Source organism: Kogia breviceps, chromosome 3 (genome assembly GCF_026419965.1).
Source record: "Kogia breviceps isolate mKogBre1 chromosome 3, mKogBre1 haplotype 1, whole genome shotgun sequence".
Classification (NCBI taxonomy): domain Eukaryota; kingdom Metazoa; phylum Chordata; class Mammalia; order Artiodactyla; family Physeteridae; genus Kogia; species Kogia breviceps.
In genome coordinates, this window is record NC_081312.1 from 127,516,020 (window position 1) to 127,660,198 (window position 144,179).

Consider the following 144,179-nt stretch of genomic DNA (forward strand, 5'->3'; position numbering starts at 1 on the left):
TGTGTCAGGGCAAACCCCCAAGAGCTTATATCTCCTTACTTCTTGTGTGTTTTTTAAAATTTAATTGTTATCCAGTATCACAGCCAATTGGATAAAAATGTGGTGTGTGTTCTAGGTGTACTGCATCTGGTTCATCATATGTATGTATCAATCTATTCATCTTTGGATCCTTTCCCGTGTAGGTTATTACAGAGTGTTGAGTCGACCTCTCTTGGTATTCCTTAGGTATTTTGTGATTATATATTTCATATGTATCAGTACATGTCTGTAAACCCCCATATCCAAATTCATACATTCCTTACACCTTTCCACTTGGTTAAGCATAGTTGGTTTTCTGCATCTATGCACGGCCTTCTCTTGGAAATGACTTCATGGGTATCAATGTTGAAGTAACAGCTATAAGTGATGTCATAGGATATTTCTATTTCGGTTTCTTTCGTACTTCCTTCTGGGTGGGTATCTCTAGATCCTTCTACGGTGGTGCCAGCGGCACTGTTGCATGCTCTTCCGTGGCTCATGTTCCATTGTGCACATGGGCCCCCTTCTTCTTGGTGCATTGTTCTGTTGATGGACATTTGGGTTTCTTCCAAGTCTTGGCGATGGTACATGTTGCTGCAGTGCAGGATGGCCAGCCTGTGTCTTTTTGATTTTGGTCTACTCGGGAGATAGGCCCATCAGTGGGCCTACCCGATTACAGGTTAGCTCAATTTTTACCTTTCAATGCACCTCCACGGTGTTCTCACTACTAGCTGTTACCAGGTAACGTCCCAGCGGCCGCTAGAGGGCACAGAGTTCTCTAAAACACCTTGAGCATTTATTCTTTGTAGACTCTGTGGCTGATGATCATTCTGACGACGGTGGGTGAACGTTTCTGTCGACTGGATTTGCATGGCTTTATTAATTCCTGATGTTGAGCATTTTTCCATGCCCTTTTATTTATCACAAGAGAAAGAAAGAGAAGACAAAATGTGCACAAAATATGCCTCTTGAAATTGTCGTTTTCAAGTGTGCACATCTTTTGAGTTTTTTTCCTCGATTGACGACCCAAGAATCGTTTTTGAGGGCAGGTGTCATTTATAGGCCTGCAATGATTTTGAATATCAAGTGACCATTAGCACTGGGTTTAAAGCTGCTGTTTTGAGAAACGGCCACAAGGCGGCAGCAGGTCTCCTTTACCAAACCTGGTTACTCGGGTAACAGAGCCTCCGTGGAAGTCGTATTCTCGGTTGTCAATTAGAATGGACTGTGCCAGGAAAAAGCCCCTTATGTTTGTGCCTCACGACTGACTTGTTCGTTTTTTAATTCAATGTTTATTGTTTCTCACAGCAAGTTTGATTACAATGTTTTGCTTGTTGTAGGTGTGAAAGATGTGGCTCTTTTACACATAAACATGTATCTAGTCTTCTTTGGATCCTTTTCCCATGTAGCTTATGACACAATGTTGAGTACTCTTCTCTTGGTATTCCGTAGGCCTTTGGTGATTTTGTATTTCACCTGTGTTTGTATCTCTCTCTTAAACCCAATTTCCTAATGTACACAATTCTCACACCTGTCCATGGGTGAACCATAAATCTGTTTATTGCATCTGTGATTGCCTTTCTCTGTGGAAATATCTTCAGTGATATCAATTTTCAGGGAACACCTATAAGTGATATCGTAGGCTATGTATCTTTCGCTCTGTGACTTACTGCAAGGTGCGTGATGAACTCTAGCCTCACCGATGGTGCTGTTGATGGCATTGTTTCCTTTTGTTCCTTGGCTAATATTCCATCTGTTCAGGTCCCTGTTCTTCTTTGTCCACTCATCTGTTGATGGACTTTCTGGTTGCTTCCATGTCCTGGCTATTGTAATACTCCTGCAATGCAGATTTGCCTGCCTGTGTCTTTCCACTTCTGTCTTCTTTCTTAGGTTATGGGCCCACGAGTGTGCCTGCTGGATCATATCGTAACTCAGTGTTTACCTTGTAAAGGCACCTCCATTCTGTTCCCATTAGTGTCTCTTACCAGGTGAAGTCCTGTGGCGAGCAATGCCCTCTGAGGAAGGCGCCACTAAGACCCTCCTAAGCCTCAGGGCCCGACTGTACTCTCCTTGGTATGCATCCTGGACTTTATGGTATGAACATACAAAAGGAGATGGCCTTTGGCCAAATCGCTCCAGGGACCTGCTCAGTTACTGGGAGTCCCTGGTTGTTCCCTAAAGCTAGGAAAAGCAACCCTGGAGGGGAAATTGGTGCCTTTGAGGGAGAAGCCGAGCAGCCAACCAAACAGCTGATGCTGATAAGGTGTCACTAAGCCGAGAAGCCAACCAACCAGCTGATGCCGATAAGGCGTGACGAAGCAAATTCCCTGCTTTAGGGGTATATATACGGCTAGGCTTTGTTATTAAACTTGCCTTGCAAGCGTCAGTTGCTTGTGCCCTTCTGATCCCATACCTTGGTGCGTTCAGTTCCCTACCCCCTCTCGTCGGTTGTTGCTACACTTTGAGGACCCGCCGCGGCTGGCGGCAAAGTCCCACTTAACCTAGAGGGTATGCACTTCTCCACAACCCCTTCAGCATGAATTGTTGGTAGTCTTGTTGCTGATGGTTCTTCTGACTGGTGTGAGCCCATACCTCTGTGGTTGGATTTGCATGCGTCTCATAAAGCCTTGAAATTGAGCTTTCAGGGATGTCCTTTTTTCCTTCAAACTGTGTGTGTAGCTTACCTCATCCCATTCTTTTCTTGAACTATGTGCCGCCTTTTGAAATATTTTGGCCACTACCTCCCTCAAGACATTTTGAGGGCAGGTTTCATTGACAGCCCTCCAGAACTTGTGCACACGAAGTGACCATTAGCACGGGTTTTCAAGCTGCCGTTGCACGTAACGGCCAGAGGGCTGCAGCATTTCTGCGTTTCCCACTCTGGTAACTAGTGAAGCAGACCTTCCTGCCAGTGGTGTTCCTCGGTTATCAATGACGGTGGGATGTGTCTGGAGAAACCCCCCAAAGCTGATGTCTCCTTACTTATATCTGTTTTTAAAATGGAATTTCTACTTTTCACTGGAGTACTCTTCCATTGTGTCCATGGACCACTGCTCCTTTCTGCATTCCTCTGTGGCTGGGCATTTTCATTGCTTCCAAGTGTTGGCTATGGTAAACATTGCTGGATTGCAGGATTGCCAGCCCGTGTCTTTTTGATTCTCATCCTCTCAGGTGATAGACCCAGCAGTGGCTATGCTTGATTGAACGGTCGCTCAATGTTGACCCTTTCCAGGCAACTCCACTGTGTTTTCCTTAGGGGCTCTTACCACGTCCCACTTAGAACCGAGGGTACGCATTTCTTCACCACCCCGTCAGCATTTCTTGTTTGCAGAAGTTTTGCTGCTGGCCATGCTGAGTCGTGTGACATGATAGGTTATTGTAACGTGTATTTTCGTGTCTAATAATTCCTAAGGTTCAGCATTTTTCCACGCCTTTTTTTATTCTGTTAAACAAAAACAGAAAAAAAAAACCGTGAGTACAATAAACCTCTCGAAATTGTCTTCTTGGAAGGTTGCCCTCTTTCGACTTTTTTGGTCGATTTTCGACCCCAGGATTTTGTTTTGGAGGGCAGGTGTCATTTACAAGCCTGCAATGGGTGTGAATATTGAGTGACCATTAGCACTGACTTTAAAGCTGCTGCTGTGGGAAACGGCCACAAGGCGTCAGCATTGCTACATTCCCACATCTGGTTACTAGGGCAGCAGAGCCTTCTGGAAGTCCTGTTCCCAGGTTGTCAATTAGAATGGAATGTGCCAGGAAAAAACCCCAGAAGTGTATGTCACATTACTTCTTGTTCGCTCTTTTAATTTGTTTAAATCGGGGTAATGATTAGAATACTGTTGGTCCTATATGTACAGAATCTGGTTCATTTGTACGTTTTATATATATATATATATCTATATATAGATATAGATATAGATATAGATATAGATATAGATATATATTCTTGTACAGATCCTCTTCCCATGTAAATTATTGCAGACTGTTCTGGTGACCTCCCTTGCTATATGGTCGGTCTGTTTGATATATATATTTAATACGTATTTGTACACATATGGTGACACTAATCTTAATTTATCCATTCCCCCCACCTTTCATTTTACTTAAGCTTAGTTTGTTTTCTAAGTGTGTGAGTGTCTTTCTTTGTGGAAATATGTTCATTTGTGTCAGCTGTTAGATAACGCCTATAGGTGATGTCATACGGTATGCCTTTTGCTTTCCGACTTAACTCATGTTCTGTGATGATCTCTAGGCTCATCTCGGGTGCCTCAAAGAGCAGTGTTTCCTTGTTTTCCATGGCTAATAGTCCACTGTGTCCACGGACCAGCTCTTCTTATCCATTCATCTGTTGATGGACATTTGGGTTGCTTCGGTGTCTTGGCTACTGTGAAAACTCGTGGAGTGCAGCTCTTGCAGCCTGTCTTCTCAGGTGAGAGGCTCGGCTGTGGGTGTTCTGGATGGAAGGGTGGCTCAATTTTTAATTGAAAACGCAGCTCCTTTCTGTTCTCATTATTGGCTGTTACAACTACACATGTCCTCCACAGACAGAGGGAACAGAGTTCTCTAAAACCCCTTCAGCATTTATTGTTTGTAGTCTTTTGGCTGACGGTAGTTAACTTGGGTGAGCTGAAAGCTTTTTGTAGCTTAGAGGAGTCTGATCATTCCTGAGGTTGAGCTTTTCTCCATTTTCCTTTTTTTGATAAAGAGTGAGTAAAACTTACCTCTATCATACTATCTCTTTGACACATTTGCCTGCTTTGAATTTTTTTCGCCACGGCCGAGCTCAGGACATTTTTTTTTTTGAGGGCAGGTGTCTTTTAGAGGCCTGAGTCCTTATGAATGTTAAGTGACCCATAGCTATGCGTTTGAAGCCGCTCTTGCGGGAAACGGCCACAAGGCGGCAGCATTTCTCCATTTCCAACTCTGGGTTTTCCTGCAACAGAGGCTTCCTGGAAATTGTGTTAGTAGGCTGCAAATGAGAGTGCAGTGTGTCAGGGCAAACCCCCAAGAGCTTATATCTCCTTACTTCTTGTGTGTTTTTTAAAATTTAATTGTTATCTAGTATCACAGCCAATTGAGTAAAAATGTGGTGTGTGTTCTAGGTGTACTGCATCTGGTTCATCATATGTATGTATCAATCTATTCATCTTTGGATCCTTTTCCGTGTAGGTTATTACAGAGTGTTGAGTCGACCTCTCTTGGTATTCCTTAGGTATTTTGTGATTATATATGTCATGTGTATCAGTACATGTCTGTAAACCCCCATATCCAAATTCATACATTCCTTACACCTTTCCACTTGGTTAAGCATAGTTGGTTTTCTGCATCTATGCACGGCCTTCTCTTGGAAATGACTTCATGGGTATCAATGTTGAAGTAACAGCTATAAGTGATGTCATAGGATATTTCTATTTCGGTTTCTTTCGTACTTCCTTCTGGGTGGGTATCTCTAGATCCTTCTACGGTGGTGCCAGCGGCACTGTTGCATGCTCTTCCGTGGCTCATGTTCCATTGTGCACATGGGCCCCCTTCTTCTTGGTGCATTGTTCTGTTGATGGACATTTGGGTTTCTTCCAAGTCTTGGCGATGGTACATGTTGCTGCAGCGCAGGATGGCCAGCCTGTGTCTTTTTGATTTTGGTCTACTCGGGAGATAGGCCCATCAGTGGGCCTACCCGATTACAGGTTAGCTCAATTTTTACCTTTCAATGCACCTCCACGGTGTCCTCACTACTAGCTGTTACCAGGTAACGTCCCAGCGGCCGCTAGAGGGCACAGAGTTCTCTAAAACACCTTGAGCATTTATTCTTTGTAGACTCTGTGGCTGATGATCATTCTGACGACGGTGGGTGAACGTTTCTGTCGACTGGATTTGCATGGCTTTATTAATTCCTGATGTTGAGCATTTTTCCATGCCCTTTTATTTATCACAAGAGAAAGAAAGAGAAGACAAAATGTGCACAAAATATGCCTCTTGAAATTGTCGTTTTCAAGTGTGCACATCTTTTGAGTTTTTTTCCTCGATTGACGACCCAAGAATCGTTTTTGAGGGCAGGTGTCATTTATAGGCCTGCAATGATTTTGAATATCAAGTGACCATTAGCACTGGGTTTAAAGCTGCTGTTTTGAGAAACGGCCACAAGGCGGCAGCAGGTCTCCTTTACCAAACCTGGTTACTCGGGTAACAGAGCCTCCGTGGAAGTCGTATTCTCGGTTGTCAATTAGAATGGACTGTGCCAGGAAAAAGCCCCTTATGTTTGTGCCTCACGACTGACTTGTTCGTTTTTTAATTCAATGTTTATTGTTTCTCACAGCAAGTTTGATTACAATGTTTTGCTTGTTGTAGGTGTGAAAGATGTGGCTCTTTTACACATAAACATGTATCTAGTCTTCTTTGGATCCTTTTCCCATGTAGCTTATGACACAATGTTGAGTACTCTTCTCTTGGTATTCCGTAGGCCTTTGGTGATTTTGTATTTCACCTGTGTTTGTATCTCTCTCTTAAACCCAATTTCCTAATGTACACAATTCTCACACCTGTCCATGGGTGAACCATAAATCTGTTTATTGCATCTGTGATTGCCTTTCTCTGTGGAAATATCTTCAGTGATATCAATTTTCAGGGAACACCTATAAGTGATATCGTAGGCTATGTATCTTTCGCTCTGTGACTTACTGCAAGGTGCGTGATGAACTCTAGCCTCACCGATGGTGCTGTTGATGGCATTGTTTCCTTTTGTTCCTTGGCTAATATTCCATCTGTTCAGGTCCCTGTTCTTCTTTGTCCACTCATCTGTTGATGGACTTTCTGGTTGCTTCCATGTCCTGGCTATTGTAATACTCCTGCAATGCAGATTTGCCTGCCTGTGTCTTTCCACTTCTGTCTTCTTTCTTAGGTTATGGGCCCACGAGTGTGCCTGCTGGATCATATCGTAACTCAGTGTTTACCTTGTAAAGGCACCTCCATTCTGTTCCCATTAGTGTCTCTTACCAGGTGAAGTCCTGTGGCGAGCATTGCCCTCTGAGGAAGGCGCCACTAAGACCCTCCTAAGCCTCAGGGCCCGACTGTACTCTCCTTGGTATGCATCCTGGACTTTATGGTATGAACATACAAAAGGAGATGGCCTTTGGCCAAATCGCTCCAGGGACCTGCTCAGTTACTGGGAGTCCCTGGTTGTTCCCTAAAGCTAGGAAAAGCAACCCTGGAGGGGAAATTGGTGCCTTTGAGGGAGAAGCCGAGCAGCCAACCAAACAGCTGATGCTGATAAGGTGTGACTAAGCCGAGAAGCCAACCAACCAGCTGATGCCGATAAGGCGTGACGAGGCAAATTCCCTGCTTTAGGGGTATATATACGGCTAGGCTTTGTTATTAAACTTGCCTTGCAAGCGTCAGTTGCTTGTGCCCTTCTGATCCCATACCTTGGTGCGTTCAGTTCCCTACCCCCTCTCGTCGGTTGTTGCTACACTTTGAGGACCCGCCGCGGCTGGCGGCAAAGTCCCACTTAACCTAGAGGGTATGCACTTCTCCACAACCCCTTCAGCATGAATTGTTGGTAGTCTTGTTGCTGATGGTTCTTCTGACTGGTGTGAGCCCATACCTCTGTGGTTGGATTTGCATGCGTCTCATAAAGCCTTGAAATTGAGCTTTCAGGGATGTCCTTTTTTCCTTCAAACTGTGTGTGTAGCTTACCTCATCCCATTCTTTTCTTGAACTATGTGCCGCCTTTTGAAATATTTTGGCCACTACCTCCCTCAAGACATTTTGAGGGCAGGTTTCATTGACAGCCCTCCAGAACTTGTGCACACGAAGTGACCATTAGCACGGGTTTTCAAGCTGCCGTTGCACGTAACGGCCAGAGGGCTGCAGCATTTCTGCGTTTCCCACTCTGGTAACTAGTGAAGCAGACCTTCCTGCCAGTGGTGTTCCTCGGTTATCAATGACGGTGGGATGTGTCTGGAGAAACCCCCCAAAGCTGATGTCTCCTTACTTATATCTGTTTTTAAAATGGAATTTCTACTTTTCACTGGAGTACTCTTCCATTGTGTCCATGGACCACTGCTCCTTTCTGCATTCCTCTGTGGCTGGGCATTTTCATTGCTTCCAAGTGTTGGCTATGGTAAACATTGCTGGATTGCAGGATTGCCAGCCCGTGTCTTTTTGATTCTCATCCTCTCAGGTGATAGACCCAGCAGTGGCTATGCTTGATTGAACGGTCGCTCAATGTTGACCCTTTCCAGGCAACTCCACTGTGTTTTCCTTAGGGGCTCTTACCACGTCCCACTTAGAACCGAGGGTACGCATTTCTTCACCACCCCGTCAGCATTTCTTGTTTGCAGAAGTTTTGCTGCTGGCCATGCTGAGTCGTGTGACATGATAGGTTATTGTAACGTGTATTTTCGTGTCTAATAATTCCTAAGGTTCAGCATTTTTCCACGCCTTTTTTTATTCTGTTAAACAAAAACAGAAAAAAAAAAAACCGTGAGTACAATAAACCTCTCGAAATTGTCTTCTTGGAAGGTTGCCCTCTTTCGACTTTTTTGGTCGATTTTCGACCCCAGGATTTTGTTTTGGAGGGCAGGTGTCGTTTACAAGCCTGCAATGGGTGTGAATATTGAGTGACCATTAGCACTGACTTTAAAGCTGCTGCTGTGGGAAACGGCCACAAGGCGTCAGCATTGCTACATTCCCACATCTGGTTACTAGGGCAGCAGAGCCTTCTGGAAGTCCTGTTCCCAGGTTGTCAATTAGAATGGAATGTGCCAGGAAAAAACCCCAGAAGTGTATGTCACATTACTTCTTGTTCGCTCTTTTAATTTGTTTAAATCGGGGTAATGATTAGAATACTGTTGGTCCTATATGTACAGAATCTGGTTCATTTGTACGTTTTATATATATATATATATCTATATATAGATATAGATATAGATATAGATATAGATATTCTTGTACAGATCCTCTTCCCATGTAAATTATTGCAGACTGTTCTGGTGACCTCCCTTGCTATATGGTCGGTCTGTTTGATATATATATTTAATACGTATTTGTACACATATGGTGACACTAATCTTAATTTATCCATTCCCCCCACCTTTCATTTTACTTAAGCTTAGTTTGTTTTCTAAGTGTGTGAGTGTCTTTCTTTGTGGAAATATGTTCATTTGTGTCAGCTGTTAGATAACGCCTATAGGTGATGTCATACGGTATGCCTTTTGCTTTCCGACTTAACTCATGTTCTGTGATGATCTCTAGGCTCATCTCGGGTGCCTCAAAGAGCAGTGTTTCCTTGTTTTCCATGGCTAATAGTCCACTGTGTCCACGGACCAGCTCTTCTTATCCATTCATCTGTTGATGGACATTTGGGTTGCTTCGGTGTCTTTGGCTACTGTGAAAACTCGTGGAGTGCAGCTCTTGCAGCCTGTCTTCTCAGGTGAGAGGCTCGGCTGTGGGTGTTCTGGATGGAAGGGTGGCTCAATTTTTAATTGAAAACGCAGCTCCTTTCTGTTCTCATTATTGGCTGTTACAACTAGACATGTCCTCCGCAGACAGAGGGAACAGAGTTCTCTAAAACCCCTTCAGCATTTATTGTTTGTAGTCTTTTGGCTGACGGTAGTTAACTTGGGTGAGCTGAAAGCTTTTTGTAGCTTAGAGGAGTCTGATCATTCCTGAGGTTGAGCTTTTCTCCATTTTGCTTTTTTTTGATAAAGAGTGAGTAAAACTTACCTCTTCATACTATCTCTTTGACACATTTGCCTCCTTCGAATTTTTTTCACCACTGCCGAGCTCAGGACATTTTTTTTTTGAGGGCAGGTGTCTTTTAGAGGCCTGAGTCCTTGTGAATGTTAAGTGACCCATAGCTATGCGTTTAAAGCCGCTCTTGCGGGAAACGGCCACAAGGCGGCAGCATTTCTCCATTTCCAACTCTGGGTTTTCCTGCAACAGAGGCTTCCTGGAAATTGTGTTAGTAGGCTGCAAATGAGAGTGCAGTGTGTCAGGGCAAACCCCCAAGAGCTTATATCTCCTTACTTCTTGTGTGTTTTTTAAAATTTAATTGTTATCCAGTATCACAGCCAATTGGATAAAAATGTGGTGTGTGTTCTAGGTGTACTGCATCTGGTTCATCATATGTATGTATCAATCTATTCATCTTTGGATCCTTTCCCGTGTAGGTTATTACAGAGTGTTGAGTCGACCTCTCTTGGTATTCCTTAGGTATTTTGTGATTATATATTTCATATGTATCAGTACATGTCTGTAAACCCCCATATCCAAATTCATACATTCCTTACACCTTTCCACTTGGTTAAGCATAGTTGGTTTTCTGCATCTATGCACGGCCTTCTCTTGGAAATGACTTCATGGGTATCAATGTTGAAGTAACAGCTATAAGTGATGTCATAGGATATTTCTATTTCGGTTTCTTTCGTACTTCCTTTTGGGTGGGTATCTCTAGATCCTTCTACGGTGGTGCCAGCGGCACTGTTGCATGCTCTTCCGTGGCTCATGTTCCATTGTGCACATGGGCCCCCTTCTTCTTGGTGCATTGTTCTGTTGATGGACATTTGGGTTTCTTCCAAGTCTTGGCTATGGTACATGTTGCTGCAGCGCAGGATGGCCAGCCTGTGTCTTTTTGATTTTGGTCTACTCGGGAGATAGGCCCATCAGTGGGCCTACCCGATTACAGGTTAGCTCAATTTTTACCTTTCAATGCACCTCCACGGTGTTCTCACTACTAGCTGTTACCAGGTTACGTCCCAGCGGCCGCTAGAGGGCACAGAGTTCTCTAAAACACCTTGAGCATTTATTCTTTGTAGACTCTGTGGCTGATGATCATTCTGACGACGGTGGGTGAACGTTTCTGTCGACTGGATTTGCATGGCTTTATTAATTCCTGATGTTGAGCATTTTTCCATGCCCTTTTATTTATCACAAGAGAAAGAAAGAGAAGACAAAATGTGCACAAAATATGCCTCTTGAAATTGTCGTTTGGAAGTGTGCACGTCTTTTGAGTTTTTTTCCTCGATGGACGACCCAAGAATCGTTTTTGAGGGCAGGTGTCATTTATAGGCCTGCAATGATTTTGAATATCAAGTGACCATTAGCACTGGGTTTAAAGCTGCTGTTTTGAGAAACGGCCACAAGGCGGCAGCAGGTCTCCTTTACCAAACCTGGTTACTCGGGTAACAGAGCCTCCGTGGAAGTCGTATTCTCGGTTGTCAATTAGAATGGACTGTGCCAGGAAAAAGCCCCTTATGTTTGTGCCTCACGACTGACTTGTTCGTTTTTTAATTCAATGTTTATTGTTTCTCACAGCAAGTTTGATTACAATGTTTTGCTTGTTGTAGGTGTGAAAGATGTGGCTCTTTTACACATAAACATGTATCTAGTCGTCTTTGGATCCTTTTCCCATGTAGCTTATGACACAATGTTGAGTACTCTTCTCTTGGTATTCCGTAGGCCTTTGGTGATTTTGTATTTCACCTGTGTTTGTATCTCTCTCTTAAACCCAATTTCCTAATGTACACAATTCTCACACCTGTCCATGGGTGAACCATAAATCTGTTTATTGCATCTGTGATTGCCTTTCTCTGTGGAAATATCTTCAGTGATATCAATTTTCAGGGAACACCTATAAGTGATATCGTAGGCTATGTATCTTTCGCTCTGTGACTTACTGCAAGGTGCGTGATGAACTCTAGCCTCACCGATGGTGCTGTTGATGGCATTGTTTCCTTTTGTTCCTTGGCTAATATTCCATCTGTTCAGGTCCCTGTTCTTCTTTGTCCACTCATCTGTTGATGGACTTTCTGGTTGCTTCCATGTCCTGGCTATTGTAATACTCCTGCAATGCAGATTTGCCTGCCTGTGTCTTTCCACTTCTGTCTTCTTTCTTAGGTTATGGGCCCACGAGTGTGCCTGCTGGATCATATCGTAACTCAGTGTTTACCTTGTAAAGGCACCTCCATTCTGTTCCCATTAGTGTCTCTTACCAGGTGAAGTCCTGTGGCGAGCATTGCCCTCTGAGGAAGGCGCCACTAAGACCCTCCTAAGCCTCAGGGCCCGACTGTACTCTCCTTGGTATGCATCCTGGACTTTATGGTATGAACATACAAAAGGAGATGGCCTTTGGCCAAATCGCTCCAGGGACCTGCTCAGTTACTGGGAGTCCCTGGTTGTTCCCTAAAGCTAGGAAAAGCAACCCTGGAGGGGAAATTGGTGCCTTTGAGGGAGAAGCCGAGCAGCCAACCAAACAGCTGATGCTGATAAGGTGTCACTAAGCCGAGAAGCCAACCAACCAGCTGATGCCGATAAGGCGTGACGAAGCAAATTCCCTGCTTTAGGGGTATATATACGGCTAGGCTTTGTTATTAAACTTGCCTTGCAAGCGTCAGTTGCTTGTGCCCTTCTGATCCCATACCTTGGTGCGTTCAGTTCCCTACCCCCTCTCGTCGGTTGTTGCTACACTTTGAGGACCCGCCGCGGCTGGCGGCAAAGTCCCACTTAACCTAGAGGGTATGCACTTCTCCACAACCCCTTCAGCATGAATTGTTGGTAGTCTTGTTGCTGATGGTTCTTCTGACTGGTGTGAGCCCATACCTCTGTGGTTGGATTTGCATGCGTCTCATAAAGCCTTGAAATTGAGCTTTCAGGGATGTCCTTTTTTCCTTCAAACTGTGTGTGTAGCTTACCTCATCCCATTCTTTTCTTGAACTATGTGCCGCCTTTTGAAATATTTTGGCCACTACCTCCCTCAAGACATTTTGAGGGCAGGTTTCATTGACAGCCCTCCAGAACTTGTGCACACGAAGTGACCATTAGCACGGGTTTTCAAGCTGCCGTTGCACGTAACGGCCAGAGGGCTGCAGCATTTCTGCGTTTCCCACTCTGGTAACTAGTGAAGCAGACCTTCCTGCCAGTGGTGTTCCTCGGTTATCAATGACGGTGGGATGTGTCTGGAGAAACCCCCCAAAGCTGATGTCTCCTTACTTATATCTGTTTTTAAAATGGAATTTCTACTTTTCACTGGAGTACTCTTCCATTGTGTCCATGGACCACTGCTCCTTTCTGCATTCCTCTGTGGCTGGGCATTTTCATTGCTTCCAAGTGTTGGCTATGGTAAACATTGCTGGATTGCAGGATTGCCAGCCCGTGTCTTTTTGATTCTCATCCTCTCAGGTGATAGACCCAGCAGTGGCTATGCTTGATTGAACGGTCGCTCAATGTTGACCCTTTCCAGGCAACTCCACTGTGTTTTCCTTAGGGGCTCTTACCACGTCCCACTTAGAACCGAGGGTACGCATTTCTTCACCACCCCGTCAGCATTTCTTGTTTGCAGAAGTTTTGCTGCTGGCCATGCTGAGTCGTGTGACATGATAGGTTATTGTAACGTGTATTTTCGTGTCTAATAATTCCTAAGGTTCAGCATTTTTCCACGCCTTTTTTTATTCTGTTAAACAAAAACAGAAAAAAAAAACCGTGAGTACAATAAACCTCTCGAAATTGTCTTCTTGGAAGGTTGCCCTCTTTCGACTTTTTTGGTCGATTTTCGACCCCAGGATTTTGTTTTGGAGGGCAGGTGTCATTTACAAGCCTGCAATGGGTGTGAATATTGAGTGACCATTAGCACTGACTTTAAAGCTGCTGCTGTGGGAAACGGCCACAAGGCGTCAGCATTGCTACATTCCCACATCTGGTTACTAGGGCAGCAGAGCCTTCTGGAAGTCCTGTTCCCAGGTTGTCAATTAGAATGGAATGTGCCAGGAAAAAACCCCAGAAGTGTATGTCACATTACTTCTTGTTCGCTCTTTTAATTTGTTTAAATCGGGGTAATGATTAGAATACTGTTGGTCCTATATGTACAGAATCTGGTTCATTTGTACGTTTTATATATATATATATATATCTATATATAGATATAGATATAGATATAGATATAGATATAGATATAGATATATATTCTTGTACAGATCCTCTTCCCATGTAAATTATTGCAGACTGTTCTGGTGACCTCCCTTGCTATATGGTCGGTCTGTTTGATATATATATTTAATACGTATTTGTACACATATGGTGACACTAATCTTAATTTATCCATTCCCCCCACCTTTCATTTTACTTAAGCTTAGTTTGTTTTCTAAGTGTGTGAGTGTCTTTCTTTGTGGAAATATGTTCATTTGTGTCAGCTGTTAGATAACGCCTATAGGTGATGTCATACGGTATGCCTTTTGCTTTCCGACTTAACTCATGTTCTGTGATGATCTCTAGGCTCATCTCGGGTGCCTCAAAGAGCAGTGTTTCCTTGTTTTCCATGGCTAATAGTCCACTGTGTCCACGGACCAGCTCTTCTTATCCATTCATCTGTTGATGGACATTTGGGTTGCTTCGGTGTCTTGGCTACTGTGAAAACTCGTGGAGTGCAGCTCTTGCAGCCTGTCTTCTCAGGTGAGAGGCTCGGCTGTGGGTGTTCTGGATGGAAGGGTGGCTCAATTTTTAATTGAAAACGCAGCTCCTTTCTGTTCTCATTATTGGCTGTTACAACTACACATGTCCTCCACAGACAGAGGGAACAGAGTTCTCTAAAACCCCTTCAGCATTTATTGTTTGTAGTCTTTTGGCTGACGGTAGTTAACTTGGGTGAGCTGAAAGCTTTTTGTAGCTTAGAGGAGTCTGATAATTCCTGAGGTTGAGCTTTTCTCCATTTTCCTTTTTTTGATAAAGAGTGAGTAAAACTTACCTCTATCATACTATCTCTTTGACACATTTGCCTGCTTTGAATTTTTTTCGCCACGGCCGAGCTCAGGACATTTTTTTTTTTGAGGGCAGGTGTCTTTTAGAGGCCTGAGTCCTTATGAATGTTAAGTGACCCATAGCTATGCGTTTGAAGCCGCTCTTGCGGGAAACGGCCACAAGGCGGCAGCATTTCTCCATTTCCAACTCTGGGTTTTCCTGCAACAGAGGCTTCCTGGAAATTGTGTTAGTAGGCTGCAAATGAGAGTGCAGTGTGTCAGGGCAAACCCCCAAGAGCTTATATCTCCTTACTTCTTGTGTGTTTTTTAAAATTTAATTGTTATCTAGTATCACAGCCAATTGAGTAAAAATGTGGTGTGTGTTCTAGGTGTACTGCATCTGGTTCATCATATGTATGTATCAATCTATTCATCTTTGGATCCTTTTCCGTGTAGGTTATTACAGAGTGTTGAGTCGACCTCTCTTGGTATTCCTTAGGTATTTTGTGATTATATATGTCATGTGTATCAGTACATGTCTGTAAACCCCCATATCCAAATTCATACATTCCTTACACCTTTCCACTTGGTTAAGCATAGTTGGTTTTCTGCATCTATGCACGGCCTTCTCTTGGAAATGACTTCATGGGTATCAATGTTGAAGTAACAGCTATAAGTGATGTCATAGGATATTTCTATTTCGGTTTCTTTCGTACTTCCTTCTGGGTGGGTATCTCTAGATCCTTCTACGGTGGTGCCAGCGGCACTGTTGCATGCTCTTCCGTGGCTCATGTTCCATTGTGCACATGGGCCCCCTTCTTCTTGGTGCATTGTTCTGTTGATGGACATTTGGGTTTCTTCCAAGTCTTGGCGATGGTACATGTTGCTGCAGCGCAGGATGGCCAGCCTGTGTCTTTTTGATTTTGGTCTACTCGGGAGATAGGCCCATCAGTGGGCCTACCCGATTACAGGTTAGCTCAATTTTTACCTTTCAATGCACCTCCACGGTGTTCTCACTACTAGCTGTTACCAGGTAACGTCCCAGCGGCCGCTAGAGGGCACAGAGTTCTCTAAAACACCTTGAGCATTTATTCTTTGTAGACTCTGTGGCTGATGATCATTCTGACGACGGTGGGTGAACGTTTCTGTCGACTGGATTTGCATGGCTTTATTAATTCCTGATGTTGAGCATTTTTCCATGCCCTTTTATTTATCACAAGAGAAAGAAAGAGAAGACAAAATGTGCACAAAATATGCCTCTTGAAATTGTCGTTTTCAAGTGTGCACATCTTTTGAGTTTTTTTCCTCGATTGACGACCCAAGAATCGTTTTTGAGGGCAGGTGTCATTTATAGGCCTGCAATGATTTTGAATATCAAGTGACCATTAGCACTGGGTTTAAAGCTGCTGTTTTGAGAAACGGCCACAAGGCGGCAGCAGGTCTCCTTTACCAAACCTGGTTACTCGGGTAACAGAGCCTCCGTGGAAGTCGTATTCTCGGTTGTCAATTAGAATGGACTGTGCCAGGAAAAAGCCCCTTATGTTTGTGCCTCACGACTGACTTGTTCGTTTTTTAATTCAATGTTTATTGTTTCTCACAGCAAGTTTGATTACAATGTTTTGCTTGTTGTAGGTGTGAAAGATGTGGCTCTTTTACACATAAACATGTATCTAGTCTTCTTTGGATCCTTTTCCCATGTAGCTTATGACACAATGTTGAGTACTCTTCTCTTGGTATTCCGTAGGCCTTTGGTGATTTTGTATTTCACCTGTGTTTGTATCTCTCTCTTAAACCCAATTTCCTAATGTACACAATTCTCACACCTGTCCATGGGTGAACCATAAATCTGTTTATTGCATCTGTGATTGCCTTTCTCTGTGGAAATATCTTCAGTGATATCAATTTTCAGGGAACACCTATAAGTGATATCGTAGGCTATGTATCTTTCGCTCTGTGACTTACTGCAAGGTGCGTGATGAACTCTAGCCTCACCGATGGTGCTGTTGATGGCATTGTTTCCTTTTGTTCCTTGGCTAATATTCCATCTGTTCAGGTCCCTGTTCTTCTTTGTCCACTCATCTGTTGATGGACTTTCTGGTTGCTTCCATGTCCTGGCTATTGTAATACTCCTGCAATGCAGATTTGCCTGCCTGTGTCTTTCCACTTCTGTCTTCTTTCTTAGGTTATGGGCCCACGAGTGTGCCTGCTGGATCATATCGTAACTCAGTGTTTACCTTGTAAAGGCACCTCCATTCTGTTCCCATTAGTGTCTCTTACCAGGTGAAGTCCTGTGGCGAGCATTGCCCTCTGAGGAAGGCGCCACTAAGACCCTCCTAAGCCTCAGGGCCCGACTGTACTCTCCTTGGTATGCATCCTGGACTTTATGGTATGAACATACAAAAGGAGATGGCCTTTGGCCAAATCGCTCCAGGGACCTGCTCAGTTACTGGGAGTCCCTGGTTGTTCCCTAAAGCTAGGAAAAGCAACCCTGGAGGGGAAATTGGTGCCTTTGAGGGAGAAGCCGAGCAGCCAACCAAACAGCTGATGCTGATAAGGTGTGACTAAGCCGAGAAGCCAACCAACCAGCTGATGCCGATAAGGCGTGACGAAGCAAATTCCCTGCTTTAGGGGTATATATACGGCTAGGCTTTGTTATTAAACTTGCCTTGCAAGCGTCAGTTGCTTGTGCCCTTCTGATCCCATACCTTGGTGCGTTCAGTTCCCTACCCCCTCTCGTCGGTTGTTGCTACACTTTGAGGACCCGCCGCGGCTGGCGGCAAAGTCCCACTTAACCTAGAGGGTATGCACTTCTCCACAACCCCTTCAGCATGAATTGTTGGTAGTCTTGTTGCTGATGGTTCTTCTGACTGGTGTGAGCCCATACCTCTGTGGTTGGATTTGCATGCGTCTCATAAAGCCTTGAAATTGAGCTTTCAGGGATGTCCTTTTTTCCTTCAAACTGTGTGTGTAGCTTACCTCATCCCATTCTTTTCTTGAACTATGTGCCGCCTTTTGAAATATTTTGGCCACTACCTCCCTCAAGACATTTTGAGGGCAGGTTTCATTGACAGCCCTCCAGAACTTGTGCACACGAAGTGACCATTAGCACGGGTTTTCAAGCTGCCGTTGCACGTAACGGCCAGAGGGCTGCAGCATTTCTGCGTTTCCCACTCTGGTAACTAGTGAAGCAGACCTTCCTGCCAGTGGTGTTCCTCGGTTATCAATGACGGTGGGATGTGTCTGGAGAAACCCCCCAAAGCTGATGTCTCCTTACTTATATCTGTTTTTAAAATGGAATTTCTACTTTTCACTGGAGTACTCTTCCATTGTGTCCATGGACCACTGCTCCTTTCTGCATTCCTCTGTGGCTGGGCATTTTCATTGCTTCCAAGTGTTGGCTATGGTAAACATTGCTGGATTGCAGGATTGCCAGCCCGTGTCTTTTTGATTCTCATCCTCTCAGGTGATAGACCCAGCAGTGGCTATGCTTGATTGAACGGTCGCTCAATGTTGACCCTTTCCAGGCAACTCCACTGTGTTTTCCTTAGGGGCTCTTACCACGTCCCACTTAGAACCGAGGGTACGCATTTCTTCACCACCCCGTCAGCATTTCTTGTTTGCAGAAGTTTTGCTGCTGGCCATGCTGAGTCGTGTGACATGATAGGTTATTGTAACGTGTATTTTCGTGTCTAATAATTCCTAAGGTTCAGCATTTTTCCACGCCTTTTTTTATTCTGTTAAACAAAAACAGAAAAAAAAAACCGTGAGTACAATAAACCTCTCGAAATTGTCTTCTTGGAAGGTTGCCCTCTTTCGACTTTTTTGGTCGATTTTCGACCCCAGGATTTTGTTTTGGAGGGCAGGTGTCATTTACAAGCCTGCAATGGGTGTGAATATTGAGTGACCATTAGCACTGACTTTAAAGCTGCTGCTGTGGGAAACGGCCACAAGGCGTCAGCATTGCTACATTCCCACATCTGGTTACTAGGGCAGCAGAGCCTTCTGGAAGTCCTGTTCCCAGGTTGTCAATTAGAATGGAATGTGCCAGGAAAAAACCCCAGAAGTGTATGTCACATTACTTCTTGTTCGCTCTTTTAATTTGTTTAAATCGGGGTAATGATTAGAATACTGTTGGTCCTATATGTACAGAATCTGGTTCATTTGTACGTTTTATATATATATATATATATCTATATATAGATATAGATATAGATATAGATATAGATATAGATATAGATATATATTCTTGTACAGATCCTCTTCCCATGTAAATTATTGCAGACTGTTCTGGTGACCTCCCTTGCTATATGGTCGGTCTGTTTGATATATATATTTAATACGTATTTGTACACATATGGTGACACTAATCTTAATTTATCCATTCCCCCCACCTTTCATTTTACTTAAGCTTAGTTTGTTTTCTAAGTGTGTGAGTGTCTTTCTTTGTGGAAATATGTTCATTTGTGTCAGCTGTTAGATAACGCCTATAGGTGATGTCATACGGTATGCCTTTTGCTTTCCGACTTAACTCATGTTCTGTGATGATCTCTAGGCTCATCTCGGGTGCCTCAAAGAGCAGTGTTTCCTTGTTTTCCATGGCTAATAGTCCACTGTGTCCACGGACCAGCTCTTCTTATCCATTCATCTGTTGATGGACATTTGGGTTGCTTCGGTGTCTTGGCTACTGTGAAAACTCGTGGAGTGCAGCTCTTGCAGCCTGTCTTCTCAGGTGAGAGGCTCGGCTGTGGGTGTTCTGGATGGAAGGGTGGCTCAATTTTTAATTGAAAACGCAGCTCCTTTCTGTTCTCATTATTGGCTGTTACAACTACACATGTCCTCCACAGACAGAGGGAACAGAGTTCTCTAAAACCCCTTCAGCATTTATTGTTTGTAGTCTTTTGGCTGACGGTAGTTAACTTGGGTGAGCTGAAAGCTTTTTGTAGCTTAGAGGAGTCTGATAATTCCTGAGGTTGAGCTTTTCTCCATTTTCCTTTTTTTGATAAAGAGTGAGTAAAACTTACCTCTATCATACTATCTCTTTGACACATTTGCCTGCTTTGAATTTTTTTCGCCACGGCCGAGCTCAGGACATTTTTTTTTTTGAGGGCAGGTGTCTTTTAGAGGCCTGAGTCCTTATGAATGTTAAGTGACCCATAGCTATGCGTTTGAAGCCGCTCTTGCGGGAAACGGCCACAAGGCGGCAGCATTTCTCCATTTCCAACTCTGGGTTTTCCTGCAACAGAGGCTTCCTGGAAATTGTGTTAGTAGGCTGCAAATGAGAGTGCAGTGTGTCAGGGCAAACCCCCAAGAGCTTATATCTCCTTACTTCTTGTGTGTTTTTTAAAATTTAATTGTTATCTAGTATCACAGCCAATTGAGTAAAAATGTGGTGTGTGTTCTAGGTGTACTGCATCTGGTTCATCATATGTATGTATCAATCTATTCATCTTTGGATCCTTTTCCGTGTAGGTTATTACAGAGTGTTGAGTCGACCTCTCTTGGTATTCCTTAGGTATTTTGTGATTATATATGTCATGTGTATCAGTACATGTCTGTAAACCCCCATATCCAAATTCATACATTCCTTACACCTTTCCACTTGGTTAAGCATAGTTGGTTTTCTGCATCTATGCACGGCCTTCTCTTGGAAATGACTTCATGGGTATCAATGTTGAAGTAACAGCTATAAGTGATGTCATAGGATATTTCTATTTCGGTTTCTTTCGTACTTCCTTCTGGGTGGGTATCTCTAGATCCTTCTACGGTGGTGCCAGCGGCACTGTTGCATGCTCTTCCGTGGCTCATGTTCCATTGTGCACATGGGCCCCCTTCTTCTTGGTGCATTGTTCTGTTGATGGACATTTGGGTTTCTTCCAAGTCTTGGCGATGGTACATGTTGCTGCAGCGCAGGATGGCCAGCCTGTGTCTTTTTGATTTTGGTCTACTCGGGAGATAGGCCCATCAGTGGGCCTACCCGATTACAGGTTAGCTCAATTTTTACCTTTCAATGCACCTCCACGGTGTTCTCACTACTAGCTGTTACCAGGTAACGTCCCAGCGGCCGCTAGAGGGCACAGAGTTCTCTAAAACACCTTGAGCATTTATTCTTTGTAGACTCTGTGGCTGATGATCATTCTGACGACGGTGGGTGAACGTTTCTGTCGACTGGATTTGCATGGCTTTATTAATTCCTGATGTTGAGCATTTTTCCATGCCCTTTTATTTATCACAAGAGAAAGAAAGAGAAGACAAAATGTGCACAAAATATGCCTCTTGAAATTGTCGTTTTCAAGTGTGCACATCTTTTGAGTTTTTTTCCTCGATTGACGACCCAAGAATCGTTTTTGAGGGCAGGTGTCATTTATAGGCCTGCAATGATTTTGAATATCAAGTGACCATTAGCACTGGGTTTAAAGCTGCTGTTTTGAGAAACGGCCACAAGGCGGCAGCAGGTCTCCTTTACCAAACCTGGTTACTCGGGTAACAGAGCCTCCGTGGAAGTCGTATTCTCGGTTGTCAATTAGAATGGACTGTGCCAGGAAAAAGCCCCTTATGTTTGTGCCTCACGACTGACTTGTTCGTTTTTTAATTCAATGTTTATTGTTTCTCACAGCAAGTTTGATTACAATGTTTTGCTTGTTGTAGGTGTGAAAGATGTGGCTCTTTTACACATAAACATGTATCTAGTCTTCTTTGGATCCTTTTCCCATGTAGCTTATGACACAATGTTGAGTACTCTTCTCTTGGTATTCCGTAGGCCTTTGGTGATTTTGTATTTCACCTGTGTTTGTATCTCTCTCTTAAACCCAATTTCCTAATGTACACAATTCTCACACCTGTCCATGGGTGAACCATAAATCTGTTTATTGCATCTGTGATTGCCTTTCTCTGTGGAAATATCTTCAGTGATATCAATTTTCAGGGAACACCTATAAGTGATATCGTAGGCTATGTATCTTTCGCTCTGTGACTTACTGCAAGGTGCGTGATGAACTCTAGCCTCACCGATGGTGCTGTTGATGGCATTGTTTCCTTTTGTTCCTTGGCTAATATTCCATCTGTTCAGGTCCCTGTTCTTCTTTGTCCACTCATCTGTTGATGGACTTTCTGGTTGCTTCCATGTCCTGGCTATTGTAATACTCCTGCAATGCAGATTTGCCTGCCTGTGTCTTTCCACTTCTGTCTTCTTTCTTAGGTTATGGGCCCACGAGTGTGCCTGCTGGATCATATCGTAACTCAGTGTTTACCTTGTAAAGGCACCTCCATTCTGTTCCCATTAGTGTCTCTTACCAGGTGAAGTCCTGTGGCGAGCATTGCCCTCTGAGGAAGGCGCCACTAAGACCCTCCTAAGCCTCAGGGCCCGACTGTACTCTCCTTGGTATGCATCCTGGACTTTATGGTATGAACATACAAAAGGAGATGGCCTTTGGCCAAATCGCTCCAGGGACCTGCTCAGTTACTGGGAGTCCCTGGTTGTTCCCTAAAGCTAGGAAAAGCAACCCTGGAGGGGAAATTGGTGCCTTTGAGGGAGAAGCCGAGCAGCCAACCAAACAGCTGATGCTGATAAGGTGTGACTAAGCCGAGAAGCCAACCAACCAGCTGATGCCGATAAGGCGTGACGAAGCAAATTCCCTGCTTTAGGGGTATATATACGGCTAGGCTTTGTTATTAAACTTGCCTTGCAAGCGTCAGTTGCTTGTGCCCTTCTGATCCCATACCTTGGTGCGTTCAGTTCCCTACCCCCTCTCGTCGGTTGTTGCTACACTTTGAGGACCCGCCGCGGCTGGCGGCAAAGTCCCACTTAACCTAGAGGGTATGCACTTCTCCACAACCCCTTCAGCATGAATTGTTGGTAGTCTTGTTGCTGATGGTTCTTCTGACTGGTGTGAGCCCATACCTCTGTGGTTGGATTTGCATGCGTCTCATAAAGCCTTGAAATTGAGCTTTCAGGGATGTCCTTTTTTCCTTCAAACTGTGTGTGTAGCTTACCTCATCCCATTCTTTTCTTGAACTATGTGCCGCCTTTTGAAATATTTTGGCCACTACCTCCCTCAAGACATTTTGAGGGCAGGTTTCATTGACAGCCCTCCAGAACTTGTGCACACGAAGTGACCATTAGCACGGGTTTTCAAGCTGCCGTTGCACGTAACGGCCAGAGGGCTGCAGCATTTCTGCGTTTCCCACTCTGGTAACTAGTGAAGCAGACCTTCCTGCCAGTGGTGTTCCTCGGTTATCAATGACGGTGGGATGTGTCTGGAGAAACCCCCCAAAGCTGATGTCTCCTTACTTATATCTGTTTTTAAAATGGAATTTCTACTTTTCACTGGAGTACTCTTCCATTGTGTCCATGGACCACTGCTCCTTTCTGCATTCCTCTGTGGCTGGGCATTTTCATTGCTTCCAAGTGTTGGCTATGGTAAACATTGCTGGATTGCAGGATTGCCAGCCCGTGTCTTTTTGATTCTCATCCTCTCAGGTGATAGACCCAGCAGTGGCTATGCTTGATTGAACGGTCGCTCAATGTTGACCCTTTCCAGGCAACTCCACTGTGTTTTCCTTAGGGGCTCTTACCACGTCCCACTTAGAACCGAGGGTACGCATTTCTTCACCACCCCGTCAGCATTTCTTGTTTGCAGAAGTTTTGCTGCTGGCCATGCTGAGTCGTGTGACATGATAGGTTATTGTAACGTGTATTTTCGTGTCTAATAATTCCTAAGGTTCAGCATTTTTCCACGCCTTTTTTTATTCTGTTAAACAAAAACAGAAAAAAAAAACCGTGAGTACAATAAACCTCTCGAAATTGTCTTCTTGGAAGGTTGCCCTCTTTCGACTTTTTTGGTCGATTTTCGACCCCAGGATTTTGTTTTGGAGGGCAGGTGTCATTTACAAGCCTGCAATGGGTGTGAATATTGAGTGACCATTAGCACTGACTTTAAAGCTGCTGCTGTGGGAAACGGCCACAAGGCGTCAGCATTGCTACATTCCCACATCTGGTTACTAGGGCAGCAGAGCCTTCTGGAAGTCCTGTTCCCAGGTTGTCAATTAGAATGGAATGTGCCAGGAAAAAACCCCAGAAGTGTATGTCACATTACTTCTTGTTCGCTCTTTTAATTTGTTTAAATCGGGGTAATGATTAGAATACTGTTGGTCCTATATGTACAGAATCTGGTTCATTTGTACGTTTTATATATATATATATATATCTATATATAGATATAGATATAGATATAGATATAGATATATATTCTTGTACAGATCCTCTTCCCATGTAAATTATTGCAGACTGTTCTGGTGACCTCCCTTGCTATATGGTCGGTCTGTTTGATATATATATTTAATACGTATTTGTACACATATGGTGACACTAATCTTAATTTATCCATTCCCCCCACCTTTCATTTTACTTAAGCTTAGTTTGTTTTCTAAGTGTGTGAGTGTCTTTCTTTGTGGAAATATGTTCATTTGTGTCAGCTGTTAGATAACGCCTATAGGTGATGTCATACGGTATGCCTTTTGCTTTCCGACTTAACTCATGTTCTGTGATGATCTCTAGGCTCATCTCGGGTGCCTCAAAGAGCAGTGTTTCCTTGTTTTCCATGGCTAATAGTCCACTGTGTCCACGGACCAGCTCTTCTTATCCATTCATCTGTTGATGGACATTTGGGTTGCTTCGGTGTCTTGGCTACTGTGAAAACTCGTGGAGTGCAGCTCTTGCAGCCTGTCTTCTCAGGTGAGAGGCTCGGCTGTGGGTGTTCTGGATGGAAGGGTGGCTCAATTTTTAATTGAAAACGCAGCTCCTTTCTGTTCTCATTATTGGCTGTTACAACTACACATGTCCTCCACAGACAGAGGGAACAGAGTTCTCTAAAACCCCTTCAGCATTTATTGTTTGTAGTCTTTTGGCTGACGGTAGTTAACTTGGGTGAGCTGAAAGCTTTTTGTAGCTTAGAGGAGTCTGATAATTCCTGAGGTTGAGCTTTTCTCCATTTTCCTTTTTTTGATAAAGAGTGAGTAAAACTTACCTCTATCATACTATCTCTTTGACACATTTGCCTGCTTTGAATTTTTTTCGCCACGGCCGAGCTCAGGACATTTTTTTTTTTGAGGGCAGGTGTCTTTTAGAGGCCTGAGTCCTTATGAATGTTAAGTGACCCATAGCTATGCGTTTGAAGCCGCTCTTGCGGGAAACGGCCACAAGGCGGCAGCATTTCTCCATTTCCAACTCTGGGTTTTCCTGCAACAGAGGCTTCCTGGAAATTGTGTTAGTAGGCTGCAAATGAGAGTGCAGTGTGTCAGGGCAAACCCCCAAGAGCTTATATCTCCTTACTTCTTGTGTGTTTTTTAAAATTTAATTGTTATCTAGTATCACAGCCAATTGAGTAAAAATGTGGTGTGTGTTCTAGGTGTACTGCATCTGGTTCATCATATGTATGTATCAATCTATTCATCTTTGGATCCTTTTCCGTGTAGGTTATTACAGAGTGTTGAGTCGACCTCTCTTGGTATTCCTTAGGTATTTTGTGATTATATATGTCATGTGTATCAGTACATGTCTGTAAACCCCCATATCCAAATTCATACATTCCTTACACCTTTCCACTTGGTTAAGCATAGTTGGTTTTCTGCATCTATGCACGGCCTTCTCTTGGAAATGACTTCATGGGTATCAATGTTGAAGTAACAGCTATAAGTGATGTCATAGGATATTTCTATTTCGGTTTCTTTCGTACTTCCTTCTGGGTGGGTATCTCTAGATCCTTCTACGGTGGTGCCAGCGGCACTGTTGCATGCTCTTCCGTGGCTCATGTTCCATTGTGCACATGGGCCCCCTTCTTCTTGGTGCATTGTTCTGTTGATGGACATTTGGGTTTCTTCCAAGTCTTGGCGATGGTACATGTTGCTGCAGCGCAGGATGGCCAGCCTGTGTCTTTTTGATTTTGGTCTACTCGGGAGATAGGCCCATCAGTGGGCCTACCCGATTACAGGTTAGCTCAATTTTTACCTTTCAATGCACCTCCACGGTGTTCTCACTACTAGCTGTTACCAGGTAACGTCCCAGCGGCCGCTAGAGGGCACAGAGTTCTCTAAAACACCTTGAGCATTTATTCTTTGTAGACTCTGTGGCTGATGATCATTCTGACGACGGTGGGTGAACGTTTCTGTCGACTGGATTTGCATGGCTTTATTAATTCCTGATGTTGAGCATTTTTCCATGCCCTTTTATTTATCACAAGAGAAAGAAAGAGAAGACAAAATGTGCACAAAATATGCCTCTTGAAATTGTCGTTTTCAAGTGTGCACATCTTTTGAGTTTTTTTCCTCGATTGACGACCCAAGAATCGTTTTTGAGGGCAGGTGTCATTTATAGGCCTGCAATGATTTTGAATATCAAGTGACCATTAGCACTGGGTTTAAAGCTGCTGTTTTGAGAAACGGCCACAAGGCGGCAGCAGGTCTCCTTTACCAAACCTGGTTACTCGGGTAACAGAGCCTCCGTGGAAGTCGTATTCTCGGTTGTCAATTAGAATGGACTGTGCCAGGAAAAAGCCCCTTATGTTTGTGCCTCACGACTGACTTGTTCGTTTTTTAATTCAATGTTTATTGTTTCTCACAGCAAGTTTGATTACAATGTTTTGCTTGTTGTAGGTGTGAAAGATGTGGCTCTTTTACACATAAACATGTATCTAGTCTTCTTTGGATCCTTTTCCCATGTAGCTTATGACACAATGTTGAGTACTCTTCTCTTGGTATTCCGTAGGCCTTTGGTGATTTTGTATTTCACCTGTGTTTGTATCTCTCTCTTAAACCCAATTTCCTAATGTACACAATTCTCACACCTGTCCATGGGTGAACCATAAATCTGTTTATTGCATCTGTGATTGCCTTTCTCTGTGGAAATATCTTCAGTGATATCAATTTTCAGGGAACACCTATAAGTGATATCGTAGGCTATGTATCTTTCGCTCTGTGACTTACTGCAAGGTGCGTGATGAACTCTAGCCTCACCGATGGTGCTGTTGATGGCATTGTTTCCTTTTGTTCCTTGGCTAATATTCCATCTGTTCAGGTCCCTGTTCTTCTTTGTCCACTCATCTGTTGATGGACTTTCTGGTTGCTTCCATGTCCTGGCTATTGTAATACTCCTGCAATGCAGATTTGCCTGCCTGTGTCTTTCCACTTCTGTCTTCTTTCTTAGGTTATGGGCCCACGAGTGTGCCTGCTGGATCATATCGTAACTCAGTGTTTACCTTGTAAAGGCACCTCCATTCTGTTCCCATTAGTGTCTCTTACCAGGTGAAGTCCTGTGGCGAGCATTGCCCTCTGAGGAAGGCGCCACTAAGACCCTCCTAAGCCTCAGGGCCCGACTGTACTCTCCTTGGTATGCATCCTGGACTTTATGGTATGAACATACAAAAGGAGATGGCCTTTGGCCAAATCGCTCCAGGGACCTGCTCAGTTACTGGGAGTCCCTGGTTGTTCCCTAAAGCTAGGAAAAGCAACCCTGGAGGGGAAATTGGTGCCTTTGAGGGAGAAGCCGAGCAGCCAACCAAACAGCTGATGCTGATAAGGTGTCACTAAGCCGAGAAGCCAACCAACCAGCTGATGCCGATAAGGCGTGACGAAGCAAATTCCCTGCTTTAGGGGTATATATACGGCTAGGCTTTGTTATTAAACTTGCCTTGCAAGCGTCAGTTGCTTGTGCCCTTCTGATCCCATACCTTGGTGCGTTCAGTTCCCTACCCCCTCTCGTCGGTTGTTGCTACACTTTGAGGACCCGCCGCGGCTGGCGGCAAAGTCCCACTTAACCTAGAGGGTATGCACTTCTCCACAACCCCTTCAGCATGAATTGTTGGTAGTCTTGTTGCTGATGGTTCTTCTGACTGGTGTGAGCCCATACCTCTGTGGTTGGATTTGCATGCGTCTCATAAAGCCTTGAAATTGAGCTTTCAGGGATGTCCTTTTTTCCTTCAAACTGTGTGTGTAGCTTACCTCATCCCATTCTTTTCTTGAACTATGTGCCGCCTTTTGAAATATTTTGGCCACTACCTCCCTCAAGACATTTTGAGGGCAGGTTTCATTGACAGCCCTCCAGAACTTGTGCACACGAAGTGACCATTAGCACGGGTTTTCAAGCTGCCGTTGCACGTAACGGCCAGAGGGCTGCAGCATTTCTGCGTTTCCCACTCTGGTAACTAGTGAAGCAGACCTTCCTGCCAGTGGTGTTCCTCGGTTATCAATGACGGTGGGATGTGTCTGGAGAAACCCCCCAAAGCTGATGTCTCCTTACTTATATCTGTTTTTAAAATGGAATTTCTACTTTTCACTGGAGTACTCTTCCATTGTGTCCATGGACCACTGCTCCTTTCTGCATTCCTCTGTGGCTGGGCATTTTCATTGCTTCCAAGTGTTGGCTATGGTAAACATTGCTGGATTGCAGGATTGCCAGCCCGTGTCTTTTTGATTCTCATCCTCTCAGGTGATAGACCCAGCAGTGGCTATGCTTGATTGAACGGTCGCTCAATGTTGACCCTTTCCAGGCAACTCCACTGTGTTTTCCTTAGGGGCTCTTACCACGTCCCACTTAGAACCGAGGGTACGCATTTCTTCACCACCCCGTCAGCATTTCTTGTTTGCAGAAGTTTTGCTGCTGGCCATGCTGAGTCGTGTGACATGATAGGTTATTGTAACGTGTATTTTCGTGTCTAATAATTCCTAAGGTTCAGCATTTTTCCACGCCTTTTTTTATTCTGTTAAACAAAAACAGAAAAAAAAAACCGTGAGTACAATAAACCTCTCGAAATTGTCTTCTTGGAAGGTTGCCCTCTTTCGACTTTTTTGGTCGATTTTCGACCCCAGGATTTTGTTTTGGAGGGCAGGTGTCATTTACAAGCCTGCAATGGGTGTGAATATTGAGTGACCATTAGCACTGACTTTAAAGCTGCTGCTGTGGGAAACGGCCACAAGGCGTCAGCATTGCTACATTCCCACATCTGGTTACTAGGGCAGCAGAGCCTTCTGGAAGTCCTGTTCCCAGGTTGTCAATTAGAATGGAATGTGCCAGGAAAAAACCCCAGAAGTGTATGTCACATTACTTCTTGTTCGCTCTTTTAATTTGTTTAAATCGGGGTAATGATTAGAATACTGTTGGTCCTATATGTACAGAATCTGGTTCATTTGTACGTTTTATATATATATATATATATCTATATATAGATATAGATATAGATATAGATATAGATATATATTCTTGTACAGATCCTCTTCCCATGTAAATTATTGCAGACTGTTCTGGTGACCTCCCTTGCTATATGGTCGGTCTGTTTGATATATATATTTAATACGTATTTGTACACATATGGTGACACTAATCTTAATTTATCCATTCCCCCCACCTTTCATTTTACTTAAGCTTAGTTTGTTTTCTAAGTGTGTGAGTGTCTTTCTTTGTGGAAATATGTTCATTTGTGTCAGCTGTTAGATAACGCCTATAGGTGATGTCATACGGTATGCCTTTTGCTTTCCGACTTAACTCATGTTCTGTGATGATCTCTAGGCTCATCTCGGGTGCCTCAAAGAGCAGTGTTTCCTTGTTTTCCATGGCTAATAGTCCACTGTGTCCACGGACCAGCTCTTCTTATCCATTCATCTGTTGATGGACATTTGGGTTGCTTCGGTGTCTTGGCTACTGTGAAAACTCGTGGAGTGCAGCTCTTGCAGCCTGTCTTCTCAGGTGAGAGGCTCGGCTGTGGGTGTTCTGGATGGAAGGGTGGCTCAATTTTTAATTGAAAACGCAGCTCCTTTCTGTTCTCATTATTGGCTGTTACAACTACACATGTCCTCCACAGACAGAGGGAACAGAGTTCTCTAAAACCCCTTCAGCATTTATTGTTTGTAGTCTTTTGGCTGACGGTAGTTAACTTGGGTGAGCTGAAAGCTTTTTGTAGCTTAGAGGAGTCTGATAATTCCTGAGGTTGAGCTTTTCTCCATTTTCCTTTTTTTGATAAAGAGTGAGTAAAACTTACCTCTATCATACTATCTCTTTGACACATTTGCCTGCTTTGAATTTTTTTCGCCACGGCCGAGCTCAGGACATTTTTTTTTTTGAGGGCAGGTGTCTTTTAGAGGCCTGAGTCCTTATGAATGTTAAGTGACCCATAGCTATGCGTTTGAAGCCGCTCTTGCGGGAAACGGCCACAAGGCGGCAGCATTTCTCCATTTCCAACTCTGGGTTTTCCTGCAACAGAGGCTTCCTGGAAATTGTGTTAGTAGGCTGCAAATGAGAGTGCAGTGTGTCAGGGCAAACCCCCAAGAGCTTATATCTCCTTACTTCTTGTGTGTTTTTTAAAATTTAATTGTTATCTAGTATCACAGCCAATTGAGTAAAAATGTGGTGTGTGTTCTAGGTGTACTGCATCTGGTTCATCATATGTATGTATCAATCTATTCATCTTTGGATCCTTTTCCGTGTAGGTTATTACAGAGTGTTGAGTCGACCTCTCTTGGTATTCCTTAGGTATTTTGTGATTATATATGTCATGTGTATCAGTACATGTCTGTAAACCCCCATATCCAAATTCATACATTCCTTACACCTTTCCACTTGGTTAAGCATAGTTGGTTTTCTGCATCTATGCACGGCCTTCTCTTGGAAATGACTTCATGGGTATCAATGTTGAAGTAACAGCTATAAGTGATGTCATAGGATATTTCTATTTCGGTTTCTTTCGTACTTCCTTCTGGGTGGGTATCTCTAGATCCTTCTACGGTGGTGCCAGCGGCACTGTTGCATGCTCTTCCGTGGCTCATGTTCCATTGTGCACATGGGCCCCCTTCTTCTTGGTGCATTGTTCTGTTGATGGACATTTGGGTTTCTTCCAAGTCTTGGCGATGGTACATGTTGCTGCAGCGCAGGATGGCCAGCCTGTGTCTTTTTGATTTTGGTCTACTCGGGAGATAGGCCCATCAGTGGGCCTACCCGATTACAGGTTAGCTCAATTTTTACCTTTCAATGCACCTCCACGGTGTTCTCACTACTAGCTGTTACCAGGTAACGTCCCAGCGGCCGCTAGAGGGCACAGAGTTCTCTAAAACACCTTGAGCATTTATTCTTTGTAGACTCTGTGGCTGATGATCATTCTGACGACGGTGGGTGAACGTTTCTGTCGACTGGATTTGCATGGCTTTATTAATTCCTGATGTTGAGCATTTTTCCATGCCCTTTTATTTATCACAAGAGAAAGAAAGAGAAGACAAAATGTGCACAAAATATGCCTCTTGAAATTGTCGTTTTCAAGTGTGCACATCTTTTGAGTTTTTTTCCTCGATTGACGACCCAAGAATCGTTTTTGAGGGCAGGTGTCATTTATAGGCCTGCAATGATTTTGAATATCAAGTGACCATTAGCACTGGGTTTAAAGCTGCTGTTTTGAGAAACGGCCACAAGGCGGCAGCAGGTCTCCTTTACCAAACCTGGTTACTCGGGTAACAGAGCCTCCGTGGAAGTCGTATTCTCGGTTGTCAATTAGAATGGACTGTGCCAGGAAAAAGCCCCTTATGTTTGTGCCTCACGACTGACTTGTTCGTTTTTTAATTCAATGTTTATTGTTTCTCACAGCAAGTTTGATTACAATGTTTTGCTTGTTGTAGGTGTGAAAGATGTGGCTCTTTTACACATAAACATGTATCTAGTCTTCTTTGGATCCTTTTCCCATGTAGCTTATGACACAATGTTGAGTACTCTTCTCTTGGTATTCCGTAGGCCTTTGGTGATTTTGTATTTCACCTGTGTTTGTATCTCTCTCTTAAACCCAATTTCCTAATGTACACAATTCTCACACCTGTCCATGGGTGAACCATAAATCTGTTTATTGCATCTGTGATTGCCTTTCTCTGTGGAAATATCTTCAGTGATATCAATTTTCAGGGAACACCTATAAGTGATATCGTAGGCTATGTATCTTTCGCTCTGTGACTTACTGCAAGGTGCGTGATGAACTCTAGCCTCACCGATGGTGCTGTTGATGGCATTGTTTCCTTTTGTTCCTTGGCTAATATTCCATCTGTTCAGGTCCCTGTTCTTCTTTGTCCACTCATCTGTTGATGGACTTTCTGGTTGCTTCCATGTCCTGGCTATTGTAATACTCCTGCAATGCAGATTTGCCTGCCTGTGTCTTTCCACTTCTGTCTTCTTTCTTAGGTTATGGGCCCACGAGTGTGCCTGCTGGATCATATCGTAACTCAGTGTTTACCTTGTAAAGGCACCTCCATTCTGTTCCCATTAGTGTCTCTTACCAGGTGAAGTCCTGTGGCGAGCATTGCCCTCTGAGGAAGGCGCCACTAAGACCCTCCTAAGCCTCAGGGCCCGACTGTACTCTCCTTGGTATGCATCCTGGACTTTATGGTATGAACATACAAAAGGAGATGGCCTTTGGCCAAATCGCTCCAGGGACCTGCTCAGTTACTGGGAGTCCCTGGTTGTTCCCTAAAGCTAGGAAAAGCAACCCTGGAGGGGAAATTGGTGCCTTTGAGGGAGAAGCCGAGCAGCCAACCAAACAGCTGATGCTGATAAGGTGTGACTAAGCCGAGAAGCCAACCAACCAGCTGATGCCGATAAGGCGTGACGAAGCAAATTCCCTGCTTTAGGGGTATATATACGGCTAGGCTTTGTTATTAAACTTGCCTTGCAAGCGTCAGTTGCTTGTGCCCTTCTGATCCCATACCTTGGTGCGTTCAGTTCCCTACCCCCTCTCGTCGGTTGTTGCTACACTTTGAGGACCCGCCGCGGCTGGCGGCAAAGTCCCACTTAACCTAGAGGGTATGCACTTCTCCACAACCCCTTCAGCATGAATTGTTGGTAGTCTTGTTGCTGATGGTTCTTCTGACTGGTGTGAGCCCATACCTCTGTGGTTGGATTTGCATGCGTCTCATAAAGCCTTGAAATTGAGCTTTCAGGGATGTCCTTTTTTCCTTCAAACTGTGTGTGTAGCTTACCTCATCCCATTCTTTTCTTGAACTATGTGCCGCCTTTTGAAATATTTTGGCCACTACCTCCCTCAAGACATTTTGAGGGCAGGTTTCATTGACAGCCCTCCAGAACTTGTGCACACGAAGTGACCATTAGCACGGGTTTTCAAGCTGCCGTTGCACGTAACGGCCAGAGGGCTGCAGCATTTCTGCGTTTCCCACTCTGGTAACTAGTGAAGCAGACCTTCCTGCCAGTGGTGTTCCTCGGTTATCAATGACGGTGGGATGTGTCTGGAGAAACCCCCCAAAGCTGATGTCTCCTTACTTATATCTGTTTTTAAAATGGAATTTCTACTTTTCACTGGAGTACTCTTCCATTGTGTCCATGGACCACTGCTCCTTTCTGCATTCCTCTGTGGCTGGGCATTTTCATTGCTTCCAAGTGTTGGCTATGGTAAACATTGCTGGATTGCAGGATTGCCAGCCCGTGTCTTTTTGATTCTCATCCTCTCAGGTGATAGACCCAGCAGTGGCTATGCTTGATTGAACGGTCGCTCAATGTTGACCCTTTCCAGGCAACTCCACTGTGTTTTCCTTAGGGGCTCTTACCACGTCCCACTTAGAACCGAGGGTACGCATTTCTTCACCACCCCGTCAGCATTTCTTGTTTGCAGAAGTTTTGCTGCTGGCCATGCTGAGTCGTGTGACATGATAGGTTATTGTAACGTGTATTTTCGTGTCTAATAATTCCTAAGGTTCAGCATTTTTCCACGCCTTTTTTTATTCTGTTAAACAAAAACAGAAAAAAAAAACCGTGAGTACAATAAACCTCTCGAAATTGTCTTCTTGGAAGGTTGCCCTCTTTCGACTTTTTTGGTCGATTTTCGACCCCAGGATTTTGTTTTGGAGGGCAGGTGTCATTTACAAGCCTGCAATGGGTGTGAATATTGAGTGACCATTAGCACTGACTTTAAAGCTGCTGCTGTGGGAAACGGCCACAAGGCGTCAGCATTGCTACATTCCCACATCTGGTTACTAGGGCAGCAGAGCCTTCTGGAAGTCCTGTTCCCAGGTTGTCAATTAGAATGGAATGTGCCAGGAAAAAACCCCAGAAGTGTATGTCACATTACTTCTTGTTCGCTCTTTTAATTTGTTTAAATCAGGGTAATGATTAGAATACTGTTGGTCCTATATGTACAGAATCTGGTTCATTTGTACGTTTTATATATATATATATATATATATATATAGATATAGATATAGATATAGATATATATTCTTGTACAGATCCTCTTCCCATGTAAATTATTGCAGACTGTTCTGGTGACCTCCCTTGCTATATGGTCGGTCTGTTTGATATATATATTTAATACGTATTTGTACACATATGGTGACACTAATCTTAATTTATCCATTCCCCCCACCTTTCATTTTACTTAAGCTTAGTTTGTTTTCTAAGTGTGTGAGTGTCTTTCTTTGTGGAAATATGTTCATTTGTGTCAGCTGTTAGATAACGCCTATAGGTGATGTCATACGGTATGCCTTTTGCTTTCCGACTTAACTCATGTTCTGTGATGATCTCTAGGCTCATCTCGGGTGCCTCAAAGAGCAGTGTTTCCTTGTTTTCCATGGCTAATAGTCCACTGTGTCCACGGACCAGCTCTTCTTATCCATTCATCTGTTGATGGACATTTGGGTTGCTTCGGTGTCTTGGCTACTGTGAAAACTCGTGGAGTGCAGCTCTTGCAGCCTGTCTTCTCAGGTGAGAGGCTCGGCTGTGGGTGTTCTGGATGGAAGGGTGGCTCAATTTTTAATTGAAAACGCAGCTCCTTTCTGTTCTCATTATTGGCTGTTACAACTACACATGTCCTCCACAGACAGAGGGAACAGAGTTCTCTAAAACCCCTTCAGCATTTATTGTTTGTAGTCTTTTGGCTGACGGTAGTTAACTTGGGTGAGCTGAAAGCTTTTTGTAGCTTAGAGGAGTCTGATAATTCCTGAGGTTGAGCTTTTCTCCATTTTCCTTTTTTTGATAAAGAGTGAGTAAAACTTACCTCTATCATACTATCTCTTTGACACATTTGCCTGCTTTGAATTTTTTTCGCCACGGCCGAGCTCAGGACATTTTTTTTTTTGAGGGCAGGTGTCTTTTAGAGGCCTGAGTCCTTATGAATGTTAAGTGACCCATAGCTATGCGTTTGAAGCCGCTCTTGCGGGAAACGGCCACAAGGCGGCAGCATTTCTCCATTTCCAACTCTGGGTTTTCCTGCAACAGAGGCTTCCTGGAAATTGTGTTAGTAGGCTGCAAATGAGAGTGCAGTGTGTCAGGGCAAACCCCCAAGAGCTTATATCTCCTTACTTCTTGTGTGTTTTTTAAAATTTAATTGTTATCTAGTATCACAGCCAATTGAGTAAAAATGTGGTGTGTGTTCTAGGTGTACTGCATCTGGTTCATCATATGTATGTATCAATCTATTCATCTTTGGATCCTTTTCCGTGTAGGTTATTACAGAGTGTTGAGTCGACCTCTCTTGGTATTCCTTAGGTATTTTGTGATTATATATGTCATGTGTATCAGTACATGTCTGTAAACCCCCATATCCAAATTCATACATTCCTTACACCTTTCCACTTGGTTAAGCATAGTTGGTTTTCTGCATCTATGCACGGCCTTCTCTTGGAAATGACTTCATGGGTATCAATGTTGAAGTAACAGCTATAAGTGATGTCATAGGATATTTCTATTTCGGTTTCTTTCGTACTTCCTTCTGGGTGGGTATCTCTAGATCCTTCTACGGTGGTGCCAGCGGCACTGTTGCATGCTCTTCCGTGGCTCATGTTCCATTGTGCACATGGGCCCCCTTCTTCTTGGTGCATTGTTCTGTTGATGGACATTTGGGTTTCTTCCAAGTCTTGGCGATGGTACATGTTGCTGCAGCGCAGGATGGCCAGCCTGTGTCTTTTTGATTTTGGTCTACTCGGGAGATAGGCCCATCAGTGGGCCTACCCGATTACAGGTTAGCTCAATTTTTACCTTTCAATGCACCTCCACGGTGTTCTCACTACTAGCTGTTACCAGGTAACGTCCCAGCGGCCGCTAGAGGGCACAGAGTTCTCTAAAACACCTTGAGCATTTATTCTTTGTAGACTCTGTGGCTGATGATCATTCTGACGACGGTGGGTGAACGTTTCTGTCGACTGGATTTGCATGGCTTTATTAATTCCTGATGTTGAGCATTTTTCCATGCCCTTTTATTTATCACAAGAGAAAGAAAGATAAGACAAAATGTGCACAAAATATGCCTCTTGATATTGTCGTTTTGAAGTGTGCACATCTTTTGAGTTTTTTTCCTCGATTGACGACCCAAGAATCGTTTTTGAGGGCAGGTGTCATTTATAGGCCTGCAATGATTTTGAATATCAAGTGACCATTAGCACTGGGTTTAAAGCTGCTGTTTTGAGAAACGGCCACAAGGCGGCAGCAGGTCTCCTTTACCAAACCTGGTTACTCGGGTAACAGAGCCTCCGTGGAAGTCGTATTCTCGGTTGTCAATTAGAATGGACTGTGCCAGGAAAAAGCCCCTTATGTTTGTGCCTCACGACTGACTTGTTCGTTTTTTAATTCAATGTTTATTGTTTCTCACAGCAAGTTTGATTACAATGTTTTGCTTGTTGTAGGTGTGAAAGATGTGGCTCTTTTACACATAAACATGTATCTAGTCTTCTTTGGATCCTTTTCCCATGTAGCTTATGACACAATGTTGAGTACTCTTCTCTTGGTATTCCGTAGGCCTTTGGTGATTTTGTATTTCACCTGTGTTTGTATCTCTCTCTTAAACCCAATTTCCTAATGTACACAATTCTCACACCTGTCCATGGGTGAACCATAAATCTGTTTATTGCATCTGTGATTGCCTTTCTCTGTGGAAATATCTTCAGTGATATCAATTTTCAGGGAACACCTATAAGTGATATCGTAGGCTATGTATCTTTCGCTCTGTGACTTACTGCAAGGTGCGTGATGAACTCTAGCCTCACCGATGGTGCTGTTGATGGCATTGTTTCCTTTTGTTCCTTGGCTAATATTCCATCTGTTCAGGTCCCTGTTCTTCTTTGTCCACTCATCTGTTGATGGACTTTCTGGTTGCTTCCATGTCCTGGCTATTGTAATACTCCTGCAATGCAGATTTGCCTGCCTGTGTCTTTCCACTTCTGTCTTCTTTCTTAGGTTATGGGCCCACGAGTGTGCCTGCTGGATCATATCGTAACTCAGTGTTTACCTTGTAAAGGCACCTCCATTCTGTTCCCATTAGTGTCTCTTACCAGGTGAAGTCCTGTGGCGAGCATTGCCCTCTGAGGAAGGCGCCACTAAGACCCTCCTAAGCCTCAGGGCCCGACTGTACTCTCCTTGGTATGCATCCTGGACTTTATGGTATGAACATACAAAAGGAGATGGCCTTTGGCCAAATCGCTCCAGGGACCTGCTCAGTTACTGGGAGTCCCTGGTTGTTCCCTAAAGCTAGGAAAAGCAACCCTGGAGGGGAAATTGGTGCCTTTGAGGGAGAAGCCGAGCAGCCAACCAAACAGCTGATGCTGATAAGGTGTGACTAAGCCGAGAAGCCAACCAACCAGCTGATGCCGATAAGGCGTGACGAAGCAAATTCCCTGCTTTAGGGGTATATATACGGCTAGGCTTTGTTATTAAACTTGCCTTGCAAGCGTCAGTTGCTTGTGCCCTTCTGATCCCATACCTTGGTGCGTTCAGTTCCCTACCCCCTCTCGTCGGTTGTTGCTACACTTTGAGGACCCGCCGCGGCTGGCGGCAAAGTCCCACTTAACCTAGAGGGTATGCACTTCTCCACAACCCCTTCAGCATGAATTGTTGGTAGTCTTGTTGCTGATGGTTCTTCTGACTGGTGTGAGCCGATACCTGTGTGGTTGGATTTGCATGCGTCTCATAAAGCCTTGAAATTGAGCTTTCAGGGATGTCCTTTTTTCCTTCAAACTGTGTGTGTAGCTTACCTCATCCCATTCTTTTCTTGAACTATGTGCCGCCTTTTGAAATATTTTGGCCACTACCTCCCTCAAGACATTTTGAGGGCAGGTTTCATTGACAGCCCTCCAGAACTTGTGCACACGAAGTGACCATTAGCACGGGTTTTCAAGCTGCCGTTGCACGTAACGGCCAGAGGGCTGCAGCATTTCTGCGTTTCCCACTCTGGTAACTAGTGAAGCAGACCTTCCTGCCAGTGGTGTTCCTCGGTTATCAATGACGGTGGGATGTGTCTGGAGAAACCCCCCAAAGCTGATGTCTCCTTACTTATATCTGTTTTTAAAATGGAATTTCTACTTTTCACTGGAGTACTCTTCCATTGTGTCCATGGACCACTGCTCCTTTCTGCATTCCTCTGTGGCTGGGCATTTTCATTGCTTCCAAGTGTTGGCTATGGTAAACATTGCTGGATTGCAGGATTGCCAGCCCGTGTCTTTTTGATTCTCATCCTCTCAGGTGATAGACCCAGCAGTGGCTATGCTTGATTGAACGGTCGCTCAATGTTGACCCTTTCCAGGCAACTCCACTGTGTTTTCCTTAGGGGCTCTTACCACGTCCCACTTAGAACCGAGGGTACGCATTTCTTCACCACCCCGTCAGCATTTCTTGTTTGCAGAAGTTTTGCTGCTGGCCATGCTGAGTCGTGTGACATGATAGGTTATTGTAACGTGTATTTTCGTGTCTAATAATTCCTAAGGTTCAGCATTTTTCCACGCCTTTTTTTATTCTGTTAAACAAAAACAGAAAAAAAAAAAACCGTGAGTACAATAAACCTCTCGAAATTGTCTTCTTGGAAGGTTGCCCTCTTTCGACTTTTTTGGTCGATTTTCGACCCCAGGATTTTGTTTTGGAGGGCAGGTGTCATTTACAAGCCTGCAATGGGTGTGAATATTGAGTGACCATTAGCACTGACTTTAAAGCTGCTGCTGTGGGAAACGGCCACAAGGCGTCAGCATTGCTACATTCCCACATCTGGTTACTAGGGCAGCAGAGCCTTCTGGAAGTCCTGTTCCCAGGTTGTCAATTAGAATGGAATGTGCCAGGAAAAAACCCCAGAAGTGTATGTCACATTACTTCTTGTTCGCTCTTTTAATTTGTTTAAATCGGGGTAATGATTAGAATACTGTTGGTCCTATATGTACAGAATCTGGTTCATTTGTACGTTTTATATATATATATATATATCTATATATAGATATAGATATAGATATAGATATTCTTGTACAGATCCTCTTCCCATGTAAATTATTGCAGACTGTTCTGGTGACCTCCCTTGCTATATGGTCGGTCTGTTTGATATATATATTTAATACGTATTTGTACACATATGGTGACACTAATCTTAATTTATCCATTCCCCCCACCTTTCATTTTACTTAAGCTTAGTTTGTTTTCTAAGTGTGTGAGTGTCTTTCTTTGTGGAAATATGTTCATTTGTGTCAGCTGTTAGATAACGCCTATAGGTGATGTCATACGGTATGCCTTTTGCTTTCCGACTTAACTCATGTTCTGTGATGATCTCTAGGCTCATCTCGGGTGCCTCAAAGAGCAGTGTTTCCTTGTTTTCCATGGCTAATAGTCCACTGTGTCCACGGACCAGCTCTTCTTATCCATTCATCTGTTGATGGACATTTGGGTTGCTTCGGTGTCTTTGGCTACTGTGAAAACTCGTGGAGTGCAGCTCTTGCAGCCTGTCTTCTCAGGTGAGAGGCTCGGCTGTGGGTGTTCTGGATGGAAGGGTGGCTCAATTTTTAATTGAAAACGCAGCTCCTTTCTGTTCTCATTATTGGCTGTTACAACTAGACATGTCCTCCGCAGACAGAGGGAACAGAGTTCTCTAAAACCCCTTCAGCATTTATTGTTTGTAGTCTTTTGGCTGACGGTAGTTAACTTGGGTGAGCTGAAAGCTTTTTGTAGCTTAGAGGAGTCTGATCATTCCTGAGGTTGAGCTTTTCTCCATTTTGCTTTTTTTTGATAAAGAGTGAGTAAAACTTACCTCTTCATACTATCTCTTTGACACATTTGCCTCCTTCGAATTTTTTTCACCACTGCCGAGCTCAGGACATTTTTTTTTTGAGGGCAGGTGTCTTTTAGAGGCCTGAGTCCTTGTGAATGTTAAGTGACCCATAGCTATGCGTTTAAAGCCGCTCTTGCGGGAAACGGCCACAAGGCGGCAGCATTTCTCCATTTCCAACTCTGGGTTTTCCTGCAACAGAGGCTTCCTGGAAATTGTGTTAGTAGGCTGCAAATGAGAGTGCAGTGTGTCAGGGCAAACCCCCAAGAGCTTATATCTCCTTACTTCTTGTGTGTTTTTTAAAATTTAATTGTTATCCAGTATCACAGCCAATTGGATAAAAATGTGGTGTGTGTTCTAGGTGTACTGCATCTGGTTCATCATATGTATGTATCAATCTATTCATCTTTGGATCCTTTCCCGTGTAGGTTATTACAGAGTGTTGAGTCGACCTCTCTTGGTATTCCTTAGGTATTTTGTGATTATATATGTCATGTGTATCAGTACATGTCTGTAAACCCCCATATCCAAATTCATACATTCCTTACACCTTTCCACTTGGTTAAGCATAGTTGGTTTTCTGCATCTATGCACGGCCTTCTCTTGGAAATGACTTCATGGGTATCAATGTTGAAGTAACAGCTATAAGTGATGTCATAGGATATTTCTATTTCGGTTTCTTTCGTACTTCCTTTTGGGTGGGTATCTCTAGATCCTTCTACGGTGGTGCCAGCGGCACTGTTGCATGCTCTTCCGTGGCTCATGTTCCATTGTGCACATGGGCCCCCTTCTTCTTGGTGCATTGTTCTGTTGATGGACATTTGGGTTTCTTCCAAGTCTTGGCGATGGTACATGTTGCTGCAGCGCAGGATGGCCAGCCTGTGTCTTTTTGATTTTGGTCTACTCGGGAGATAGGCCCATCAGTGGGCCTACCCGATTACAGGTTAGCTCAATTTTTACCTTTCAATGCACCTCCACGGTGTTCTCACTACTAGCTGTTACCAGGTTACGTCCCAGCGGCCGCTAGAGGGCACAGAGTTCTCTAAAACACCTTGAGCATTTATTCTTTGTAGACTCTGTGGCTGATGATCATTCTGACGACGGTGGGTGAACGTTTCTGTCGACTGGATTTGCATGGCTTTATTAATTCCTGATGTTGAGCATTTTTCCATGCCCTTTTATTTATCACAAGAGAAAGAAAGAGAAGACAAAATGTGCACAAAATATGCCTCTTGAAATTGTCGTTTTGAAGTGTGCACGTCTTTTGAGTTTTTTTCCTCGATGGACGACCCAAGAATCGTTTTTGAGGGCAGGTGTCATTTATAGGCCTGCAATGATTTTGAATATCAAGTGACCATTAGCACTGGGTTTAAAGCTGCTGTTTTGAGAAACGGCCACAAGGCGGCAGCAGGTCTCCTTTACCAAACCTGGTTACTCGGGCAACAGAGCCTCCGTGGAAGTCGTATTCTCGGTTGTCAATTAGAATGGACTGTGCCAGGAAAAAGCCCCTTATGTTTGTGCCTCACGACTGACTTGTTCGTTTTTTAATTCAATGTTTATTGTTTCTCACAGCAAGTTTGATTACAATGTTTTGCTTGTTGTAGGTGTGAAAGATGTGGCTCTTTTATACATAAACACGTATCTAGTCGTCTTTGGATCCTTTTCCCATGTAGCTTATGACACAATGTTGAGTACTCTTCTCTTGGTATTCCATAGGCCTTTGGTGATTTTGTATTTCACCTGTGTTTGTATCTCTCTCTTAAACACAATTTCCTAATGTACACAATTCTCACACCTGTCCATGGGTGAACCATAAATCTCTTTATTGCATCTGTGATTGCCTTTCTCTGTGGAAATATCTTCAGTGATATCAATTTTTAGGAAACACCTATAACTGATATCGTAGGCTATGTATCTTTCGCTCTGTGACTTACTGCAAGGTGCGTGATGAACTCTAGCCTCACCGATGGTGCTGTTGATGGCATTGTTTCCTTTGGTTCCTTGGCTAATATTCCATCTGTACAGGTCCCTGTTCTTCTTTGTCCACTCATCTGTTGATGGACTTTCTGGTTGCTTCCATGTCCTGGCTATTGTAATACTCCTGCAATGCAGATTTGCCTGCCTGTGTCTTTCCACTTCTGTCTTCTTTCTTAGGTTATAGGCCCAGGAGTGTGCCTGCTGGATCATATCGTAACTCAGTGTTTACCTTGTAAAGGCACCTCCATTCTGTTCCCATTAGTGCCTCTTACCAGGTGAAGTCCTGTGGCGAGCATTGCCCTCTGAGGAAGGCGCCACTAAGACCCTCCTAAGCCTCAGGGCCCGACTGTACTCTCCTTGGTATGCATCCTGGACTTTATGGTATGAACATACAAAAGGAGATGGCCTTTGGCCAAATCGCTCCAGGGACCTGCTCAGTTACTGGGAGTCCCTGGTTGTTCCCTAAAGCTAGGAAAAGCAACCCTGGAGGGGAAATTGGTGCCTTTGAGGGAGAAGCCGAGCAGCCAACCAAACAGCTGATGCTGATAAGGTGTCACTAAGCCGAGAAGCCAACCAACCAGCTGATGCCGATAAGGCGTGACGAGGCAAATTCCCTGCTTTAGGGGTATATATACGGCTAGGCTTTGTTATTAAACTTGCCTTGCAAGCGTCAGTTGCTTGTGCCCTTCTGATCCCATACCTTAGTGCGTTCAGTTCCCTACCCCCTCTCGTCGGTTGTTGCTACACTTTGAGGACCCGCCGCGGCTGGCGGCAAAGTCCCACTTAACCTAGAGGGTATGCACTTCTCCACAACCCCTTCAGCATGAATTGTTGGTAGTTTTGTTGCTGATGGTTCTTCTGACGGGTGTGAGCCGATACCTGTGTGGTTGGATTTGCATGCGTCTCATAAAGCCTTGAAATTGAGCTTTCAGGGATGTCCTTTTTTCCTTCAAACTGTGTGTGTAGCTTACCTCATCCCATTCTTTTCTTGAACTATGTGCCGCCTTTTGAAATATTTTGGCCACTACCTCCCTCAAGACATTTTGAGGGCAGGTTTCATTGACAGCCCTCCAGGACTTGTGCACACGAAGTGACCATTAGCACGGGTTTTCAAGCTGCCGTTGCACGTAACGGCCAGAGGGCTGCAGCATTTCTGCGTTTCCCACTCTGGTAACTAGTGAAACAGACCTTCCTGCCAGTGTTGTTCCTCGGTTATCAATGACGGTGGGATGTGTCTGGAGAAACCCCCCAAAGCTGATGTCTCCTTACTTATATCTGTTTTTAAAATGGAATTTCTACTTTTCACTGGAGTACTCTTCCATTGTGTCCATGGACCACTTCTCCTTTCTGCATTCCTCTGTGGCTGGGCATTTTCATTGCTTCCAAGTGTTGGCTACGGTAAACATTGCTGGATTGCAGGATTGCCAGCCCGTGTCTTTTTTGATTCTCATCCTCTCAGGTGATAGACCCAGCAGTGGGTATGCTTGATTGAACGGTCGCTCAATGTTGACCCTTTCCAGGCAACTCCACTGTGTTTTCCTTAGGGGCTCTTACCACGACCCACTTAGAACCGAGGGTACGCATTTCTTCACCAACCCGTCAGCATTTCTTGTTTGCAGAAGTTTCGCTGATGGCCATGCTGAGTGGTGTGACATGATAGGTTTTTGTAACGTGTATTTTCGTGTCTAATAATTCCTAAGGTTCAGCATTTTTCCACGCCTTTTTTTATTCTGTTAAACAAAAACAGAAAACAAAAAACCGTGAGTACAATAAACCTCTCGAAATTGTCTTCTTGGAAGGTTGCCCTCTTTCGACTTTTTTGGTCGATTTTCGACCCCAGGATTTTGTTTTGGAGGGCAGGTGTCATTTACAAGCCTGCAATGGGTGTGAATATTGAGTGACCATTAGCACTGACTTTAAAGCTGCTGCTGTGGGAAACGGCCACAAGGCGTCAGCATTGCTACATTCCCACATCTGGTTACTAGGGCAGCAGAGCCTTCTGGAAGTCCTGTTCCCAGGTTGTCAATTAGAATGGAATGTGCCAGGAAAAAACCCCAGAAGTGTATGTCACATTACTTCTTGTTCGCTCTTTTAATTTGTTTAAATCGGGGTAATGATTAGAATACTGTTGGTCCTATATGTACAGAATCTGGTTCATTTGTACGTTTTATATATATATATATATATCTATATATAGATATAGATATAGATATAGATATAGATTCTTGTACAGATCCTCTTCCCATGTAAATTATTGCAGAGTGTTCTGGTGACCTCCCTTGCTATATGGTCGGTCTGTTTGATATATATATTTAATACGTATTTGTACACATATGGTGACACTAATCTTAATTTATCCATTCCCCCCACCTTTCATTTTACTTAAGCTTAGTTTGTTTTCTAAGTGTGTGAGTGTCTTTCTTTGTGGAAATATGTTCATTTGTGTCAGCTGTTAGATAACGCCTATAGGTGATGTCATACGGTATGCCTTTTGCTTTCCGACTTAACTCATGTTCTGTGATGATCTCTAGGCTCATCTCGGGTGCCTCAAAGAGCAGTGTTTCCTTGTTTTCCATGGCTAATAGTCCACTGTGTCCACGGACCAGCTCTTCTTATCCATTCATCTGTTGATGGACATTTGGGTTGCTTCGGTGTCTTTGGCTACTGTGAAAACTCGTGGAGTGCAGCTCTTGCAGCCTGTCTTCTCAGGTGAGAGGCTCGGCTGTGGGTGTTCTGGATGGAAGGGTGGCTCAATTTTTAATTGAAAACGCAGCTCCTTTCTGTTCTCATTATTGGCTGTTACAACTAGACATGTCCTCCGCAGACAGAGGGAACAGAGTTCTCTAAAACCCCTTCAGCATTTATTGTTTGTAGTCTTTTGGCTGACGGTAGTTAACTTGGGTGAGCTGAAAGCTTTTTGTAGCTTAGAGGAGTCTGATCATTCCTGAGGTTGAGCTTTTCTCCATTTTGCTTTTTTTGATAAAGAGTGAGTAAAACTTACCTCTTCATACTATCTCTTTGACACATTTGCCTCCTTCGAATTTTTTTCACCACTGCCGAGCTCAGGACATTTTTTTTTTGAGGGCAGGTGTCTTTTAGAGGCCTGAGTCCTTGTGAATGTTAAGTGACCCATAGCTATGCGTTTAAAGCCGCTCTTGCGGGAAACGGCCACAAGGCGGCAGCATTTCTCCATTTCCAACTCTGGGTTTTCCTGCAACAGAGGCTTCCTGGAAATTGTGTTAGTAGGCTGCAAATGAGAGTGCAGTGTGTCAGGGCAAACCCCCAAGAGCTTATATCTCCTTACTTCTTGTGTGTTTTTTAAAATTTAATTGTTATCTAGTATCACAGCCAATTGAGTAAAAATGTGGTGTGTGTTCTAGGTGTACTGCATCTGGTTCATCATATGTATGTATCAATCTATTCATCTTTGGATCCTTTTCCGTGTAGGTTATTACAGAGTGTTGAGTCGACCTCTCTTGGTATTCCTTAGGTATTTTGTGATTATATATGTCATGTGTATCAGTACATGTCTGTAAACCCCCATATCCAAATTCATACATTCCTTACACCTTTCCACTTGGTTAAGCATAGTTGGTTTTCTGCATCTATGCACGGCCTTCTCTTGGAAATGACTTCATGGGTATCAATGTTGAAGTAACAGCTATAAGTGATGTCATAGGATATTTCTATTTCGGTTTCTTTCGTACTTCCTTCTGGGTGGGTATCTCTAGATCCTTCTACGGTGGTGCCAGCGGCACTGTTGCATGCTCTTCCGTGGCTCATGTTCCATTGTGCACATGGGCCCCCTTCTTCTTGGTGCATTGTTCTGTTGATGGACATTTGGGTTTCTTCCAAGTCTTGGCGATGGTACATGTTGCTGCAGCGCAGGATGGCCAGCCTGTGTCTTTTTGATTTTGGTCTACTCGGGAGATAGGCCCATCAGTGGGCCTACCCGATTACAGGTTAGCTCAATTTTTACCTTTCAATGCACCTCCACGGTGTTCTCACTACTAGCTGTTACCAGGTAACGTCCCAGCGGCCGCTAGAGGGCACAGAGTTCTCTAAAACACCTTGAGCATTTATTCTTTGTAGACTCTGTGGCTGATGATCATTCTGACGACGGTGGGTGAACGTTTCTGTCGACTGGATTTGCATGGCTTTATTAATTCCTGATGTTGAGCATTTTTCCATGCCCTTTTATTTATCACAAGAGAAAGAAAGAGAAGACAAAATGTGCACAAAATATGCCTCTTGATATTGTCGTTTTGAAGTGTGCACATCTTTTGAGTTTTTTTCCTCGATTGACGACCCAAGAATCGTTTTTGAGGGCAGGTGTCATTTATAGGCCTGCAATGATTTTGAATATCAAGTGACCATTAGCACTGGGTTTAAAGCTGCTGTTTTGAGAAACGGCCACAAGGCGGCAGCAGGTCTCCTTTACCAAACCTGGTTACTCGGGTAACAGAGCCTCCGTGGAAGTCGTATTCTCGGTTGTCAATTAGAATGGACTGTGCCAGGAAAAAGCCCCTTAAGTTTGTGCCTCACGACTGACTTGTTCGTTTTTTAATTCAATGTTTATTGTTTCTCACAGCAAGTTTGATTACAATGTTTTGCTTGTTGTAGGTGTGAAAGATGTGGCTCTTTTACACATAAACATGTATCTAGTCTTCTTTGGATCCTTTTCCCATGTAGCTTATGACACAATGTTGAGTACTCTTCTCTTGGTATTCCGTAGGCCTTTGGTGATTTTGTATTTCACCTGTGTTTGTATCTCTCTCTTAAACCCAATTTCCTAATGTACACAATTCTCACACCTGTCCATGGGTGAACCATAAATCTGTTTATTGCATCTGTGATTGCCTTTCTCTGTGGAAATATCTTCAGTGATATCAATTTTCAGGGAACACCTATAAGTGATATCGTAGGCTATGTATCTTTCGCTCTGTGACTTACTGCAAGGTGCGTGATGAACTCTAGCCTCACCGATGGTGCTGTTGATGGCATTGTTTCCTTTTGTTCCTTGGCTAATATTCCATCTGTTCAGGTCCCTGTTCTTCTTTGTCCACTCATCTGTTGATGGACTTTCTGGTTGCTTCCATGTCCTGGCTATTGTAATACTCCTGCAATGCAGATTTGCCTGCCTGTGTCTTTCCACTTCTGTCTTCTTTCTTAGGTTATGGGCCCACGAGTGTGCCTGCTGGATCATATCGTAACTCAGTGTTTACCTTGTAAAGGCACCTCCATTCTGTTCCCATTAGTGTCTCTTACCAGGTGAAGTCCTGTGGCGAGCATTGCCCTCTGAGGAAGGCGCCACTAAGACCCTCCTAAGCCTCAGGGCCCGACTGTACTCTCCTTGGTATGCATCCTGGACTTTATGGTATGAACATACAAAAGGAGATGGCCTTTGGCCAAATCGCTCCAGGGACCTGCTCAGTTACTGGGAGTCCCTGGTTGTTCCCTAAAGCTAGGAAAAGCAACCCTGGAGGGGAAATTGGTGCCTTTGAGGGAGAAGCCGAGCAGCCAACCAAACAGCTGATGCTGATAAGGTGTCACTAAGCCGAGAAGCCAACCAACCAGCTGATGCCGATAAGGCGTGACGAAGCAAATTCCCTGCTTTAGGGGTATATATACGGCTAGGCTTTGTTATTAAACTTGCCTTGCAAGCGTCAGTTGCTTGTGCCCTTCTGATCCCATACCTTGGTGCGTTCAGTTCCCTACCCCCTCTCGTCGGTTGTTGCTACACTTTGAGGACCCGCCGCGGCTGGCGGCAAAGTCCCACTTAACCTAGAGGGTATGCACTTCTCCACAACCCCTTCAGCATGAATTGTTGGTAGTCTTGTTGCTGATGGTTCTTCTGACTGGTGTGAGCCCATACCTCTGTGGTTGGATTTGCATGCGTCTCATAAAGCCTTGAAATTGAGCTTTCAGGGATGTCCTTTTTTCCTTCAAACTGTGTGTGTAGCTTACCTCATCCCATTCTTTTCTTGAACTATGTGCCGCCTTTTGAAATATTTTGGCCACTACCTCCCTCAAGACATTTTGAGGGCAGGTTTCATTGACAGCCCTCCAGAACTTGTGCACACGAAGTGACCATTAGCACGGGTTTTCAAGCTGCCGTTGCACGTAACGGCCAGAGGGCTGCAGCATTTCTGCGTTTCCCACTCTGGTAACTAGTGAAGCAGACCTTCCTGCCAGTGGTGTTCCTCGGTTATCAATGACGGTGGGATGTGTCTGGAGAAACCCCCCAAAGCTGATGTCTCCTTACTTATATCTGTTTTTAAAATGGAATTTCTACTTTTCACTGGAGTACTCTTCCATTGTGTCCATGGACCACTGCTCCTTTCTGCATTCCTCTGTGGCTGGGCATTTTCATTGCTTCCAAGTGTTGGCTATGGTAAACATTGCTGGATTGCAGGATTGCCAGCCCGTGTCTTTTTGATTCTCATCCTCTCAGGTGATAGACCCAGCAGTGGCTATGCTTGATTGAACGGTCGCTCAATGTTGACCCTTTCCAGGCAACTCCACTGTGTTTTCCTTAGGGGCTCTTACCACGTCCCACTTAGAACCGAGGGTACGCATTTCTTCACCACCCCGTCAGCATTTCTTGTTTGCAGAAGTTTTGCTGCTGGCCATGCTGAGTGGTGTGACATGATAGGTTTTTGTAACGTGTATTTTCGTGTCTAATAATTCCTAAGGTTCAGCATTTTTCCACGCCTTTTTTTATTCTGTTAAACAAAAACAGAAAAAAAAAACCGTGAGTACAATAAACCTCTCGAAATTGTCTTCTTGGAAGGTTGCCCTCTTTCGACTTTTTTGGTCGATTTTCGACCCCAGGATTTTGTTTTGGAGGGCAGGTGTCATTTACAAGCCTGCAATGGGTGTGAATATTGAGTGACCATTAGCACTGACTTTAAAGCTGCTGCTGTGGGAAACGGCCACAAGGCGTCAGCATTGCTACATTCCCACATCTGGTTACTAGGGCAGCAGAGCCTTCTGGAAGTCCTGTTCCCAGGTTGTCAATTAGAATGGAATGTGCCAGGAAAAAACCCCAGAAGTGTATGTCACATTACTTCTTGTTCGCTCTTTTAATTTGTTTAAATCGGGGTAATGATTAGAATACTGTTGGTCCTATATGTACAGAATCTGGTTCATTTGTACGTTTTATATATATATATATATATATATATATATATAGATATAGATATAGATATAGATATAGATATAGATTCTTGTACAGATCCTCTTCCCATGTAAATTATTGCAGAGTGTTCTGGTGACCTCCCTTGCTATATGGTCGGTCTGTTTGATATATATATTTAATACGTATTTGTACACATATGGTGACACTAATCTTAATTTATCCATTCCCCCCACCTTTCATTTTACTTAAGCTTAGTTTGTTTTCTAAGTGTGTGAGTGTCTTTCTTTGTGGAAATATGTTCATTTGTGTCAGCTGTTAGATAACGCCTATAGGTGATGTCATACAGTATGCCTTTTGCTTTCCGACTTAACTCATGTTCTGTGATGATCTCTAGGCTCATCTCGGGTGCCTCAAAGAGCAGTGTTTCCTTGTTTTCCATGGCTAATAGTCCACTGTGTCCACGGACCAGCTCTTCTTATCCATTCATCTGTTGATGGACATTTGGGTTGCTTCGGTGTCTTGGCTACTGTGAAAACTCGTGGAGTGCAGCTCTTGCAGCCTGTCTTCTCAGGTGAGAGGCTCGGCTGTGGGTGTTCTGGATGGAAGGGTGGCTCAATTTTTAATTGAAAACGCAGCTCCTTTCTGTTCTCATTATTGGCTGTTACAACTACACATGTCCTCCGCAGACAGAGGGAACAGAGTTCTCTAAAACCCCTTCAGCATTTATTGTTTGTAGTCTTTTGGCTGACGGTAGTTAACTTGGGTGAGCTGAAAGCTTTTTGTAGCTTAGAGGAGTCTGATCATTCCTGAGGTTGAGCTTTTCTCCATTTTGCTTTTTTTGATAAAGAGTGAGTAAAACTTACCTCTTCATACTATCTCTTTGACACATTTGCCTGCTTTGAATTTTTTTCACCACTGCCGAGCTCAGGACATTTTTTTTTTTTTGAGGGCAGGTGTCTTTTAGAGGCCTGAGTCCTTGTGAATGTTAAGTGACCCATAGCTATGCGTTTGAAGCCGCTCTTGCGGGAAACGGCCACAAGGCGGCAGCATTTCTCCATTTCCAACTCTGGGTTTTCCTGCAACAGAGGCTTCCTGGAAATTGTGTTAGTAGGCTGCAAATGAGAGTGCAGTGTGTCAGGGCAAACCCCCAAGAGCTTATATCTCCTTACTTCTTGTGTGTTTTTTAAAATTTAATTGTTATCTAGTATCACAGCCAATTGGAGAAAAATGTGGTGTGTGCTCTAGGTGTACTGCATCTGGTTCATCATATGTATGTATCAATCTATTCATCTTTGGATCCTTTCCCGTGTAGGTTATTACAGAGTGTTGAGTAGACCTCTCTCTGTATTCCTTAGGTGTTTTTTTATTATGTCTTTCATATGTATCAGTACTTATCTGTTAACCCCCATATCCTAATTCATGCATTCCTTACAGACGAAATGAGAATTCTCCACATTATACTAGTCATTTCAGAGAGTGGGAAAGGATGGCAAGTGGTAAAATATTATCTTTTCCCTTAATCTTTTTAAATTTCCCTTGTTACAACATAGGATTATTATCCCTGAATCATAATTCTGTCAGTACACCAGTATAGAGATTATTTCTTAATAGTTAGGTGAGAACCATTTCCTTCTGTTTTTGAGAAAAATTCTGTTACCTCCTTTCAGTAATGGCACTCTTCCCCAAATCAACGGTTTAACAAGGGAGATGGAAGCAGAATAATCATGCAAATACAAAACAATACAACAGCAAGAGAAAATGTCTAACTTCCAATAAGAGCTCAATTTAGAAGAGGGTTTATATCTTCAGAACAAAAGCATGCCTCCTTGACTTGCTAACCAGTCAAAATGTGTGTATTCTACAGAAAATCTGTGATGTTATTCCCATAAAACTACCCTTTACTGCTTCTGCCTCCAATAGATTTCCTAAGCACTAGTGTTTTAATGTACAGGTTACAAACAAAATCCTAATGAGATTTGGTTACAAACAAAATCCTAATGAGATTTATTTATAATGTGTGTGTTATTTGTCTTATCCTAGCGTCTATATTCTTCTCCATTCCTGGAGTCGAAATAATATTACTTTACCTGCTAAGTGATATCGGGAGAGTGGGAGAGGTTTCATAAATACCCCAACCCTAAAGCATACCCTAAACCTAACCCATACACTAACTCTAACCTGTACGCTAATCCTAACTCGTACACTAACACGTATCCATACCCCAATCTTTACCCTAATCCTAACCTGTGCCCTAACCCTAACCCTAACTGACCCTTTCCCTAAGTAAGCCCTGACACTGTCCCGAAGTGAGGCCCTGAGGTTGTCCCTAACTCACATCCTCATGCTAGGCCTAACCCTGGCCTTGTCATTGTCCCTAACAAAGGCCCTGACCCTAGTCTTAGCCTAGGCCTTGATATTTGGTCTATCTCAGGTTCTGATGCTGTCCCTAACTAAGGCCCTAAAGCTGTCCCTAACATCAGCCTTGCTGCCGCCAATAACTAACGTGCTGACACTATCCTGAGCTAATATCTTGATCCATCTCTTACCATGGTCCTGACACTGTCCTTACTAAAGTCCTGATGCCATCCCAAAGTGTGCATCCCCTTAGGAATTCAGCAGAATAAGCCTGAAACCTGGTCTGGAACTGGCACTTCAGAGAGATTTCGTAGCAAGTTGTCTAATTCTACCTAAGTAGGTTTTAACTTCTGATGTAGTATTGACATATCCATAACAGGAGCTACTGAACACTACACATATGTCTCATCTTTCTAATAGTATCTGATCTAAAGTCACTGTTTGAAATTTAATAGTTAAGATAGGAGTCCTTGAAAACGTACGGTTGCAGCTACCAGCAGACATTGTTTTCAGAATGGCTAGTGGCATCCTGAGTCTGATGTAGCTCAGAAATTCAATTTCAACAATACAGTTATGCGGGGACTTACCTGGTGGCTCAATGGTTAAGACTTCGCCTTCTAACACAGAGGGTGCCGGTTTGAGCCCTGGGCAGGGAGCTAAGATCTCACATGCCTCGTGGCCTAAAAACCAAAACATGAAACAGAAACAATATTGTAACAAATTCAATAGACTTAAAAAATGGTCCACATCCAAAAAAAACTTAAAAAGAAAACAGAAAAAGAATTCAGGAATGCATCTAAATCACTTAGGCTTATCTTGGATGTCTGAACCATAGTTACTACTCCTTTTTGACTGTAAAATGCATTCCCTTCCTCAATTCCAAAGCAGATGTACAATTCGTATCTAAAAGGCCACAAAACAGGCCACTCTGGTCAGTATAATTTAAGTTAAACCATGTAGAAGCCAGAGAGATTTCCTCACACCTCAATACGTGAAGTTTTTTTCCTTTTGATTCCAAGTCTTTCAATAGAAAGCACTGATGATCAAAATGTCAATCCCTCAGTGCCAGAATGATTCAGCTGTTTGGCCCTGGTGTACATCATGTCCCTCAGTGCTAGGCCTCCTTGTTATTTGCCTAGTTAATCCACTTTGGGGGAATACTGATCAGGTATCGTGAACATGCTCAGAGGTATGTTAATGACAAAACGCTTTCTATAGGCCATACATTTTATTATTCATACCCAATTGTCACACAAGCATTGTACATGTGCTTTTAGCAGTAGACCTAAAGCAAACAGTGATACATCATGAGTCATTACATTCTGATAACTTCACTATGTAATTTTCCTTTCCTCTTAAACATCGGGGCAAAATGAAGCCAACACAGTAACTTTCATAAATACACACTTCAATACAGAGGTGTCATTTATCCAATTGCTCCAAGTCCTAAGTAGCTTGAGGGGAAGGACTTCCAATTTTACCAGGACATACTAGATTTTTAGGAATTCCAGGTAATTTAATATACTAATCAAACATTTCTCTCTGAGATAGCTCAAGGGCCTTCTAAAGCATCCCAAAGTTAGCTGGAGATCAAAAGAACGGTTAGAATTGGCCAAAAAACACTTATTCACTGAACCAAAGTAAAGAGATTTCAAACAAAAATACAGATCACAGACACAGGCAAAGGAACTCACCAGCTGTTCACAATCAAAAGCAGCATTCTAAGAAAACTTTAGAGGGAGAAACAAAATGCAGGCTTGCCCTAACCCACTTCCAACAAAATCCATCTTAGAATATCGTGGTCAGGCACAACTCTTCCCTCCATGTTCCCTTTTCACAAATGTTCACCACCTTCTGTATCCATCTTATGTTGTCCCTTATTTTTTTCTGCATTCAGACACAACGAGCTCTAGTACAAAGTGGCTTTCTTTTCTCTTTGTACCATCAGCCTGTTACCTAGCCGCTCACCTTCTTTATTACGTAGTTTCATAAATGCTTGAACGTATGGAATTTCTTTTGTCTTTCTCCTCCTGTGACAAAATAACTCTAGCTGAAGGATAGTATAGTCATTTAGGCTATCATTCAAAGACCACCTTTCCTCATTTTTCAAGAATGTATCCATACATTGGCCAGACAAAATTACAATAGAATTTCATTATTTTCTTACTCTTAGGTTTACAACTATAGGTTGACCAGTCTGCCAGGATTTTGCCCATTGGCTCTCAGATGGAACTGAAGAAGAAGCACTTCTTACGTTTGAACCATGGAACACTCACACCACGGACTAAGAACACAACAAAATCCTAAACACCAATGGAAGCCTCACACCAAAGGAACCAGAAACCAAAGAGAAACCAACAACCAAACAGCACAAGACTCAAATCAGCTTCCAAGTCTCAACTTAGCCTGTGACCTCTGTCCAAGTGGTTCAGCTTCCAAATGAGATTTCCTGGAATGAAAAGTCACCCAAATGGGAACCAAGGTTCCCCCAAATGTACAGGGCTAAAAGGACCTCAGACTGCTTGCCAGGGGAGTTACCACACACTGGCTGAGGTGCTGCAACATCCCAAATGCTATTTTTCTGGTTCCCCAAAATAATCCCTTGGAGTAGGACATTCAGGGCAGTCCAGGCAGGAGGAACAGAGGAACGTCCTCAAGGCAAAGACGGCCTCGGCAGCTGCTAGGGTGGTTCCTCTTCCACCATCTACTCCTGCCCTAGAGTTCTAACTGCTGGGATGACTGGGGCTTGGCCTTTCCAGGCAAGGGTCCCAGGTGGTTTGGCCTCTAAAGGAATTCTCCAACCTTACACTCTCTCGAAAGAGACTAGTGTGGAGAAAATCTCAGTGTCCGATCAAGTCAGGGGACCCACAGGGGGATCCCCAAGTCAGCCCCACATTGGGTACTAAATTTGATGTCGAAAACTCAACCTCTGTGCACCAGTGCCAAATCAAATCTCAGAGAGAGAGGTTTGCAGGAAGTAGAGAAGAATAGCTTTACTCCTTTGGCAGCCAAAGGGGGACACAGAAAACTCCGACCCTCAAAAACCGTGTGTCCCAATGCAGGAGGATCTGGTGAGGAGTTTTACAGCAATGGTTTAAGGAGACAGGTGTCCTAAGGATTACTGTGTGTACAGGGCCTTAACTAAATATAACCTGACCTCAGATGGTCTCTTGAGGACCTTCTCTGGAATGAAGACTAAAATCTTCTATTTTGTGGGGGGGTTTAGGTTGCTAAAGAGCCCAAAGATGCTCTTAACTGTATCCCTTGAGGCAAAACCAGAATCTTGGCCCAAGGCTGCACTGTTCATTCTATTCTGTTCTTCTTTGGTCTGTGCAGTCCCTCCTTTCCATGATTAGCAACTGTTCGAATCAGCCCTTTAGAACTCAGGGAAGGTCTTGGAGTCTCTAGCATAACTAAGGCCCTGAAATTCTCCCTAACTCAGTCCCTGACGCTGTCTCTAACTAAGGCCCAGATGCCAACAATATCTAAAGTCCTGACATTATCCTGAGCTAATATCCTGACCCAGGTCTTACCAAGCTCCTGAAACTGACCCAAAGTAAGCCTTGATGTTGTCCATAAATGGGGGCATGAGGCTATCCCTAATAGAATCCCTGATAATGTCTTCAAAGATCCTCACATTGATCCCACAGAGGCCCTTATGCTGATCCTAAGACATGTACTGACAGTGGCACTAACTCAGGCCTTAAAGACAGGCCTCACTTAGGCCCTTTAGCTGTACTTTAGATAGGCTCTGACGCTATCTGTATACAAAACGCTGGAAGACGTCCGGATTTAGGGCCCTGTCACTGGGCCTAACTAAGGTCCTGATGCTCTCAATAATTTTCTGGCACTATGCCTGGAACGGACCTAACTCTGTCCCAAGCTAATGTCCTGCATCTTTTCCTAACTGAAACCCTAATACACTCCATGACAAAGGCACAGACTAATCCTAACTAAGGCCTTAACACTATATCTCACTACGGCCCAGAATCTGTCCCGAATGGTCCCTGCTGCAAACAATAACTAAAATGCGGACACTGTCCTGAGAAAATTTCCTGACACATTTCTATGCACCATCCTGACTGTCCCAAAAAAAGCCCTGTCGGTATCCTTAAGTGAAGACCTGAGGCTGTGCCTAACTCAGGCCCTGAAGCTTTCCTTAACCGAGGCCTTGATTCTGTGACTCACTCAAGCCCTGCTCATGTCTTTCACTATAACCTTTCGCTGACCCAACCAAGGCCCTGATGCTGCTCCTAAGTCATGCCCTGACAGTGTCTGCAGCTAGGGGGCTGACGCTAGGCCTCACTCAGGCCTTGACGTTCTACATAAGTCAGGTCTGAATCTGTCCCTACCCAAAACACTGACCCAGATCCTAAATTGGGCCTTGATTCTCTAAGTAATTAAGGTCTTGACACCAAATCTAGGTCATTAACTGACACTACCCCTAGACCTTAATCTAATCTTGACTTTAGCTAATGTCAAGTTTAGAAAAAGAGATTCTTTACGATGAAATTCTTTCATCATATGAATATTGGTTTCTTAAAACAATAATTTTTAAACTCTTGTTAACCTTAAACAAAGTGTACTCAACTGCTGTGGAATATTCCTTCATAGCAGCGTGCATGGTTCACTTTTACATTCTTGTGTGTTGGCCTTCAGGGTTCTTGCAGGAATGGCTCCTCTTATGCTAACTAAATCATCCCTGATGCTGAACATAAATAAGGCGCTGAAATTACTCCCGATTCTGTGAACCGCTCCCTAACTACGGCCTGGAGACTCGTGCTAACCCAGGCGCTGACACTGTCCCTAACCAAGACCCTGACATTACATGTAACTCGGACCCTGACACTACTCCTAGCTCACTCCCTGACACTATACCTAACAAAGGCCATAATGATATTCCTAACTCAGACCCTGACACTGACTCTAACTAAGGCCCTACTGCCGCCATTATCTAAAGTCCTGATACTATCCTGAGTTAATATCCTGACCCAGGTCTTACCAAGGTCCTGAAACTGACCCAAAGTAAGCCTTGATGCTGTCCGAAAATGAGGTCCTGAGGCTCTCCCTAACAGAGGCCCTGATAATGTCTTTAATGAAGAACCTGACGCTGATCCCACAGAGGCCCTTCTGCTGCTCCTAAGACATGCCCTGACAGTGTCCCGAACTCAGGCCCTAAAGATAAGCCTCACTTAGGCCCTTTGGCTGTACCTTGCTTATGCTCTGACGCTGTCTGTATAGGAAGCCCTGGCAGTGGTCCTGATTTAGGCCCTCATGCTGGTCCTAAGTAAGGCCCTGAGGCTCTCAATAACGAAGGTCTTCACGCTTTTCCTGGGTCATTTCGTGACGCTATCCCTGGCCCGGAACCTGACTCTGTCCCAAGCTCATGTCCTGCATCTTATCCTAAATGAAACCCTAATAGTATCCCTAACTAAGCCCTGACTAATCCGAACAAAGGCCTTGACACTATCTCTCACTAAAGCCCGGAATCTGTCCCTAACATGGGACCTGTTGCAATCAATAACTAAAATCTGGAAACTGTCCTGAGGTAATTTCCTGACACATTTCTATGCACGATCCTGACACTGTCCCAAACCTGTCGGTGTAATTAAATGAAGACCTGACGCTGTGCCTAACTCAGGCCCTGAAGCTTTCCTTAAGTGAGGCCTTGATTCTGTGACTCACTCAAGGCCTGCTCATGTCTTTCACTATGACCTTTCGCTGACCCAACCAAGGTGTTTATGCTGCTCCTAAGTCATACCCTGACTGTGTCTGCAGCTAGGAGGCTGACGCTAGGCCTCACTCAGGCCTTGACGTTCTCCAAAAGTCAGGTCTGAATCTGTCCCTACCGAAAATCTTGACGCAGGTCCTAAATTTTAGGCCTTGATTCTCTAAGTAACTAAGGTCTTGACACCAAATCTAGGTCATTAACTGACACTACCCCTAGACCTTAATCTAATCTTGACTTTAGCTAATGTCAAGTTTAGGGAAAGAGATTCTTTACGATGAAATTCTTTCATCATATGAATATTGGTTTCTTAAAACAATAATTTTTAAACTCTTGTTAACCTTAAACAAAGTGTACTCAACTGCTGTGGAATATTCCTTCATAGCAGCGTGCATGGTTCACTTTTACATTCTTGTGTGTTGGCCTTCAGGGTTCTTGCAGGAATGGCTCCTCTTATGCTAACTAAATCATCCCTGATGCTGAACATAAATAAGGCGCTGAAATTACTCCCGATGCTGTGAACCGCTCCCTAACTACGGCCTGGAGACTCGTGCTAACCCAGGCGCTGACACTGTCCCTAACCAAGACCCTGACATTACACGTAACTCGTACCCTGACACTACTCCTAGCTCACTCCCTGACACTATACCTGACAAAGGCCATAATGATATTCCTAACTCAGACCCTGACACTGACTCTAACTAAGGCCCTACTGCCGCCAATATCTAAAGTCCTGATACTATCCTGAGTTAATATCCTGACCCAGGTCTTACCAAGGTCCTGAAACTGACCCAAAGTAAGCCTTGATGCTGTCCGAAAATGAGGTCCTGAGGCTCTCCCTAACAGAGGCCCTGATAATGTCTTTAATGAAGACCCTCAGGCTGATCCCACAGAGGCCCTTCTGCTGCTCCTAAGTCATGCCCTGACACTTTCCCTAACTCAGATCCTAAAGATAGGCCTCACTTAGGCACTTGGGCTGTACCTTACTTAGGCTCTGATGCTGTCCTTATATGAAGCCAGGGCAGTGGTCGTGATTTAGGGCCTGACTCTGGTCCTAAGTCAGGCCCCGATGCTCTCAATAACTAAGGTTTTAACGCTTTCTCTTGGTCGTTTCCTGACACTATCCCTGGCCCGGAACCTGACTCTGTCCCAAGCTCATGTCCTGCATCTTATCCTAAATGAAACCCTAACACTCTCCATAACTAGGGCCCTGAATAATCCTGCCTAAGGCCTTGACACGACTTCTCACTAAGGCCCGGAACCTGACATTGTCCCTAGAAAAGGCCCTGACTATACCTAACAAAGGCTATAATGCTAGTCCTAACTCAGGCCCTGACACTGTTTCTAACTAAAGCCCAGCTGCCGCCAATATCTAAAATCCTGATATTATCCTGAGTTAATATCCTGACCCAGGTCTTACCAAGGTCCTGAAACTGACTAAAACTAAGCCTTGATGCTGTCCATAAATGAGGCCCCGAGGCTCTCCCTAACAGAGACCCTGATAATGTCTTTAATGAAGAACCTGACACTGATCCCACAGAGGCCCTTCTGCTACTCCTAAGTCATGCCCTGACAGTGTCCCGAACTCAGGCCCTAAAGATAAGCCTCACTTAGGCCCTTTGGCTGTACCTTCCTTATGCTCTGACGCTGTCTGTATAGGAAGCCCTGGCAGTGGTCCTGATTTAGGCCCTGACGCTGGTCCTAAGTAAGGCCCTGATGCTCTCAATAACGAAGGTCTTCACGCATTTCCTGGGTCATTTCGCGACGCTATCCCTGGCCCGGAACCTGACTCTGTCCCAAGCTCATGTCCTGCATCTTATCCTAAATGAAACCCTAATAGTATCCCTAACTAAGCCCTGATTAAACCTAACAAGGGCCTTCACACTATCTCTCACCAACACCCAGAATATATCCCTAATGGTCCCTGCTGCAATCAATAACTAAAATCCGGACACTGTCCTGAGCTATTACCCTGACTCCTTTCTATCCACTGTCCTGATACTTTCCAAAAATAAGCCTGTTGCCGTCCTTAAGTGAAGACCTGAGGCTGTGCCTAACTCAGGCCCTGAAACTTTCCCTAACTGAGGCCTTGATTCTGTGACTAACACAGGCCCTGCTCATTTCTTTCACTATGACCCGAATGCTGACCCAACAAAGGCCCTGATGCTATTCCTACGTCATGCCCTGTGACTCCAGCTAGTGGGCTGACACTAGGCCGCACTCAGGCCTAGATGTTCTCCCTAAGTCAGGCTCTGACGCTGTCCCTACCCGAAACCCTGACACAGGTCCTAAATTAGGCCCTGATTCTCTAAGTAACTAAGGTCTTGACACCAACCCAGGTCATTGGCTGACACTATCCCTGGCTCGGATCGTGACTCTGTCCCAAGCTAATGTCCTGCATCTTATCCTAATTGAAACCCTAATACTCTCCCTAACTAAGGCGCTCACTGATCCTAACTAAGACTTTCACCCTATCTCTCAATAAGGCCCAGAATCTGTCCCTAACATGGGACCTTCTGCAGTCAATAATGAAAATCCGGACACTATCCTGAGCTAATATCCTGACACATTTCTATCCACCCACCAGACACAGTCCCAAAGAAAGGCCTGTCGCTGTCCTTAACTGAAGACGAGAGGCTGTGCCTAACTCAGGACCTCAAGATTTCCCTAACTGAGGCCTCGATTCTCTGACTCACTCAGGCCCTGCTCATGTCTTTCACTATGACCCGAATGCTGACTCCACAAACGCCCTGAATGCGGCTCTTAAGTCATGCCCTGACAGTGTCTGCATCTAGGGGCCTCACTCAGGCCCTCACCTTCTCCCTATATCAGGCTCTGACGCTGTCCCTACCCGAAGCCCTGGCACAGGTCTTAAATTAGGCCCTGATTCTCTAAGTACCTAAGGGCTTGATTCCAAACCTAGGTCATTACCTGACACTAGCCCTAGACCTGAATGTAACCTTGTCCGTTGCTAATGTCAAATTTATCTAAAGAGATTCTTTAGGATGAAATTCTTTCATCTTCTGAATAGAGTTTTCTGAAAAAAATAATGTTTAAACTCTTACCGACCTTAAACAAAATGTACTCAACTTCTGCGGAATATTCCTTTATACCAGCGTGTATGGTTTCCTTCTGCATCTGCGTGTGTTGGCTTAAAGGGTGCTTGTAGGAATGCCTACTGTTATGCTAACTAAATCCCTGATGCTGTCCCTAAATAACGTCCTGAAATTAGTCTCAAGGCTGTGAACCTGTCCCAAACTGAGGCCTGGAGGCTCATCCTAGCTCAGGCCCTGACACTGTCCCTAGCAAAGGCCCTCACACAACTCCTAGCTCAGTCCCTGACACTATACCTAACAAAGGCCATAATGCTAGTCCTAACTCAGGTCCTGACACTGTTTCTAACTAAAGCCCAGCTGCCGCCAATATCTAAAATCCTGATACTATCCTGAGTTAATATCCTGACCCAGGTCTTACAAAGGTCCTGAAACTGACTAAAACTAAGCCTTGATGCTGTCCATAAATAAGGCCCTGAGGCTCTCCCAAACAGAGGCCCTGATAATGTCTTTAATGAAAAACCTGACGCTGATCCCAAAGAGGCCCTTCTGCTGCTCCTAAGTCATGCCCTGACAGTGTCCCGAACTCAGGCCCTAAAGATAAGCCTCACTTAGGCCCTTTGGCTGTACCTTCCTTATGCTCTGACGCTGTCTGTATAGGAAGCCCTGGCAGTGGTTCTGATTTAGGCCCTCACGCTGGTCCAAAGTAAGGCCCTGAGGCTCGCAATAACGACGGTCTTCACGCTTTTCCTGGGTCATTTCGTGACGTTATCCCTGGCCCGGAACCTGACTCTGTCCCAAGCTAATGTCCTGCATCTTATCCTAAATGAAACCCTAATAGTATGCCTAACTAAGCCCTGACCAATCCGAACAAAGGCCTTGACACTATCTCTCACTAAAGCCCGGAATCTGTCCCTAACATGGGACCTGTTGCAATCAATAACTAAAATCCGGACACTGTCCTGAGATACTTTCCTGACACATTTCTATGCACGATCCTGACACTGTCCCAAACCGGTCGGTGTCTTTAAGTGAAGACCAGACACTGTGCCTAACTCAGGCCCTGAAGCTTTCCCTAACGGAGGCCTTGATTCTGTGACTCACTCAAGGCCTGCTCATGTCTTTCACTATGACCTTTCGCTGACCCAACCAAGGTGTTTATGCTGCTCCTAAGTCATGCCCTGACTGTGTCTACAGCTACGGGGATGACGCTAGGCCTCACTCAGGCCCTGACGTTCTCCATAAGTCAGGTCTGACGCTGTCCCTACCGAAAATCTTGACGCAGGTCCTAAATTTTAGGCCTTGATTCTCTAAGTAACTAAGGTCTTGACACTAAAACTAGGTCATTAACTGACACTACCCCTAGACCTTAATCTAATCTTGACTTTAGCTAATGTCAAGTTTAGGGAAAGAGATTCTTTACGATGAAATTCTTTCATCATATGAATATTGGTTTCTTAAAACAATAATTTTTAAACTCTTGTTAACCTTAAACAAAGTGTACTCAACTGCTGTGGAATATTCCTTCATAGCAGCGTGCACGGTTCACTTTTACATTCTTGTGTGTTGGCCTTCAAGGTTCTTGCAGGAATGGCTCCTCTTATGCTAACTAAATCATCCCTGATGCTGAACATAAATAAGGTGCTGAAATTACTCCCGATGCTCTGAACCTGTCCCTAACTACGGCCTGGAGACTCGTGCTAAACCAGGCCCTGACACTGTCCCAAACCAAGACCCTGACATTACACGTAACTCGGACCCTGACACTACTCCTAGCTCAGTCCCTGACACTATTACCTAACAAAGCCCATAATGATATTCCTAACTCAGACCCTGACACTGACTCTAACTAAGGCCCTGCTGCCGCCAATATCTAAAGTCTTGATGCTATCCTGAGTTAATATCCTGACCCAGGTCTTACCAAGGTCCTGAAACTGACCCAAAGTAAGCCTTGATGCTGTCTGAAAATGAGGCCCTGAGGCTCTCCCTAACAGAGGCCCTGATAATGTCTTTAGTGAAGACCCTCACGCTGATCCCACAGAGGCCCTTCTGCTGCTCCTAAGTCATGCCCTGACAGTGTCCCGAACTCAGGCCCTAAAGATAAGCCTCACTTAGGCCCTTTGGCTGTACCTTCCTTATGCTCTGACGCTGTCTGTATAGGAAGCCCTGGCAGTGGTTCTGATTTAGGCCCTCACGCTGGTCCTAAGTAAGGCCCTGAGGCTCTCAATAACGAAGGTCTTCACGCTTTTCCTGGGTCATTTCGTGACGCTATCCCTGGCCTGGAACCTGACTCTGTCCCAAGCTCATGTCCTGCATCTTATCCTAAATGAAACCCTAATACTCTCCCTAACTAAGCCCTGACGAAACCTAACAAAGGCCTTCACACTATCTCTCACGAGCGCCCGGAATCTGTCCCTAATGGTCCCTGCTGCAATTAATAACTAAAAAAAGGACACTGTCCAGAGCTAATATCCTGACACATTTCTAGCCACTGTCCTGATACTTTCCAAAAGAAAGCCTGTTGCCGTCCTTAAGTGAAGACCTGAGGCTGTGCCTAACTCAGGCCCTGAAGCTTTCCCTAACTGAGGCCTTGATTCTGTGACTAACACAGGCCCTGTTCATGTCTTTCACTATGACCTGCATGCTGACCCCACAAAGGCCCTGATGCTGTTCCTACGTCATGCCCTGACTGTGTCTCCAGCAGGTGGGCTGGCACTAGGCCTCACTCAGGCCTAGATGTTCTCCCTAAATCAGGCTCTGACGATGTCCCTACCCGAAGCCCTGACACAGGTCCTAAATTAGGCCCTGATTCTCTAAATAACTAAGGTCTTGACACCAACCCAGGTCATTTTCTGACACTATCCCTGGCTCGGATCATGACTCTGTCCCAAGGTAATGTCCTGCATCTTATCCTAATTGAAACCCTAATACTCTCCCTAACTAAGGCCTGGACTAATCCTAATTAAGGCATTGACCCTATCTCTCACTAAGGCCCAGAATCTATCCCTAACATGGGCCCTGCTGCAATCAATAATGAAAATCCGGACACTATCCTGAGCTAATATGCTGACACTTTTCTATCCACGGACCTGACACTGTCCCAAAGAAAGGCCTGTCGCTGTCCTTAAATGAAGACCTGAGGCTGTGCCTAACTCAGGCCCTGAAGCTTTCCCTAACGGAGGCCTCGATTCTCTGACGCACTCAGGCCCTGCTCATGTCCTTAACTATGACCCGAATGCTGACCCAACAAAGGCCCGGATGCTGCTTCGACGTCATGCCCTGACACTGTCTCCAGCTAGGGGCCTGAAGCTGGGCCTCACTCAGGCCCTGTTTCTTGCCCAATTCCGGCCCTGATGCTGGTCCTAAATAAGGCCCTCAGGTTCTCAGTAACTAAGGTCTTGACACTATCCCGAGGTCATTTGCTGACACAATCCCTAGACTTTACCCTAACCCTGTCCCTAGCTAATGTCCTGCCTCTTATGCTAACTGAAGCCCTTATGCTGTGCCCATGTCAGGACCTGAATTGAGTCCCCATGCCGTGACACTGTCCCTAACTAAGGCCTGGATGTTAGGCCTAAGTCAAGGCCTGACACTGTCCCTAACTAAGGCCCTGATGCCATCAATATCTAAAGTCCTCACACTATCCTCAGCTAATTTACTATCCCATCTCTTACTAAGGTCCTGAAAATATCGCTAAGTAAGCCGTGACGCTGTCCCTAACAGAAGGCCTGCTCATGTCTTTAACGAAGACCATAATGCTGATCCAACAACGGCACTGATGCTGCTCCTGTGTCACGCCCTGACAGTGTCCCCACCTACAGGAATGACGCTAGGTCTCACTCAGGCCCTGTCGCTCACCGCAAGCCAGTCCGGGATGCGATTTTTACATGAAGCCCTAACATTGCTTCTAAAGAAGGCCCTGATGCTCTCAGTAACTAAGGTCTTGACACTATCTCTCACTAAGGCCTGGAATCTGTCCCTAACATGGGTCCTGCTGCAATCAATAACTAAAATCCGGACACTATCCTGAGCTAATATGCTGACACATTTCTATCCAAGGTTCTGACACTGTCCCAAAGAGAGCCCTGTCGCTCTCCTTAACTGAAGACGTGAGGCTGTGCCTAACTCAGGCCCTGAAGCTTTCCTTAACCCAGGCCTTGATTCTGTGACTCACTCAAGCCCTGCTCATGTCTTTCACTATGACCCGAATGCTGACTCCACAAACGCCCTGATGCTGCTCCTAAGTCATGCCCTGACAGTGTCTGCATCTAGGGGCCTGATGCTAGGCCTCACTCAGGCCCTCACTTTCTCCCTATACCAGGCTCTGACACTGTCCCTACCCGAAGCCCTGGCACAGATCCTAAATTAGGCCCTGATTCTATAAGTAACTAAGGGCTTGATTCCAAACCTAGGTCATTACCTGACACTAGCCCTAGACCTGAACGTAAACTTCTCTTTTGCTAATGTTAAATTTAGCTAAAGAGATTCTTTAGGATGAAATTCTTTCATCTTCTGAATAGAGTTTTCTGAAAAAAATAATGTTTAAACTCTTACTGAACTTAAACAAAATGTACTCAACTTCTGTGGAATATTCCTTTATACCAGCCTGCCTGGTTTACTTCTGCATTTGCCTGTGTTGGCTTTCAGGGTGCTTGTAGGAATACCTCCTCTTATGCTAACGAACTAACTCTTATTATGCTAAATCCCTGATGTTTTCCCTAATTAAATTCAGGAAACTCCTCCCAAGGCTGTGAACCCCTCCCAAACTGAGGCCTGGAGGCTCATCCTAGCTCAGGCCCTGACATAACTCCTAGCTCAGTCCCTGACACTATACCTAACAAAGGCTATAATGCTAGTCCTAACTCAGGCCCTGACACTGTTTCTAACTACAGCCCAGCTGCCGCCAATATCTAAAATCCTGATACTATCCTGAGTTAATATCCTGACCCAGGTCTTACCAAGGTCCTGAAACTGACCCAAAGTAAGCCTTGATGCTGTCCATAAATGAGGCCCTGAGGCTCTCCCTAACAGAGGCCCTGATAATGTCTTTAATGAAGAACCTGACGCTGATCCCACAGAGGCCCTTCTGCTGCTCCTAAGTCATGCCCTGACAGTGTCCCGAACTCAGGCCCTAAAGATAAGCCTCACTTAGGCCCTTTGGCTGTACCTTCCTTATGCTCTGACGCTGTCTGTATAGGAAGCCCTGGCAGTGGTTCTGATTTAGGCCCTCACGCTGGTCCTAAGTAAGGCCCTGAGGCTCGCAATAACGAAGGTCTTCACGCTTTTCCTGGGTCATTTCGTGACGCTATCCCTGGCCCGGAACCTGACTCTGTCCCAAGCTCATGTCCTGCATCTTATCCTAAATGAAACCCTAATAGTATCCCTAACTAAGCCCTGACCAATCCGAACAAAGGCCTTGACACTATCTCTCACTAAAGCCCGGAATCTGTCCCTAACATGGGACCTGTTGCAATCAATAACTAAAATCCGGACACTGTCCTGAGATACTTTCCTGACACATTTCTATGCACGATCCTGACACTGTCCCAAACCGGTCGGTGTCTTTAAGTGAAGACCTGATACTGTGCCTAACTCAGGCCCTGAAGCTTTCCCTAAGTGAGGCCTTGATTCTGTGACTCACTAAAGGCCTGCTCATGTCTTTCACTATGACCTTTCGCTGACCCAACCAAGGTGTTTATGCTGCTCCTAAGTGGTACCCTGACTGTGTCTGCAGCTAGGGGGCTGACGCTAGGCCTCACTCAGGCCTTGACGTTCTCCATAAGTCAGGTCTGAATCTGTCCCTACCGAAAATCTTGACGCAGGTCCTAAATTTTAGGCCTTGATTCTCTAAGTAACTAAGGTCTTGACACCAAATCTAGGTCATTAACTGACACTACCCCTAGACCTTAATCTAATCTTGACTTTAGCTAATGTCAAGTTTAGGGAAAGAGATTCTTAACGATGAAATTCTTTCATCATATGAATATTGGTTTCTTAAAACAATAATTTTTAAACTCTTGTTAACCTTAAACAAACTGTACTCAACTGCTGTGGAATATTCCTTCATAGCAGCGTGCATGGTTCACTTTTACATTCTTGTGTGTTGGCCTTCAGGGTTCTTGCAGGAATGGCTCCTCTTATGCTAACTAAATCATCCCTGATGCTGAACATAAATAAGGCGCTGAAATTACTCCCGATGCTGTGAACCGCTCCCTAACTACGGCCTGGAGACTCGTGCTAACCCAGGCGCTGACACTGTCCCTAACCAAGACCCTGACATTACATGTAACTCGGACCCTGTCACTACTCCTAGCTCACTCCCTGATAGTATACCTAACAAAGGCCATAATGATATTCCTAACTCAGACCCTGACACTGACTCTAACTAAGGCCCTACTGCCGCCAATATCTAAAGTCCTGATACTATCCTGAGTTAATATCCTGACCCAGGTCTTACCAAGGTCCTGAAACTGACCCAAAGTAAGCCTTGATGCTGTCCGAAAATGAGGTCCTGAGGCTCTCCCTAACAGAGGCCCTGATAATGTCTTTAATGAAGACCCTCAGGCTGATCCCACAGAGGCCCTTCTGCTGCTCCTAAGTCATGCCCTGACACTTTCCCTAACTCAGATCCTAAAGATAGGCCTCACTTAGGCACTTGGGCTGTACCTTACTTAGGCTCTGATGCTGTCCTTATATGAAGCCAGGGCAGTGGTCGTGATTTAGGGCCTGACTCTGGTCCTAAGTCAGGCCCCGATGCTCTCAATAACTAAGGTTTTAACGCTTTCTCTTGGTCGTTTCCTGACACTATCCCTGGCCCGGAACCTGACTCTGTCCCAAGCTCATGTCCTGCATCTTATCCTAAATGAAACCCTAACACTCTCCGTAACTAGGGCCCTGAATAATCCTTCCTAAGGCCTTGACACGACTTCTCACTAAGGCCCGGAACCTGACATTGTCCCTAGAAAAGGCCCTGACTATACCTAACAAAGGCTATAATGCTAGTCCTAACTCAGGCCCTGACACTGTTTCTAACTAAAGCCCAGCTGCCGCCAATATCTAAAATCCTGATATTATCCTGAGTTAATATCCTGACCCAGGTCTTACCAAGGTCCTGAAACTGACCCAAAGTAAGCCTTGATGCTGTCTGAAAATGAGGCCCTGAGGCTCTCCCTAACAGAGGCCCTGATAATGTCTTTAGTGAAGACCCTCACGCTGATCCCACAGAGGCCCTTCTGCTGCTCCTAAGTCATGCCCTGACAGTGTCCCGAACTCAGGCCCTAAAGATAAGCCTCACTTAGGCCCTTTGGCTGTACCTTCCTTATGCTCTGACGCTGTCTGTATAGGAAGCCCTGGCAGTGGTCCTGATTTAGACCCTCACGCTGGTCCTAAGTAAGGCCCTGAGGCTCTCAATAACGAAGGTCTTCACGCTTTTCCTGGGTCATTTCGTGACGCTATCCCTGGCCTGGAACCTGACTCTGTCCCAAGCTCATGTCCTGCATCTTATCCTAAATGAAACCCTAATAGTATCCCTAACTAAGCCCTGACTAATCCGAACAAAGGCCTTGACACTATCTCTCACTAAAGCCCGGAATCTGTCCCTAACATGGGACCTGTTGCAATCAATAACTAAAATCCGGACACTGTCCTGAGCTAATATCCTGACTCATTTCTATCCACTGTTCTGATACTTTCCAAAAGAAAGCCTGTTGCCGTCCTTAAGTGAAGACCTGAGGCTGTTCCTAACTCAGGCCCTGAAGCTTTCCCTGACTGAGGCCTTGATTCTGTGACTAACACAGGCCCTGTTCATGTCTTTCACTATGACCTGCATGCTGACCCCACAAAGGCCCTGATGCTGTTCCTACGTCATGCCCTGACTGTGTCTCCAGCAGGTGGGCTGGCACTAGGCCTCACTCAGGCCTAGACGTTCTCCCTAAGTCAGGCTCTGACGCTGTCCCTACCCGAAGCCCTGACACAGGTCCTAAATTAGGCCCTGATTCTCTAAATAACTAAGGTCTTGACACCAACCCAGGTCATTTTCTGACACTATCCCTGGCTCGGATCATGAGTCTGTCTCAAGCTCATGTCCTGCATCTTATCCTAAATGAAACCCTAATAGTATCCCTAACTAAGCCCTGACTAATCCGAACAAAGGCCTTGACACTATCTCTCACTAAAGCCCGGAATCTGTCCCTAACATGGCACCTGTTGCAATCAATAACTAAAATCCGGACACTGTCCTGAGGTAATTTCCTGACACATTTCTATGCACGATCCTGACACTGTCCCAAACCGGTCGGTGTCTGTAAGTGAAGACCTGACACTGTGCCTAACTCAGGCCCTGAAGCATTCCCTATGTGAGGCCTTGATTCTGTGACTCACTCAAGGCCTGCTCATGTATTTCACTATGACCTTTCGCTGACCCAACCAAGGTGTTTATGCTGCTCCTAAGTCGTACCCTGACTGTGTCTGCAGCTAGGGGGCTGACGCTAGGCCTCACTCAGGCCCTGACGTTCTCCATAAGTCAGGTCTGACGCTGTCCCTACCGAAAATCTTGACGCAGGTCCTAAATTTTAGGCCTTGATTCTCTAAGTAACTAAGGTCTTGACACCAAATCTACGTCATTAACTGACACTACCCCTAGACCTTAATCTAATCTTGACTTTAGCTAATGTCATGTTTAGGGAAAGAGATTCTTTACGATGAAATTCTTTCATCATATGAATATTGGTTTCTTAAAACAATAATTTTTAAACTCTTGTTAACCTTAAACAAAGTGTACTCAACTGCTGTGGAATATTCCTTCATAGCAGCGTGCATGGTTTACTTTTACATTCTCGTGTGTTGGCCTTCAGTGTTCTTGCAGGAATGGCTCCTCTTATGCTAACTAAATCATCCCTGATGCTGAACATAAATAAGGCGCTGAAATTACTCCCGATGCTCTGAACCTGTCCCTAACTACGGCCTGGAGACTCGTGCTAACCCAGGCCCTGACACTGTCCCAAACCAAGACCCTGACATTACACGTAACTCGGACCCTGTCACTACTCCTAGCTCAGTCCCTGACACTATTACCTAACAAAGCCCATAATGATATTCCTAACTCAGACCCTGACACTGACTCTAACTAAGGCCCTGCTGCCGCCAATATCTAAAGTCCTGATGCTATCCTGAGTTAATATCCTGACCCAGGTCTTACCAAGGTCCTGAAACTGACCCAAAGTAAGCCTTGATGCTGTCTGAAAATGAGGCCCTGAGGCTCTCCCTAACAGAGGCCCTGATAATGTCTTTAGTGAAGACCCTCACGCTGATGCAACAGAGGCCCTTCTGCAGCTCCTATGTCATGCCCTGACAGTGTCCCGAACTCAGGAACTAAAGATAAGCCTCACTTAGGCCCTTAGGCTGTACCTTCCTTATGCTCTGACGCTGTCTGTATAGGAAGCCCTGGCAGTGGTCCTGATTTAGGCCCTCACGCTGGTCCTAAGTAAGGCCCTGAGGCTCTCAATAACGAAGGTCTTCACGCTTTTCCTGGGTCATTTCGTGACGCTATCCCTGGCCCGGAACCTGACTCTGTCCCAAGCTCATGTCCTGCATCTTATCCTAAATGAAACCCTAATACTCTCCCTAACTAAGCCCTGACGAAACCTAACAAAGCCCTTCACACTATCTCTCACGAGCGCCCGGAATCTGTCCCTAATGGTCCCTGCTGCAATTAATAACTAAAAAAAGGACACTGTCCAGAGCTAATATCCTGACACATTTCTAGCCACTGTCCTGATACTTTCCAAAAGAAAGCCTGTTGCCGTCCTTAAGTGAAGACCTGAGGCTGTGCCTAACTCAGGCCCTGAAGCTTTCCCTAACTGAGGCCTTGATTCTGTGACTAACACAGGCCCTGTTCATGTCTTTCACTATGACCTGCATGCTGACCCCACAAAGGCCCTGATGCTGTTCCTACGTCATGCCCTGACTGTGTCTCCAGCAGGTGGGCTGGCACTAGGCCTCACTCAGGCCTAGACGTTCTCCCTAAGTCAGGCTCTGACGATGTCCCTACCCGAGGCCCTGACACAGGTCCTAAATTAGGCCCTGATTCTCTAAATAACTAAGGTCTTGACACCAACCCAGGTCATTTTCTGACACTATCCCTGGCTCGGATCATGACTCTGTCCCAAGGTAATGTCCTGCATCTTATCCTAATTGAAACCCTAATACTCTCCCTAACTAAGGCCCGGACTAATCCTAATTAAGGCATTGACCCTATCTCTCACTAAGGCCCAGAATCTATCCCTAACATGGGCCCTGCTGCAATCAATAATGAAAATCCGGACACTATCCTGAGCTAATATGCTGACACTTTTCTATCCACGGACCTGACACAGTCCCAAAGAAAGGCCTGTCGCTGTCCTTAAATGAAGACCTGAGGCTGTGCCTAACTCAGGCCCTGAAGCTTTCCCTAACGGAGGCCTCGATTCTCTGACGCACTCAGGCCCTGCTCATGTCCTTAACTATGACCCGAATGCTGACCCAACCAAGGCCCGGATGCTGCTTCGACGTCATGCCCTGACACTGTCTCCAGCTAGGGGCCTGAAGCTGGGCCTCACTCAGGCCCTGTTTCTTGCCCAATTCCGGCCCTGATGCTGGTCCTAAATAAGGCCCTCAGGTTCTCAGTAACTAAGGTCTTGACACTATCCCGAGGTCATTTGCTGACACAATCCCTAGACTTTACCCTAACCCTGTCCCTAGCTAATGTCCTGCCTCTTATGCTAACTGAAGCCCTTATGCTGTGCCCATGTCAGGACCTGAATTGAGTCCCCATGCCGTGACACTGTCCCTAACTAAGGCCTGGATGTTAGGCCTAACTCAAGGCCTGACACTGTCCCTAACTAAGGCCCTGATGCCATCAATATCTAAAGTCCTCACACTATCCTCAGCTAATTTACTATCCCATCTCTTACTAAGGTCCTGAAAATATCGCTAAGTAAGCCGTGACGCTGTCCCTAACAGAAGGCCTGCTCATGTCTTTAACGAAGACCATAATGCTGATCCAACAACGGCACTGATGCTGCTCCTGTGTCACGCCCTGACAGTGTCCCCACCTACAGGAATGACGCTAGGCCTCACTCAGGCCCTGTCGCTCACCCCAAGCCAGTCCGGGATGCGATTTTTACATGAAGCCCTAACATTGCTTCTAAAGAAGGCCCTGATGCTCTCAGTAACTAAGGTCTTGACACTATCTCTCACTAAGGCCTGGAATCTGTCCCTAACATGGGTCCTGCTGCAATCAATAACTAAAATCCGGACACTATCCTGAGCTAATATGCTGACACATTTCTATCCAAGGTTCTGACACTGTCCCAAAGAGAGCCCTGTCGCTCTCCTTAACTGAAGACGTGAGGCTGTGCCTAACTCAGGCCCTGAAGCTTTCCTTAACCCAGGCCTTGATTCTGTGACTCACTCAAGCCCTGCTCATGTCTTTCACTATGACCCGAATGCTGACTCCACAAACGCCCTGATGCTGCTCCTAAGTCATGCCCTGACAGTGTCTGCATCTAGGGGCCTGATGCTAGGCCTCACTCAGGCCCTCACTTTCTCCCTATACCAGGCTCTGACACTGTCCCTACCCGAAGCCCTGGCACAGATCCTAAATTAGGCCCTGATTCTATAAGTAACTAAGGGCTTGATTCCAAACCTAGGTCATTACCTGACACTAGCCCTAGACCTGAACGTAAACTTCTCTTTTGCTAATGTTAAATTTAGCTAAAGAGATTCTTTAGGATGAAATTCTTTCATCTTCTGAATAGAGTTTTCTGAAAAAAATAATGTTTAAACTCTTACTGAACTTAAACAAAATGTACTCAACTTCTGTGGAATATTCCTTTATACCAGCCTGCCTGGTTTACTTCTGCATTTGCCTGTGTTGGCTTTCAGGGTGCTTGTAGGAATACCTCCTCTTATGCTAACGAACTAACTCTTATTATGCTAAATCCCTGATGTTTTCCCTAATTAAATTCAGGAAACTCCTCCCAAGGCTGTGAACCCCTCCCAAACTGAGGCCTGGAGGCTCATCCTAGCTCAGGCCCTGACACAACTCCTAGCTCAGTCCCTGACACTATACCTAACAAAGGCTATAATGCTAGTCCTAACTCAGGCTCTGACACTGTTTCTAACTAAAGCCCAGCTGCCGCCAATATCTAAAATCCTGATACTATCCTGAGTTAATATCCTGACCCAGGTCTTACCAAGGTCCTGAAACTGACCCAAAGTAAGCCTTGATGCTGTCCATAAATGAGGCCCTGAGGCTCTCCCTAACAGAGGCCCTGATAATGTCTTTAATGAAGAACCTGACGCTGATCCCACAGAGGCCCTTCTGCTGCTCCTAAGTCATGCCCTGACAGTGTCCCGAACTCAGGCCCTAAAGATAAGCCTCACTTAGGCCCTTTGGCTGTACCTTACTTATGCTCTGACGCTGTCTGTATAGGAAGCCCTGGCAGTGGTCCTGATTTAGGCCCTCACGCTGGTCCTAAGTAAGGCCCTGAGGCTCTCAATAACGAAGGTCTTCACGCTTTTCCTGGGTCATTTCGTGACGCTATCCCTGGCCCGGAAACTGACTCTGTCCCAAGCTCATGTCCTGCATCTTATCCTAAATGAAACCCTAATAGTATCCCTAACTAAGCCCTGACCAATCCGAACAAAGGCCTTGACACTATCTCTCACTAAAGCCCGGAATCTGTCCCTAACATGGCACCTGTTGCAATCAATAACTAAAATCCGGACACTGTCCTGAGATACTTTCCTGACACATTTCTATGCACGATCCTGACACTGTCCCAAACCGGTCGGTGTCTTTAAGTGAAGACCTGACACTGTGCCTAACTCAGGCCCTGAAGCTTTCCCTAAGTGAGGCCTTGATTCTGTGACTCACTCAAGGCCTGCTCATGTCTTTCACTATGACCTTTCGCTGACCCAACCAAGGTGTTTATGCTGCTCCTAAGTGGTACCCTGACTGTGGCTGCAGCTAGGGGGCTGACGCTAGGCCTCACTCAGGCCCTGACGTTCTCCATAAGTCAGGTCTGAATCTGTCCCTACCGAAAATCTTGACGCAGGTCCTAAATTTTAGGCCTTGATTCTCTAAGTAACTAAGGTCTTGACACCAAATCTAGGTCATTAACTGACACTACCCCTAGACCTTAATCTAATCTTGACTTTAGCTAATGTCAAGTTTAGGGAAAGAGATTCTTAACGATGAAATTCTTTCATCATATGAATATTGGTTTCTTAAAACAACAATTTTTAAACTCTTGTTAACCTTAAACAAACTGTACTCAACTGCTGTGGAATATTCCTTCATAGCAGCGTGCATGGTTCACTTTTACATTCTTGTGTGTTGGCCTTCAGGGTTCTTGCAGGAATGGCTCCTCTTATGCTAACTAAATCATCCCTGATGCTGAACATAAATAAGGCGCTGAAATTACTCCCGATGCTCTGAACCTGTCCCTAACTACGGCCTCGAGACTCGTGCTAACCCAGGCGCTGACACTGTCCCTAACCAAGACCCTGACATTACACGTAACTCGGACCCTGACACTACTCCTAGCTCACTCCCTGATACTATACCTAACAAAGGCCATAATGATATTCCTAACTCAGACCCTGACACTGACTCTAACTAAGGCCCTACTGCCGCCAATATCTAAAGTCCTGATACTATCCTGAGTTAATATCCTGACCCAGGTCTTACCAAGGTCCTGAAACTGACCCAAAGTAAGCCTTGATGCTGTCCGAAAATGAGGTCCTGAGGCTCTCCCTAACAGAGGCCCTGATAATGTCTTTAATGAAGACCCTCAGGCTGATCCCACAGAGGCCCTTCTGCTGCTCCTAAGTCATGCCCTGACACTTTCCCTAACTCAGATCCTAAAGATAGGCCTCACTTAGGCACTTGGGCTGTACCTTACTTAGGCTCTGATGCTGTCCTTATATGAAGCCAGGGCAGTGGTCGTGATTTAGGGCCTGACTCTGGTCCTAAGTCAGGCCCCGATGCTCTCAATAACTAAGGTTTTAACGCTTTCTCTTGGTCGTTTCCTGACACTATCCCTGGCCCGGAACCTGACTCTGTCCCAAGCTCATGTCCTGCATCTTATCCTAAATGAAACCCTAACACTCTCCGTAACTAGGGCCCTGAATAATCCTTCCTAAGGCCTTGACACGACTTCTCACTAAGGCCCGGAACCTGACATTGTCCCTAGAAAAGGCCCTGACTATACCTAACAAAGGCTATAATGCTAGTCCTAACTCAGGCCCTGACACTGTTTCTAACTAAAGCCCAGCTGCCGCCAATATCTAAAATCCTGATATTATCCTGAGTTAATATCCTGACCCAGGTCTTACCAAGGTCCTGAAACTGACCCAAAGTAAGCCTTGATGCTGTCTGTAAATGAGGCCCTGAGGCTCTCCCTAACAGAGGCCCTGATAATGTCTTTAGTGAAGACCCTCACGATGATCCCACAGAGGCCCTTCTGCTGCTCCTAAGTCATGCCCTGACAGTGTTCCGAACTCAGGCCCTAAAGATAAGCCTCACTTAGGCCCTTTGGCTGTACCTTCCTTATGCTCTGACGCTGTCTGTATAGGAAGCCCTGGCAGTGGTCCTGATTTAGACCCTCACGCTGGTCCTAAGTAAGGCCCTGAGGCTCTCAATAACGAAGGTCTTCACGCTTTTCCTGGGTCATTTCGTGACGCTATCCCTGGCCTGGAACCTGACTCTGTCCCAAGCTCATGTCCTGCATCTTATCCTAAATGAAACCCTAATAGTATCCCTAACTAAGCCCTGACTAATCCGAACAAAGGCCTTGACACTATCTCTCACTAAAGCCCGGAATCTGTCCCTAACATGGGACCTGTTGCAATCAATAACTAAAATCCGGACACTGTCCTGAGATACTTTCCTGACACATTTCTATGCACGATCCTGACACTGTCCCAAACCGGTCGGTGTCTTTAAGTGAAGACCAGACACTGTGCCTAACTCAGGCCCTGAAGCTTTCCCTAACGGAGGCCTTGATTCTGTGACTCACTCAAGGCCTGCTCATGTCTTTCACTATGACCTTTCGCTGACCCAACCAAGGTGTTTATGCTGCTCCTAAGTCATGCCCTGACTGTGTCTACAGCTACGGGGATGACGCTAGGCCTCACTCAGGCCCTGAAGTTCTCCATAAGTCAGGTCTGACGCTGTCCCTACCGAAAATCTTGACGCAGGTCCTAAATTTTAGGCCTTGATTCTCTAAGTAAGTAAGGTCTTGACACTAAAACTAGGTCATTAACTGACACTACCCCTAGACCTTAATCTAATCTTGACTTTAGCTAATGTCAAGTTTAGGGAAAGAGATTCTTTACGATGAAATTCTTTCATCATATGAATATTGGTTTCTTAAAACAATAATTTTTAAACTCTTGTTAACCTTAAACAAAGTGTACTCAACTGCTGTGGAATATTCCTTCATAGCAGCATGCACGGTTCACTTTTACATTCTTGTGTGTTGGCCTTCAAGGTTCTTGCAGGAATGGCTCCTCTTATGCTAACTAAATCATCCCTGATGCTGAACATAAATAAGGCGCTGAAATTACTCCCGATGCTCTGAACCTGTCCCTAACTACGGCCTGGAGACTCGTGCTAAACCAGGCCCTGACACTGTCCCAAACCAAGACCCTGACATTACACGTAACTCGGACCCTGACACTACTCCTAGCTCAATCCCTAACACTATTACCTAACAAAGCCCATAATGATATTCCTAACTCAGACCCTGACACTGACTCTAACTAAGGCCCTACTGCCGCCAATATCTAAAGTCCTGATATTATCCTGAGTTAATATCCTGACCCAGGTCTTACCAAGGTCCTGAAACTGACCCAAAGTAAGCCTTGATGCTGTCTGAAAATGAGGCCCTGAGGCTCTCAGTAACAGAGGCCCTGATAATGTCTTTAGTGAAGACCCTCACGCTGATGCCACAGAGGCCCTTCTGCAGCTCCTAAGTCATGCCCTGACAGTGTCCCGAACTCAGGAACTAAAGATAAGCCTCACTTAGGCCCTTTGGCTGTACCTTCCTTATGCTCTGACGCTGTCTGTATAGGAAGCCCTGGCAGTGGTCCTGATTTAGGCCCTCACGCTGGTCCTAAGTAAGGCCCTGAGGCTCTCAATAACGAAGGTCTTCACGCTTTTCCTGGGTCATTTCGTGACGTTATCCCTGGCCCGGAACCTGACTCTGTCCCAAGCTCATGTCCTGCATCTTATCCTAAATGAAACCCTAATAGTATCCCTAACTAAGCCCTGACTAATCCGAACAAAGGCCTTGACACTATCTCTCACTAAAGCCCGGAATCTGTCCCTAACATGGGACCTGTTGCAATCAATAACTAAAATCCGGACACTGTCCTGAGCTAATATCCTGACTCATTTCTATCCACTGTTCTGATACTTTCCAAAAGAAAGCCTGTTGCCGTCCTTAAGTGAAGACCTGAGGCTGTTCCTAACTCAGGCCCTGAAGCTTTCCCTGACTGAGGCCTTGATTCTGTGACTAACACAGGCCCTGTTCATGTCTTTCACTATGACCTGCATGCTGACCCCACAAAGGCCCTGATGCTGTTCCTACGTCATGCCCTGACTGTGTCTCCAGCAGGTGGGCTGGCACTAGGCCTCACTCAGGCCTAGACGTTCTCCCTAAGTCAGGCTCTGACGCTGTCCCTACCCGAAGCCCTGACACAGGTCCTAAATTAGGCCCTGATTCTCTAAATAACTAAGGTCTTGACACCAACCCAGGTCATTTTCTGACACTATCCCTGGCTCGGATCATGAGTCTGTCCCAAGCTCATGTCCTGCATCTTATCCTAAATGAAACCCTAATAGTATCCCTAACTAAGCCCTGACCAATCCGAACAAAGGCCTTGACACTATCTCTCACTAAAGCCCGGAATCTGTCCCTAACATGGGACCTGTTGCAATCAATAACTAAAATCCGGACACTGTCCTGAGGTAATTTCCTGACACATTTCTATGCACGATCCTGACACTGTCCCAAACCGGTCGGTGTCTGTAAGTGAAGACCTGACACTGTGCCTAACTCAGGCCCTGAAGCTTTCCCTAAGTGAGGCCTTGATTCTGTGACTCACTCAAGGCCTGCTCATGTCTTTCACTATGACCTTTCGCTGACCCAACCAAGGTGTTTATGCTGCTCCTAAGTCGTACCCTGACTGTGTCTGCAGCTAGGGGGCTGACGCTAGGCCTCACTCAGGCCCTGACGTTCTCCATAAGTCAGGTCTGACGCTGTCCCTACCGAAAATCTTGACGCAGGTCCTAAATTTTAGGCCTTGATTCTCTAAGTAACTAAGGTCTTGACACCAAATCTACGTCATTAACTGACACTACCCCTAGACCTTAATCTAATCTTGACTTTAGCTAATGTCAAGTTTAGGGAAAGAGATTCTTTACGATGAAAATCTTTCATCATATGAATATTGGTTTCTTAAAACAATAATTTTTAAACTCTTGTTAACCTTAAACAAAGTGTACTCAACTGCTGTGGAATATTCCTTCATAGCAGCGTGCATGGTTTACTTTTACATTCTCGTGTGTTGGCCTTCAGTGTTCTTGCAGGAATGGCTCCTCTTATGCTAACTAAATCATCCCTGATGCTGAACATAAATAAGGCGCTGAAATTACTCCCGATGCTCTGAACCTGTCCCTAACTACGGCCTGGAGACTCGTGCTAACCCAGGCCCTGACACTGTCCCAAACCAAGACCCTGACATTACACGTAACTCGGACCCTGTCACTACTCCTAGCTCAGTCCCTGACACTATTACCTAACAAAGCCCATAATGATATTCCTAACTCAGACCCTGACACTGACTCTAACTAAGGCCCTGCTGCCGCCAATATCTAAAGTCCTGATGCTATCCTGAGTTAATATCCTGACCCAGGTCTTACCAAGGTCCTGAAACTGACCCAAAGTAAGCCTTGATGCTGTCTGAAAATGAGGCCCTGAGGCTCTCAGTAACAGAGACCCTGATAATGTCTTTAGTGAAGACCCTCACGCTGATGCAACAGAGGCCCTTCTGCAGCTCCTATGTCATGCCCTGACAGTGTCCCGAACTCAGGAACTAAAGATAAGCCTCACTTAGGCCCTTAGGCTGTACCTTCCTTATGCTCTGACGCTGTCTGTATAGGAAGCCCTGGCAGTGGTCCTGATTTAGGCCCTCACGCTGGTCCTAAGTAAGGCCCTGAGGCTCTCAATAACGAAGGTCTTCACGCTTTTCCTGGGTCATTTCGTGACGCTATCCCTGGCCCGGAACCTGACTCTGTCCCAAGCTCATGTCCTGCATCTTATCCTAAATGAAACCCTAATACTCTCCCTAACTAAGCCCTGACGAAACCTAACAAAGGCCTTCACACTATCTCTCACGAGCGCCCGGAATCTGTCCCTAATGGTCCCTGCTGCAATTAATAACTAAAAAAAGGACACTGTCCAGAGCTAATATCCTGACACATTTCTAGCCACTGTCCTGATACTTTCCAAAAGAAAGCCTGTTGCCGTCCTTAAGTGAAGACCTGAGGCTGTGCCTAACTCAGGCCCTGAAGCTTTCCCTAACTGAGGCCTTGATTCTGTGACTAACACAGGCCCTGTTCATGTCTTTCACTATGACCTGCATGCTGACCCCACAAAGGCCCTGATGCTGTTCCTACGTCATGCCCTGACTGTGTCTCCAGCAGGTGGGCTGGCACTAGGCCTCACTCAGGCCTAGACGTTCTCCCTAAGTCAGGCTCTGACGATGTCCCTACCCGAGGCCCTGACACAGGTCCTAAATTAGGCCCTGATTCTCTAAATAACTAAGGTCTTGACACCAACCCAGGTCATTTTCTGACACTATCCCTGGCTCGGATCATAACTCTGTCCCAAGGTAATGTCCTGCATCTTATCCTAATTGAAACCCTAATACTCTCCCTAACTAAGGCCCGGACTAATCCTAATTAAGGCATTGACCCTATCTCTCACTAAGGCCCAGAATCTATCTCTAACATGGGCCCTGCTGCAATCAATAATGAAAATCCGGACACTATCCTGAGCTAATATGCTGACACTTTTCTATCCACGGACCTGACACAGTCCCAAAGAAAGGCCTGTCGCTGTCCTTAAATGAAGACCTGAGGCTGTGCCTAACTCAGGCCCTGAAGCTTTCCCTAACGGAGGCCTCGATTCTCTGACGCACTCAGGCCCTGCTCATGTCCTTAACTATGACCCGAATGCTGACCCAACAAAGGCCCGGATGCTGCTTCGACGTCATGCCCTGACACTGTCTCCAGCTAGGGGCCTGAAGCTGGGCCTCACTCAGGCCCTGTTTCTTGCCCAATTCCGGCCCTGATGCTGGTCCTAAATAAGGCCCTCAGGTTCTCAGTAACTAAGGTCTTGACACTATCCCGAGGTCATTTGCTGACACAATCCCTAGACTTTACCCTAACCCTGTCCCTAGCTAATGTCCTGCCTCTTATGCTAACTGAAGCCCTTATGCTGTGCCCATGTCAGGACCTGAATTGAGTCCCCATGCCGTGACACTGTCCCTAACTAAGGCCTGGATGTTAGGCCTAACTCAAGGCCTGACACTGTCCCTAACTAAGGCCCTGATGCCATCAATATCTAAAGTCCTCACACTATCCTCAGCTAATTTACTATCCCATCTCTTACTAAGGTCCTGAAAATATCGCTAAGTAAGCCGTGACGCTGTCCCTAACAGAAGGCCTGCTCATGTCTTTAACGAAGACCATAATGCTGATCCAACAACGGCACTGATGCTGCTCCTGTGTCACGCCCTGACAGTGTCCCCACCTACAGGAATGACGCTAGGCCTCACTCAGGCCCTGTCGCTCACCCCAAGCCAGTCCGGGATGCGATTTTTACATGAAGCCCTAACATTGCTTCTAAAGAAGGCCCTGATGCTCTCAGTAACTAAGGTCTTGACACTATCTCTCACTAAGGCCTGGAATCTGTCCCTAACATGGGTCCTGCTGCAATCAATAACTAAAATCCGGACACTATCCTGAGCTAATATGCTGACACATTTCTATCCAAGGTTCTGACACTGTCCCAAAGAGAGCCCTGTCGCTCTCCTTAACTGAAGACGTGAGGCTGTGCCTAACTCAGGCCCTGAAGCTTTCCTTAACCCAGGCCTTGATTCTGTGACTCACTCAAGCCCTGCTCATGTCTTTCACTATGACCCGAATGCTGACTCCACAAACGCCCTGATGCTGCTCCTAAGTCATGCCCTGACAGTGTCTGCATCTAGGGGCCTGATGCTAGGCCTCACTCAGGCCCTCACTTTCTCCCTATACCAGGCTCTGACACTGTCCCTACCCGAAGCCCTGGCACAGATCCTAAATTAGGCCCTGATTCTATAAGTAACTAAGGGCTTGATTCCAAACCTAGGTCATTACCTGACACTAGCCCTAGACCTGAACGTAAACTTCTCTTTTGCTAATGTTAAATTTAGCTAAAGAGATTCTTTAGGATGAAATTCTTTCATCTTCTGAATAGAGTTTTCTGAAAAAAATAATGTTTAAACTCTTACTGAACTTAAACAAAATGTACTCAACTTCTGTGGAATATTCCTTTATACCAGCCTGCCTGGTTTACTTCTGCATTTGCCTGTGTTGGCTTTCAGGGTGCTTGTAGGAATACCTCCTCTTATGCTAACGAACTAACTCTTATTATGCTAAATCCCTGATGTTTTCCCTAATTAAATTCAGGAAACTCCTCCCAAGGCTGTGAACCCCTCCCAAACTGAGGCCTGGAGGCTCATCCTAGCTCAGGCCCTGACACAACTCCTAGCTCAGTCCCTGACACTATACCTAACAAAGGCTATAATGCTAGTCCTAACTCAGGCTCTGACACTGTTTCTAACTACAGCCCAGCTGCCGCCAATATCTAAAATCCTGATACTATCCTGAGTTAATATCCTGACCCAGGTCTTACCAAGGTCCTGAAACTGACCCAAAGTAAGCCTTGATGCTGTCCATAAATGAGGCCCTGAGGCTCTCCCTAACAGAGGCCCTGATAATGTCTTTAATGAAGAACCTGACGCTGATCCCACAGAGGCCCTTCTGCTGCTCCTAAGTCATGCCCTGACAGTGTCCCGAACTCAGGCCCTAAAGATAAGCCTCACTTAGGCCCTTTGGCTGTACCTTACTTATGCTCTGACGCTGTCTGTATAGGAAGCCCTGGCAGTGGTCCTGATTTAGGCCCTCACGCTGGTCCTAAGTAAGGCCCTGAGGCTCTCAATAACGAAGGTCTTCACGCTTTTCCTGGGTCATTTCGTGACGCTATCCCTGGCCCGGAAACTGACTCTGTCCCAAGCTCATGTCCTGCATCTTATCCTAAATGAAACCCTAATAGTATCCCTAACTAAGCCCTGACCAATCCGAACAAAGGCCTTGACACTATCTCTCACTAAAGCCCGGAATCTGTCCCTAACATGGCACCTGTTGCAATCAATAACTAAAATCCGGACACTGTCCTGAGATACTTTCCTGACACATTTCTATGCACGATCCTGACACTGTCCCAAACCGGTCGGTGTCTTTAAGTGAAGACCTGACACTGTGCCTAACTCAGGCCCTGAAGCTTTCCCTAAGTGAGGCCTTGATTCTGTGACTCACTCAAGGCCTGCTCATGTCTTTCACTATGACCTTTCGCTGACCCAACCAAGGTGTTTATGCTGCTCCTAAGTGGTACCCTGACTGTGGCTGCAGCTAGGGGGCTGACGCTAGGCCTCACTCAGGCCCTGACGTTCTCCATAAGTCAGGTCTGAATCTGTCCCTACCGAAAATCTTGACGCAGGTCCTAAATTTTAGGCCTTGATTCTCTAAGTAACTAAGGTCTTGACACCAAATCTAGGTCATTAACTGACACTACCCCTAGACCTTAATCTAATCTTGACTTTAGCTAATGTCAAGTTTAGGGAAAGAGATTCTTAACGATGAAATTCTTTCATCATATGAATATTGGTTTCTTAAAACAACAATTTTTAAACTCTTGTTAACCTTAAACAAACTGTACTCAACTGCTGTGGAATATTCCTTCATAGCAGCGTGCATGGTTCACTTTTACATTCTTGTGTGTTGGCCTTCAGGGTTCTTGCAGGAATGGCTCCTCTTATGCTAACTAAATCATCCCTGATGCTGAACATAAATAAGGCGCTGAAATTACTCCCGATGCTCTGAACCTGTCCCTAACTACGGCCTCGAGACTCGTGCTAACCCAGGCGCTGACACTGTCCCTAACCAAGACCCTGACATTACACGTAACTCGGACCCTGACACTACTCCTAGCTCACTCCCTGATACTATACCTAACAAAGGCCATAATGATATTCCTAACTCAGACCCTGACACTGACTCTAACTAAGGCCCTACTGCCGCCAATATCTAAAGTCCTGATACTATCCTGAGTTAATATCCTGACCCAGGTCTTACCAAGGTCCTGAAACTGACCCAAAGTAAGCCTTGATGCTGTCCGAAAATGAGGTCCTGAGGCTCTCCCTAACAGAGGCCCTGATAATGTCTTTAATGAAGACCCTCAGGCTGATCCCACAGAGGCCCTTCTGCTGCTCCTAAGTCATGCCCTGACACTTTCCCTAACTCAGATCCTAAAGATAGGCCTCACTTAGGCACTTGGGCTGTACCTTACTTAGGCTCTGATGCTGTCCTTATATGAAGCCAGGGCAGTGGTCGTGATTTAGGGCCTGACTCTGGTCCTAAGTCAGGCCCCGATGCTCTCAATAACTAAGGTTTTAACGCTTTCTCTTGGTCGTTTCCTGACACTATCCCTGGCCCGGAACCTGACTCTGTCCCAAGCTCATGTCCTGCATCTTATCCTAAATGAAACCCTAACACTCTCCGTAACTAGGGCCCTGAATAATCCTTCCTAAGGCCTTGACACGACTTCTCACTAAGGCCCGGAACCTGACATTGTCCCTAGAAAAGGCCCTGACTATACCTAACAAAGGCTATAATGCTAGTCCTAACTCAGGCCCTGACACTGTTTCTAACTAAAGCCCAGCTGCCGCCAATATCTAAAATCCTGATATTATCCTGAGTTAATATCCTGACCCAGGTCTTACCAAGGTCCTGAAACTGACCCAAAGTAAGCCTTGATGCTGTCTGTAAATGAGGCCCTGAGGCTCTCCCTAACAGAGGCCCTGATAATGTCTTTAGTGAAGACCCTCACGATGATCCCACAGAGGCCCTTCTGCTGCTCCTAAGTCATGCCCTGACAGTGTCCCGAACTCAGGAACTAAAGATAAGCCTCACTTAGGCCCTTTGGCTGTACCTTCCTTATGCTCTGACGCTGTCTGTATAGGAAGCCCTGGCAGTGGTCCTGATTTAGACCCTCACGCTGGTCCTAAGTAAGGCCCTGAGGCTCTCAATAACGAAGGTCTTCACGCTTTTCCTGGGTCATTTCGTGACGCTATCCCTGGCCTGGAACCTGACTCTGTCCCAAGCTCATGTCCTGCATCTTATCCTAAATGAAACCCTAATAGTATCCCTAACTAAGCCCTGACTAATCCGAACAAAGGCCTTGACACTATCTCTCACTAAAGCCCGGAATCTGTCCCTAACATGGGACCTGTTGCAATCAATAACTAAAATCCGGACACTGTCCTGAGATACTTTCCTGACACATTTCTATGCACGATCCTGACACTGTCCCAAACCGGTCGGTGTCTTTAAGTGAAGACCAGACACTGTGCCTAACTCAGGCCCTGAAGCTTTCCCTAACGGAGGCCTTGATTCTGTGACTCACTCAAGGCCTGCTCATGTCTTTCACTATGACCTTTCGCTGACCCAACCAAGGTGTTTATGCTGCTCCTAAGTCATGCCCTGACTGTGTCTACAGCTACGGGGATGACGCTAGGCCTCACTCAGGCCCTGAAGTTCTCCATAAGTCAGGTCTGACGCTGTCCCTACCGAAAATCTTGACGCAGGTCCTAAATTTTAGGCCTTGATTCTCTAAGTAAGTAAGGTCTTGACACTAAAACTAGGTCATTAACTGACACTACCCCTAGACCTTAATCTAATCTTGACTTTAGCTAATGTCAAGTTTAGGGAAAGAGATTCTTTACGATGAAATTCTTTCATCATATGAATATTGGTTTCTTAAAACAATAATTTTTAAACTCTTGTTAACCTTAAACAAAGTGTACTCAACTGCTGTGGAATATTCCTTCATAGCAGCATGCACGGTTCACTTTTACATTCTTGTGTGTTGGCCTTCAAGGTTCTTGCAGGAATGGCTCCTCTTATGCTAACTAAATCATCCCTGATGCTGAACATAAATAAGGCGCTGAAATTACTCCCGATGCTGTGAACCTGTCCCTAACTACGGCCTGGAGACTCGTGCTAAACCAGGCCCTGACACTGTCCCAAACCAAGACCCTGACATTACACGTAACTCGGACCCTGACACTACTCCTAGCTCAATCCCTAACACTATTACCTAACAAAGCCCATAATGATATTCCTAACTCAGACCCTGACACTGACTCTAACTAAGGCCCTACTGCCGCCAATATCTAAAGTCCTGATATTATCCTGAGTTAATATCCTGACCCAGGTCTTACCAAGGTCCTGAAACTGACCCAAAGTAAGCCTTGATGCTGTCTGAAAATGAGGCCCTGAGGCTCTCAGTAACAGAGGCCCTGATAATGTCTTTAGTGAAGACCCTCACGCTGATGCCACAGAGGCCCTTCTGCAGCTCCTAAGTCATGCCCTGACAGTGTCCCGAACTCAGGAACTAAAGATAAGCCTCACTTAGGCCCTTTGGCTGTACCTTCCTTATGCTCTGACGCTGTCTGTATAGGAAGCCCTGGCAGTGGTCCTGATTTAGGCCCTCACGCTGGTCCTAAGTAAGGCCCTGAGGCTCTCAATAACGAAGGTCTTCACGCTTTTCCTGGGTCATTTCGTGACGTTATCCCTGGCCCGGAACCTGACTCTGTCCCAAGCTCATGTCCTGCATCTTATCCTAAATGAAACCCTAATAGTATCCCTAACTAAGCCCTGACTAATCCGAACAAAGGCCTTGACACTATCTCTCACTAAAGCCCGGAATCTGTCCCTAACATGGGACCTGTTGCAATCAATAACTAAAATCCGGACACTGTCCTGAGCTAATATCCTGACTCATTTCTATCCACTGTTCTGATACTTTCCAAAAGAAAGCCTGTTGCCGTCCTTAAGTGAAGACCTGAGGCTGTTCCTAACTCAGGCCCTGAAGCTTTCCCTGACTGAGGCCTTGATTCTGTGACTAACACAGGCCCTGTTCATGTCTTTCACTATGACCTGCATGCTGACCCCACAAAGGCCCTGATGCTGTTCCTACGTCATGCCCTGACTGTGTCTCCAGCAGGTGGGCTGGCACTAGGCCTCACTCAGGCCTAGACGTTCTCCCTAAGTCAGGCTCTGACGCTGTCCCTACCCGAAGCCCTGACACAGGTCCTAAATTAGGCCCTGATTCTCTAAATAACTAAGGTCTTGACACCAACCCAGGTCATTTTCTGACACTATCCCTGGCTCGGATCATGAGTCTGTCCCAAGCTCATGTCCTGCATCTTATCCTAAATGAAACCCTAATAGTATCCCTAACTAAACCCTGACTAATCCGAACAAAGGCCTTGACACTATCTCTCACTAAAGCCCGGAATCTGTCCCTAACATGGGACCTGTTGCAATCAATAACTAAAATCCGGACACTGTCCTGAGGTAATTTCCTGACACATTTCTATGCACGATCCTGACACTGTCCCAAACCGGTCGGTGTCTGTAAGTGAAGACCTGACACTGTGCCTAACTCAGGCCCTGAAGCTTTCCCTAAGTGAGGCCTTGATTCTGTGACTCACTCAAGGCCTGCTCATGTCTTTCACTATGACCTTTCGCTGACCCAACCAAGGTGTTTATGCTGCTCCTAAGTCGTACCCTGACTGTGTCTGCAGCTAGGGGGCTGACGCTAGGCCTCACTCAGGCCCTGACGTTCTCCATAAGTCAGGTCTGACGCTGTCCCTACCGAAAATCTTGACGCAGGTCCTAAATTTTAGGCCTTGATTCTCTAAGTAACTAAGGTCTTGACACCAAATCTACGTCATTAACTGACACTACCCCTAGACCTTAATCTAATCTTGACTTTAGCTAATGTCAAGTTTAGGGAAAGAGATTCTTTACGATGAAAATCTTTCATCATATGAATATTGGTTTCTTAAAACAATAATTTTTAAACTCTTGTTAACCTTAAACAAAGTGTACTCAACTGCTGTGGAATATTCCTTCATAGCAGCGTGCATGGTTTACTTTTACATTCTCGTGTGTTGGCCTTCAGTGTTCTTGCAGGAATGGCTCCTCTTATGCTAACTAAATCATCCCTGATGCTGAACATAAATAAGGCGCTGAAATTACTCCCGATGCTCTGAACCTGTCCCTAACTACGGCCTGGAGACTCGTGCTAACCCAGGCCCTGACACTGTCCCAAACCAAGACCCTGACATTACACGTAACTCGGACCCTGTCACTACTCCTAGCTCAGTCCCTGACACTATTACCTAACAAAGCCCATAATGATATTCCTAACTCAGACCCTGACACTGACTCTAACTAAGGCCCTACTGCCGCCAATATCTAAAGTCCTGATGCTATCCTGAGTTAATATCCTGACCCAGGTCTTACCAAGGTCCTGAAACTGACCCAAAGTAAGCCTTGATGCTGTCTGAAAATGAGGCCCTGAGGCTCTCAGTAACAGAGGCCCTGATAATGTCTTTAGTGAAGACCCTCACGCTGATGCAACAGAGGCCCTTCTGCAGCTCCTATGTCATGCCCTGACAGTGTCCCGAACTCAGGAACTAAAGATAAGCCTCACTTAGGCCCTTAGGCTGTACCTTCCTTATGCTCTGACGCTGTCTGTATAGGAAGCCCTGGCAGTGGTCCTGATTTAGGCCCTCACGCTGGTCCTAAGTAAGGCCCTGAGGCTCTCAATAACGAAGGTCTTCACGCTTTTCCTGGGTCATTTCGTGACGCTATCCCTGGCCCGGAACCTGACTCTGTCCCAAGCTCATGTCCTGCATCTTATCCTAAATGAAACCCTAATACTCTCCCTAACTAAGCCCTGACGAAACCTAACAAAGGCCTTCACACTATCTCTCACGAGCGCCCGGAATCTGTCCCTAATGGTCCCTGCTGCAATTAATAACTAAAAAAAGGACACTGTCCAGAGCTAATATCCTGACACATTTCTAGCCACTGTCCTGATACTTTCCAAAAGAAAGCCTGTTGCCGTCCTTAAGTGAAGACCTGAGGCTGTGCCTAACTCAGGCCCTGAAGCTTTCCCTAACTGAGGCCTTGATTCTGTGACTAACACAGGCCCTGTTCATGTCTTTCACTATGACCTGCATGCTGACCCCACAAAGGCCCTGATGCTGTTCCTACGTCATGCCCTGACTGTGTCTCCAGCAGGTGGGCTGGCACTAGGCCTCACTCAGGCCTAGACGTTCTCCCTAAGTCAGGCTCTGACGATGTCCCTACCCGAGGCCCTGACACAGGTCCTAAATTAGGCCCTGATTCTCTAAATAACTAAGGTCTTGACACCAACCCAGGTCATTTTCTGACACTATCCCTGGCTCGGATCATGACTCTGTCCCAAGGTAATGTCCTGCATCTTATCCTAATTGAAACCCTAATACTCTCCCTAACTAAGGCCCGGACTAATCCTAATTAAGGCATTGACCCTATCTCTCACTAAGGCCCAGAATCTATCTCTAACATGGGCCCTGCTGCAATCAATAATGAAAATCCGGACACTATCCTGAGCTAATATGCTGACACTTTTCTATCCACGGACCTGACACAGTCCCAAAGAAAGGCCTGTCGCTGTCCTTAAATGAAGACCTGAGGCTGTGCCTAACTCAGGCCCTGAAGCTTTCCCTAACGGAGGCCTCGATTCTCTGACGCACTCAGGCCCTGCTCATGTCCTTAACTATGACCCGAATGCTGACCCAACCAAGGCCCGGATGCTGCTTCGACGTCATGCCCTGACACTGTCTCCAGCTAGGGGCCTGAAGCTGGGCCTCACTCAGGCCCTGTTTCTTGCCCAATTCCGGCCCTGATGCTGGTCCTAAATAAGGCCCTCAGGTTCTCAGTAACTAAGGTCTTGACACTATCCCGAGGTCATTTGCTGACACAATCCCTAGACTTTACCCTAACCCTGTCCCTAGCTAATGTCCTGCCTCTTATGCTAACTGAAGCCCTTATGCTGTGCCCATGTCAGGACCTGAATTGAGTCCCCATGCCGTGACACTGTCCCTAACTAAGGCCTGGATGTTAGGCCTAACTCAAGGCCTGACACTGTCCCTAACTAAGGCCCTGATGCCATCAATATCTAAAGTCCTCACACTATCCTCAGCTAATTTACTATCCCATCTCTTACTAAGGTCCTGAAAATATCGCTAAGTAAGCCGTGACGCTGTCCCTAACAGAAGGCCTGCTCATGTCTTTAACGAAGACCATAATGCTGATCCAACAACGGCACTGATGCTGCTCCTGTGTCACGCCCTGACAGTGTCCCCACCTACAGGAATGACGCTAGGCCTCACTCAGGCCCTGTCGCTCACCGCAAGCCAGTCCGGGATGCGATTTTTACATGAAGCCCTAACATTGCTTCTAAAGAAGGCCCTGATGCTCTCAGTAACTAAGGTCTTGACACTATCTCTCACTAAGGCCTGGAATCTGTCCCTAACATGGGTCCTGCTGCAATCAATAACTAAAATCCGGACACTATCCTGAGCTAATATGCTGACACATTTCTATCCAAGGTTCTGACACTGTCCCAAAGAGAGCCCTGTCGCTCTCCTTAACTGAAGACGTGAGGCTGTGCCTAACTCAGGCCCTGAAGCTTTCCTTAACCCAGGCCTTGATTCTGTGACTCACTCAAGCCCTGCTCATGTCTTTCACTATGACCCGAATGCTGACTCCACAAACGCCCTGATGCTGCTCCTAAGTCATGCCCTGACAGTGTCTGCATCTAGGGGCCTGATGCTAGGCCTCACTCAGGCCCTCACTTTCTCCCTATACCAGGCTCTGACACTGTCCCTACCCGAAGCCCTGGCACAGATCCTAAATTAGGCCCTGATTCTATAAGTAACTAAGGGCTTGATTCCAAACCTAGGTCATTACCTGACACTAGCCCTAGACCTGAACGTAAACTTCTCTTTTGCTAATGTTAAATTTAGCTAAAGAGATTCTTTAGGATGAAATTCTTTCATCTTCTGAATAGAGTTTTCTGAAAAAAATAATGTTTAAACTCTTACTGAACTTAAACAAAATGTACTCAACTTCTGTGGAATATTCCTTTATACCAGCCTGCCTGGTTTACTTCTGCATTTGCCTGTGTTGGCTTTCAGGGTGCTTGTAGGAATACCTCCTCTTATGCTAACGAACTAACTCTTATTATGCTAAATCCCTGATGTTTTCCCTAATTAAATTCAGGAAACTCCTCCCAAGGCTGTGAACCCCTCCCAAACTGAGGCCTGGAGGCTCATCCTAGCTCAGGCCCTGACACAACTCCTAGCTCAGTCCCTGACACTATACCTAACAAAGGCTATAATGCTAGTCCTAACTCAGGCCCTGACACTGTTTCTAACTACAGCCCAGCTGCCGCCAATATCTAAAATCCTGATACTATCCTGAGTTAATATCCTGACCCAGGTCTTACCAAGGTCCTGAAACTGACCCAAAGTAAGCCTTGATGCTGTCCATAAATGAGGCCCTGAGGCTCTCCCTAACAGAGGCCCTGATAATGTCTTTAATGAAGAACCTGACGCTGATCCCACAGAGGCCCTTCTGCTGCTCCTAAGTCATGCCCTGACAGTGTCCCGAACTCAGGCCCTAAAGATAAGCCTCACTTAGGCCCTTTGGCTGTACCTTCCTTATGCTCTGACGCTGTCTGTATAGGAAGCCCTGGCAGTGGTCCTGATTTAGGCCCTCACGCTGGTCCTAAGTAAGGCCCTGAGGCTCTCAATAACGAAGGTCTTCACGCTTTTCCTGGGTCATTTCGTGACGCTATCCCTGGCCCGGAAACTGACTCTGTCCCAAGCTCATGTCCTGCATCTTATCCTAAATGAAACCCTAATAGTATCCCTAACTAAGCCCTGACCAATCCGAACAAAGGCCTTGACACTATCTCTCACTAAAGCCCGGAATCTGTCCCTAACATGGCACCTGTTGCAATCAATAACTAAAATCCGGACACTGTCCTGAGATACTTTCCTGACACATTTCTATGCACGATCCTGACACTGTCCCAAACCGGTCGGTGTCTTTAAGTGAAGACCTGACACTGTGCCTAACTCAGGCCCTGAAGCTTTCCCTAAGTGAGGCCTTGATTCTGTGACTCACTCAAGGCCTGCTCATGTCTTTCACTATGACCTTTCGCTGACCCAACCAAGGTGTTTATGCTGCTCCTAAGTGGTACCCTGACTGTGGCTGCAGCTAGGGGGCTGACGCTAGGCCTCACTCAGGCCCTGACGTTCTCCATAAGTCAGGTCTGAATCTGTCCCTACCGAAAATCTTGACGCAGGTCCTAAATTTTAGGCCTTGATTCTCTAAGTAACTAAGGTCTTGACACCAAATCTAGGTCATTAACTGACACTACCCCTAGACCTTAATCTAATCTTGACTTTAGCTAATGTCAAGTTTAGGGAAAGAGATTCTTAACGATGAAATTCTTTCATCATATGAATATTGGTTTCTTAAAACAACAATTTTTAAACTCTTGTTAACCTTAAACAAACTGTACTCAACTGCTGTGGAATATTCCTTCATAGCAGCGTGCATGGTTCACTTTTACATTCTTGTGTGTTGGCCTTCAGGGTTCTTGCAGGAATGGCTCCTCTTATGCTAACTAAATCATCCCTGATGCTGAACATAAATAAGGCGCTGAAATTACTCCCGATGCTCTGAACCTGTCCCTAACTACGGCCTCGAGACTCGTGCTAACCCAGGCGCTGACACTGTCCCTAACCAAGACCCTGACATTACACGTAACTCGGACCCTGACACTACTCCTAGCTCACTCCCTGATACTATACCTAACAAAGGCCATAATGATATTCCTAACTCAGACCCTGACACTGACTCTAACTAAGGCCCTACTGCCGCCAATATCTAAAGTCCTGATACTATCCTGAGTTAATATCCTGACCCAGGTCTTACCAAGGTCCTGAAACTGACCCAAAGTAAGCCTTGATGCTGTCCGAAAATGAGGTCCTGAGGCTCTCCCTAACAGAGGCCCTGATAATGTCTTTAATGAAGACCCTCAGGCTGATCCCACAGAGGCCCTTCTGCTGCTCCTAAGTCATGCCCTGACACTTTCCCTAACTCAGATCCTAAAGATAGGCCTCACTTAGGCACTTGGGCTGTACCTTACTTAGGCTCTGATGCTGTCCTTATATGAAGCCAGGGCAGTGGTCGTGATTTAGGGCCTGACTCTGGTCCTAAGTCAGGCCCCGATGCTCTCAATAACTAAGGTTTTAACGCTTTCTCTTGGTCGTTTCCTGACACTATCCCTGGCCCGGAACCTGACTCTGTCCCAAGCTCATGTCCTGCATCTTATCCTAAATGAAACCCTAACACTCTCCGTAACTAGGGCCCTGAATAATCCTTCCTAAGGCCTTGACACGACTTCTCACTAAGGCCCGGAACCTGACATTGTCCCTAGAAAAGGCCCTGACTATACCTAACAAAGGCTATAATGCTAGTCCTAACTCAGGCCCTGACACTGTTTCTAACTAAAGCCCAGCTGCCGCCAATATCTAAAATCCTGATATTATCCTGAGTTAATATCCTGACCCAGGTCTTACCAAGGTCCTGAAACTGACCCAAAGTAAGCCTTGATGCTGTCTGTAAATGAGGCCCTGAGGCTCTCCCTAACAGAGGCCCTGATAATGTCTTTAGTGAAGACCCTCACGATGATCCCACAGAGGCCCTTCTGCTGCTCCTAAGTCATGCCCTGACAGTGTCCCGAACTCAGGCCCTAAAGATAAGCCTCACTTAGGCCCTTTGGCTGTACCTTCCTTATGCTCTGACGCTGTCTGTATAGGAAGCCCTGGCAGTGGTCCTGATTTAGACCCTCACGCTGGTCCTAAGTAAGGCCCTGAGGCTCTCAATAACGAAGGTCTTCACGCTTTTCCTGGGTCATTTCGTGACGCTATCCCTGGCCTGGAACCTGACTCTGTCCCAAGCTCATGTCCTGCATCTTATCCTAAATGAAACCCTAATAGTATCCCTAACTAAGCCCTGACTAATCCGAACAAAGGCCTTGACACTATCTCTCACTAAAGCCCGGAATCTGTCCCTAACATGGGACCTGTTGCAATCAATAACTAAAATCCGGACACTGTCCTGAGATACTTTCCTGACACATTTCTATGCACGATCCTGACACTGTCCCAAACCGGTCGGTGTCTTTAAGTGAAGACCAGACACTGTGCCTAACTCAGGCCCTGAAGCTTTCCCTAACGGAGGCCTTGATTCTGTGACTCACTCAAGGCCTGCTCATGTCTTTCACTATGACCTTTCGCTGACCCAACCAAGGTGTTTATGCTGCTCCTAAGTCATGCCCTGACTGTGTCTACAGCTACGGGGATGACGCTAGGCCTCACTCAGGCCCTGAAGTTCTCCATAAGTCAGGTCTGACGCTGTCCCTACCGAAAATCTTGACGCAGGTCCTAAATTTTAGGCCTTGATTCTCTAAGTAAGTAAGGTCTTGACACTAAAACTAGGTCATTAACTGACACTACCCCTAGACCTTAATCTAATCTTGACTTTAGCTAATGTCAAGTTTAGGGAAAGAGATTCTTTACGATGAAATTCTTTCATCATATGAATATTGGTTTCTTAAAACAATAATTTTTAAACTCTTGTTAACCTTAAACAAAGTGTACTCAACTGCTGTGGAATATTCCTTCATAGCAGCATGCACGGTTCACTTTTACATTCTTGTGTGTTGGCCTTCAAGGTTCTTGCAGGAATGGCTCCTCTTATGCTAACTAAATCATCCCTGATGCTGAACATAAATAAGGCGCTGAAATTACTCCCGATGCTCTGAACCTGTCCCTAACTACGGCCTGGAGACTCGTGCTAAACCAGGCCCTGACACTGTCCCAAACCAAGACCCTGACATTACACGTAACTCGGACCCTGACACTACTCCTAGCTCAATCCCTAACACTATTACCTAACAAAGCCCATAATGATATTCCTAACTCAGACCCTGACACTGACTCTAACTAAGGCCCTACTGCCGCCAATATCTAAAGTCCTGATATTATCCTGAGTTAATATCCTGACCCAGGTCTTACCAAGGTCCTGAAACTGACCCAAAGTAAGCCTTGATGCTGTCTGAAAATGAGGCCCTGAGGCTCTCAGTAACAGAGGCCCTGATAATGTCTTTAGTGAAGACCCTCACGCTGATGCCACAGAGGCCCTTCTGCAGCTCCTAAGTCATGCCCTGACAGTGTCCCGAACTCAGGAACTAAAGATAAGCCTCACTTAGGCCCTTTGGCTGTACCTTCCTTATGCTCTGACGCTGTCTGTATAGGAAGCCCTGGCAGTGGTCCTGATTTAGGCCCTCACGCTGGTCCTAAGTAAGGCCCTGAGGCTCTCAATAACGAAGGTCTTCACGCTTTTCCTGGGTCATTTCGTGACGTTATCCCTGGCCCGGAACCTGACTCTGTCCCAAGCTCATGTCCTGCATCTTATCCTAAATGAAACCCTAATAGTATCCCTAACTAAGCCCTGACTAATCCGAACAAAGGCCTTGACACTATCTCTCACTAAAGCCCGGAATCTGTCCCTAACATGGGACCTGTTGCAATCAATAACTAAAATCCGGACACTGTCCTGAGCTAATATCCTGACTCATTTCTATCCACTGTTCTGATACTTTCCAAAAGAAAGCCTGTTGCCGTCCTTAAGTGAAGACCTGAGGCTGTTCCTAACTCAGGCCCTGAAGCTTTCCCTGACTGAGGCCTTGATTCTGTGACTAACACAGGCCCTGTTCATGTCTTTCACTATGACCTGCATGCTGACCCCACAAAGGCCCTGATGCTGTTCCTACGTCATGCCCTGACTGTGTCTCCAGCAGGTGGGCTGGCACTAGGCCTCACTCAGGCCTAGACGTTCTCCCTAAGTCAGGCTCTGACGCTGTCCCTACCCGAAGCCCTGACACAGGTCCTAAATTAGGCCCTGATTCTCTAAATAACTAAGGTCTTGACACCAACCCAGGTCATTTTCTGACACTATCCCTGGCTCGGATCATGAGTCTGTCCCAAGCTCATGTCCTGCATCTTATCCTAAATGAAACCCTAATAGTATCCCTAACTAAGCCCTGACTAATCCGAACAAAGGCCTTGACACTATCTCTCACTAAAGCCCGGAATCTGTCCCTAACATGGGACCTGTTGCAATCAATAACTAAAATCCGGACACTGTCCTGAGGTAATTTCCTGACACATTTCTATGCACGATCCTGACACTGTCCCAAACCGGTCGGTGTCTGTAAGTGAAGACCTGACACTGTGCCTAACTCAGGCCCTGAAGCTTTCCCTAAGTGAGGCCTTGATTCTGTGACTCACTCAAGGCCTGCTCATGTCTTTCACTATGACCTTTCGCTGACCCAACCAAGGTGTTTATGCTGCTCCTAAGTCGTACCCTGACTGTGTCTGCAGCTAGGGGGCTGACGCTAGGCCTCACTCAGGCCCTGACGTTCTCCATAAGTCAGGTCTGACGCTGTCCCTACCGAAAATCTTGACGCAGGTCCTAAATTTTAGGCCTTGATTCTCTAAGTAACTAAGGTCTTGACACCAAATCTACGTCATTAACTGACACTACCCCTAGACCTTAATCTAATCTTGACTTTAGCTAATGTCAAGTTTAGGGAAAGAGATTCTTTACGATGAAAATCTTTCATCATATGAATATTGGTTTCTTAAAACAATAATTTTTAAACTCTTGTTAACCTTAAACAAAGTGTACTCAACTGCTGTGGAATATTCCTTCATAGCAGCGTGCATGGTTTACTTTTACATTCTCGTGTGTTGGCCTTCAGTGTTCTTGCAGGAATGGCTCCTCTTATGCTAACTAAATCATCCCTGATGCTGAACATAAATAAGGCGCTGAAATTACTCCCGATGCTCTGAACCTGTCCCTAACTACGGCCTGGAGACTCGTGCTAACCCAGGCCCTGACACTGTCCCAAACCAAGACCCTGACATTACACGTAACTCGGACCCTGTCACTACTCCTAGCTCAGTCCCTGACACTATTACCTAACAAAGCCCATAATGATATTCCTAACTCAGACCCTGACACTGACTCTAACTAAGGCCCTGCTGCCGCCAATATCTAAAGTCCTGATGCTATCCTGAGTTAATATCCTGACCCAGGTCTTACCAAGGTCCTGAAACTGACCCAAAGTAAGCCTTGATGCTGTCTGAAAATGAGGCCCTGAGGCTCTCCCTAACAGAGGCCCTGATAATGTCTTTAGTGAAGACCCTCACGCTGATGCAACAGAGGCCCTTCTGCAGCTCCTATGTCATGCCCTGACAGTGTCCCGAACTCAGGAACTAAAGATAAGCCTCACTTAGGCCCTTAGGCTGTACCTTCCTTATGCTCTGACGCTGTCTGTATAGGAAGCCCTGGCAGTGGTCCTGATTTAGGCCCTCACGCTGGTCCTAAGTAAGGCCCTGAGGCTCTCAATAACGAAGGTCTTCACGCTTTTCCTGGGTCATTTCGTGACGCTATCCCTGGCCCGGAACCTGACTCTGTCCCAAGCTCATGTCCTGCATCTTATCCTAAATGAAACCCTAATACTCTCCCTAACTAAGCCCTGACGAAACCTAACAAAGGCCTTCACACTATCTCTCACGAGCGCCCGGAATCTGTCCCTAATGGTCCCTGCTGCAATTAATAACTAAAAAAAGGACACTGTCCAGAGCTAATATCCTGACACATTTCTAGCCACTGTCCTGATACTTTCCAAAAGAAAGCCTGTTGCCGTCCTTAAGTGAAGACCTGAGGCTGTGCCTAACTCAGGCCCTGAAGCTTTCCCTAACTGAGGCCTTGATTCTGTGACTAACACAGGCCCTGTTCATGTCTTTCACTATGACCTGCATGCTGACCCCACAAAGGCCCTGATGCTGTTCCTACGTCATGCCCTGACTGTGTCTCCAGCAGGTGGGCTGGCACTAGGCCTCACTCAGGCCTAGACGTTCTCCCTAAGTCAGGCTCTGACGATGTCCCTACCCGAGGCCCTGACACAGGTCCTAAATTAGGCCCTGATTCTCTAAATAACTAAGGTCTTGACACCAACCCAGGTCATTTTCTGACACTATCCCTGGCTCGGATCATGACTCTGTCCCAAGGTAATGTCCTGCATCTTATCCTAATTGAAACCCTAATACTCTCCCTAACTAAGGCCCGGACTAATCCTAATTAAGGCATTGACCCTATCTCTCACTAAGGCCCAGAATCTATCCCTAACATGGGCCCTGCTGCAATCAATAATGAAAATCCGGACACTATCCTGAGCTAATATGCTGACACTTTTCTATCCACGGACCTGACACAGTCCCAAAGAAAGGCCTGTCGCTGTCCTTAAATGAAGACCTGAGGCTGTGCCTAACTCAGGCCCTGAAGCTTTCCCTAACGGAGGCCTCGATTCTCTGACGCACTCAGGCCCTGCTCATGTCCTTAACTATGACCCGAATGCTGACCCAACCAAGGCCCGGATGCTGCTTCGACGTCATGCCCTGACACTGTCTCCAGCTAGGGGCCTGAAGCTGGGCCTCACTCAGGCCCTGTTTCTTGCCCAATTCCGGCCCTGATGCTGGTCCTAAATAAGGCCCTCAGGTTCTCAGTAACTAAGGTCTTGACACTATCCCGAGGTCATTTGCTGACACAATCCCTAGACTTTACCCTAACCCTGTCCCTAGCTAATGTCCTGCCTCTTATGCTAACTGAAGCCCTTATGCTGTGCCCATGTCAGGACCTGAATTGAGTCCCCATGCCGTGACACTGTCCCTAACTAAGGCCTGGATGTTAGGCCTAACTCAAGGCCTGACACTGTCCCTAACTAAGGCCCTGATGCCATCAATATCTAAAGTCCTCACACTATCCTCAGCTAATTTACTATCCCATCTCTTACTAAGGTCCTGAAAATATCGCTAAGTAAGCCGTGACGCTGTCCCTAACAGAAGGCCTGCTCATGTCTTTAACGAAGACCATAATGCTGATCCAACAACGGCACTGATGCTGCTCCTGTGTCACGCCCTGACAGTGTCCCCACCTACAGGAATGACGCTAGGCCTCACTCAGGCCCTGTCGCTCACCCCAAGCCAGTCCGGGATGCGATTTTTACATGAAGCCCTAACATTGCTTCTAAAGAAGGCCCTGATGCTCTCAGTAACTAAGGTCTTGACACTATCTCTCACTAAGGCCTGGAATCTGTCCCTAACATGGGTCCTGCTGCAATCAATAACTAAAATCCGGACACTATCCTGAGCTAATATGCTGACACATTTCTATCCAAGGTTCTGACACTGTCCCAAAGAGAGCCCTGTCGCTCTCCTTAACTGAAGACGTGAGGCTGTGCCTAACTCAGGCCCTGAAGCTTTCCTTAACCCAGGCCTTGATTCTGTGACTCACTCAAGCCCTGCTCATGTCTTTCACTATGACCCGAATGCTGACTCCACAAACGCCCTGATGCTGCTCCTAAGTCATGCCCTGACAGTGTCTGCATCTAGGGGCCTGATGCTAGGCCTCACTCAGGCCCTCACTTTCTCCCTATACCAGGCTCTGACACTGTCCCTACCCGAAGCCCTGGCACAGATCCTAAATTAGGCCCTGATTCTATAAGTAACTAAGGGCTTGATTCCAAACCTAGGTCATTACCTGACACTAGCCCTAGACCTGAACGTAAACTTCTCTTTTGCTAATGTTAAATTTAGCTAAAGAGATTCTTTAGGATGAAATTCTTTCATCTTCTGAATAGAGTTTTCTGAAAAAAATAATGTTTAAACTCTTACTGAACTTAAACAAAATGTACTCAACTTCTGTGGAATATTCCTTTATACCAGCCTGCCTGGTTTACTTCTGCATTTGCCTGTGTTGGCTTTCAGGGTGCTTGTAGGAATACCTCCTCTTATGCTAACGAACTAACTCTTATTATGCTAAATCCCTGATGTTTTCCCTAATTAAATTCAGGAAACTCCTCCCAAGGCTGTGAACCCCTCCCAAACTGAGGCCTGGAGGCTCATCCTAGCTCAGGCCCTGACATAACTCCTAGCTCAGTCCCTGACACTATACCTAACAAAGGCTATAATGCTAGTCCTAACTCAGGCCCTGACACTGTTTCTAACTAAAGCCCAGCTGCCGCCAATATCTAAAATCCTGATACTATCCTGAGTTAATATCCTGACCCAGGTCTTACCAAGGTCCTGAAACTGACCCAAAGTAAGCCTTGATGCTGTCCATAAATGAGGCCCTGAGGCTCTCCCTAACAGAGGCCCTGATAATGTCTTTAATGAAGAACCTGACGCTGATCCCACAGAGGCCCTTCTGCTGCTCCTAAGTCATGCCCTGACAGTGTCCCGAACTCAGGCCCTAAAGATAAGCCTCACTTAGGCCCTTTGGCTGTACCTTCCTTATGCTCTGACGCTGTCTGTATAGGAAGCCCTGGCAGTGGTCCTGATTTAGGCCCTCACGCTGGTCCTAAGTAAGGCCCTGAGGCTCGCAATAACGAAGGTCTTCACGCTTTTCCTGGGTCATTTCGTGACGCTATCCCTGGCCCGGAAACTGACTCTGTCCCAAGCTCATGTCCTGCATCTTATCCTAAATGAAACCCTAATAGTATGCCTAACTAAGCCCTGACCAATCCGAACAAAGGCCTTGACACTATCTCTCACTAAAGCCCGGAATCTGTCCCTAACATGGCACCTGTTGCAATCAATAACTAAAATCCGGACACTGTCCTGAGATACTTTCCTGACACATTTCTATGCACGATCCTGACACTGTCCCAAACCGGTCGGTGTCTTTAAGTGAAGACCTGACACTGTGCCTAACTCAGGCCCTGAAGCTTTCCCTAAGTGAGGCCTTGATTCTGTGACTCACTCAAGGCCTGCTCATGTCTTTCACTATGACCTTTCGCTGACCCAACCAAGGTGTTTATGCTGCTCCTAAGTGGTACCCTGACTGTGTCTGCAGCTAGGGGGCTGACGCCTGGCCTCACTCAGGCCTTGACGTTCTCCATAAGTCAGGTCTGAATCTGTCCCTACCGAAAATCTTGACGCAGGTCCTAAATTTTAGGCCTTGATTCTCTAAGTAACTAAGGTCTTGACACCAAATCTAGGTCATTAACTGACACTACCCCTAGACCTTAATCTAATCTTGACTTTAGCTAATGTCAAGTTTAGGGAAAGAGATTCTTAACGATGAAATTCTTTCATCATATGAATATTGGTTTCTTAAAACAATAATTTTTAAACTCTTGTTAACCTTAAACAAACTGTACTCAACTGCTGTGGAATATTCCTCCATAGCAGCGTGCATGGTTCACTTTTACATTCTTGTGTGTTGGCCTTCAGGGTTCTTGCAGGAATGGCTCCTCTTATGCTAACTAAATCATCCCTGATGCTGAACATAAATAAGGCGCTGAAATTACTCCCGATGCTCTGAACCGCTCCCTAACTACGGCCTGGAGACTCGTGCTAACCCAGGCGCTGACACTGTCCCTAACCAAGACCCTGACATTACATGTAACTCGGACCCTGTCACTACTCCTAGCTCACTCCCTGATACTATACCTAACAAAGGCCATAATGATATTCCTAACTCAGACCCTGACACTGACTCTAACTAAGGCCCTACTGCCGCCAATATCTAAAGTCCTGATACTATCCTGAGTTAATATCCTGACCCAGGTCTTACCAAGGTCCTGAAACTGACCCAAAGTAAGCCTTGATGCTGTCCGAAAATGAGGTCCTGAGGCTCTCCCTAACAGAGGCCCTGATAATGTCTTTAATGAAGACCCTCAGGCTGATCCCACAGAGGCCCTTCTGCTGCTCCTAAGTCATGCCCTGACACTTTCCCTAACTCAGATCCTAAAGATAGGCCTCACTTAGGCACTTGGGCTGTACCTTACTTAGGCTCTGATGCTGTCCTTATATGAAGCCAGGGCAGTGGTCGTGATTTAGGGCCTGACTCTGGTCCTAAGTCAGGCCCCGATGCTCTCAATAACTAAGGTTTTAACGCTTTCTCTTGGTCGTTTCCTGACACTATCCCTGGCCCGGAACCTGACTCTGTCCCAAGCTCATGTCCTGCATCTTATCCTAAATGAAACCCTAACACTCTCCGTAACTAGGGCCCTGAATAATCCTTCCTAAGGCCTTGACACGACTTCTCACTAAGGCCCGGAACCTGACATTGTCCCTAGAAAAGGCCCTGACTATACCTAACAAAGGCTATAATGCTAGTCCTAACTCAGGCCCTGACACTGTTTCTAACTAAAGCCCAGCTGCCGCCAATATCTAAAATCCTGATATTATCCTGAGTTAATATCCTGACCCAGGTCTTACCAAGGTCCTGAAACTGACCCAAAGTAAGCCTTGATGCTGTCTGAAAATGAGGCCCTGAGGCTCTCCCTAACAGAGGCCCTGATAATGTCTTTAGTGAAGACCCTCACGCTGATCCCACAGAGGCCCTTCTGCTGCTCCTAAGTCATGCCCTGACAGTGTCCCGAACTCAGGCCCTAAAGATAAGCCTCACTTAGGCCCTTTGGCTGTACCTTCCTTATGCTCTGACGCTGTCTGTATAGGAAGCCCTGGCAGTGGTCCTGATTTAGACCCTCACGCTGGTCCTAAGTAAGGCCCTGAGGCTCTCAATAACGAAGGTCTTCACGCTTTTCCTGGGTCATTTCGTGACGCTATCCCTGGCCTGGAACCTGACTCTGTCCCAAGCTCATGTCCTGCATCTTATCCTAAATGAAACCCTAATAGTATCCCTAACTAAGCCCTGACTAATCCGAACAAAGGCCTTGACACTATCTCTCACTAAAGCCCGGAATCTGTCCCTAACATGGGACCTGTTGCAATCAATAACTAAAATCCGGACACTGTCCTGAGCTAATATCCTGACTCATTTCTATCCACTGTTCTGATACTTTCCAAAAGAAAGCCTGTTGCCGTCCTTAAGTGAAGACCTGAGGCTGTTCCTAACTCAGGCCCTGAAGCTTTCCCTGACTGAGGCCTTGATTCTGTGACTAACACAGGCCCTGTTCATGTCTTTCACTATGACCTGCATGCTGACCCCACAAAGGCCCTGATGCTGTTCCTACGTCATGCCCTGACTGTGTCTCCAGCAGGTGGGCTGGCACTAGGCCTCACTCAGGCCTAGACGTTCTCCCTAAGTCAGGCTCTGACGCTGTCCCTACCCGAAGCCCTGACACAGGTCCTAAATTAGGCCCTGATTCTCTAAATAACTAAGGTCTTGACACCAACCCAGGTCATTTTCTGACACTATCCCTGGCTCGGATCATGAGTCTGTCTCAAGCTCATGTCCTGCATCTTATCCTAAATGAAACCCTAATAGTATCCCTAACTAAGCCCTGACTAATCCGAACAAAGGCCTTGACACTATCTCTCACTAAAGCCCGGAATCTGTCCCTAACATGGCACCTGTTGCAATCAATAACTAAAATCCGGACACTGTCCTGAGGTAATTTCCTGACACATTTCTATGCACGATCCTGACACTGTCCCAAACCGGTCGGTGTCTGTAAGTGAAGACCTGACACTGTGCCTAACTCAGGCCCTGAAGCATTCCCTATGTGAGGCCTTGATTCTGTGACTCACTCAAGGCCTGCTCATGTCTTTCACTATGACCTTTCGCTGACCCAACCAAGGTGTTTATGCTGCTCCTAAGTCGTACCCTGACTGTGTCTGCAGCTAGGGGGCTGACGCTAGGCCTCACTCAGGCCCTGACGTTCTCCATAAGTCAGGTCTGACGCTGTCCCTACCGAAAATCTTGACGCAGGTCCTAAATTTTAGGCCTTGATTCTCTAAGTAACTAAGGTCTTGACACCAAATCTACGTCATTAACTGACACTACCCCTAGACCTTAATCTAATCTTGACTTTAGCTAATGTCAAGTTTAGGGAAAGAGATTCTTTACGATGAAATTCTTTCATCATATGAATATTGGTTTCTTAAAACAATAATTTTTAAACTCTTGTTAACCTTAAACAAAGTGTACTCAACTGCTGTGGAATATTCCTTCATAGCAGCGTGCATGGTTTACTTTTACATTCTCGTGTGTTGGCCTTCAGTGTTCTTGCAGGAATGGCTCCTCTTATGCTAACTAAATCATCCCTGATGCTGAACATAAATAAGGCGCTGAAATTACTCCCGATGCTCTGAACCTGTCCCTAACGACGGCCTGGAGACTCGTGCTAACCCAGGCCCTGACACTGTCCCAAACCAAGACCCTGACATTACACGTAACTCGGACCCTGTCACTACTCCTAGCTCAGTCCCTGACACTATTACCTAACAAAGCCCATAATGATATTCCTAACTCAGACCCTGACACTGACTCTAACTAAGGCCCTGCTGCCGCCAATATCTAAAGTCCTGATGCTATCCTGAGTTAATATCCTGACCCAGGTCTTACCAAGGTCCTGAAACTGACCCAAAGTAAGCCTTGATGCTGTCTGAAAATGAGGCCCTGAGGCTCTCAGTAACAGAGGCCCTGATAATGTCTTTAGTGAAGACCCTCACGCTGATGCAACAGAGGCCCTTCTGCAGCTCCTATGTCATGCCCTGACAGTGTCCCGAACTCAGGAACTAAAGATAAGCCTCACTTAGGCCCTTAGGCTGTACCTTCCTTATGCTCTGACGCTGTCTGTATAGGAAGCCCTGGCAGTGGTCCTGATTTAGGCCCTCACGCTGGTCCTAAGTAAGGCCCTGAGGCTCTCAATAACGAAGGTCTTCACGCTTTTCCTGGGTCATTTCGTGACGCTATCCCTGGCCCGGAACCTCACTCTGTCCCAAGCTCATGTCCTGCATCTTATCCTAAATGAAACCCTAATACTCTCCCTAACTAAGCCCTGACGAAACCTAACAAAGGCCTTCACACTATCTCTCACGAGCGCCCGGAATCTGTCCCTAATGGTCCCTGCTGCAATTAATAACTAAAAAAAGGACACTGTCCAGAGCTAATATCCTGACACATTTCTAGCCACTGTCCTGATACTTTCCAAAAGAAAGCCTGTTGCCGTCCTTAAGTGAAGACCTGAGGCTGTGCCTAACTCAGGCCCTGAAGCTTTCCCTAACTGAGGCCTTGATTCTGTGACTAACACAGGCCCTGTTCATGTCTTTCACTATGACCTGCATGCTGACCCCACAAAGGCCCTGATGCTGTTCCTACGTCATGCCCTGACTGTGTCTCCAGCAGGTGGGCTGGCACTAGGCCTCACTCAGGCCTAGATGTTCTCCCTAAGTCAGGCTCTGACGATGTCCCTACCCGAGGCCCTGACACAGGTCCTAAATTAGGCCCTGATTCTCTAAATAACTAAGGTCTTGACACCAACCCAGGTCATTTTCTGACACTATCCCTGGCTCGGATCATGACTCTGTCCCAAGGTAATGTCCTGCATCTTATCCTAATTGAAACCCTAATACTCTCCCTAACTAAGGCCCGGACTAATCCTAATTAAGGCATTGACCCTATCTCTCACTAAGGCCCAGAATCTATCCCTAACATGGGCCCTGCTGCAATCAATAATGAAAATCCGGACACTATCCTGAGCTAATATGCTGACACTTTTCTATCCACGGACCTGACACAGTCCCAAAGAAAGGCCTGTCGCTGTCCTTAAATGAAGACCTGAGGCTGTGCCTAACTCAGGCCCTGAAGCTTTCCCTAACGGAGGCCTCGATTCTCTGACGCACTCAGGCCCTGCTCATGTCCTTAACTATGACCCGAATGCTGACCCAACCAAGGCCCGGATGCTGCTTCGACGTCATGCCCTGACACTGTCTCCAGCTAGGGGCCTGAAGCTGGGCCTCACTCAGGCCCTGTTTCTTGCCCAATTCCGGCCCTGATGCTGGTCCTAAATAAGGCCCTCAGGTTCTCAGTAACTAAGGTCTTGACACTATCCCGAGGTCATTTGCTGACACAATCCCTAGACTTTACCCTAACCCTGTCCCTAGCTAATGTCCTGCCTCTTATGCTAACTGAAGCCCTTATGCTGTGCCCATGTCAGGACCTGAATTGAGTCCCCATGCCGTGACACTGTCCCTAACTAAGGCCTGGATGTTAGGCCTAACTCAAGGCCTGACACTGTCCCTAACTAAGGCCCTGATGCCATCAATATCTAAAGTCCTCACACTATCCTCAGCTAATTTACTATCCCATCTCTTACTAAGGTCCTGAAAATATCGCTAAGTAAGCCGTGACGCTGTCCCTAACAGAAGGCCTGCTCATGTCTTTAACGAAGACCATAATGCTGATCCAACAACGGCACTGATGCTGCTCCTGTGTCACGCCCTGACAGTGTCCCCACCTACAGGAATGACGCTAGGCCTCACTCAGGCCCTGTCGCTCACCGCAAGCCAGTCCGGGATGCGATTTTTACATGAAGCCCTAACATTGCTTCTAAAGAAGGCCCTGATGCTCTCAGTAACTAAGGTCTTGACACTATCTCTCACTAAGGCCTGGAATCTGTCCCTAACATGGGTCCTGCTGCAATCAATAACTAAAATCCGGACACTATCCTGAGCTAATATGCTGACACATTTCTATCCAAGGTTCTGACACTGTCCCAAAGAGAGCCCTGTCGCTCTCCTTAACTGAAGACGTGAGGCTGTGCCTAACTCAGGCCCTGAAGCTTTCCTTAACCCAGGCCTTGATTCTGTGACTCACTCAAGCCCTGCTCATGTCTTTCACTATGACCCGAATGCTGACTCCACAAACGCCCTGATGCTGCTCCTAAGTCATGCCCTGACAGTGTCTGCATCTAGGGGCCTGATGCTAGGCCTCACTCAGGCCCTCACTTTCTCCCTATACCAGGCTCTGACACTGTCCCTACCCGAAGCCCTGGCACAGATCCTAAATTAGGCCCTGATTCTATAAGTAACTAAGGGCTTGATTCCAAACCTAGGTCATTACCTGACACTAGCCCTAGACCTGAACGTAAACTTCTCTTTTGCTAATGTTAAATTTAGCTAAAGAGATTCTTTAGGATGAAATTCTTTCATCTTCTGAATAGAGTTTTCTGAAAAAAATAATGTTTAAACTCTTACTGAACTTAAACAAAATGTACTCAACTTCTGTGGAATATTCCTTTATACCAGCCTGCCTGGTTTACTTCTGCATTTGCCTGTGTTGGCTTTCAGGGTGCTTGTAGGAATACCTCCTCTTATGCTAACGAACTAACTCTTATTATGCTAAATCCCTGATGTTTTCCCTAATTAAATTCAGGAAACTCCTCCCAAGGCTGTGAAACCCTCCCAAACTGAGGCCTGGAGGCTCATCCTAGCTCAGGCCCTGACACAACTCCTAGCTCAGTCCCTGACACTATACCTAACAAAGGCTATAATGCTAGTCCTAACTCAGGCTCTGACACTGTTTCTAACTAAAGCCCAGCTGCCGCCAATATCTAAAATCCTGATACTATCCTGAGTTAATATCCTGACCCAGGTCTTACCAAGGTCCTGAAACTGACCCAAAGTAAGCCTTGATGCTGTCCATAAATGAGGCCCTGAGGCTCTCCCTAACAGAGGCCCTGATAATGTCTTTAATGAAGAACCTGACGCTGATCCCACAGAGGCCCTTCTGCTGCTCCTAAGTCATGCCCTGACAGTGTCCCGAACTCAGGCCCTAAAGATAAGCCTCACTTAGGCCCTTTGGCTGTACCTTCCTTATGCTCTGACGCTGTCTGTATAGGAAGCCCTGGCAGTGGTCCTGATTTAGGCCCTCACGCTGGTCCTAAGTAAGGCCCTGAGGCTCTCAATAACGAAGGTCTTCACGCTTTTCCTGGGTCATTTCGTGACGCTATCCCTGGCCCGGAAACTGACTCTGTCCCAAGCTCATGTCCTGCATCTTATCCTAAATGAAACCCTAATAGTATCCCTAACTAAGCCCTGACCAATCCGAACAAAGGCCTTGACACTATCTCTCACTAAAGCCCGGAATCTGTCCCTAACATGGCACCTGTTGCAATCAATAACTAAAATCCGGACACTGTCCTGAGATACTTTCCTGACACATTTCTATGCACGATCCTGACACTGTCCCAAACCGGTCGGTGTCTTTAAGTGAAGACCTGACACTGTGCCTAACTCAGGCCCTGAAGCTTTCCCTAAGTGAGGCCTTGATTCTGTGACTCACTCAAGGCCTGCTCATGTCTTTCACTATGACCTTTCGCTGACCCAACCAAGGTGTTTATGCTGCTCCTAAGTCGTACCCTGACTGTGGCTGCAGCTAGGGGGCTGACGCTAGGCCTCACTCAGGCCCTGACGTTCTCCATAAGTCAGGTCTGAATCTGTCCCTACCGAAAATCTTGACGCAGGTCCTAAATTTTAGGCCTTGATTCTCTAAGTAACTAAGGTCTTGACACCAAATCCAGGTCATTAACTGACACTACCCCTAGACCTTAATCTAATCTTGACTTTAGCTAATGTCAAGTTTAGGGAAAGAGATTCTTTACGATGAAATTCTTTCATCATATGAATATTGGTTTCTTAAAACAATAATTTTTAAACTCTTGTTAACCTTAAACAAAGTGTACTCAACTGCTGTGGAATATTCCTTCATAGCAGCGTGCATGGTTCACTTTTACATTCTTGTGTGTTGGCCTTCAGGGTTCTTGCAGGAATGGCTCCTCTTATGCTAACTAAATCATCCCTGATGCTGAACATAAATAAGGCGCTGAAATTACTCCCGATGCTGTGAACCGCTCCCTAACTACGGCCTGGAGACTCGTGCTAACCCAGGCGCTGACACTGTCCCTAACCAAGACCCTGACATTACACGTAACTCGGACCCTGACACTACTCCTAGCTCACTCCCTGACACTATACCTGACAAAGGCCATAATGATATTCCTAACTCAGACCCTGACACTGACTCTAACTAAGGCCCTACTGCCGCCAATATCTAAAGTCTTGATACTATCCTGAGTTAATATCCTGACCCAGGTCTTACCAAGGTCCTGAAACTGACCCAAAGTAAGCCTTGATGCTGTCCGAAAATGAGGTCCTGAGGCTCTCCCTAACAGAGGCCCTGATAATGTCTTTAATGAAGACCTTCAGGCTGATCCCACAGAGGCCCTTCTGCTGCTCCTAAGTCATGCCCTGACACTTTCCCTAACTCAGATCCTAAAGATAGGCCTCACTTAGGCACTTGGGCTGTACCTTACTTAGGCTGTGATGCTGTCCTTATATGAAGCCAGGGCAGTGGTCGTGATTTAGGGCCTGACTCTGGTCCTAAGTCAGGCCCCGATGCTCTCAATAACTAAGGTTTTAACGCTTTCTCTTGGTCGTTTCCTGACACTATCCCTGGCCCGGAACCTGACTCTGTCCCAAGCTCATGTCCTGCATCTTATCCTAAATGAAACCCTAACACTCTCCGTAACTAGGGCCCTGACGAAACCTAACAAAGGCCTTCACACTATCTCTCACGAGCGCCCGGAATCTGTCCCTAATGGTCCCTGCTGCAATTAATAACTAAAAAAAGGACACTGTCCAGAGCTAATATCCTGACACATTTCTAGCCACTGTCCTGATACTTTCCAAAAGAAAGCCTGTTGCCGTCCTTAAGTGAAGACCTGAGGCTGTGCCTAACTCAGGCCCTGAAGCTTTCCCTAACTGAGGCCTTGATTCTGTGACTAACACAGGCCCTGTTCATGTCTTTCACTATGACCTGCATGCTGACCCCACAAAGGCCCTGATGCTGTTCCTACGTCATGCCCTGACTGTGTCTCCAGCAGGTGGGCTGGCACTAGGCCTCACTCAGGCCTAGACGTTCTCCCTAAGTCAGGCTCTGACGATGTCCCTACCCGAAGCCCTGACACAGGTCCTAAATTAGGCCCTGATTCTCTAAATAACTAAGGTCTTGACACCAACCCAGGTCATTTTCTGACACTATCCCTGGCTCGGATCATGAGTCTGTCCCAAGCTCATGTCCTGCATCTTATCCTAATTGAAACCCTAATACTCTCCCTAACTAAGGCCCGGACTAATCCTAATTAAGGCATTGACCCTATCTCTCACTAAGGCCCAGAATCTATCCCTAACATGGGCCCTGCTGCAATCAATAATGAAAATCCGGACACTATCCTGAGCTAATATGCTGACACTTTTCTATCCACGGACCTGACACAGTCCCAAAGAAAGGTCTGTCGCTGTCCTTAAATGAAGACCTGAGGCTGTGCCTAACTCAGGCCCTGAAGCTTTCCCTAACGGAGGCCTTGATTCTCTGACGCACTCAGGCCCTGCTCATGTCCTTAACTATGACCCGAATGCTGACCCAACCAAGGCCCGGATGCTGCTTCGACGTCATGCCCTGACACTGTCTCCAGCTAGGGGCCTGAAGCTGGGCCTCACTCAGGCCCTGTTTCTTGCCCAATTCCGGCCCTGATGCTGGTCCTAAATAAGGCCCTCAGGTTCTCAGTAACTAAGGCCTTGACACTATCCCGAGGTCATTTGCTGACACAATCCCTAGACTTTACCCTAACCCTGTCCCTAGCTAATGTCCTGCCTCTTATGCTAACTGAAGCCCTTATGCTGTGCCCATGTCAGGACCTGAATTGAGTCCCCATGCCGTGACACTGTCCCTAACTAAGGCCTGGATGTTAGGCCTAACTCAAGGCCTGACACTGTCCCTAACTAAGGCCCTGATGCCATCAATATCTAAAGTCCTCACACTATCCTCAGCTAATTTACTATCCCATCTCTTACTAAGGTCCTGAAAATATCGCTAAGTAAGCCGTGACACTGTCCCTAACAGAAGGCCTGCTCATGTCTTTAACGAAGACCATAATGCTGATCCAACAATGGCACTGATGCTGCTCCTGTGTCACGCCCTGACAGTGTCCCCACCTACAGGAATGACGCTAGGCCTCACTCAGGCCCTGTCGCTCACCGCAAGCCAGTCCGGGATGCGATTTTTACATGAAGCCCTAACATTGCTTCTAAAGAAGGCCCTGATGCTCTCAGTAACTAAGGTCTTGACACTATCTCTCACTAAGGCCTGGAATCTGTCCCTAACATGGGTCCTGCTGCAATCAATAACTAAAATCCGGACACTATCCTGAGCTAATATGCTGACACATTTCTATCCAAGGTTCTGACACTGTCCCAAAGAGAGCCCTGTCGCTCTCCTTAACTGAAGACGAGAGGCTGTGCCTAACTCAGGCCCCGAAGCTTTCCTTAACCCAGGCCTTGATTCTGTGACTCACTCAAGCCCTGCTCATGTCTTTCACTATGACCCGAATGCTGACTCCACAAACGCCCTGATGCTGCTCCTAAGTCATGCCCTGACAGTGTCTGCATCTAGGGGCCTGATGCTAGGCCTCACTCAGGCCCTCACTTTCTCCCTATACCAGGCTCTGACACTGTCCCTACCCGAAGCCCTGGCACAGATCCTAAATTAGGCCCTGATTCTATAAGTAACTAAGGGCTTGATTCCAAACCTAGGTCATTACCTGACACTAGCCCTAGACCTGAACGTAAACTTCTCTTTTGCTAATGTTAAATTTAGCTAAAGAGATTCTTTAGGATGAAATTCTTTCATCTTCTGAATAGAGTTTTCTGAAAAAAATAATGTTTAAACTCTTACTGAACTTAAACAAAATGTACTCAACTTCTGTGGAATATTCCTTTATACCAGCCTGCCTGGTTTACTTCTGCATTTGCCTGTGTTGGCTTTCAGGGTGCTTGTAGGAATACCTCCTCTTATGCTAACGAACTAACTCTTATTATGCTAAATCCCTGATGTTTTCCCTAATTAAATTCAGGAAACTCCTCCCAAGGCTGTGAAACCCTCCCAAACTGAGGCCTGGAGGCTCATCCTAGCTCAGGCCCTGACACAACTCCTAGCTCAGTCCCTGACACTATACCTAACAAAGGCTATAATGCTAGTCCTAACTCAGGCTCTGACACTGTTTCTAACTACAGCCCAGCTGCCGCCAATATCTAAAATCCTGATACTATCCTGAGTTAATATCCTGACCCAGGTCTTACCAAGGTCCTGAAACTGACCCAAAGTAAGCCTTGATGCTGTCCATAAATGAGGCCCTGAGGCTCTCCCGAACAGAGGCCCTGATAATGTCTTTAATGAAGAACCTGACGCTGATCCCACAGAGGCCCTTCTGCTGCTCCTAAGTCATGCCCTGACAGTGTCCCGAACTCAGGCCCTAAAGATAAGCCTCACTTAGGCCCTTTGGCTGTACCTTCCTTATGCTCTGACGCTGTCTGTATAGGAAGCCCTGGCAGTGGTCCTGATTTAGGCCCTCACGCTGGTCCTAAGTAAGGCCCTGAGGCTCGCAATAACGACGGTCTTCACGCTTTTCCTGGGTCATTTCGTGACGTTATCCCTGGCCCGGAAACTGACTCTGTCCCAAGCTCATGTCCTGCATCTTATCCTAAATGAAACCCTAATAGTATGCCTAACTAAGCCCTGACCAATCCGAACAAAGGCCTTGACACTATCTCTCACTAAAGCCCGGAATCTGTCCCTAACATGGGACCTGTTGCAATCAATAACTAAAATCCGGACACTGTCCTGAGATACTTTCCTGACACATTTCTATGCACGATCCTGACACTGTCCCAAACCGGTCGGTGTCTTTAAGTGAAGACCTGACACTGTGCCTAACTCAGGCCCTGAAGCTTTCCCTAAGTGAGGCCTTGATTCTGTGACTCACTCAAGGCCTGCTCATGTCTTTCACTATGACCTTTCGCTGACCCAACCAAGGTGTTTATGCTGCTCCTAAGTCATGCCCTGACTGTGTCTACAGCTACGGGGATGACGCTAGGCCTCACTCAGGCCCTGAAGTTCTCCATAAGTCAGGTCTGACGCTGTCCCTACCGAAAATCTTGACGCAGGTCCTAAATTTTAGGCCTTGATTCTCTAAGTAAGTAAGGTCTTGACACTAAAACTAGGTCATTAACTGACACTACCCCTAGACCTTAATCTAATCTTGACTTTAGCTAATGTCAAGTTTAGGGAAAGAGATTCTTTACGATGAAATTCTTTCATCATATGAATATTTGTTTCTTAAAACAATAATTTTTAAACTCTTGTTAACCTTAAACAAAGTGTACTCAACTGCTGTGGAATATTCCTTCATAGCAGCATGCACGGTTCACTTCTACATTCTTGTGTGTTGGCCTTCAAGGTTCTTGCAGGAATGGCTCCTCTTATGCTAACTAAATCATCCCTGATGCTGAACATAAATAAGGTGCTGAAATTACTCCCGATGCTCTGAACCTGTCCCTAACTACGGCCTGGAGACTCGTGCTAAACCAGGCCCTGACACTGTCCCAAACCAAGACCCTGACATTACACGTAACTCGGACCCTGACACTACTCCTAGCTCAGTCCCTGACACTATTACCTAACAAAGCCCATAATGATATTCCTAACTCAGACCCTGACACTGACTCTAACTAAGGCCCTGCTGCCGCCAATATCTAAAGTCTTGATGCTATCCTGAGTTAATATCCTGACCCAGGTCTTACCAAGGTCCTGAAACTGACCCAAAGTAAGCCTTGATGCTGTCTGAAAATGAGACCCTGAGGCTCTCCCTAACAGAGGCCCTGATAATGTCTTTAGTGAAGACCCTCACGCTGATCCCACAGAGGCCCTTCTGCTGCTCCTAAGTCATGCCCTGACAGTGTCCCGAACTCAGGCCCTAAAGATAAGCCTCACTTAGGCCCTTTGGCTGTACCTTCCTTATGCTCTGACGCTGTCTGTATAGGAAGCCCTGGCAGTGGTTCTGATTTAGGCCCTCACGCTGGTCCTAAGTAAGGCCCTGAGGCTCTCAATAACGAAGGTCTTCACGCTTTTCCTGGGTCATTTCGTGACGCTATCCCTGGCCCGGAACCTGACTCTGTCCCAAGCTCATGTCCTGCATCTTATCCTAAATGAAACCCTAATACTCTCCCTAACTAAGCCCTGACGAAACCTAACAAAGGCCTTCACACTATCTCTCACGAGCGCCCGGAATCTGTCCCTAATGGTCCCTGCTGCAATTAATAACTAAAAAAAGGACACTGTCCAGAGCTAATATCCTGACACATTTCTAGCCACTGTCCTGATACTTTCCAAAAGAAAGCCTGTTGCCGTCCTTAAGTGAAGACCTGAGGCTGTGCCTAACTCAGGCCCTGAAGCTTTCCCTAACTGAGGCCTTGATTCTGTGACTAACACAGGCCCTGTTCATGTCTTTCACTATGACCTGCATGCTGACCCCACAAAGGCCCTGATGCTGTTCCTACGTCATGCCCTGACTGTGTCTCCAGCAGGTGGGCTGGCACTAGGCCTCACTCAGGCCTAGATGTTCTCCCTAAGTCAGGCTCTGACGATGTCCCTACCCGAAGCCCTGACACAGGTCCTAAATTTGGCCCTGATTCTCTAAATAACTAAGGTCTTGACACCAACCCAGGTCATTTTCTGACACTATCCCTGGCTCGGATCATGACTCTGTCCCAAGGTAATGTCCTGCATCTTATCCTAATTGAAACCCTAATACTCTCCCTAACTAAGGCCTGGACTAATCCTAATTAAGGCATTGACCCTATCTCTCACTAAGGCCCAGAATCTATCCCTAACATGGGCCCTGCTGCAATCAATAATGAAAATCCGGACACTATCCTGAGCTAATATGCTGACACTTTTCTATCCACGGACCTGACACTGTCCCAAAGAAAGGCCTGTCGCTGTCCTTAAATGAAGACCTGAGGCTGTGCCTAACTCAGGCCCTGAAGCTTTCCCTAACGGAGGCCTCGATTCTCTGACGCACTCAGGCCCTGCTCATGTCCTTAACTATGACCCGAATGCTGACCCAACAAAGGCCCGGATGCTGCTTCGACGTCATGCCCTGACACTGTCTCCAGCTAGGGGCCTGAAGCTGGGCCTCACTCAGGCCCTGTTTCTTGCCCAATTCCGGCCCTGATGCTGGTCCTAAATAAGGCCCTCAGGTTCTCAGTAACTAAGGTCTTGACACTATCCCGAGGTCATTTGCTGACACAATCCCTAGACTTTACCCTAACCCTGTCCCTAGCTAATGTCCTGCCTCTTATGCTAACTGAAGCCCTTATGCTGTGCCCATGTCAGGACCTGAATTGAGTCCCCATGCCGTGACACTGTCCCTAACTAAGGCCTGGATGTTAGGCCTAACTCAAGGCCTGACACTGTCCCTAACTAAGGCCCTGATGCCATCAATATCTAAAGTCCTCACACTATCCTCAGCTAATTTACTATCCCATCTCTTACTAAGGTCCTGAAAATATCGCTAAGTAAGCCGTGACGCTGTCCCTAACAGAAGGCCTGCTCATGTCTTTAACGAAGACCATAATGCTGATCCAACAACGGCACTGATGCTGCTCCTGTGTCACGCCCTGACAGTGTCCCCACCTACAGGAATGACGCTAGGCCTCACTCAGGCCCTGTCGCTCACCGCAAGCCAGTCCGGGATGCGATTTTTACATGAAGCCCTAACATTGCTTCTAAAGAAGGCCCTGATGCTCTCAGTAACTAAGGTCTTGACACTATCTCTCACTAAGGCCTGGAATCTGTCCCTAACATGGGTCCTGCTGCAATCAATAACTAAAATCCGGACACTATCCTGAGCTAATATGCTGACACATTTCTATCCAAGGTTCTGACACTGTCCCAAAGAGAGCCCTGTCGCTCTCCTTAACTGAAGACGTGAGGCTGTGCCTAACTCAGGCCCTGAAGCTTTCCTTAACCCAGGCCTTGATTCTATGACTCACTCAAGCCCTGCTCATGTCTTTCACTATGACCCGAATGCTGACTCCACAAACGCCCTGATGCTGCTCCTAAGTCATGCCCTGACAGTGTCTGCATCTAGGGGCCTGATGCTAGGCCTCACTCAGGCCCTCACTTTCTCCCTATACCAGGCTCTGACACTGTCCCTACCCGAAGCCCTGGCACAGATCCTAAATTAGGCCCTGATTCTATAAGTAACTAAGGGCTTGATTCCAAACCTAGGTCATTACCTGACACTAGCCCTAGACCTGAACGTAAACTTCTCTTTTGCTAATGTTAAATTTAGCTAAAGAGATTCTTTAGGATGAAATTCTTTCATCTTCTGAATAGAGTTTTCTGAAAAAAATAATGTTTAAACTCTTACTGAACTTAAACAAAATGTACTCAACTTCTGTGGAATATTCCTTTATACCAGCCTGCCTGGTTTACTTCTGCATTTGCCTGTGTTGGCTTTCAGGGTGCTTGTAGGAATACCTCCTCTTATGCTAACGAACTAACTCTTATTATGCTAAATCCCTGATGTTTTCCCTAATTAAATTCAGGAAACTCCTCCCAAGGCTGTGAAACCCTCCCAAACTGAGGCCTGGAGGCTCATCCTAGCTCAGGCCCTGACACAACTCCTAGCTCAGTCCCTGACACTATACCTAACAAAGGCTATAATGCTAGTCCTAACTCAGGCCCTGACACTGTTTCTAACTACAGCCCAGCTGCCGCCAATATCTAAAATCCTGATACTATCCTGAGTTAATATCCTGACCCAGGTCTTACCAAGGTCCTGAAACTGACCCAAAGTAAGCCTTGATGCTGTCCATAAATGAGGCCCTGAGGCTCTCCCGAACAGAGGCCCTGATAATGTCTTTAATGAAGAACCTGACGCTGATCCCACAGAGGCCCTTCTGCTGCTCCTAAGTCATGCCCTGACAGTGTCCCGAACTCAGGCCCTAAAGATAAGCCTCACTTAGGCCCTTTGGCTGTACCTTCCTTATGCTCTGACGCTGTCTGTATAGGAAGCCCTGGCAGTGGTCCTGATTTAGGCCCTCACGCTGGTCCTAAGTAAGGCCCTGAGGCTCTCAATAACGAAGGTCTTCACGCTTTTCCTGGGTCATTTCGTGACGCTATCCCTGGCCCGGAAACTGACTCTGTCCCAAGCTCATGTCCTGCATCTTATCCTAAATGAAACCCTAATAGTATGCCTAACTAAGCCCTGACCAATCCGAACAAAGGCCTTGACACTATCTCTCACTAAAGCCCGGAATCTGTCCCTAACATGGGACCTGTTGCAATCAATAACTAAAATCCGGACACTGTCCTGAGATACTTTCCTGACACATTTCTATGCACGATCCTGACACTGTCCCAAACCGGTCGGTGTCTTTAAGTGAAGACCTGACACTGTGCCTAACTCAGGCCCTGAAGCTTTCCCTAAGTGAGGCCTTGATTCTGTGACTCACTCAAGGCCTGCTCATGTCTTTCACTATGACCTTTCGCTGACCCAACCAAGGTGTTTATGCTGCTCCTAAGTGGTACCCTGACTGTGTCTGCAGCTAGGGGGCTGACGCTAGGCCTCACTCAGGCCTTGACGTTCTCCATAAGTCAGGTCTGAATCTGTCCCTACCGAAAATCTTGACGCAGGTCCTAAATTTTAGGCCTTGATTGTCTAAGTAACTAAGGTCTTGACACCAAATCTAGGTCATTAACTGACACTACCCCTAGACCTTAATCTAATCTTGACTTTAGCTAATGTCAAGTTTAGGGAAAGAGATTCTTTACGATGAAATTCTTTCATCATATGAATATTGGTTTCTTAAAACAATAATTTTAAAACTCTTGTTAACCTTAAACAAACTGTACTCAACTGCTGTGGAATATTCCTTCATAGCAGCGTGCATGGTTCACTTTTACATTCTTGTGTGTTGGCCTTCAGGGTTCTTGCAGGAATGGCTCCTCTTATGCTAACTAAATCATCCCTGATGCTGAACATAAATAAGGCGCTGAAATTACTCCCGATGCTGTGAACCGCTCCCTAACTACGGCCTGGATACTCGTGCTAACCCAGGCGCTGACACTGTCCCTAACCAAGACCCTGACATTACACGTAACTCGTACCCTGACACTACTCCTAGCTCACTCCCTGACACTATACCTGACAAAGGCCATAATGATATTCCTAACTCAGACCCTGACACTGACTCTAACTAAGGCCCTACTGCCGCCAATATCTAAAGTCCTGATACTATCCTGAGTTAATATCCTGACCCAGGTCTTACCAAGGTCCTGAAACTGACCCAAAGTAAGCCTTGATGCTGTCCGAAAATGAGGTCCTGAGGCTCTCCCTAACAGAGGCCCTGATAATGTCTTTAATGAAGACCCTCAGGCTGATCCCACAGAGGCCATTCTGCTGCTCCTAAGTCATGCCCTGACACTTTCCCTAACTCAGATCCTAAAGATAGGCCTCACTTAGGCACTTGGGCTGTACCTTACTTAGGCTCTGATGCTGTCCTTATATGAAGCCAGGGCAGTGGTCGTGATTTAGGGCCTGACTCTGGTCCTAAGTCAGGCCCCGATGCTCTCAATAACTAAGGTTTTAACGCTTTCTCTTGGTCGTTTCCTGACACTATCCCTGGCCCGGAACCTGACTCTGTCCCAAGCTCATGTCCTGCATCTTATCCTAAATGAAACCCTAACACTCTCCGTAACTAGGGCCCTGAATAATCCTTCCTAAGGCCTTGACACGACTTCTCACTAAGGCCCGGAACCTGACATTGTCCCTAGAAAAGGCCCTGACTATACCTAACAAAGGCTATAATGCTAGTCCTAACTCAGGCCCTGACACTGTTTCTAACTAAAGCCCAGCTGCCGCCAATATCTAAAATCCTGATATTATCCTGAGTTAATATCCTGACCCAGGTCTTACCAAGGTCCTGAAACTGACCCAAAGTAAGCCTTGATGCTGTCTGAAAATGAGGCCCTGAGGCTCTCCCTAACAGAGGCCCTGATAATGTCTTTAGTGAAGACCCTCACGCTGATCCCACAGAGGCCCTTCTGCTGCTCCTAAGTCATGCCCTGACAGTGTCCCGAACTCAGGCCCTAAAGATAAGCCTCACTTAGGCCCTTTGGCTGTACCTTCCTTATGCTCTGACGCTGTCTGTATAGGAAGCCCTGGCAGTGGTCCTGATTTAGACCCTCACGCTGGTCCTAAGTAAGGCCCTGAGGCTCTCAATAACGAAGGTCTTCACGCTTTTCCTGGGTCATTTCGTGACGCTATCCCTGGCCTGGAACCTGACTCTGTCCCAAGCTCATGTCCTGCATCTTATCCTAAATGAAACCCTAATAGTATCCCTAACTAAGCCCTGCCTAATCCGAACAAAGGCCTTGACACTATCTCTCACTAAAGCCCGGAATCTGTCCCTAACATGGCACCTGTTGCAATCAATAACTAAAATCCGGACACTGTCCTGAGCTAATATCCTGACTCATTTCTATCCACTGTTCTGATACTTTCCAAAAGAAAGCCTGTTGCCGTCCTTAAGTGAAGACCTGAGGCTGTTCCTAACTCAGGCCCTGAAGCTTTCCCTGACTGAGGCCTTGATTCTGTGACTAACACAGGCCCTGTTCATGTCTTTCACTATGACCTGCATGCTGACCCCACAAAGGTCCTGATGCTGTTCCTACGTCATGCCCTGACTGTGTCTCCAGCAGGTGGGCTGGCACTAGGCCTCACTCAGGCCTAGACGTTCTCCCTAAGTCAGGCTCTGACGCTGTCCCTACCCGAAGCCCTGACACAGGTCCTAAATTAGGCCCTGATTCTCTAAATAACTAAGGTCTTGACACCAACCCAGGTCATTTTCTGACACTATCCCTGGCTCGGATCATGAGTCTGTCTCAAGCTCATGTCCTGCATCTTATCCTAAATGAAACCCTAATAGTATCCCTAACTAAGCCCTGACTAATCCGAACAAAGGCCTTGACACTATCTCTCACTAAAGCCCGGAATCTGTCCCTAACATGGCACCTGTTGCAATCAATAACTAAAATCCGGACACTGTCCTGAGGTAATTTCCTGACACATTTCTATGCACGATCCTGACACTGTCCCAAACCGGTCGGTGTCTGTAAGTGAAGACCTGACACTGTGCCTAACTCAGGCCCTGAAGCATTCCCTATGTGAGGCCTTGATTCTGTGACTCACTCAAGGCCTGCTCATGTCTTTCACTATGACCTTTCGCTGACCCAACCAAGGTGTTTATGCTGCTCCTAAGTCGTACCCTGACTGTGTCTGCAGCTAGGGGGCTGACGCTAGGCCTCACTCAGGCCCTGACGTTCTCCATAAGTCAGGTCTGACGCTGTCCCTACCGAAAATCTTGACGCAGGTCCTAAATTTTAGGCCTTGATTCTCTAAGTAACTAAGGTCTTGACACCAAATCTACGTCATTAACTGACACTACCCCTAGACCTTAATCTAATCTTGACTTTAGCTAATGTCAAGTTTAGGGAAAGAGATTCTTTACGATGAAATTCTTTCATCATATGAATATTGGTTTCTTAAAACAATAATTTTTAAACTCTTGTTAACCTTAAACAAAGTGTACTCAACTGCTGTGGAATATTCCTTCATAGCAGCGTGCATGGTTTACTTTTACATTCTCGTGTGTTGGCCTTCAGTGTTCTTGCAGGAATGGCTCCTCTTATGCTAACTAAATCATCCCTGATGCTGAACATAAATAAGGCGCTGAAATTACTCCCGATGCTCTGAACCTGTCCCTAACGACGGCCTGGAGACTCGTGCTAACCCAGGCCCTGACACTGTCCCAAACCAAGACCCTGACATTACACGTAACTCGGACCCTGTCACTACTCCTAGCTCAGTCCCTGACACTATTACCTAACAAAGCCCATAATGATATTCCTAACTCAGACCCTGACACTGACTCTAACTAAGGCCCTGCTGCCGCCAATATCTAAAGTCCTGATGCTATCCTGAGTTAATATCCTGACCCAGGTCTTACCAAGGTCCTGAAACTGACCCAAAGTAAGCCTTGATGCTGTCTGAAAATGAGGCCCTGAGGCTCTCAGTAACAGAGGCCCTGATAATGTCTTTAGTGAAGACCCTCACGCTGATGCAACAGAGGCCCTTCTGCAGCTCCTATGTCATGCCCTGACAGTGTCCCGAACTCAGGAACTAAAGATAAGCCTCACTTAGGCCCTTAGGCTGTACCTTCCTTATGCTCTGACGCTGTCTGTATAGGAAGCCCTGGCAGTGGTCCTGATTTAGGCCCTCACGCTGGTCCTAAGTAAGGCCCTGAGGCTCTCAATAACGAAGGTCTTCACGCTTTTCCTGGGTCATTTCGTGACGCTATCCCTGGCCCGGAACCTCACTCTGTCCCAAGCTCATGTCCTGCATCTTATCCTAAATGAAACCCTAATACTCTCCCTAACTAAGCCCTGACGAAACCTAACAAAGGCCTTCACACTATCTCTCACGAGCGCCCGGAATCTGTCCCTAATGGTCCCTGCTGCAATTAATAACTAAAAAAAGGACACTGTCCAGAGCTAATATCCTGACACATTTCTAGCCACTGTCCTGATACTTTCCAAAAGAAAGCCTGTTGCCGTCCTTAAGTGAAGACCTGAGGCTGTGCCTAACTCAGGCCCTGAAGCTTTCCCTAACTGAGGCCTTGATTCTGTGACTAACACAGGCCCTGTTCATGTCTTTCACTATGACCTGCATGCTGACCCCACAAAGGCCCTGATGCTGTTCCTACGTCATGCCCTGACTGTGTCTCCAGCAGGTGGGCTGGCACTAGGCCTCACTCAGGCCTAGACGTTCTCCCTAAGTCAGGCTCTGACGATGTCCCTACCCGAGGCCCTGACACAGGTCCTAAATTAGGCCCTGATTCTCTAAATATCTAAGGTCTTGACACCAACCCAGGTCATTTTCTGACACTATCCCTGGCTCGGATCATGACTCTGTCCCAAGGTAATGTCCTGCATCTTATCCTAATTGAAACCCTAATACTCTCCCTAACTAAGGCCCGGACTAATCCTAATTAAGGCATTGACCCTATCTCTCACTAAGGCCCAGAATCTATCCCTAACATGGGCCCTGCTGCAATCAATAATGAAAATCCGGACACTATCCTGAGCTAATATGCTGACACTTTTCTATCCACGGACCTGACACAGTCCCAAAGAAAGGCCTGTCGCTGTCCTTAAATGAAGACCTGAGGCTGTGCCTAACTCAGGCCCTGAAGCTTTCCCTAACGGAGGCCTCGATTCTCTGACGCACTCAGGCCCTGCTCATGTCCTTAACTATGACCCGAATGCTGACCCAACCAAGGCCCGGATGCTGCTTCGACGTCATGCCCTGACACTGTCTCCAGCTAGGGGCCTGAAGCTGGGCCTCACTCAGGCCCTGTTTCTTGCCCAATTCCGGCCCTGATGCTGGTCCTAAATAAGGCCCTCAGGTTCTCAGTAACTAAGGTCTTGACACTATCCCGAGGTCATTTGCTGACACAATCCCTAGACTTTACCCTAACCCTGTCCCTAGCTAATGTCCTGCCTCTTATGCTAACTGAAGCCCTTATGCTGTGCCCATGTCAGGACCTGAATTGAGTCCCCATGCCGTGACACTGTCCCTAACTAAGGCCTGGATGTTAGGCCTAACTCAAGGCCTGACACTGTCCCTAACTAAGGCCCTGATGCCATCAATATCTAAAGTCCTCACACTATCCTCAGCTAATTTACTATCCCATCTCTTACTAAGGTCCTGAAAATATCGCTAAGTAAGCCGTGACGCTGTCCCTAACAGAAGGCCTGCTCATGTCTTTAACGAAGACCATAATGCTGATCCAACAACGGCACTGATGCTGCTCCTGTGTCACGCCCTGACAGTGTCCCCACCTACAGGAATGACGCTAGGCCTCACTCAGGCCCTGTCGCTCACCCCAAGCCAGTCCGGGATGCGATTTTTACATGAAGCCCTAACATTGCTTCTAAAGAAGGCCCTGATGCTCTCAGTAACTAAGGTCTTGACACTATCTCTCACTAAGGCCTGGAATCTGTCCCTAACATGGGTCCTGCTGCAATCAATAACTAAAATCCGGACACTATCCTGAGCTAATATGCTGACACATTTCTATCCAAGGTTCTGACACTGTCCCAAAGAGAGCCCTGTCGCTCTCCTTAACTGAAGACGTGAGGCTGTGCCTAACTCAGGCCCTGAAGCTTTCCTTAACCCAGGCCTTGATTCTATGACTCACTCAAGCCCTGCTCATGTCTTTCACTATGACCCGAATGCTGACTCCACAAACGCCCTGATGCTGCTCCTAAGTCATGCCCTGACAGTGTCTGCATCTAGGGGCCTGATGCTAGGCCTCACTCAGGCCCTCACTTTCTCCCTATACCAGGCTCTGACACTGTCCCTACCCGAAGCCCTGGCACAGATCCTAAATTAGGCCCTGATTCTATAAGTAACTAAGGGCTTGATTCCAAACCTAGGTCATTACCTGACACTAGCCCTAGACCTGAACGTAAACTTCTCTTTTGCTAATGTTAAATTTAGCTAAAGAGATTCTTTAGGATGAAATTCTTTCATCTTCTGAATAGAGTTTTCTGAAAAAAATAATGTTTAAACTCTTACTGAACTTAAACAAAATGTACTCAACTTCTGTGGAATATTCCTTTATACCAGCCTGCCTGGTTTACTTCTGCATTTGCCTGTGTTGGCTTTCAGGGTGCTTGTAGGAATACCTCCTCTTATGCTAACGAACTAACTCTTATTATGCTAAATCCCTGATGTTTTCCCTAATTAAATTCAGGAAACTCCTCCCAAGGCTGTGAACCCCTCCCAAACTGAGGCCTGGAGGCTCATCCTAGCTCAGGCCCTGACACAACTCCTAGCTCAGTCCCTGACACTATACCTAACAAAGGCTATAATGCTAGTCCTAACTCAGGCCCTGACACTGTTTCTAACTAAAGCCCAGCTGCCGCCAATATCTAAAATCCTGATACTATCCTGAGTTAATATCCTGACCCAGGTCTTACCAAGGTCCTGAAACTGACCCAAAGTAAGCCTTGATGCTGTCCATAAATGAGGCCCTGAGGCTCTCCCTAACAGAGGCCCTGATAATGTCTTTAATGAAGAACCTGACGCTGATCCCACAGAGGCCCTTCTGCTGCTCCTAAGTCATGCCCTGACAGTGTCCCGAACTCAGGCCCTAAAGATAAGCCTCACTTAGGCCCTTTGGCTGTACCTTCCTTATGCTCTGACGCTGTCTGTATAGGAAGCCCTGGCAGTGGTCCTGATTTAGGCCCTCACGCTGGTCCTAAGTAAGGCCCTGAGGCTCTCAATAACGAAGGTCTTCACGCTTTTCCTGGGTCATTTCGTGACGCTATCCCTGGCCCGGAAACTGACTCTGTCCCAAGCTCATGTCCTGCATCTTATCCTAAATGAAACCCTAATAGTATCCCTAACTAAGCCCTGACCAATCCGAACAAAGGCCTTGACACTATCTCTCACTAAAGCCCGGAATCTGTCCCTAACATGGCACCTGTTGCAATCAATAACTAAAATCCGGACACTGTCCTGAGATAATTTCCTGACACATTTCTATGCACGATCCTGACACTGTCCCAAACCTGTCGGTGTCTTTAAGTGAAGACCTGACACTGTGCCTAACTCAGGCCCTGAAGCTTTCCCTAAGTGAGGCCTTGATTCTGTGACTCACTCAAGGCCTGCTCATGTCTTTCACTATGACCTTTCGCTGACCCAACCAAGGTGTTTATGCTGCTCCTAAGTGGTACCCTGACTGTGGCTGCAGCTAGGGGGCTGACGCTAGGCCTCACTCAGGCCCTGACGTTCTCCATAAGTCAGGTCTGAATCTGTCCCTACCGAAAATCTTGACGCAGGTCCTAAATTTTAGGCCTTGATTCTCTAAGTAACTAAGGTCTTGACACCAAATCTACGTCATTAACTGACACTACCCCTAGACCTTAATCTAATCTTGACTTTAGCTAATGTCAAGTTTAGGGAAAGAGATTCTTAACGATGAAATTCTTTCATCATATGAATATTGGTTTCTTAAAACAACAATTTTTAAACTCTTGTTAACCTTAAACAAACTGTACTCAACTGCTGTGGAATATTCCTTCATAGCAGCGTGCATGGTTCACTTTTACATTCTTGTGTGTTGGCCTTCAGGGTTCTTGCAGGAATGGCTCCTCTTATGCTAACTAAATCATCCCTGATGCTGAACATAAATAAGGCGCTGAAATTACTCCCGATGCTGTGAACCGCTCCCTAACTACGGCCTCGAGACTCGTGCTAACCCAGGCGCTGACACTGTCCCTAACCAAGACCCTGACATTACACGTAACTCGGACCCTGACACTACTCCTAGCTCACTCCCTGATACTATACCTAACAAAGGCCATAATGATATTCCTAACTCAGACCCTGACACTGACTCTAAGGCCCTACTGCCGCCAATATCTAAAGTCCTGATACTATCCTGAGTTAATATCCTGACCCAGGTCTTACCAAGGTCCTGAAACTGACCCAAAGTAAGCCTTGATGCTGTCCGAAAATGAGGTCCTGAGGCTCTCCCTAACAGAGGCCCTGATAATGTCTTTAATGAAGACCCTCAGGCTGATCCCACAGAGGCCCTTCTGCTGCTCCTAAGTCATGCCCTGACACTTTCCCTAACTCAGATCCTAAAGATAGGCCTCACTTAGGCACTTGGGCTGTACCTTACTTAGGCTCTGATGCTGTCCTTATATGAAGCCAGGGCAGTGGTCGTGATTTAGGGCCTGACTCTGGTCCTAAGTCAGGCCCCGATGCTCTCAATAACTAAGGTTTTAACGCTTTCTCTTGGTCGTTTCCTGACACTATCCCTGGCCCGGAACCTGACTCTGTCCCAAGCTCATGTCCTGCATCTTATCCTAAATGAAACCCTAACACTCTCCGTAACTAGGGCCCTGAATAATCCTTCCTAAGGCCTTGACACGACTTCTCACTAAGGCCCGGAACCTGACATTGTCCCTAGAAAAGGCCCTGACTATACCTAACAAAGGCTATAATGCTAGTCCTAACTCAGGCCCTGACACTGTTTCTAACTAAAGCCCAGCTGCCGCCAATATCTAAAATCCTGATATTTTCCTGAGTTAATATCCTGACCCAGGTCTTACCAAGGTCCTGAAACTGACCCAAAGTAAGCCTTGATGCTGTCTGAAAATGAGGCCCTGAGGCTCTCCCTAACAGAGGCCCTGATAATGTCTTTAGTGAAGACCCTCACGCTGATCCCACAGAGGCCCTTCTGCTGCTCCTAAGTCATGCCCTGACAGTGTCCCGAACTCAGGCCCTAAAGATAAGCCTCACTTAGGCCCTTTGGCTGTACCTTCCTTATGCTCTGACGCTGTCTGTATAGGAAGCCCTGGCAGTGGTCCTGATTTAGGCCCTCACGCTGGTCCTAAGTAAGGCCCTGAGGCTCTCAATAACGAAGGTCTTCACGCTTTTCCTGGGTCATTTCGTGACGCTATCCCTGGCCTGGAACCTGACTCTGTCCCAAGCTCATGTCCTGCATCTTATCCTAAATGAAACCCTAATAGTATCCCTAACTAAGCCCTGCCTAATCCGAACAAAGGCCTTGACACTATCTCTCACTAAAGCCCGGAATCTGTCCCTAACATGGCACCTGTTGCAATCAATAACTAAAATCCGGACACTGTCCTGAGCTAATTTCCTGACTCATTTCTATCCACTGTTCTGATACTTTCCAAAAGAAAGCCTGTTGCCGTCCTTAAGTGAAGACCTGAGGCTGTTCCTAACTCAGGCCCTGAAGCTTTCCCTGACTGAGGCCTTGATTCTGTGACTAACACAGGCCCTGTTCATGTCTTTCACTATGACCTGCATGCTGACCCCACAAAGGCCCTGATGCTGTTCCTACGTCATGCCCTGACTGTGTCTCCAGCAGGTGGGCTGGCACTAGGCCTCACTCAGGCCTAGACGTTCTCCCTAAGTCAGGCTCTGACGCTGTCCCTACCCGAAGCCCTGACACAGGTCCTAAATTAGGCCCTGATTCTCTAAATAACTAAGGTCTTGACACCAACCCAGGTCATTTTCTGACACTATCCCTGGCTCGGATCATGAGTCTGTCTCAAGCTCATGTCCTGCATCTTATCCTAAATGAAACCCTAATAGTATCCCTAACTAAGCCCTGACTAATCCGAACAAAGGCCTTGACACTATCTCTCACTAAAGCCCGGAATCTGTCCCTAACATGGCACCTGTTGCAATCAATAACTAAAATCCGGACACTGTCCTGAGGTAATTTCCTGACACATTTCTATGCACGATCCTGACACTGTCCCAAACCGGTCGGTGTCTGTAAGTGAAGACCTGACACTGTGCCTAACTCAGGCCCTGAAGCATTCCCTATGTGAGGCCTTGATTCTGTGACTCACTCAAGGCCTGCTCATGTCTTTCACTATGACCTTTCGCTGACCCAACCAAGGTGTTTATGCTGCTCCTAAGTCGTACCCTGACTGTGTCTGCAGCTAGGGGGCTGACGCTAGGCCTCACTCAGGCCCTGACGTTCTCCATAAGTCAGGTCTGACGCTGTCCCTACCGAAAATCTTGACGCAGGTCCTAAATTTTAGGCCTTGATTCTCTAAGTAACTAAGGTCTTGACACCAAATCTACGTCATTAACTGACACTACCCCTAGACCTTAATCTAATCTTGACTTTAGCTAATGTCAAGTTTAGGGAAAGAGATTCTTTACGATGAAATTCTTTCATCATATGAATATTGGTTTCTTAAAACAATAATTTTTAAACTCTTGTTAACCTTAAACAAAGTGTACTCAACTGCTGTGGAATATTCCTTCATAGCAGCGTGCATGGTTTACTTTTACATTCTCGTGTGTTGGCCTTCAGTGTTCTTGCAGGAATGGCTCCTCTTATGCTAACTAAATCATCCCTGATGCTGAACATAAATAAGGCGCTGAAATTACTCCCGATGCTCTGAACCTGTCCCTAACGACGGCCTGGAGACTCGTGCTAACCCAGGCCCTGACACTGTCCCAAACCAAGACCCTGACATTACACGTAACTCGGACCCTGTCACTACTCCTAGCTCAGTCCCTGACACTATTACCTAACAAAGCCCATAATGATATTCCTAACTCAGACCCTGACACTGACTCTAACTAAGGCCCTGCTGCCGCCAATATCTAAAGTCCTGATGCTATCCTGAGTTAATATCCTGACCCAGGTCTTACCAAGGTCCTGAAACTGACCCAAAGTAAGCCTTGATGCTGTCTGAAAATGAGGCCCTGAGGCTCTCAGTAACAGAGGCCCTGATAATGTCTTTAGTGAAGACCCTCACGCTGATGCAACAGAGGCCCTTCTGCAGCTCCTATGTCATGCCCTGACAGTGTCCCGAACTCAGGAACTAAAGATAAGCCTCACTTAGGCCCTTAGGCTGTACCTTCCTTATGCTCTGACGCTGTCTGTATAGGAAGCCCTGGCAGTGGTCCTGATTTAGGCCCTCACGCTGGTCCTAAGTAAGGCCCTGAGGCTCTCAATAACGAAGGTCTTCACGCTTTTCCTGGGTCATTTCGTGACGCTATCCCTGGCCCGGAACCTCACTCTGTCCCAAGCTCATGTCCTGCATCTTATCCTAAATGAAACCCTAATACTCTCCCTAACTAAGCCCTGACGAAACCTAACAAAGGCCTTCACACTATCTCTCACGAGCGCCCGGAATCTGTCCCTAATGGTCCCTGCTGCAATTAATAACTAAAAAAAGGACACTGTCCAGAGCTAATATCCTGACACATTTCTAGCCACTGTCCTGATACTTTCCAAAAGAAAGCCTGTTGCCGTCCTTAAGTGAAGACCTGAGGCTGTGCCTAACTCAGGCCCTGAAGCTTTCCCTAACTGAGGCCTTGATTCTGTGACTAACACAGGCCCTGTTCATGTCTTTCACTATGACCTGCATGCTGACCCCACAAAGGCCCTGATGCTGTTCCTACGTCATGCCCTGACTGTGTCTCCAGCAGGTGGGCTGGCACTAGGCCTCACTCAGGCCTAGACGTTCTCCCTAAGTCAGGCTCTGACGATGTCCCTACCCGAGGCCCTGACACAGGTCCTAAATTAGGCCCTGATTCTCTAAATATCTAAGGTCTTGACACCAACCCAGGTCATTTTCTGACACTATCCCTGGCTCGGATCATGACTCTGTCCCAAGGTAATGTCCTGCATCTTATCCTAATTGAAACCCTAATACTCTCCCTAACTAAGGCCCGGACTAATCCTAATTAAGGCATTGACCCTATCTCTCACTAAGGCCCAGAATCTATCCCTAACATGGGCCCTGCTGCAATCAATAATGAAAATCCGGACACTATCCTGAGCTAATATGCTGACACTTTTCTATCCACGGACCTGACACAGTCCCAAAGAAAGGCCTGTCGCTGTCCTTAAATGAAGACCTGAGGCTGTGCCTAACTCAGGCCCTGAAGCTTTCCCTAACGGAGGCCTCGATTCTCTGACGCACTCAGGCCCTGCTCATGTCCTTAACTATGACCCGAATGCTGACCCAACCAAGGCCCGGATGCTGCTTCGACGTCATGCCCTGACACTGTCTCCAGCTAGGGGCCTGAAGCTGGGCCTCACTCAGGCCCTGTTTCTTGCCCAATTCCGGCCCTGATGCTGGTCCTAAATAAGGCCCTCAGGTTCTCAGTAACTAAGGTCTTGACACTATCCCGAGGTCATTTGCTGACACAATCCCTAGACTTTACCCTAACCCTGTCCCTAGCTAATGTCCTGCCTCTTATGCTAACTGAAGCCCTTATGCTGTGCCCATGTCAGGACCTGAATTGAGTCCCCATGCCGTGACACTGTCCCTAACTAAGGCCTGGATGTTAGGCCTAACTCAAGGCCTGACACTGTCCCTAACTAAGGCCCTGATGCCATCAATATCTAAAGTCCTCACACTATCCTCAGCTAATTTACTATCCCATCTCTTACTAAGGTCCTGAAAATATCGCTAAGTAAGCCGTGACGCTGTCCCTAACAGAAGGCCTGCTCATGTCTTTAACGAAGACCATAATGCTGATCCAACAACGGCACTGATGCTGCTCCTGTGTCACGCCCTGACAGTGTCCCCACCTACAGGAATGACGCTAGGCCTCACTCAGGCCCTGTCGCTCACCCCAAGCCAGTCCGGGATGCGATTTTTACATGAAGCCCTAACATTGCTTCTAAAGAAGGCCCTGATGCTCTCAGTAACTAAGGTCTTGACACTATCTCTCACTAAGGCCTGGAATCTGTCCCTAACATGGGTCCTGCTGCAATCAATAACTAAAATCCGGACACTATCCTGAGCTAATATGCTGACACATTTCTATCCAAGGTTCTGACACTGTCCCAAAGAGAGCCCTGTCGCTCTCCTTAACTGAAGACGTGAGGCTGTGCCTAACTCAGGCCCTGAAGCTTTCCTTAACCCAGGCCTTGATTCTGTGACTCACTCAAGCCCTGCTCATGTCTTTCACTATGACCCGAATGCTGACTCCACAAACGCCCTGATGCTGCTCCTAAGTCATGCCCTGACAGTGTCTGCATCTAGGGGCCTGATGCTAGGCCTCACTCAGGCCCTCACTTTCTCCCTATACCAGGCTCTGACACTGTCCCTACCCGAAGCCCTGGCACAGATCCTAAATTAGGCCCTGATTCTATAAGTAACTAAGGGCTTGATTCCAAACCTAGGTCATTACCTGACACTAGCCCTAGACCTGAACGTAAACTTCTCTTTTGCTAATGTTAAATTTAGCTAAAGAGATTCTTTAGGATGAAATTCTTTCATCTTCTGAATAGAGTTTTCTGAAAAAAATAATGTTTAAACTCTTACTGAACTTAAACAAAATGTACTCAACTTCTGTGGAATATTCCTTTATACCAGCCTGCCTGGTTTACTTCTGCATTTGCCTGTGTTGGCTTTCAGGGTGCTTGTAGGAATACCTCCTCTTATGCTAACGAACTAACTCTTATTATGCTAAATCCCTGATGTTTTCCCTAATTAAATTCAGGAAACTCCTCCCAAGGCTGTGAACCCCTCCCAAATTGAGGCCTGGAGGCTCATCCTAGCTCAGGCCCTGACACAACTCCTAGCTCAGTCCCTGACACTATACCTAACAAAGGCTATAATGCTAGTCCTAACTCAGGCTCTGACACTGTTTCTAACTAAAGCCCAGCTGCCGCCAATATCTAAAATCCTGATACTATCCTGAGTTAATATCCTGACCCAGGTCTTACCAAGGTCCTGAAACTGACCCAAAGTAAGCCTTGATGCTGTCCATAAATGAGGCCCTGAGGCTCTCCCTAACAGAGGCCCTGATAATGTCTTTAATGAAGAACCTGACGCTGATCCCACAGAGGCCCTTCTGCTGCTCCTAAGTCATGCCCTGACAGTGTCCCGAACTCAGGCCCTAAAGATAAGCCTCACTTAGGCCCTTTGGCTGTACCTTCCTTATGCTCTGACGCTGTCTGTATAGGAAGCCCTGGCAGTGGTCCTGATTTAGGCCCTCACGCTGGTCCTAAGTAAGGCCCTGAGGCTCTCAATAACGAAGGTCTTCACGCTTTTCCTGGGTCATTTCGTGACGCTATCCCTGGCCCGGAAACTGACTCTGTCCCAAGCTCATGTCCTGCATCTTATCCTAAATGAAACCCTAATAGTATCCCTAACTAAGCCCTGACCAATCCGAACAAAGGCCTTGACACTATCTCTCACTAAAGCCCGGAATCTGTCCCTAACATGGCACCTGTTGCAATCAATAACTAAAATCCGGACACTGTCCTGAGATAATTTCCTGACACATTTCTATGCACGATCCTGACACTGTCCCAAACCTGTCGGTGTCTTTAAGTGAAGACCTGACACTGTGCCTAACTCAGGCCCTGAAGCTTTCCCTAAGTGAGGCCTTGATTCTGTGACTCACTCAAGGCCTGCTCATGTCTTTCACTATGACCTTTCGCTGACCCAACCAAGGTGTTTATGCTGCTCCTAAGTGGTACCCTGACTGTGGCTGCAGCTAGGGGGCTGACGCTAGGCCTCACTCAGGCCCTGACGTTCTCCATAAGTCAGGTCTGAATCTGTCCCTACCGAAAATCTTGACGCAGGTCCTAAATTTTAGGCCTTGATTCTCTAAGTAACTAAGGTCTTGACACCAAATCTACGTCATTAACTGACACTACCCCTAGACCTTAATCTAATCTTGACTTTAGCTAATGTCAAGTTTAGGGAAAGAGATTCTTAACGATGAAATTCTTTCATCATATGAATATTGGTTTCTTAAAACAACAATTTTTAAACTCTTGTTAACCTTAAACAAACTGTACTCAACTGCTGTGGAATATTCCTTCATAGCAGCGTGCATGGTTCACTTTTACATTCTTGTGTGTTGGCCTTCAGGGTTCTTGCAGGAATGGCTCCTCTTATGCTAACTAAATCATCCCTGATGCTGAACATAAATAAGGCGCTGAAATTACTCCCGATGCTGTGAACCGCTCCCTAACTACGGCCTCGAGACTCATGCTAACCCAGGCGCTGACACTGTCCCTAACCAAGACCCTGACATTACACGTAACTCGGACCCTGACACTACTCCTAGCTCACTCCCTGATACTATACCTAACAAAGGCCATAATGATATTCCTAACTCAGACCCTGACACTGACTCTAAGGCCCTACTGCCGCCAATATCTAAAGTCCTGATACTATCCTGAGTTAATATCCTGACCCAGGTCTTACCAAGGTCCTGAAACTGACCCAAAGTAAGCCTTGATGCTGTCCGAAAATGAGGTCCTGAGGCTCTCCCTAACAGAGGCCCTGATAATGTCTTTAATGAAGACCCTCAGGCTGATCCCACAGAGGCCCTTCTGCTGCTCCTAAGTCATGCCCTGACACTTTCCCTAACTCAGATCCTAAAGATAGGCCTCACTTAGGCACTTGGGCTGTACCTTACTTAGGCTCTGATGCTGTCCTTATATGAAGCCAGGGCAGTGGTCGTGATTTAGGGCCTGACTCTGGTCCTAAGTCAGGCCCCGATACTCTCAATAACTAAGGTTTTAACGCTTTCTCTTGGTCGTTTCCTGACACTATCCCTGGCCCGGAACCTGACTCTGTCCCAAGCTCATGTCCTGCATCTTATCCTAAATGAAACCCTAACACTCTCCGTAACTAGGGCCCTGAATAATCCTTCCTAAGGCCTTGACACGACTTCTCACTAAGGCCCGGAACCTGACATTGTCCCTAGAAAAGGCCCTGACTATACCTAACAAAGGCTATAATGCTAGTCCTAACTCAGGCCCTGACACTGTTTCTAACTAAAGCCCAGCTGCCGCCAATATCTAAAATCCTGATATTTTCCTGAGTTAATATCCTGACCCAGGTCTTACCAAGGTCCTGAAACTGACCCAAAGTAAGCCTTGATGCTGTCTGAAAATGAGGCCCTGAGGCTCTCCCTAACAGAGGCCCTGATAATGTCTTTAGTGAAGACCCTCACGCTGATCCCACAGAGGCCCTTCTGCTGCTCCTAAGTCATGCCCTGACAGTGTCCCGAACTCAGGCCCTAAAGATAAGCCTCACTTAGGCCCTTTGGCTGTACCTTCCTTATGCTCTGACGCTGTCTGTATAGGAAGCCCTGGCAGTGGTCCTGATTTAGACCCTCACGCTGGTCCTAAGTAAGGCCCTGAGGCTCTCAATAACGAAGGTCTTCACGCTTTTCCTGGGTCATTTCGTGACGCTATCCCTGGCCTGGAACCTGACTCTGTCCCAAGCTCATGTCCTGCATCTTATCCTAAATGAAACCCTAATAGTATCCCTAACTAAGCCCTGCCTAATCCGAACAAAGGCCTTGACACTATCTCTCACTAAAGCCCGGAATCTGTCCCTAACATGGCACCTGTTGCAATCAATAACTAAAATCCGGACACTGTCCTGAGCTAATATCCTGACTCATTTCTATCCACTGTTCTGATACTTTCCAAAAGAAAGCCTGTTGCCGTCCTTAAGTGAAGACCTGAGGCTGTTCCTAACTCAGGCCCTGAAGCTTTCCCTGACTGAGGCCTTGATTCTGTGACTAACACAGGCCCTGTTCATGTCTTTCACTATGACCTGCATGCTGACCCCACAAAGGCCCTGATGCTGTTCCTACGTCATGCCCTGACTGTGTCTCCAGCAGGTGGGCTGGCACTAGGCCTCACTCAGGCCTAGACGTTCTCCCTAAGTCAGGCTCTGACGCTGTCCCTACCCGAAGCCCTGACACAGGTCCTAAATTAGGCCCTGATTCTCTAAATAACTAAGGTCTTGACACCAACCCAGGTCATTTTCTGACACTATCCCTGGCTCGGATCATGAGTCTGTCTCAAGCTCATGTCCTGCATCTTATCCTAAATGAAACCCTAATAGTATCCCTAACTAAGCCCTGACTAATCCGAACAAAGGCCTTGACACTATCTCTCACTAAAGCCCGGAATCTGTCCCTAACATGGCACCTGTTGCAATCAATAACTAAAATCCGGACACTGTCCTGAGGTAATTTCCTGACACATTTCTATGCACGATCCTGACACTGTCCCAAACCGGTCGGTGTCTGTAAGTGAAGACCTGACACTGTGCCTAACTCAGGCCCTGAAGCATTCCCTATGTGAGGCCTTGATTCTGTGACTCACTCAAGGCCTGCTCATGTCTTTCACTATGACCTTTCGCTGACCCAACCAAGGTGTTTATGCTGCTCCTAAGTCGTACCCTGACTGTGTCTGCAGCTAGGGGGCTGACGCTAGGCCTCACTCAGGCCCTGACGTTCTCCATAAGTCAGGTCTGACGCTGTCCCTACCGAAAATCTTGACGCAGGTCCTAAATTTTAGGCCTTGATTCTCTAAGTAACTAAGGTCTTGACACCAAATCTACGTCATTAACTGACACTACCCCTAGACCTTAATCTAATCTTGACTTTAGCTAATGTCAAGTTTAGGGAAAGAGATTCTTTACGATGAAATTCTTTCATCATATGAATATTGGTTTCTTAAAACAATAATTTTTAAACTCTTGTTAACCTTAAACAAAGTGTACTCAACTGCTGTGGAATATTCCTTCATAGCAGCATGCATGGTTTACTTTTACATTCTCGTGTGTTGGCCTTCAGTGTTCTTGCAGGAATGGCTCCTCTTATGCTAACTAAATCATCCCTGATGCTGAACATAAATAAGGCGCTGAAATTACTCCCGATGCTCTGAACCTGTCCCTAACGACGGCCTGGAGACTCGTGCTAACCCAGGCCCTGACACTGTCCCAAACCAAGACCCTGACATTACACGTAACTCGGACCCTGTCACTACTCCTAGCTCAGTCCCTGACACTATTACCTAACAAAGCCCATAATGATATTCCTAACTCAGACCCTGACACTGACTCTAACTAAGGCCCTGCTGCCGCCAATATCTAAAGTCCTGATGCTATCCTGAGTTAATATCCTGACCCAGGTCTTACCAAGGTCCTGAAACTGACCCAAAGTAAGCCTTGATGCTGTCTGAAAATGAGGCCCTGAGGCTCTCAGTAACAGAGGCCCTGATAATGTCTTTAGTGAAGACCCTCACGCTGATGCAACAGAGGCCCTTCTGCAGCTCCTATGTCATGCCCTGACAGTGTCCCGAACTCAGGAACTAAAGATAAGCCTCACTTAGGCCCTTAGGCTGTACCTTCCTTATGCTCTGACGCTGTCTGTATAGGAAGCCCTGGCAGTGGTCCTGATTTAGGCCCTCACGCTGGTCCTAAGTAAGGCCCTGAGGCTCTCAATAACGAAGGTCTTCACGCTTTTCCTGGGTCATTTCGTGACGCTATCCCTGGCCCGGAACCTCACTCTGTCCCAAGCTCATGTCCTGCATCTTATCCTAAATGAAACCCTAATACTCTCCCTAACTAAGCCCTGACGAAACCTAACAAAGGCCTTCACACTATCTCTCACGAGCGCCCGGAATCTGTCCCTAATGGTCCCTGCTGCAATTAATAACTAAAAAAAGGACACTGTCCAGAGCTAATATCCTGACACATTTCTAGCCACTGTCCTGATACTTTCCAAAAGAAAGCCTGTTGCCGTCCTTAAGTGAAGACCTGAGGCTGTGCCTAACTCAGGCCCTGAAGCTTTCCCTAACTGAGGCCTTGATTCTGTGACTAACACAGGCCCTGTTCATGTCTTTCACTATGACCTGCATGCTGACCCCACAAAGGCCCTGATGCTGTTCCTACGTCATGCCCTGACTGTGTCTCCAGCAGGTGGGCTGGCACTAGGCCTCACTCAGGCCTAGACGTTCTCCCTAAGTCAGGCTCTGACGATGTCCCTACCCGAGGCCCTGACACAGGTCCTAAATTAGGCCCTGATTCTCTAAATATCTAAGGTCTTGACACCAACCCAGGTCATTTTCTGACACTATCCCTGGCTCGGATCATGACTCTGTCCCAAGGTAATGTCCTGCATCTTATCCTAATTGAAACCCTAATACTCTCCCTAACTAAGGCCCGGACTAATCCTAATTAAGGCATTGACCCTATCTCTCACTAAGGCCCAGAATCTATCCCTAACATGGGCCCTGCTGCAATCAATAATGAAAATCCGGACACTATCCTGAGCTAATATGCTGACACTTTTCTATCCACGGACCTGACACAGTCCCAAAGAAAGGCCTGTCGCTGTCCTTAAATGAAGACCTGAGGCTGTGCCTAACTCAGGCCCTGAAGCTTTCCCTAACGGAGGCCTCGATTCTCTGACGCACTCAGGCCCTGCTCATGTCCTTAACTATGACCCGAATGCTGACCCAACCAAGGCCCGGATGCTGCTTCGACGTCATGCCCTGACACTGTCTCCAGCTAGGGGCCTGAAGCTGGGCCTCACTCAGGCCCTGTTTCTTGCCCAATTCCGGCCCTGATGCTGGTCCTAAATAAGGCCCTCAGGTTCTCAGTAACTAAGGTCTTGACACTATCCCGAGGTCATTTGCTGACACAATCCCTAGACTTTACCCTAACCCTGTCCCTAGCTAATGTCCTGCCTCTTATGCTAACTGAAGCCCTTATGCTGTGCCCATGTCAGGACCTGAATTGAGTCCCCATGCCGTGACACTGTCCCTAACTAAGGCCTGGATGTTAGGCCTAACTCAAGGCCTGACACTGTCCCTAACTAAGGCCCTGATGCCATCAATATCTAAAGTCCTCACACTATCCTCAGCTAATTTACTATCCCATCTCTTACTAAGGTCCTGAAAATATCGCTAAGTAAGCCGTGACGCTGTCCCTAACAGAAGGCCTGCTCATGTCTTTAACGAAGACCATAATGCTGATCCAACAACGGCACTGATGCTGCTCCTGTGTCACGCCCTGACAGTGTCCCCACCTACAGGAATGACGCTAGGCCTCACTCAGGCCCTGTCGCTCACCCCAAGCCAGTCCGGGATGCGATTTTTACATGAAGCCCTAACATTGCTTCTAAAGAAGGCCCTGATGCTCTCAGTAACTAAGGTCTTGACACTATCTCTCACTAAGGCCTGGAATCTGTCCCTAACATGGGTCCTGCTGCAATCAATAACTAAAATCCGGACACTATCCTGAGCTAATATGCTGACACATTTCTATCCAAGGTTCTGACACTGTCCCAAAGAGAGCCCTGTCGCTCTCCTTAACTGAAGACGTGAGGCTGTGCCTAACTCAGGCCCTGAAGCTTTCCTTAACCCAGGCCTTGATTCTGTGACTCACTCAAGCCCTGCTCATGTCTTTCACTATGACCCGAATGCTGACTCCACAAACGCCCTGATGCTGCTCCTAAGTCATGCCCTGACAGTGTCTGCATCTAGGGGCCTGATGCTAGGCCTCACTCAGGCCCTCACTTTCTCCCTATACCAGGCTCTGACACTGTCCCTACCCGAAGCCCTGGCACAGATCCTAAATTAGGCCCTGATTCTATAAGTAACTAAGGGCTTGATTCCAAACCTAGGTCATTACCTGACACTAGCCCTAGACCTGAACGTAAACTTCTCTTTTGCTAATGTTAAATTTAGCTAAAGAGATTCTTTAGGATGAAATTCTTTCATCTTCTGAATAGAGTTTTCTGAAAAAAATAATGTTTAAACTCTTACTGAACTTAAACAAAATGTACTCAACTTCTGTGGAATATTCCTTTATACCAGCCTGCCTGGTTTACTTCTGCATTTGCCTGTGTTGGCTTTCAGGGTGCTTGTAGGAATACCTCCTCTTATGCTAACGAACTAACTCTTATTATGCTAAATCCCTGATGTTTTCCCTAATTAAATTCAGGAAACTCCTCCCAAGGCTGTGAACCCCTCCCAAACTGAGGCCTGGAGGCTCATCCTAGCTCAGGCCCTGACACAACTCCTAGCTCAGTCCCTGACACTATACCTAACAAAGGCTATAATGCTAGTCCTAACTCAGGCTCTGACACTGTTTCTAACTAAAGCCCAGCTGCCGCCAATATCTAAAATCCTGATACTATCCTGAGTTAATATCCTGACCCAGGTCTTACCAAGGTCCTGAAACTGACCCAAAGTAAGCCTTGATGCTGTCCATAAATGAGGCCCTGAGGCTCTCCCTAACAGAGGCCCTGATAATGTCTTTAATGAAGAACCTGACGCTGATCCCACAGAGGCCCTTCTGCTGCTCCTAAGTCATGCCCTGACAGTGTCCCGAACTCAGGCCCTAAAGATAAGCCTCACTTAGGCCCTTTGGCTGTACCTTCCTTATGCTCTGACGCTGTCTGTATAGGAAGCCCTGGCAGTGGTCCTGATTTAGGCCCTCACGCTGGTCCTAAGTAAGGCCCTGAGGCTCTCAATAACGAAGGTCTTCACGCTTTTCCTGGGTCATTTCGTGACGCTATCCCTGGCCCGGAAACTGACTCTGTCCCAAGCTCATGTCCTGCATCTTATCCTAAATGAAACCCTAATAGTATCCCTAACTAAGCCCTGACCAATCCGAACAAAGGCCTTGACACTATCTCTCACTAAAGCCCGGAATCTGTCCCTAACATGGCACCTGTTGCAATCAATAACTAAAATCCGGACACTGTCCTGAGATAATTTCCTGACACATTTCTATGCACGATCCTGACACTGTCCCAAACCTGTCGGTGTCTTTAAGTGAAGACCTGACACTGTGCCTAACTCAGGCCCTGAAGCTTTCCCTAAGTGAGGCCTTGATTCTGTGACTCACTCAAGGCCTGCTCATGTCTTTCACTATGACCTTTCGCTGACCCAACCAAGGTGTTTATGCTGCTCCTAAGTGGTACCCTGACTGTGGCTGCAGCTAGGGGGCTGACGCTAGGCCTCACTCAGGCCCTGACGTTCTCCATAAGTCAGGTCTGAATCTGTCCCTACCGAAAATCTTGACGCAGGTCCTAAATTTTAGGCCTTGATTCTCTAAGTAACTAAGGTCTTGACACCAAATCTACGTCATTAACTGACACTACCCCTAGACCTTAATCTAATCTTGACTTTAGCTAATGTCAAGTTTAGGGAAAGAGATTCTTAACGATGAAATTCTTTCATCATATGAATATTGGTTTCTTAAAACAACAATTTTTAAACTCTTGTTAACCTTAAACAAACTGTACTCAACTGCTGTGGAATATTCCTTCATAGCAGCGTGCATGGTTCACTTTTACATTCTTGTGTGTTGGCCTTCAGGGTTCTTGCAGGAATGGCTCCTCTTATGCTAACTAAATCATCCCTGATGCTGAACATAAATAAGGCGCTGAAATTACTCCCGATGCTCTGAACCTGTCCCTAACTACGGCCTGGAGACTCGTGCTAACCCAGGCGCTGACACTGTCCCTAACCAAGACCCTGACATTACACGTAACTCGGACCCTGACACTACTCCTAGCTCACTCCCTGATACTATACCTAACAAAGGCCATAATGATATTCCTAACTCAGACCCTGACACTGACTCTAACTAAGGCCCTACTGCCGCCAATATCTAAAGTCCTGATACTATCCTGAGTTAATATCCTGACCCAGGTCTTACCAAGGTCCTGAAACTGACCCAAAGTAAGCCTTGATGCTGTCCGAAAATGAGGTCCTGAGGCTCTCCCTAACAGAGGCCCTGATAATGTCTTTAATGAAGACCCTCAGGCTGATCCCACAGAGGCCCTTCTGCTGCTCCTAAGTCATGCCCTGACACTTTCCCTAACTCAGATCCTAAAGATAGGCCTCACTTAGGCACTTGGGCTGTACCTTACTTAGGCTCTGATGCTGTCCTTATATGAAGCCAGGGCAGTGGTCGTGATTTAGGGCCTGACTCTGGTCCTAAGTCAGGCCCCGATGCTCTCAATAACTAAGGTTTTAACGCTTTCTCTTGGTCGTTTCCTGACACTATCCCTGGCCCGGAACCTGACTCTGTCCCAAGCTCATGTCCTGCATCTTATCCTAAATGAAACCCTAACACTCTCCGTAACTAGGGCCCTGAATAATCCTTCCTAAGGCCTTGACACGACTTCTCACTAAGGCCCGGAACCTGACATTGTCCCTAGAAAAGGCCCTGACTATACCTAACAAAGGCTATAATGCTAGTCCTAACTCAGGCCCTGACACTGTTTCTAACTAAAGCCCAGCTGCCGCCAATATCTAAAATCCTGATATTATCCTGAGTTAATATCCTGACCCAGGTCTTACCAAGGTCCTGAAACTGACCCAAAGTAAGCCTTGATGCTGTCTGAAAATGAGGCCCTGAGGCTCTCCCTAACAGAGGCCCTGATAATGTCTTTAGTGAAGACCCTCACGCTGATCCCACAGAGGCCCTTCTGCTGCTCCTAAGTCATGCCCTGACAGTGTCCCGAACTCAGGCCCTAAAGATAAGCCTCACTTAGGCCCTTTGGCTGTACCTTCCTTATGCTCTGACGCTGTCTGTATAGGAAGCCCTGGCAGTGGTCCTGATTTAGACCCTCACGCTGGTCCTAAGTAAGGCCCTGAGGCTCTCAATAACGAAGGTCTTCACGCTTTTCCTGGGTCATTTCGTGACGCTATCCCTGGCCTGGAACCTGACTCTGTCCCAAGCTCATGTCCTGCATCTTATCCTAAATGAAACCCTAATAGTATCCCTAACTAAGCCCTGCCTAATCCGAACAAAGGCCTTGACACTATCTCTCACTAAAGCCCGGAATCTGTCCCTAACATGGCACCTGTTGCAATCAATAACTAAAATCCGGACACTGTCCTGAGCTAATATCCTGACTCATTTCTATCCACTGTTCTGATACTTTCCAAAAGAAAGCCTGTTGCCGTCCTTAAGTGAAGACCTGAGGCTGTTCCTAACTCAGGCCCTGAAGCTTTCCCTGACTGAGGCCTTGATTCTGTGACTAACACAGGCCCTGTTCATGTCTTTCACTATGACCTGCATGCTGACCCCACAAAGGCCCTGATGCTGTTCCTACGTCATGCCCTGACTGTGTCTCCAGCAGGTGGGCTGGCACTAGGCCTCACTCAGGCCTAGACGTTCTCCCTAAGTCAGGCTCTGACGCTGTCCCTACCCGAAGCCCTGACACAGGTCCTAAATTAGGCCCTGATTCTCTAAATAACTAAGGTCTTGACACCAACCCAGGTCATTTTCTGACACTATCCCTGGCTCGGATCATGAGTCTGTCTCAAGCTCATGTCCTGCATCTTATCCTAAATGAAACCCTAATAGTATCCCTAACTAAGCCCTGACTAATCCGAACAAAGGCCTTGACACTATCTCTCACTAAAGCCCGGAATCTGTCCCTAACATGGCACCTGTTGCAATCAATAACTAAAATCCGGACACTGTCCTGAGGTAATTTCCTGACACATTTCTATGCACGATCCTGACACTGTCCCAAACCGGTCGGTGTCTGTAAGTGAAGACCTGACACTGTGCCTAACTCAGGCCCTGAAGCATTCCCTATGTGAGGCCTTGATTCTGTGACTCACTCAAGGCCTGCTCATGTCTTTCACTATGACCTTTCGCTGACCCAACCAAGGTGTTTATGCTGCTCCTAAGTCGTACCCTGACTGTGTCTGCAGCTAGGGGGCTGACGCTAGGCCTCACTCAGGCCCTGACGTTCTCCATAAGTCAGGTCTGACGCTGTCCCTACCGAAAATCTTGACGCAGGTCCTAAATTTTAGGCCTTGATTCTCTAAGTAACTAAGGTCTTGACACCAAATCTACGTCATTAACTGACACTACCCCTAGACCTTAATCTAATCTTGACTTTAGCTAATGTCAAGTTTAGGGAAAGAGATTCTTTACGATGAAATTCTTTCATCATATGAATATTGGTTTCTTAAAACAATAATTTTTAAACTCTTGTTAACCTTAAACAAAGTGTACTCAACTGCTGTGGAATATTCCTTCATAGCAGCGTGCATGGTTTACTTTTACATTCTCGTGTGTTGGCCTTCAGTGTTCTTGCAGGAATGGCTCCTCTTATGCTAACTAAATCATCCCTGATGCTGAACATAAATAAGGCGCTGAAATTACTCCCGATGCTCTGAACCTGTCCCTAACGACGGCCTGGAGACTCGTGCTAACCCAGGCCCTGACACTGTCCCAAACCAAGACCCTGACATTACACGTAACTCGGACCCTGTCACTACTCCTAGCTCAGTCCCTGACACTATTACCTAACAAAGCCCATAATGATATTCCTAACTCAGACCCTGACACTGACTCTAACTAAGGCCCTGCTGCCGCCAATATCTAAAGTCCTGATGCTATCCTGAGTTAATATCCTGACCCAGGTCTTACCAAGGTCCTGAAACTGACCCAAAGTAAGCCTTGATGCTGTCTGAAAATGAGGCCCTGAGGCTCTCAGTAACAGAGGCCCTGATAATGTCTTTAGTGAAGACCCTCACGCTGATGCAACAGAGGCCCTTCTGCAGCTCCTATGTCATGCCCTGACAGTGTCCCGAACTCAGGAACTAAAGATAAGCCTCACTTAGGCCCTTAGGCTGTACCTTCCTTATGCTCTGACGCTGTCTGTATAGGAAGCCCTGGCAGTGGTCCTGATTTAGGCCCTCACGCTGGTCCTAAGTAAGGCCCTGAGGCTCTCAATAACGAAGGTCTTCACGCTTTTCCTGGGTCATTTCGTGACGCTATCCCTGGCCCGGAACCTCACTCTGTCCCAAGCTCATGTCCTGCATCTTATCCTAAATGAAACCCTAATACTCTCCCTAACTAAGCCCTGACGAAACCTAACAAAGGCCTTCACACTATCTCTCACGAGCGCCCGGAATCTGTCCCTAATGGTCCCTGCTGCAATTAATAACTAAAAAAAGGACACTGTCCAGAGCTAATATCCTGACACATTTCTAGCCACTGTCCTGATACTTTCCAAAAGAAAGCCTGTTGCCGTCCTTAAGTGAAGACCTGAGGCTGTGCCTAACTCAGGCCCTGAAGCTTTCCCTAACTGAGGCCTTGATTCTGTGACTAACACAGGCCCTGTTCATGTCTTTCACTATGACCTGCATGCTGACCCCACAAAGGCCCTGATGCTGTTCCTACGTCATGCCCTGACTGTGTCTCCAGCAGGTGGGCTGGCACTAGGCCTCACTCAGGCCTAGACGTTCTCCCTAAGTCAGGCTCTGACGATGTCCCTACCCGAGGCCCTGACACAGGTCCTAAATTAGGCCCTGATTCTCTAAATATCTAAGGTCTTGACACCAACCCAGGTCATTTTCTGACACTATCCCTGGCTCGGATCATGACTCTGTCCCAAGGTAATGTCCTGCATCTTATCCTAATTGAAACCCTAATACTCTCCCTAACTAAGGCCCGGACTAATCCTAATTAAGGCATTGACCCTATCTCTCACTAAGGCCCAGAATCTATCCCTAACATGGGCCCTGCTGCAATCAATAATGAAAATCCGGACACTATCCTGAGCTAATATGCTGACACTTTTCTATCCACGGACCTGACACAGTCCCAAAGAAAGGCCTGTCGCTGTCCTTAAATGAAGACCTGAGGCTGTGCCTAACTCAGGCCCTGAAGCTTTCCCTAACGGAGGCCTCGATTCTCTGACGCACTCAGGCCCTGCTCATGTCCTTAACTATGACCCGAATGCTGACCCAACCAAGGCCCGGATGCTGCTTCGACGTCATGCCCTGACACTGTCTCCAGCTAGGGGCCTGAAGCTGGGCCTCACTCAGGCCCTGTTTCTTGCCCAATTCCGGCCCTGATGCTGGTCCTAAATAAGGCCCTCAGGTTCTCAGTAACTAAGGTCTTGACACTATCCCGAGGTCATTTGCTGACACAATCCCTAGACTTTACCCTAACCCTGTCCCTAGCTAATGTCCTGCCTCTTATGCTAACTGAAGCCCTTATGCTGTGCCCATGTCAGGACCTGAATTGAGTCCCCATGCCGTGACACTGTCCCTAACTAAGGCCTGGATGTTAGGCCTAACTCAAGGCCTGACACTGTCCCTAACTAAGGCCCTGATGCCATCAATATCTAAAGTCCTCACACTATCCTCAGCTAATTTACTATCCCATCTCTTACTAAGGTCCTGAAAATATCGCTAAGTAAGCCGTGACGCTGTCCCTAACAGAAGGCCTGCTCATGTCTTTAACGAAGACCATAATGCTGATCCAACAACGGCACTGATGCTGCTCCTGTGTCACGCCCTGACAGTGTCCCCACCTACAGGAATGACGCTAGGCCTCACTCAGGCCCTGTCGCTCACCCCAAGCCAGTCCGGGATGCGATTTTTACATGAAGCCCTAACATTGCTTCTAAAGAAGGCCCTGATGCTCTCAGTAACTAAGGTCTTGACACTATCTCTCACTAAGGCCTGGAATCTGTCCCTAACATGGGTCCTGCTGCAATCAATAACTAAAATCCGGACACTATCCTGAGCTAATATGCTGACACATTTCTATCCAAGGTTCTGACACTGTCCCAAAGAGAGCCCTGTCGCTCTCCTTAACTGAAGACGTGAGGCTGTGCCTAACTCAGGCCCTGAAGCTTTCCTTAACCCAGGCCTTGATTCTGTGACTCACTCAAGCCCTGCTCATGTCTTTCACTATGACCCGAATGCTGACTCCACAAACGCCCTGATGCTGCTCCTAAGTCATGCCCTGACAGTGTCTGCATCTAGGGGCCTGATGCTAGGCCTCACTCAGGCCCTCACTTTCTCCCTATACCAGGCTCTGACACTGTCCCTACCCGAAGCCCTGGCACAGATCCTAAATTAGGCCCTGATTCTATAAGTAACTAAGGGCTTGATTCCAAACCTAGGTCATTACCTGACACTAGCCCTAGACCTGAACGTAAACTTCTCTTTTGCTAATGTTAAATTTAGCTAAAGAGATTCTTTAGGATGAAATTCTTTCATCTTCTGAATAGAGTTTTCTGAAAAAAATAATGTTTAAACTCTTACTGAACTTAAACAAAATGTACTCAACTTCTGTGGAATATTCCTTTATACCAGCCTGCCTGGTTTACTTCTGCATTTGCCTGTGTTGGCTTTCAGGGTGCTTGTAGGAATACCTCCTCTTATGCTAACGAACTAACTCTTATTATGCTAAATCCCTGATGTTTTCCCTAATTAAATTCAGGAAACTCCTCCCAAGGCTGTGAACCCCTCCCAAACTGAGGCCTGGAGGCTCATCCTAGCTCAGGCCCTGACACAACTCCTAGCTCAGTCCCTGACACTATACCTAACAAAGGCTATAATGCTAGTCCTAACTCAGGCTCTGACACTGTTTCTAACTAAAGCCCAGCTGCCGCCAATATCTAAAATCCTGATACTATCCTGAGTTAATATCCTGACCCAGGTCTTACCAAGGTCCTGAAACTGACCCAAAGTAAGCCTTGATGCTGTCCATAAATGAGGCCCTGAGGCTCTCCCTAACAGAGGCCCTGATAATGTCTTTAATGAAGAACCTGACGCTGATCCCACAGAGGCCCTTCTGCTGCTCCTAAGTCATGCCCTGAC